At 44.4% G+C, this 144179-nt stretch overlaps 1 protein-coding gene across 1 annotated transcript; it reads left to right on the top strand.

Annotated features, from left to right (window-relative positions):
• The first annotated feature begins 52800 nt into the window (after window positions 1-52800).
• Window positions 52801-124294, top strand: LOC141268723 (C-C motif chemokine 21b-like). The gene is made up of 4 exons (XM_073680347.1): window positions 52801-52957; window positions 108543-108663; window positions 108765-108924; window positions 120413-124294. The coding sequence occupies exons 1-3, from the start codon at window positions 52894-52896 to the stop codon at window positions 108916-108918; spliced, it is 339 nt and encodes a 112-aa protein (XP_073536448.1). The 5' UTR covers window positions 52801-52893; the 3' UTR covers window positions 108919-108924; window positions 120413-124294.
• Window positions 124295-144179: the final 19885 nt, after the last annotated feature.

Raw genomic sequence — 144179 nt, 5'->3', positions numbered from 1 at the left:
AGGTCGCAGTGGAATAAAAAGACAATATTAACGACCCTTGGAAAAGACGTGGAGGTCACAGTAGCTTAACAAGACGATTTTAATGCCCCTTACAAGAGCCATGCAGTACAGCATATTAAAAACATTATTCCCATTATTGGGGAGTGGGTCTCCCATAGTCTTTGCCTATGCCTTCCAAGCAAAAGCTGCCAAAAATTAGGAAGGGGGAACTTGCAATGTCCCTTACAAGAGCCATGCAGTACAGCATATTAAAAACATTATTCCCATTATTGGGGAGTGGGTCTCCCATTGTCTTTGCCTATGACTTCCAAGCAAAAGCTGCCAAAAATTAGGACAGAGGAACTTGCAATGCTGGCAACATGTACCACGGTCACCCTGGTGGTATAGTGGTCGTGGAGGCTGAGGATAAGGAGAAGAGCAAAAAACAGCCGAAATGAGGAAGCGCATACCCATGTGTGGGTGTGAAGCGATGCATGGAAATACACCTCCCGAAATAACACAGTGGATTTGACTTTATGTTACTCTGCTGTCATTTGGTGGTGATGAGAAGTCTGGCCCAATCCAGCCCTTGTTCATTTTGATAAGGGTCAGCTTGTCAGCATTGTCAGTTGACAGGCGAGTGCGCTTATCAGTTATAATTCCCCCAGCGGCACTAAAAACACGCTCCGATAACACGCTAGCGGCAGGGCAGGCCAGGACCTCCAAGGCATACAGACTGAGTTCATTCCAAGTGTCCAGCTTGGATACCCAATAATTAAAAGGCACAGAGGAATCACGGAGGACGCTGGTACTCCCTCACCATCTTTTGAAACTTTCCACTCCTTGTGAGAGTACCCTGCGTCTCAGGGCCTGTAAGCTGGGCAGGTCTCAGAAAACTGTCCTAGAACATTGACAGTGTTCCCCTGCCTCTGCTGGATTGGAGTTGCGTCTCTCTCGCCTGTATGCCTTAGTTGGGCAGCGAACTGTGACCTCTGCCGCTACCGTGTTCAGATGGGAATTTTTTTAATAGTTCTGCAGCAAGGGCCTTCTGGTACTGCCCCATTTTTGTAGACCTCTCCACCTCAGGAATAAGAGAGTGAAAGTTCTCCTTGTAGAGGGGGTCTAAAAGTGTCATCAACAAGTAATGACTGTCACCCAACATTTTGACAATGCGAGGGTCACGGTTAAGGCAGCGTAACATAAAGTCAGCCATGGGTGCCAGACTGGTAACGGGCAAGACTTCCGTGTCCTCACCAAGATGACGACTGATAGTGTTGAGCGATCACTAAAATGCTTGGGTGCTCGAAGCTCGGGCCGAGCTTACCGTGATACTCGGGTGCTCGACCCGAGCAGCGAGCCCAATGTTAGTCTATGAGAGACCCGAGCATTTTTGCGGCAGCACCCCCGGCAGTCTGTAGAAAGCCTAAAAAGTGCCCAAAACGATAGTGACAGTGCTCAAAAGACATGGGGGCAGCATGGGGATCGCCCCTGGAAGCATTTCTGACCCCCAGGTCACTGCTGTCAACAACGTGGTCAGAGGTATTAAGCCACTTTTGCGGGCTCACAATAAAACGTTCAAAAACTAAACTGAAACGGTTTTCCTGTGAAATATGTTAAGGAATTTCCTTTCCAGGGTAAAAACTTGTGTATAAGGTAAAATAAATAACCAAAAACAAAAATACTCCTCCACACCTTGGGCTATGTTCACAAGTAGCATTTTTCATGCGTTTTTGCACTTTTGTATTGCTTTCAACCGTGACAAATGCGTTCACCGGGAAATGTCATTTTAACATTTTACAACCTTATCTGGCCATGTGCTGTGTGACACATGCATACAGTGCTGAAAAGACAAGGGATCAGCATGGGGAAGACCCCTGGAAGCATCTCTGACCCCCAGGTCACTGTCTAAAAGTGTGCCCATCAGAAGTGATCCTTGCCGCATCAGAAGATGCAGACTTGCAACTATCCCCGTGCAAGTCCTTGTCCCAGGGCAGTGTTCAATTGTACCTCCCCCATTCCTTGCAATGCAAGCGAAAATATGCAGCCAACCACCCACCCACCCGCAGGCTGCAATACCATACTGCTAGCTTTCACTTGAAATGGGGCCTTTTAGTTTGGAGGAGGCCGAAGCTGGCCACTACCTCATGGCTGCTTCGGCAGCGAGGTATCCATACTCTGTCCCCAGCCGTCCGGCGGCCGGGTGTCCACGCTCGGTCCCCAGCCGCCAGGTGGCGGCCAGGTGTCCATACTCGGTCCCCAGCCGCCCTGATTTCTCCTGTCACCTTCCCCCACACTTTTCTTAGCCTGGCCTGCTTTAGGGCAGCATTGGACGAGCCCACCAGAGAACCAGACTCCTCCGGTGGGCCCTGGCTTCTCCATGAGGGGAGTTGAGAGTGCCTAGGTGAGGAGCATGATGATGATGATAAAAGTTAGCATCTGCTTTGTTTTCTTAGAATGCAAGCGCATGTATGTAGTAGCGGCTAGGCCTGAGGTGGTCCGCGTTTTGGCGCATATCCTACCTCCTCCGAGGATTGCTGGATGTTTTCCTGCTACTATCCCAGTTCTATGACTCCCGTTAAAACAAAGCTTCAGGTGATAAATGATGGATGAGGTGGTGGCAAAGGAGAAAGAGCAGGAGGAACAGGGACCATTCACATCAATATCAGGCCAGTCAACCAGATATGTCTTGTAGGATATGTTTCTGTAACAAAAGGAGCGGTTCGGCTACACAGTTATAGGGCATACAGTGAGTGCAATGCCTACCAAAAATTTCGAGCCACTCCAATGCCCCTTGGAAATGACATGTAGGTCAGAGGGCGTTAACTAAACCTTTTTTTCGATTTATAGCAACTGGGTCCCCCGTGCACTGTTGGCCTAAGCAGTGAATGGAAGGCTTTCCAAAAATTATGAGGAACTGCAATGCCCCTTACAAGAGCCATGTGTGGCACCCCAGGGGTCTGGTCACCACAGTAATAGAGATATTACGTCGGAGAGCAAGTGGGAGGTTTCCTGGTCAGGATCCCTTAAACATGCAACATCCTCCTGCCCCAGTCCTGGGAGGGGAGAATTCTGCCCTTATAAACTGGATCTGGGGCGGGGTTGAGTGAGTCAGAGAATAGTCAGAGTCAGAGTGAGAGCAAGGGAAAGTAACAGCAAGGAGCTCTGTAGGAGCTAGGAGCTAAAGACCAGGGGCTGGAAGCTGAGCAGAGTTCGCCCTGGCAGAAGACAATAGGAACCGGACACAGGAGTCCGAAGCTGTGAGGACTTATATATCCAGCAGCAGAAACCAGCCGGCAGGGGATTTCAGGTTCTCTGGCCATAGAAGCCCGGAGGCTCAGTCACAAGCAAGGGACCAGCACCGCCGTCGTGGAGCGGAGGCTAACAGAAGGCCCCAAGTCACCAGCCATACGGGTGAGCACTACACGGTACACTCAGGGACGTGGGCTACTTCTACCCGCTTACAGCAAGGTAGCCAGGAAGAGTGCAGACAGACGGGGAGGCCTACAACTCCACCTGGCCAGGGGAACTCCTGTTTGCTCACAGACTGACCAGGCCTCTTATGCTAGCCAGTACTCCCGGGAGGGTCTACCTTATAATCATCAGTAAAGACCCTGAACTGCACTGCAAAGACTCTGAGTCGTTCCTGCTGCACTTGTGCACCATCACCCCCATCATCCACACTCACTGCCCTGAGGCTATACTCCTCCCGAGGGGAGTTATCCCATTCTATGCTGCGCACACAACACCAGCCTCAGCGGTCTGCCTCGCAGCGGTGGTACTCCCTGACCGCAATCCACGGGTGGCGCAGTCGGACAATTAATCTCAAAACCTAAGAAAGACTGCCACTGGTTTGACCAGCCTGAGCCACGGAGACTACAGACCCCAGAGACCCGGCACCGGGTATCCCACACACATGTACACACGGCCCAGGGGGCGCGTCACATGCAGTACAGCATATTACAAACATAAGTCCCATTATTGGGGAGTGGGTGTCCCATAGTATTTGCTTATGCCTTGCAAGCAAAAGCTGCCAAAAATAAGGACGGAGGAACTTGCAATGCTGGCACCCTGGTGGTATAGTGGTGGTGGAGGCTGAGGATAAGGAGAAGAAGATTAAACAGCCGAAACGAGGAAGCGTATACCCATGTGTGGGTGTGAAGCGGTGCATGTGAATACACCTCCCGAAATAACACAGTGGATTTGACTTTATGTTACTCTGCTGTCATTTGGTGGTGATGAGAAGTCTGGCCCAATCCAGCCCTTGTTCATTTTGATAAGGGTTAGCTTGTCAGCATTGTCAGTTGACAGGCGAGTGCGCTTATCAGTTATAATTCCCCCAGCGGCACTAAAAACACGCTCCGTTAACACGCTAGCGGCAGGGCAGGCCAGGACCTCCAAGGCGTACAGAGCGAGTTCATTCCAAGTGTCCAGCTTGGATACCCAATAATTAAAAGGCACAGAGGAATCACGGAGGACGCTGATACGATCGGCAAGGTACTCCCTCACCATCTTTTGAAACTTTCCACTCCTTGTGAGAGTACCCCGCGCCTCAGGGCCTGTAAGCTGGGCGGGTGTCAGAAAACTGTCCCAGAACATTGACAGTGTTCCCCTGCCTCTGCTGGATTGGAGTTGCATCTCTCTTGCCTGTACGCCTTGTTTGGGCAACGAACTGTGACCTCTGCCGCTAGCGTGTTCAGATGGGAATTTTTTTAAGAGTTCTGCAGCAAGGGCCTTCTGGTACTGCCCCATTTTTGTAGACCTCTCCACTTCAGGAATAAGAGAGTGAAAGTTCTCCTTGTAGCGGGGGTCTACAAGTGTCACCAACCAGTAATGACTGTCACCCAACATTTTGACAACGCGAGGGTCACGGTTAAGGCAGCGTAACATAAAGTCAGCCATGCGTGCCAGACTGGTAACGGGCAAGATTTCCGTGTCCTCACCAAGATGACGACTGACCATGCTCTCCTCCTCCTCCTCCTCTTCCTCCTCCCCCCTGTCCTCAGGCCACCCACGCTGAGCCGACGGTATGACACTTGTACAGGTACTACCGTCTACAACGCATGATAGCAGCTCCTGTTCTTCCTCCTCCTCCTCCACCTCCTCCTCTCCCTCATTGTCCCCCAATGCACGTTGGGATGAGATGAGGCTGGGCTATGTGTAATCGCCCGCTACGGCTTCTTGATCCATCTCATCATACTCTGGCTGCAATGCCTCCTCTTTAATTCTCTGCAGAGAGCGTTGCAAAAGACAGACAAGTGGGATGCTGACACTAAAGATGGCGTCATCGCCACTCACCATCTTGGTGGCCTCCTCAAAGTTTGTCAGGGTGGTACATATGTCAGACATCCAGGTCCACTCCTGAGGTCTTATGTGTGGAGTCTGACCTGAATATCGACGGCCTTGTTGCAGCTGGTACTCCACAACTGCTCTCTTCTGCTCACAAATCCTTTGCAACATGTGGAGGGTAGAGTTCCAACGTGTGGGGACATCACACACCAATCGGTGTGCTGGAAGCTGCAAACGCTGCTGCAATACAGCAAGGGCGGCGGAAGCTGTAGCCGACTTGCGAAAATGAGCTGACAGGCGGCGTACTTTCACGAGCAGATCTGGCAACTCGGGGTACGATTTAAGAAACCGCTGAACCACGAGGTTAAGCACATGAGCCAGGCATGGTACGTGTGTGATCTCACCTCGCCTCAGAGCCGCCACCAGGTTACGGCCATTGTCACACACGACCATGCCGGGATGTAGGTTCAGCGGTCTCAGCCACAGATCTGCCTGCTCTTTCACAGCTGTCCACAACTCACAAGCAGTGTGAGGTTTATCACCTAAGCTTATGAGTTTCAGCACAGCCTGTTGCCGCTTGGCGGAGGCAGTACTGCAATGCTTCCAGCTTGTAACTGATGTGGTGATATCTGAGATGGAGGCTGAACATCAGGAGGAGGAGGAGGATGCGCAGGAGCTGTACACTGTGGGGGCAACTCTGACTGACATAGGGCCCGCAATCCTCGGTGTAGGGAGGATGTGTTCCGTCCCAAGGTCCGACTGGGTCCCGGCTTCCACTATGTTTACCCAGTGTGCTGTCAGAGAGATGTACCGTCCCTGGCCACAAGCACTTGTCCACGTGTCCGTTGTCAGGTGGACTCTCCCAGTAACTGCGTTGTTGAGGGCACGGCAGATGCTTTGGGACACGTGCTTGTGTAGTGCGGGGATGGCACACCGGGCAAAATAGTGTCGGCTTGGGACCGAGTACCGAGGGACGGCCACCGCCATAAGATTGCGGAAGGATTCCGTCTCCACCAGCCTAAAAGGCAGCATTTCCAATGCAAGCAGTCGTGAAATGTGCGAATTTAGGACTGTGGCCTGTGGGGCGTTAGCTGCGAATTTCCGCTTTCGTTCAAAGGTCTGGGATATGGACAATTGAACGCTGCGGTGGGACGTGGACGTGGACGTTGATGCTGTTTCTTGAGAAACTGCCATAACAAGTGAAGACTGAGAGGAGGGGGCATCTTTACATGCAGTATGGACAGGGGATTGCCTTGCACACACAACAGGAGGTTCTATTGCACGCACAACAGTGGAAGAAGCAGTGGTGACACCCGCTGACACTGGTCGTGGACCCTGGGTTTCGCCCCACAAAGTCGGGTGCTTTGCTGCCATGTGCCTGATCATGCTGGTGGTGGTCAGGCTGGTAGTTTTGTCACCCCTGCTGATGCTGGCATGGCAGGTGGAACATATGGCCTTTTTGGGGTTATCAGCAGAGTCTTTAAAAAAATTCCAGACTCTGGAAGACCTACCGCTTGTACTGGCAACGTCCCTCGTGTTGGTGTTACGGGGAACGGTTGCCTGCCTTATGTCTGCGGCCACCACACTGCTTCTTCCTGCCTGTTGGGGTACTCTGCCTCCCTCCCCCTGTGTGCTGCTGGCCTCACTCTGCATGTCCTCCTTCCACGTTGGGTCAGTTACTAGATCATCCACCACCTCCTCCTCTTCCACTTGCGCACCACGATCCTCCTCCTCACTTCCTGGCAATTGTGTCTCGTCATCGTCCACCTCTTGTGACAGATTGCCAACGTCGACTTCCTGTGGCCGTGGCTGTTCAAATATTTGGGCATCGCAACATGGGATCTCCTCTTCCACCACTTCAAGCGTATCAGGCGAGTGGCCCAAATATGGAAATGGACCAGTGAACAGCTCTTCAGAGTGTCCAAGTGTGGGATCACTTGCTGTCTGACGACACTCGGCATGGTGGGATGAAGGAGCATCAGGGTGAGGAGGAGTATGCGGTCGAGACTCAAGGCTACTAAGAGTTGACCGTGTGGAAGACAGACCGGAGGTGGTGGTGCCCAGGTAGCTGGAAGTATTGTCTGCTATCCAATTAATAACCTGTTCACACTGATCAGTTCTCAATACTGGTGTTGTTCTGTGCTTCCCTAGTAATTCGGTCAAGAAGTGGGAGCGAGAAGATGTGGCTGTTGGTTGTGGCACATTTTCACCTTGGCCACGGCCCCGTCCTCTGCACGAACCATCACCAGAACGTCCACTTCCACGTCCCTTGCCACGCGCCTTGCCCATTGTAAGTGAAGTAAAATAGCTTACACTTGCACTATCAATGGAAAAAGGGTAATAAAGAGTAGATTAGAACCATGGAAGAGGAAAACCACAGTTATTGTTTACTGGGGTATACCACACTTTTTTAAATAGAGATATTTGCGGCTGAACAGTGAGCGACACACTCAAACTGCTTTTTTTTTAGATACCAAAGGCCCAAAACTGGATAGTACAGCGATTTGACCCGTGGAACTGCGAAACCACACTGGGATGTCGGGCCTACACAAGACTATTTTCAACAGATATATTTTTGTGTCACAACAGTCAGGAGACACTACTGTTTTTCTTTACGGAAAAAACTACCAAAACCTGAATAATAGAGATTTTTTACCGTGGAACAGCAAAACCACAGTTATAATTTACTGGTGTATACCAGGCTTTTTAAAATATATATATATTTGCGGCTGAACAGTGAGCGACACACTCAAACTGTTTTTTTTAGATACAAATGGCCCAAAAGTGGATAATACAGAGGTGTGTACCGTGGAACTGCAAAACCACAATTGTATTTCTCGGGCCTACACCAGACTATTTTCAACAGATATATTTGTGTCTGAAAAATCAGGGAGACACTATTTTTTTTTTTTTTTACAGCAAAAAATGCAAAAAGCAGGATAATAGAGATTTTTTACCGTGGAACAGCAAAAGCACACTTCTGTCTCTCTGGCCTACACCAGACTATTTTCAACAGATATATTTGTGTCTGAAAAATCAGGGAGACACTATTATTATTTTTATACAGCAAAAAATGCCAAAAACAGGATAATAGAGATGTTTTACCGTGGAACATCAAAACCACAGTAATAATTTACTGGTGTATACCAGGCTTTTTAAAATATATATATATTTGCGGCTGAACAGTGAGCGACACACTCAAACTGTTTTTTTTAGATACAAATGGTCCAAAAGTGGATAATACAGAGGTTTGTACCGTGGAACTGCAAAACCACACTTGTATTTCTCGGGCCTACACCAGACTATTTTCAACAGATATATTTGTGTCTGAAAAATCAGGGAGACACTATTTTTTTTTTTTTTACAGCAAAAAATGCAAAAAGCAGGATAATAGAGATTTTTTACCGTGGAACAGCAAAAGCACACTTCTGTCTCTCTGGCCTACACCAGACTATTTTCAACAGATATATTTGTGTCTGAAAAATCAGGGAGACACTATTATTATTTTTATACAGCAAAAAATGCCAAAAACAGGATAATAGAGATGTTTTACCGTGGAACATCAAAACCACAGTAATAATTTACTGGTGTATACCAGGCTTTTTAAAATATATATATATTTGCGGCTGAACAGTGAGCTACACACTCAAACTGTTTTTTTTAGATACAAATGGCCCAAAAGTGGATAATACAGAGGTTTGTACCGTGGAACTGCAAAACCACACTTGTATTTCTCGGGCCTACACCAGACTATTTTCAACAGATATATTTGTGTCTGAAAAATCAGAGGCACACTTTTTTTTTGGGGGGGGGGGGGACACCAAAAGGTTAATAAGATGGGTATTTGTACATTGTGAAGGAGGAAAAAAAAAAGAGGATTTAGATAAAAAAAAAGGATTTTTCCTGGCCCCCGGGACCTGGAGCTAAGTCCAGCAATTTCAGCAACAGGAGCAGCACACAGGACTGTAATGCAGCGTTTGCTGGTATAACCACTGCGTCTCCTATACAGCCTGCCTGCCTGCCTGATATACCTGGGATGGATATTAGTCCTGAGAAGGACTGTTTGTTTGATCTGGCAGCCTTTACAGACCCTACACTAACTATTTTGCAGGATATATCTCTCCCTAAATCAGCAGCGCTGTCCCTACACTGTCTGATCCGGAGCGACTGTGTCCAAGATGGCGGCGCCCGGTTTTAAATACTCGAGGTGACGCTGTGCCGCCAGCCAATCACTGTAATGCCCACAAACAACATGGCTGCGGCATTACAGTGACTGGCTGGCAATCCCTGCATGTTCATTGGCTCTGTAAAGAGCGCCAAACATGCAGGGCGGAGACCCGAGCTCCCGCCCGAGTAACCCGGAAATGCTCGGTGCTCGCCGAACATCCCGAGTAGCGTGATGCTCGGGCGAGTACCGAGCAGGGTCGAGCATGTTCGCTCAACACTAGTAATAATACCTGTGATGCACTTCTACCAACAGCCAGAAGACCCTCCACTGCAAGTAAGACCTGTAAGTGCCCCAGAAGAGCCTGCTCAGGAAGAATCCCTGGAAGAAGGATCACCGGTAGAAGCAGAGCCAGAAGGCCCAGTAAACAGTGTACTTGCCAGTCCCATCGAGAGGTTAAGACAGTTCTACAATTTGCCCACACGTAGATCTGACAGAGTAGCAGACAGTGCAAACACAGACATCAACAACACCCCAGTACTACGTAGGTCAACATGCAGTACAAAAGGCCAGATCCCTGCCAGGTACAAGAAATAAGTTAGAAATACCTGCAGTGTAAATAGTTACCAAGTTGGGTATTGCCTAGTGTTATTGTTTATTATGTAAACTGAAAATTAATATGTGTTTATTTAGTTACCCGTAAGGGTATAAAGACTTGTAGGCTGAGGACTGTGAGCAGCCCAAAAACTGTTCCTATACATAGTTGCACTCCCTGGAGTGCCCCTTCAGTGACCACAGAACAAAAACCCGTTTGGCGTGGCCGAAGACGTGGTCCAGCACCTAGATCACTTATGCCCTGTAGCCACGCCCAGGGCCTACGTTGAGGGTTTTCAAGCGGGTCCCTCGTGTTCCTTCTTCGGTGAAATGGACACCAGGTTACGGGACTTACTGTAACTTTATTAATGTTGTCATACTTGTTGTTATTATAATTGTGATTTGTTAACCTGTTACAAAAAATGCTTCAGTCCAGGAGTACTGAATTGTACTAGGGGGGAATGTGGCGCCCTGCAGCGCACAGCTGCCACAGAACCCAGTAGGGTGCATGGATGGACTTCTCCACAAGAGGCCCTCATGACATTCACACACCTCCACCCTTCCACCTCAGACCACCTGAGGGAGCCCATTAGGGATATATATAGGGAGGGTGGAGCCAGGCAGCTTAGTTTCAGTTTAGTGTTTAGTCTGAGAGCGTGCTGACACTGAGAGCAGCGAAGACACAGCTCATCTGCTGCTGCCATAGTGAGGGCCCTGAGTGCGGCCGACAGCAAAGAGGAAAGGAGAGAGGAGTTGAGGGGGCAGAGGAGCGTACCAGGCTCACCCCGAACTATACACCGGACACCAGGTCCGCGCCTACAGGGACCCTTTACACCCAGTAGGGACCACCGGATACCTGGAGGACTACAAGTCCCAGGCCGACCAACGCTGACTACTGTACCAGGGCCAGGAGTCACGGAGGCCCCCAGTGTCCAGGGAGAGTGATCTCCAAGAGAAGGCCCTACCATCAGGTCAGCAGGTGCAAGAGAGAGAGACAGTAATTAAGCCAGGCCTAGCTCCAGGCAGGTCAGAAGCTTAGCAAGTGGAAGCAACAGATCAGGAGGCCCTATACCCGCTCACTGGGGAGAGTCCAGAAATGCACCCTGCGTACCGAGTACCCTGGACCATACCTGCATCAAGACTAGTAAAGGTATCGTAGCGAACCCCCGTGTGAGTGTTTGTCATTTCCCCTAAACCGTCCTGGCCGTCTCTCACCCGCACCACCATCCATTATTCCACGCTGCCCTGAGGTCCGCTCCACCTGTGGGGAGCCGTTCCATCACAAGCTGCCCTACCACCTGCCTCAGAGGACTGCTCCGCAGCGGCGGCTCCCCTTTAGCCGCATTCCACAGGTGGCGTCACGAACTTTCCAAATCCCCTATAAATAATTCCCCCTATGTGTTGACCGCCCTGGGCCACGAACCGGGCCAGCCACCGTGATATCCCCCACCGGCATCCAGAGGCCCGGCTGCCGAGTAACCCACGGCCCTGGGGGCGCGTCATAAGCATGCAGCAGTGCAGGCCGCACGCACACTGCGTGACGTCATTTCAGCAGACACGGCCGTGCACAGTGCCATGTCTGCTATCTGCTGGGGGAGCGGCCAAGAGCTTTCCCGGCCCGGTCTGCTGCCCCTGAGCACTGGCAAGCTTTCCAGCATTGAGATTCGTGCAAATTTATTTCCACAAATCAAATTTATGGGGAAAATTCAGCAAGGTGGCGAATTTGAATTTCAAAATATCTGCTCATCTCTAGACAGTACCTATAATTGTACTTACCTGTTATTTATATTTCTCAGTATCTGATGATAAAGGAGAATGTTAAAAAAAATTAATTTGACATGAATCCGTCCCAGACATGACATACATGTAGGTCACATGCTGGATGCAGATGCTGCAACCTAAATAGGAGCTAAAATAATAAATCTACCCCAGGTTCAAGTAAAAGAGAAGTGAAAAAATAGTTTACAGTTAAAAATAAAAATAAATAAGAGTAAAAGGACCCCATTTTTCAATTCAGTTTATCTTTTGTTTCTTCATTTCATTCATTATATTAAATACAATCAAAGTAGATAAATCTCCACTTACATGAAAGATGAAACGTTAGAGCAGAAAGATCAAAAGAAAAGTTACATTTGAAATGTGTATTTTCTCAAACAGGTCGCAACAGTGTTGCATCCCACAGTGACATTATTCCTTCATATCTCCTTTTATATGACGTATTAACTTTTCTATAGGAATATTTATCTCTTCTCTAAGGTGAGAATCCTTACGTTGTTCCTTGTAGTAAATAAGATAGTTCTATATATTGATAATCGTTTTTTTGTTTCATCACAAATTTATGTTGGAGATCTTAGCACATATTCTATCTCTCTCAGAAATGTGACACATTTTCTTTCATTCGTAAATCCACTTCTTGAACACAGAAAGTTTATTCATATGAACATAGATAATATTATTCCTTAATGGTATACACTATACAACTTGAAAATCCTTCTATATTCCATATTGTCTCATTTGAGTCCAACACCTGTGCATCATACATACTATTCCTTTTTTATTGCCATCATTTTTAGAGTCTGGTTTCCAAAAGTGTATAGATTTCCATAGTTTTATCCTGTACCTTTACATTTTTTAACCGTATATGTTTTAACTCTAGTTCAATACTCCCCTTGTTTTGGGCCTTTGATGCCAAATTACACATCTCTAAATTCGGTATTGATAGTCACCCCCTTCTCTAAACCCAAGTGCGGTTTAGTGCGGTTTTAATGCTTCCAATTTTCAGCAGCATTTCTGCATCAATGAACTCATTTATGTTACTTGCATTATTAGTAGTGTTGAGCGAGTATGTTCTATTAACCCTTTCGCCGAGTATGCTCGGGCCGAGCTCCGAGTATTTATAGCTGCTCGGTGATATGGTTGAATCGCTCCCGTGTGCATGATTTGCGACTGTTTGACAGTTTTATTACATGGGAAGAATTTCTATTTCTTATGCATTCCTCACATTTATTAAAGCTGTCAAACAGTTGCAAATCATGCACACGGGAGTGATTCAACCATATCACCGAGCAGCTGTAAATACTCGGAGCTCGGCCCGAGCATACTCGGACAGAACATACTCACTCAACGCTAATTATTAGTGTTTTTTAGTGTTTTTTTATGCAATTTTCATCCAAGGGGTGGGGTTGCTTTTCATCCATGGAGGGAGCTCACTCGCAATTTTTTCCAAGAACACTGTCAAGAATAAAGAATAGAATCTAATCCTCCTTCAAGAGCAACTTCAACTTCTCCTAACAATTCAGGAGTAATTTGGTGATGAACAACACTTTGTCCAGCATGATAGAGACCATGTCACAAGGCCGAATTCCTCTCCAAGGAACAGGTTTGGGCATTCCTGGGAATGGTGGCATACTATCAGTGGTGTATCCCGAATTTTGACATGATAGCCGCACCCCTGAACGACCTTCTTAAGGGCATGAAGACGTCAATGGCCAAATAGCCTCCTGAAGCAGAGATGGCGTTCCACGAGTTGAACGCTACAGGGCTACAGGTCTTCATCTTTCATGTGGAACACAGGCCTGGGGAGCGGCACGGTAACGCAGATGCCCGGTTTAGATTTCCCTGTTTGGTGACTGAAGGTGCCGAAACCTACGACTTTGGGCAGAGGAAGGGTTATATGTGACAAAGTCACTGGCAAAGTACTGGAGGAGAGATATGTAGCACTGAGATTGTTAGCTCTAGTAATATAAACATAAAAAAAATGTTCCAGCACACAAAGTGATGACAGGGATTAATCAGCCATGTTTAGTGCTAGGGTAATTAAACACCTGTAGAGAGGGAGGAGTTCAGAGGGTAAATTCCCAGCCTTTTAGAGCATTAGGAGTGGGGTGAGTCTGGAGGCACAAGCTCTGGAGCTGTATTGTCATGTGAAGGAAGGTTAAACCTTGGGTTGTTTGTTTCTGAAGCGGGTGGTTACCCGTGGAAACAAGGACTATGCCATACGTTATGTTTTGTTTTTCCTGTTAGGCCAGGAAGGCCATGTTTGTTTTGTTAACATTGCCATGGTTTATGCAGTCATCTTAATAAACCATCAAAAGATTGAAAGAGACAGTGTTCCTGTGTCTACCTCTATGTGCAGCCGAATGAACCGATCTACCACACATCTCAAAGTGACCTGGGTTATAGGTGAGTTCTATTTAAAGGAGTTACTTGGGACTTTGGGGTATTTTGGGTTTGGTGATAAGAACTTACCAATAGGTAGCTGCTAACTACTTGTTTGTTCTGCCCTGCGCCAATGTGTTCTAATTCAGAGCTGTCACAGACGTCGCTTGCCGAAAATTCTCATGCTTCATTTGACCTCACGCCGACAGAGCATCTCTTCCTCTTCCTGGCTGTTCTGTCGATGGGGTGTCACTGCTGACGAAATGCTGATTGAGCCGGTTGTCAATCAGCATGACATCAGCAGTGACACCCCGTCGACAGAGTAGAGCAGAACAGAAGGAGTCGCTTTGTCCACGTGAGGTCCCTGGAAGCAGGAGAATCGCCGGCGGGAATGTTCTGTGTCCACTCTGAGCCAAAAGAGATTAGCGCAGGGCGAACCAGCAGGTGATTAGTAACTAGCTATGGGTAAGTTCTTAGCCCCAAAGTATCCCAAAGTCCCGGATAACCCCTTTAAAGAACTGTTGGGAATCTGTGGTAATAAACCTTTCTAATAACTGGAAACTGACCTTTGTACAAGAAACCAATGAGCCTCTGATAAAGTATACAGTACCAGCAGTCAGCGACATACAGATTTAAGCTGAAGTTTTATGATACACATTATTGTCAGTGACAAATGTGGGGCAGTTTCTACGCTCTGGTTTTCCCCTTTTTTTGCAGCTGGGAGGCAAGTATATAAGCTTTTCTTTATTAGCAGTTTACTCTGTTAGAGCGTTATTCCCCTTTTTAAAGGAATTCTTGTTGTTTAGACTTTACCAGATGAAATGTATCATTACACAGATCCCATGTCCTGGTCATAGTCAGCGCACAATGTGGGGTCAGTTTTGTTAGTGTTCCATCTTTTCAGCACCTGTGCTGAGGGCTGGAAAGGAACTAGAAGTAAACGACTACAAATTGCAGAGAATTTGTGAGTGCAAACCTCTAAAAATCAAGAATTAACTACTAGACTGTTCCAAGCATGTTGGTGAACACAGTGGAGATGGGAAAACGCAATGTGAGGTTTTATGGACTGTCTTGGTGGGATTGTTTAAGGGTTAAAGTAGGCAGTTTAGGGGTGCAGAATATGTCTTTAATTTAATTTAACTTAATCAAAATAGGCCAATAATTCTTTATAGGGATGGAGGTTCTGGTATCCAGATACAAAGCTCCAAATTTACTGCATTCTTCACTGAGCCACAGAGTGACATGATAGTTCTTGTAGACAGATTGTTCCAGAATTCCACTAGGGTACATAACTGCCGAGGAATGGTATTTATACAGTGCCAAATTAATTCATATACTGTACAATTACCTACCCCTAGTGGGTGCAGAACATTTTTTAACATTTATCTTTTTGCAGCTTAGAAGGATTTTACATAACTTCTCTTTGTCTGTGTTTGGAAAATATCTATAAATGTCTTTTTTTGTCCCTGTTACAATAAACAATGGGTTGAAAAAAAGAATGAATAGTTGTATATGAAGATGGACTGACAGCTGCCTATTGAAGTCATTCACACAAACCCTGTAGTTACTTTCTAATCCTTGTTTATTGCACCACAAAGCTGGATTCACAGTTACATTGCTCTGTGTATACATGCAAACCCTGTAGTTACTTTCTAATACGTATTTATGGCATGATGGAGCTTGATTCACAGCTACATTGCTCTCTACATAGACACAAACCCTGTAGTTACGCTCTAATACGTATGATTCACACCAGTGTCCCATCCCCTGATGACGCCGCTATAAGTGGTGAAACATGTTGGTGGGACGTGTGCTATTATAAACTTGCCCTGTTCTACCTAAATGGTGGCACCCTATGGTGTCATCAGAACAAATATATAAATGATTATAACAGAATGTACAGGTAATTTATGGACAATTTTAAATACCCTCTGTGCATTTTAAAAATTCAATGAATAAAAGGTACATTTTTATAACCATTAGTGAGGGATATTATAAGGGGTTTCCCCATTTGGATAATATGCTCTAATACGTGTTTATCGCACCACAAAATCTGAATTCATAGCTATTTTGCTCTGTACGTATACACAAATCCTGTAGTTATTTTCCAATACGTGTTTATCGCATGATGGAGCTGGATTCACAGCTACATTGCTCCATACTGTTGAATAATGACCTACATAGATACAGGAGAGTAGAAATACCTCATTTCTGTGTGTGCTATGCATAGGAGACTTCATAGCAGCTGGTTTCCAACTGCAAGCCCAGAGAAAAATTTATATTTGAGAGTCTGCAGAAAGGAAAACTGGTGACAAATATAGGATACAAGTCATATAATTGCCAAAAATAATGTTTTTCTTAATGTAAACACATGGCAACTTTCATAGTAAACACATAGCAGTTGGGCTTGTTCACACATGACAAATTTGATGTGTAATTTAATTTGCGGAATCTGCACTGAAATTCTGGAGCATAGTACATTATGAGTGAATGGGGTTTCAACAAACCCGGAGACCTCACAGCATAAGAAACCCTACTACGGATTCTTGCCGTGCTGCATATTTTGAAACCCACAGCGTCACCCTATCTGTTGTGGAAATGTTGCAGATTTTTACTGAGGATTTTACTCATAGCAAAGCAATAAATTAAATATATGCCTAAAATTCAGAACTACAGCCAAAAAAAAACAAAAAACGGATTTCATTGTCGATTTTGGTGAGGACTTTCAAGTTGGTTTCACAACATAAATTATAGGCGATGTGACAATGTAGTCAGAAGAAAAACGGAGAAAAAAAAGCCGGATTATAATTTGGTATACATGCAACATATAGGAGCATGTTCACACTAACTATTAAACAGACAAAACCTAAAATAGAAACAAAATAACCAAATACCTTGCTGTAAGTAAGTAAAACGTAATACTACATATAACTAACACAGAGTACTTAGTAAAAACTGTTTTTTTTTATGAAAAAATCCATCCACCACATCAAGGTGCACCCAAATCGGGATACTGTCTCTAATATTAAAACCTTACCTGCCCGACAGTGGACACCCAGCCATGGGAAGCTATATAAATGCAAAGCCCAGCTCAAAGAAAGAGAGGCCACATCCTTGTTTGTACAAAAACCTAAAGAAAAACTGAGAAAAATAAGTGGCAGTATAAGTTGGTATGCATTAAACATGTAGGAGCAAGTTCACACTGGCCATTGAACAGACAAAACCTGAGATGCAAACAAAATGAGGAAATACTCTGTTGTAAGCAAGTAAAACATAATAGTGCACACAAATAACATAAGGTACTTAGTAAACACTGGTTTTGATTGAAAAAAAAGCTTAACAACCATCCCACCAACGTCAAGGTGTACCCAAATCAGGACAGTCCTATACTGTCATACATACTTATCATCCAAGTAAATGGGTAACCAGTGGAGGAGTTCCTCCCTGTCATATCTCTCCTCTCAGGCTCTCAAGTGGGGACTTTACCCTATGATAACTCTAGACGGTTATTATCAGTAGACGGTTGGATATTGGCCGGAGATGAATCCCATACTGTAGGTTTTTGGCATCTACATTATCAGGACAAGCTTTTAGGTCTTCTTGTTTCTTCTTTTAGCAGAAATAAAGTTCTGAGATATCACATCTCCGATGTTCTCCAGATAATCCTCTGGTATATAATTTGTTTTCATTGTTTATAAATCAAAATGAAGTTAAAAGGAATCAGATTTGGTGACGTTTCTGCCAATGTAATGTTGTAACAGGAGATCTTAGAATCAGACGAGTTTCTTTTAGTTGTGAACTTTAGTCCTTTTAGTATTTTATATTTTTTGTGCATTTCCAAAATGCAGGAGATTTGGTGATTACATTTACTAATTCCTCCAGGAAAGTCACTGATGTCCATGTCTGAAATATTTTTTTTTAGGAACAATTCTTTTCAATTGCTTTATTAGTGACCTTGTGGATGGAATTGAGGGTAAAGACATAAAACTATTGTATGTAAGATAATAAAAACTGAACTTGACAGTAAAATATTATCTGGATAAGATGTCTGCATGGGGAAACAGATAGCAGATGAAGTTTAATGATAAATGTAAAGTAATGCACTGCGGCTTGAGTAATATACATAAAATGGGAGTATACTCAGGACTACAGAACAGGAGAAGGAGTTGGGCATTCTGGTTACGAGTAAGCTGAGCAGCAGCACTCAATGTCAAGCAGCAGCTGCAAAAGCAAACAAGATTTTAGGGTGTATAAAAAGAGAAAATCCTGTGATCCCAATGTATAGTTACCCCTCTATAAGTCACTTTTTAAGGCCACATTTATAATATGGGATACAGTTCTGGGCTCCACATTTTAAAAAGGATATGGGAAAGTTAGGGTCAGTGCAAAAGCAGGCAACAATATTATTACAAGGGATGGAAGGCTGTTTAGAGGAGATCTCATTTATATGTATAATTATATGTGTGGTCAGTACAAAGGACTGACACATTACTTATTCCTTCCAAAGACCATACTAAGGACCAAGGGGCACTCATTACGGGTGGAAGAAAGGCGATTCCAGCAGCTAAACAGGAAAGGGTTCTTTACAGTTAGAGCAGTGAGACTGTGGAATGCCCGACAACAAGAGGTAATGATGGCAGATATTGTATTGGCATTTATAATCAGCTGGATGAATTTCTCACAACAAACTTTATTGTGGGTTATAAATAAGCGATAGAGAATGGAGAAAGGTTGGACTGGTGGAGAAAGGTTGGACTTGATGGACTGAGAATTTTTTTTAACCTATATAACTATATATAAAGGGTGACATTCCCGATAAATCTGCATCAATATCCGCGCTTACTGTTACTTCTGGATTTTGCTCCTGTGAAAATACGTGTGACCGTCCCATCACTTGGCTATTCCAGAAACCTCCACTGCCCATTCTCTATTCTTTCTTTTTTGAAAGGTCGTAAAAAATGTACTTAAATCCTGAGACCTGATTGGTTTCCAAAGTTTTTGTAGCCGTCTGTATTAGTCCTGTTAATATCAGCAGTAGAGATGAGCGTTGTTCGACTCGAACTGTTCGCCAATCTCAAATTCGAGCTGTTTTGGGCGGTGTTCGAGCCATTCGGCGAACACGAACGATTTGAGAAAAATTCGGCTGTTCGAGGTTATGTTCGATAACTGTTCGTGCACCAAAATCATAACTGGATTTTTTCTCAGTAATGATGAAAATTACTGTTAATACGCAGTTTGAGTGTACAGCGGGGTGGGGGGAGGGGCAGGGGATGGATCTCTGCAGGAATAATGAAGATCTCCATTTTTTTTTCTCTTTCCCGCATTTACAGTGGGGAGGTGCAATCTGTCAGCCTATCAGCAGCGCACACACGGAGCGAAGTGCTTTTTTTCACACAAGCAAGGGCATGTGTCATTGGCAGTGTATGTCACATGTCCTTGCCCTATAAGACCAAGCCATTTTCCCCGTCGCCACCATTTTCTCACTGCTGCAGCTGCGTGTTAGACGGCACCGCTGTTGCTGTGTGCGCTATACCTTGTTAATTTCAAGCCAATTTTCGCACAAATCTACAGATAGCTTGGGAGTAGGGAATAGTTGTGATTGCAGTCCTTTTAAGGACTAGGTTACAGCATTTCCTACGACTTTTATCAGGCAGGTCTGTGCTCTTAAATAGATAGATTGTGGGAGTAAAGACTAATTGTAATTGCAGTCCTTTTCAGGACTAGGTTACATCAGTTCCTATCAGTTTTTGCCAGGCAGGTCTGTGCCAGTGCTGTGCAAGTTTTTTTCACAGCATTTGGCTGAATCTAGCAAAGCTAATCCTTTTTGGCCTATTGCAGAGTGTGTTAGTCAGTGGAGTAGCCTATCTGTGTTGCAAGATATACCACCTGTGTATAGAATACCAATTTTTTTACTGCACCTAGTGAAGTAAAATCTTTTGGGCATAGCATCATTCTATTAGTCCATCTATACTGACCTCCATCAGGTTGCAAATTGAATATAATTTTTTTCTGCATCTAGCTCTGAAAAAATATTTGGGCTTCTAGCAGTGTGTGGGACTTGTTCTATTAGTCCATCTATACTGACCTCCATCAGGTTGCAAACTGAATATAATTTTTTTCTGCATCTAGCTCTGAAAAAATATTTGGCCTTCTAGCAGTGTGTGGGATTTGTTCTATTAGTCCATCTATACTGACCTCCATCACGCCGCAAATTCAAAATAATTTTTTGTCTGCATCTAGCTCTGAAAAAATATTTGGCCTTCTAGCAGTGTGTGGGACTTTCTCTATTAGTCCATCTATACTGACCTCCATCAGGTTGCAAATTAAAAATAATTTTTATTTGCATCTAGCTCTGAAAAAATATTTGGCCTTCTAGCTGTGTGTGGGACTTGTTCTATTAGTCCATCTATACTGACCTCCATCAGGTTGCAAACTGAATATAATTTTTTTCTGCATCTAGCTCTGAAAAAATATTTGGCCTTCTAGCAGTGTGTGGGACTTTCTCTATTAGTCCATCTATACTGACCTCCATCAGGTTGCAAATTAAAAATAATTTTTATCTGCATCTAGCTCTGAAAAAATATTTGGCCTTCTAGCATTGTGTGGGACTTTCTCTATTAGTCTATCTATACTGACCTCCATCAGGTTGCAAATTAAAAATAATTTTTATCTGCATCTACCTCTGAAAAAATATTTGGGCTTCTAGCTGTGTGTGGGACTTGTTCTATTAGTCCATCTATACTGACCTCCATCAGGTTGCAAACTGAATATAATTTTTTTCTGCATCTAGCTCTGAAAAAATAGTTGGCCTTCTAGCAGTGTGTGGGACTTTCTCTATTAGTCCATCTATACAGACCTCCATCAGGTTGCAAATTAAAAATAATTTTTATCTGCATCTAGCTCTGAAAAAATATTTGGCCTTCTACCAGTGTGTGGGACTTTCTCTATTAGTCCATCTATACTGACCTCCATCAGGTTGCAAATTAAAAATAATTTTTTGTCTGCATCTAGCTCTGAAAAAATATTTGGCCTTCTAGCAGTGTGTGGGACTTTCTCTATTAGTCCATCTATACTGACTGTAACATACCTGGCGGCGTCCTTGCATAGTGGTCCATCTCCCACTGTGCAAGAGTGCGCACTTGATCTCCAGTCCAGGGTGTCTCTCTGGCTTCCCTCCATGCTGTCTGTTTGCTTCTGTGTCTGCTGCTTAAGGGCGGCGCCCGATCACTTCCTGCTTTTTGTACCTGCTGCAGGCACACCCCTTGTGCGTCCTCAGCCTATTGCTGTCTATCACCTGGTATTTAAACCAGCTGCCCTAATTAACTGATGCCTGAGCATCTTGCCCTGTCAGTTGGCTTTTGTCTCTGACATGCCAGGTCCTGTCTATGTTACCTGTCTTGCAGTATCTGTTTCCATGTCTGTACTGTGTCCTATCTGTGTACCTTAACCTGCAGTCTGTACTCGTTCCTTGCCTGTTCGTTCCGCCTTCCTGGAGGCTGTATTTCCAGGCCAGTCTGAACACGCTCCTTGCCTGTTCGTCCCGCCTCTCTGGGGGCCGTATTCCCAGACCCGCTCCTGTATCCCGCTGCAGTGTCGGTCTCTTCCGTACACTTAGTTCCAGTCTGAACTCTCTCCTATCTTTTACCTGTTTTTTCTCTACGTCCGTTCCTTTCCTTTTTCTGCAGAGTCTGTACTCGTACCTAACTCCTGCTCGTTGTCACTGTACTTCCGTTTGTGAGTTTGTGGTCCACTCGCTACTTCTCTGCAAGTACCCTGTGGGTATCTGGTTCTGCCTTTCCCTTCTAGTCTGTTCTGTGTGAACAGAGCTCTGTCCACCGCGTCTGCGGTTTTCGCTTTGCTCAGCTCTGTCCACCGCGTCTGCGGTTTTCGCTTTGCTCAGCTCTGTCCACCGCGTCTGCGGTTTTCGCTTTGCCCAGCTCTGTCCACCGCGTCTGCGGTTTTCGTTTTGCCCAGCTCTGTCCACCGCGTCTGCGGTTTTCGCTTTGCTCAGCTCTGTCCACCGCGTCTGCGGTTTTCGCTTTGCTCAGCTCTGTCCACCGCGTCTGCGGTTTTCGCTTTGCTCAGCTCTGTCCACCGCGTCTGCGGTTTTCGCTTTGCTCAGCTCTGTCCACCGCGTCTGCGGTTTTCGCTTTGCTCGGCTCTGTCCACCGCGTCTGCGGTTTTCGCTTTGCTCAGCTCTGTCCGCCGCGTCTGCGGTTTTCGCTTTGCTCGGCTCTGTCCGCCGCGTCTGCGGTTTTCGCTTTGCTCAGCTCTGTCCGCCGCGTCTGCGGTTTTCGCTTTGCTCAGCTCTGTCCGCCGCGTCTGCGGTTTTCGCTTTGCTCTGCTCTGTCCGCCGCGTCTGCGGTTTTCGCTTTGCTCTGCTCTGTCCGCCGCGTCTGCGGTTTCGCTTTGCTCGGCCCTGTCCACCGCGTCTGCGGTTTCGCTTTGCTCGGCCCTGTCCACCGCGTCTGCCGTTTCGAATTTGTCTCCCAGTCTGTACTGGACCCTACCCAGCCTGCGCTCTAGTCTGCCTGTCCCTATATTCCCCGGTGTGGGTCAACAGCCGTGTCCGGAGTCTGACCTGGAGTAGACCCTGGTTCCTCTGCTCGGTTCCTCCCTGGTGCACTGGCGTCGTATGCCGTCGTGAGACCTTGGTCGGATCGGGCAGATACTTAGTTACGCCCCTCCAGGCACTCTCCGGTTCATGGCACAGTGGAATCACTACATAAACAAGCACACGCCAGTCAGTCCGGGCGTGTGCATTACAGCATGCTCAGGCCATGGTTCCCATTGAGCCCCACGGCCTTCGCTCTCTGAGACGTTTTCCAGCGACTACGTGCATTAAAAATAAATAAAAAATTTTTTTATTTATTTATTTTTTTTTTTCTCTAGCTGAGTTCCAGGCGAATTACGCACCCGTCCAGATGGATCTATCAGCTCTCGTTCCTGCGGATCCGCCACGTTACTATGGGGATCCAAGACAGAGTCGTGCATTTGTGGAGCAATGCATGCTACACTTCAAGTTCTACCCTCTTTGTTTTCCCACCGATCGGGTTAAGGTGGGATTCATTATGTCTAACCTAGCGGGTGATGCCTTGGAATGGATCAACCCCCTATGGGAAACACAGGATCCTATTGTCCTGGACATAATGGCCTTCCTGGTGGCCTTTCTAATGGTCTTCGATGATCCTAACCCGGAGGCTCCTGCTGAAGCTTCACTTCCCAGTATCCCGGAGCAGCCCCGATGGGTAATGTGTGTGGGTAGCGCAATAGTCCTCCAGCCCAATGAGACTACTGCCCACCCAGAATCCTCACAGGGTGACTACACTCTCCGGAATACTTCTCCCAACCTCAAGAGGCAGTCCAGATGTGCTAGACGTAGAGGCAAGCCGTCATGCCAGGGTCTGTCCTCCCTGAGACCTACTGACCCCAACCTTGAAGTCCCTACTGAAGCTTCATCTCCCTGTATCCCGGAGAAGCCCCAACGGGTAATGTGCGTGGGTAGTGCACCAGTTCTCTTGCCCGAAGAGACTGCTGCCCACCCAGAATTCACACCGGAGGACCCCCTGTTGCCTCCTGAATCCCCCGGGATACCACTTGAGGACAATTGGAGAGAGACTTCCCTATACCCTGCACCTGATACCTCGCCCGCTTCGTCCAGTGAGTCCGACCTAGTGTTCTCCGAAGCAGAGGTTACCCCTGAGTCTCTACACCCCTCCGATCAGGCGGAGGATCTCCAGTTGTCTCCTGAACCCTTCGGGGTGCTACCTGGTAGCGAATGGACAGAGACTTTCCTATACTCGGTACCTGATATCTCGGCTGCTTCATCCAGTGAGTCCAACCTAGTGTACTCTGAAGCAGAGGTTACCCATGAGTCTCTTCACCCCTCCGACCTGGCGGAGGACCTCCAGTTGTCTCCTGAGCCCTTCGGGGTGCTACCTGGTAGCGAAAGGACAGAGACTCTCCTATACTCTGTACCTGATACCTTGCTCGCTTCGTCCAGTGAGTCCCACCTAGTGTACTACGAAGCAGAGGTTACTCCCGAGTCTCTACACCCCTCCGACCAGGCGGAGGACCTCCAGTTGTCTCTAGAACCCTTCGGGGTGCCACCTGGTGGTGAATGGACAGAGACTTTCCTATATCCTGGATCTGATACCTCGCTTGCTTCGTCCAGTGAGTCCGACCTAGTGTACTCTGAAGCAGAGGTTACCCATGAGTCTCTACACCCCTCTGACCAGGCGGAGGACCTCCAGTTGTCTCCAGAACCCTTCGGGGTGCCACCTGGTGGTGAATGGACAGAGACTTTCCAATACTCGGTACCCGATACCTCGCCTGCTTCGTCCAGTGAGTCCGACCTAGTGTACTCTGAAGCAGATGTTTTCCCCGAGCCTCTGCACTCTTCTGACCCGGCAGAGGACCTCCAGTTGTTTCCTGACTCCTCCGGGGTACCACCAGATAACAAAGAGACAGTGACTTTTTCTCACCCTGTACCTGATAACCCGTCTATTTCTTCCTGTGAATTTGACAAGATGTACCTCGAAGCAGACGTTATCCCCGAGTCTCTACACCCCTCCGACCAGGCGGAGGACCTCCAGTTGTCTCCTGAACCCTTCGGGGTGCTACCTGATAACGAATGGACAGGTACTCTTCTATATTCGGTACCTGATACCTCGCCCGCTTCATCCAGCGAGTCCGACCTAGTGTACTCCGAAGCAGAGGTTACCCCCGAGTCTCTGCACTATTCCGACCCGGCGGAGGACCCCCAGTTGTTTTCTGAATCCTCCTGGGTACCACCAGATAACAAGGTAACAGGGACTTTTCTACACCTTGTACCTGATACCTCGCCCATTTCATCCTGTGAGTTTGACAAGATGTACCCCGAAGCAGAGGTTACCCCCGAGTCTCTGCACTCCTCCAACCCGGCGGAGGACTTCCAGTTGTCTCCTGAACCCTCTGGGGTGCTACCTGATAATAAGTGGAGAGAGACTTCCCTGTGTGCTGTTCCTGGTACTCCACCCGTTTCGTCTGTTGCTGAGGATGGCTGGATAGGAGGTAGCATCCTAGCTACCCAGATGAGACCAGTTTCTCCAGTGGACAGTGGAAGTGATCTCCTTGAAGTAAAGGATTGGCCCTCGAATTCCCTGCGGAACATTCTGGCAGGCCTGAAGAAGAGGGGGCGTAAGGGGGGGGGTACTGTAACATACCTGGCGGCGTCCTTGCATAGTGGTCCATCTCCCACTGTGCAAGAGCGCGCACTTGATCTCCAGTCCAGGGTGTCTCTCTGGCTTCCCTCCATGCTGTCTGTTTGCTTCTGTGTCTGCTGCTTAAGGGCGGCACCCGATCACTTCCTGCTTTTTGTACCTGCTGCAGGCACACCCCTTGTGCGTCCTCAGCCTATTGCTGTCTATCACCTGGTATTTAAACCAGCTGCCCTAATTAACTGATGCCTGAGCATCTTGCCCTGTCAGTTGGCTTTTGTCTCTGACATGCCAGGTCCTGTCTATGTTACCTGTCTTGCAGTATCTGTTTCCATGTCTGTACTGTGTCCTATCTGTGTACCTTAACCTGCAGTCTGTACTCGTTCCTTGCCTGTTCGTTCCGCCTTCCTGGAGGCTGTATTTCCAGGCCAGTCTGAACACGCTCCTTGCCTGTTCGTCCCGCCTCTCTGGGGGCCGTATTCCCAGACCCGCTCCTGTATCCCGCTGCAGTGTCGGTCTCTTCCGTACACTCAGTTCCAGTCTGAACTCTCTCCTATCTTTTACCTGTTTTTTCTCTACGTCCGTTCCTTTCCTTTTTCTGCAGAGTCTGTACTCGTACCTAACTCCTGCTCGTTGTCACTGTACTTCCGTTTGTGAGTTTGTGGTCTACTCGCTACTTCTCTGCAAGTACCCTGTGGGTATCTGATTCTGCCTTTCCCTTCTAGTCTGTTCTGTGTGAACAGAGCTCTGTCCACCGCGTCTGCGGTTTTCGCTTTGCTCAGCTCTGTCCACCGCGTCTGCGGTTTTCGCTTTGCTCAGCTCTGTCCACCGCGTCTGCGGTTTTCGCTTTGCCCAGCTCTGTCCACCGCGTCTGCGGTTTTCGCTTTGCCCAGCTCTGTCCACCGCGTCTGCGGTTTTCGCTTTGCTCAGCTCTGTCCACCGCGTCTGCGGTTTTCGCTTTGCTCAGCTCTGTCCACCGCGTCTGCGGTTTTCGCTTTGCTCAGCTCTGTCCACCGCGTCTGCGGTTTTCGCTTTGCTCAGCTCTGTCCACCGCGTCTGCGGTTTTCGCTTTGCTCGGCTCTGTCCACCGCGTCTGCGGTTTTCGCTTTGCTCAGCTCTGTCCGCCGCGTCTGCGGTTTTCGCTTTGCTCAGCTCTGTCCGCCGCGTCTGCGGTTTTCGCTTTGCTCAGCTCTGTCCGCCGCGTCTGCGGTTTTCGCTTTGCTCAGCTCTGTCCGCCGCGTCTGCGGTTTTCGCTTTGCTCAGCTCTGTCCGCCGCGTCTGCGGTTTTCGCTTTGCTCAGCTCTGTCCGCCGCGTCTGCGGTTTTCGCTTTGCTCTGCTCTGTCCGCCGCGTCTGCGGTTTTCGCTTTGCTCTGCTCTGTCCGCCGTGTCTGTGGTTTTCGCTTTGCTCAGCTCTGTCCACCGCGTCTGCGGTTTCGCTTTGCTCGGCCCTGTCCACCGCGTCTGCGGTTTCGAATTTGTCTCCCAGTCTGTACTGGACCCTACCCAGCCTGCGCTCTAGTCTGCCTGTCCCTATATTCCCCGGTGTGGGTCAACAGCCGTGTCTGGAGTCTGACCTGGAGTAGACCCTGGTTCCTCTGCTCGGTTCCTCCCTGGTGCACTGGCGTCGTATGCCGTCGTGCAACCTTGGTCGGATCGGGCAGATACTTAGTTACGCCCCTCCAGGCACTCTCCGGTTCATGGCACAGTGGAATCACTACATAAACAAGCACACGCCAGTCAGTCCGGGCGTGTGCATTACACTGACCTCCATCAGGTTGCAAACTGAATATATTTTTTTTCTGCATCTACCTCTGAAAAAATATTGGGCTTCTAGCTGTGTGTGGGACTTGTTCTATTAATCCATCTATACAGACCTCCAACAGGTTGCAAACTGAATATAATTTTTTTCTGCATCTACCTCTGAAAAAATATTTGGGCTTCTAGCTGTGTGTGGGACTTGTTCTATTAGTCCATCTATACTGACCTCCATCAGGTTGCAAACTGAATATAATTTTTTTCTGCATCTAGCTCTGAAAAAATATTTGGCCTTCTAGCAGTGTGTGGGACTTTCTCTATTAGTCCATCTATACTGACCTCCATCAGGTTGCAAATTAAAAATAATTTATATCTGCATCTAGCTCTGAAAAAATATTTGGCCTTCTAGCAGTGTGTGGGACTTTCTCTATTAGTCCATCTATACTGACCTCCATCAGGTTGCAAATTAAAAATAATTTTTTGTCTGCATCTAGCTCTGAAAAAATATTTGGCCTTCTAGCAGTGTGTGGGACTTTCTCTATTAGTCCATCTATACTGACCTCCATCAGGTAGCAAACTGAATATATTTTTTTTCTGCATCTACCTCTGAAAAAATATTTGGGCTTCTAGCTGTGTGTAGGACTTGTTCTATTAGTCCATCTATACTGACCTCCATCAGGTTGCAAACTGAATACAATTTTTTTCTGCATCTACCTCTGAAAAAATATTTGGGCTTCTAGCTGTGTGTGGGACTTGTTCTATTAGTCCATCTATACTGACCTCCATCAGGTTGCAAATTGAATATAATTTTTTTCTGCATCTAACCCAGCCAATAGTTTTGGCCTAATACCACAGTTTGGCCACTCAGCTCTGCTCGGTTACCATCCATTGTTTTTTTGTGCAAACAACTCCAGAGTTGTGAATTAGTTAACCACCAAAATGAGTGGAAAAAGGCCTGCTGCTGGTGGAAAGGGGAATAGGCGTGTTGGGAAGGGGAAAAAAGGTTGTGTCCGTGGGGTAGGTGTTAAAGCAACAGTAACATCTGCAGAAGAAAGACCATCTTCCAGCCAAACTAAAATGTCTACTTCTTTTAGCGGACAATGTGATAAGATCCCTTTCTTACGGCCACGCCAATCGCTACAAATTCCAGATGAGGCACAAAAACAGCAGGTGCTTCAACGGATATCAAGTGCTCCTTTAAGTGGGCTCTCCTCCACATCAACTTCAACATCACAAATACTCCAGTCCTCAAAGGTGTCACCCCAATCGCACTTGCTTCCTCACAGCTCCCAAATCTCCAGCTGCCTGTCTGAGTATGAGGTGGAACAGATGGTTGAGTCTGCAGAGCTGTTTACTCATACTATAGCCTGGGAATCAGAGGTCGACTCCAGCGCTTCTGTGAATCCAGACGAGGAAATGATCTGCACTGATGCCCAGAATCTTTATGAGTCGGATCCAGGACCAGACGCAGAAGGTTCTGACCATAATGTAGACCCTCATTCCTAAACTGTAACTCCTGTTGGTGGATACAATGAGGAAGACGATGATGAGACTCAAATACCTGATTGGAGCGACAACTTTAGTTTTTTGTCAGGGCAGGAACAGGTTGGCTCTGAGGACGACGGGTGTGATAACTCACAGGGTGATGATGATGAGGTTGGAGATCCCACTTACTGTCAACCCACAGTCAGCCAAGAGATGAGGTCAGCAGAGGAGGTGGAGGAAGATGCTAGTGACGACGAGGTCAGGTTGCGCCTTCCTGGACAGAGACGTAGTACTGGAAGCACGTCAACAACTGCATCCTCAAACACAACTCTGCCTCTCACCACAAGTCGTGGTGGCTCTTCAGGTCGCATGGGTGCTAAGCCTTGCATAGCCTGGGCATTTTTTCAGATCGATAAAGATGACCCAACTCGTGTTATCTGTAACATTTGTCAGCAAAAGCTAAGTAGAGGCCAAAAAATACATAGTTTGAGTACTTCATGCATGAACCGGCACATGGACATGAAGCATAAGTTGCAGTGGGAAGCTCAGTGTGCTACAATGCTGCCTAGCCGGCCGGGCCAACCACCGTCTGCCATATCTTGTGCATCCGCGGCCTCTTCATCCTCTGTGACTGGGGGGACAGCAGTCACACCTGTTTTGGGGCGCAGACCTGCCACCTCTTTACCCGCAACAGCCAGCGTGATTGGCAGGTCATCATTTTCTTTGGAGGTGGTAACAGCAGCTGGTGTTGAGCGCTGTCCGACATCGATAGCAGCACCTTTGGATCAAGGCAACCTAACATGTCCGCCTGCATCTTCCTCACAGACCGGCAGTTTGCCGGGGACACCCTTATCAACCCCGTCTAAGCACAATAGCCAGCCCTCGGTCCCTCAGATGTAGACAAGTAAAAGACCATTTCCTCCTAGCCATGAGAAAGCTAAGAGGTTGAATTTCACCATCTGCAAGCTCTTGGCTACAGAAATGCTGCCTTTCCGCCTGGTGGACACAGAGGATTTTCGAGACCTTATGTCCGTCGCAGTGCCCCAGTACCAGATGCCCAGTCGGCACTACTTCTCAAAGAAAGGTGTGCCTGCGCTCCACCAGCATGTCGCACACAACATCACCGCTTCTTTGAGAAACTCTGTGTGTGACAGGGTGCATTTCACCACAGACACTTGGACGAGTAGGCATGGACAGGGGCGTTACATGTCGCTGACTGGGCACTGGGTAACTATGGTGACAGCAGGACAAGGGGCTGCTGTCCAAGTCTTGCCGTCCCCACGAGTTGTGCGTCAATCCTCTTTATGTCAAAGTTCCTCCACTGCTTCTGCCTCCTCAACCTCCTCTCGGTCTTCCACCTGCACCCAAAGCCTGTCTGGTCATGCCACAAGCTTTCTAACTGCGCAGAAGGGATCCTGCACACCTCCTTACTATGCTGGCAGTAGGGCTCAACGTGATCAGGCGGTTTTTACTTTGAAATGTCTGGGAAATGTGAGTCACACAGCTGAGGAGTTGTGGTCAGCTCTGGAGAACCAATTTCATGAATGGTTGTCTCCACTGGACCTGAAACCAGGGAAGGCCGTGTGCGACAATGCTGCAAACCTGGGTGCGGCCCTTCGCCGGGGCAATGTCACACACGTGCCTTGTATGGCTCACGTGTTGAACCTGGTTGTCCAGCAATTTTTAGCCCACTATCCCAGACTAGATGGCCTTCTGCAGAGGGCACGGTCGCTGTGTGCTCACTTCCGCCGTTCGCATCCCGCAGCTCAGCGACTTACATCTCTACAGAAGTCGTTGGGCCTGCCACTTCACCGGCTAAAATGCGATGTGCCTACCCGGTGGAATTCAACTCTGCACATGTTGCAGCGACTGTGGCAGCACCGACAAGCCCTGGTGCAATACGTTCTGAGGTATAGCCTGGGCCAACGAGATCCAGAGGTGGGGCAAATCACGCTGGAGGAGTGGTCTCAGATCAGGGACCTATGCACCCTTCTGCACAGTTTTGAAATGGCGACGAAGATGTTTAGTGCTGACGATGCCATTATCAGCATGACTATTCCGTTGATTTACATGCTGGAGCACATGTTAAACAGAATTCGGAGTCAGGTGGTGGCACAAGAGGAGGTGGAGGAAGTAGAGGAGGAGGAGTTGTATGCGGAAGGGCTAACATCTGCAAGGTCCAGACGGTCAGCAGCACCAAGGCGGCAGGCATGTGAGGGTGGGGGAGATGGTTTTACCAGGGCGCATGGTAGCAGCCAAACTAGTGAGGAAGGTGCAGGAGCCCAGGAAGAAGTGGAGGACGAACTGATGGAAGACTCATCAGATGAGGGAGACCTTGATCACATTTCTGTTGTGCGAGGTTGGGGGGAGCGGACAGAGGAAGGAAGCATGATTGTTACCTCGCCACCAACACAACAGGGACTTGGTGCTCCTGGATGCGCAACACACATGAGTGCCTTCTTGCTGCACTACCTGCAACATGACCCTCGAATTGTGAGAATTAGAAATAATCCTGACTACTGGGTTGCCACACTGTTAGATCCCCGGTACAAAAGTAAATTTGCAGAAATTATTCCTGCCATAGAAAGGGATGCACGCATGCAGGAGTATCAGCAGAGACTGTTGCAGAATCTTACATGTGCTTTTCCACAAAACACCAGTGGTGCACGTAGTGAATCTCACAGTTCCAACTTGCCAACCGTGGGACCGTCAAGTGTTCAGCACTCAAACCTTAACAGAACCACAGTATCTGCTGGTAACATCAATTTTGCGGAATCATTTCACCACTTTTTTAGCCCATCCTTTGCAAGGCCACAGGAGACAAGAAGTCTGACACATAGTCAACGCCTAAAGACGATGGTACAGGAGTATCTCCAAGTAAACATTGAAGCCATGACTGTGTCACTGGACCTTTGCTCTTTTTGGGCTTCCAATCTGGATAAATGGCCGGAGCTAGCCACTTACGTCTTGTCATGCCCCGCAGCCAGCGTTCTGTCTGAACGTGTGTTCAGCACTGCTGGTGGTGTGCTGACAGATAAGCGCACGCGGCTCTCCACTGATAATGTAGACAGACTCACGTTCATAAAGATGAACAAATCATGGATCCGAAACGACTTTTCTACCCCTGTGTCATCCTGGGGAGAGTAAAAGCTTGATGATTGGTTAAAATCACCCTACCAACCGTTTTAAGCTTTCAAATTACTAATCATGTTTATCTGTATCTTGGCTGGAAAATAATTTGGGCTTTGTAGCAGTGTGCAGCACTGATTCTATTAGGCCATCTATAATAAGCTCCACCAGATTTAAAATTACTAATCATGTTTATCTGTATCTTGACTGGAAAATAATTTGGGCTTTGTAGCAGTGTGCAGCACTGATCCTATTAGGCTATCTATACTAAGCTCCACCAGATTTAAAATTAATAATAATTTTTAGCTGCATCTAGCCCGGAAAATAATTTTGGGGCTCCGAGATGCGCAAGACACATAAGTGCCTTCTTGCTGCACTACCTGCAACATGACCCTCATATTGTCAGAATTCGAAGTAATCATGACTACTGGGTTGCCACACTCTTAGATCCCCCAAACTTTTCGATCAACCTTTTCATTTTAATAAAGACCAAAAAAATGGTCATTTTTGAAATTATAAGTATTAGCAGGTTATTAGAAACTGAAATCAAACAGTTTTCAACTCAAAACTTTATTCTAGGTGATGTTACATTTTCACATAGGACCCCTTGTTCGAAAGGAGCTTCTGAACTCTCTCGTCCATTGAATTTGTCAGGTTTTGGATGGTTTCTGCTTCAATTGTTTTGCATGAGGACAGAATACCCTCCCAGAGCTGTTGCTTAGATGTGAACTGCCTCCCGCCATCATAGACACTCCTTTTGATGATGCTCCAGAGGTTCTGAATGGGGTAGAGGTCAGGGGAGCATGGGGGTCACACCATAAGTTTGTCCCCTTTTATGCCCATATCAGCCAGAGATGCAGATGTTTTATGTGCAGCATGAGATGGTGCATTATCATGCAAAAAAATGATCTTGCTGTGAAATACACGGTTCTTCTTCTTGAACCATGGCAGGAAGTGCTGTTTGAGAAAATCCACATACATTATGGAGTTCATCTTTAGCGCCTTCAGGGATCCTAAAGGGGCGGACAATCTCTCTCCCCATGATTCCAGCCCAAAACATTACTCCACCTCCTCCTTGTTGGCGCTGTAGCCGTGTTTGCGTGGGATGTCCATCAACCAGCCATCCTCCACTCCATCCATCTGGACCATCGAGTGCTGCACGGCACTCATCCGTGAACAAAACAGTTTTGAAATCAGTCTTCATGTAATGTTTGGCCCACTGGAGCCGTTTCTGCTTGTGTGAAGTGGATAGAGGAGGTCGACAGGATGGCGTATGCACAGCTGCAAACCTCTGAAGGACCCTGCATCTTGTTGTTCGGGGGACGTTGGAGGCACCAGCAGCTTCAAAAACTTGTCTGCTGCTATGACAAGGCTTTTTTGCCGCTGCTCTTTTAACCTGACGTAATTGCCTGTAGGAAAGAGTCCTCAATTTGCCCTTATCAGCACGCACACGTGTGTACTGTGAATCAGCTACATACTTCTTGATTGCCAAGACACTTCATCCTGATCATCGCACAATGTTGATTGTAGTCATGCCTTGACCTAAACACTCCACAATTTGTTGCTTCTCAGCAGCCGACACATCCTTTTTCTTTCCCATTTTGGCAGAAAATGTAGGCTGCTTAATAATGTGAGACAGCCTTCTTAAGTAGTCTTGCCTTTCATTGGACACACCTGCCAAAGTAATTAGCACAGGTGTCTGCAATTGCTTACAGTGATATAAAGAGCCCTGACACACATCACCATCAATGAGTTTAACTGACAAACAAACAAATTCTTCCCTTATCACTCCTAAACACTTTTTGCATAATAATTTGGAACACAGTGTACATGTGCTTTTCCACAAAACACCAGTGGTTCACGTAGTGAATCTTACAGTTCTAACTTGCCAACCGTGGTCTGTATGGAGTTGTTCAATAAAGGGCCCAAAATTAAGATAACATAGATGGGAGAGGTCTCTATGAATAGGAATTCCTAAGTATTTGATACCCTGTGAGGGCCAGGCAAAGGGAAAGTTGGACTGGATGGAATCCTATATGGATTTGGGGAGGGAGACATCGAGGGCCTCAGACTTCGCTGCATTGATTTTAAAATTTGACCATGTAACAAAGTGATCTATTTCAGCCATAACAGCATGGATGGATATATGTGATTGAGTGATATATACTAGGACATCATCAGCAAATAGAGAGCACTTGTACTCGGTGCCTCCCACCTCAATCCACCTAATATTGGGGTTATGGCGAATTGATGAGAGCAGGTGCTCCGTCACTAGGATGTATAAGAGAGGGGACAGAGGACATCCCTGCCTTGTCCCATTGGTGATTGTGAAAGGTGATGAAAATGTTCTGATGCACCCCCTGGGCCTTGGGACACCCGGAGCCGGACCCTTTTTGGTGGATGCTGGTGGTTGTAGTCTTCGTGGCGGCGACCCGGTTCCGTGGCTCAGGGTGGTCAAACCAGTGGCGGAACTATTTATGTGGTTTTGATGTTTAAATGTCCGGCTACGCCACCCGTGGATTGCGGTCAGAGTGAACCGCCGCTGCAGGGCAGACCGCTGAGGCTGGTGTTGTGGGTGCAGCAGAGCGTAGCATAACTCCCCATGGGAGGAGTATAGCCTCAGGGCAGTGTATGCGGAGGATGGGGGTGATGGTGCAGGGCAGCAGCAGTAACGACACGGAGTCAGTGATGCAGTCCAGGGCCTTTACTCACAGTTCTTATTATCCAGACCACGTCTGCAGGTAACGGCTGCCCACGTCGTACTGTGCTCACCAGGTGAGGGGCTCAGACAACTCCCAGATAACTTTGGAGCGCTTCACAGGACCCCCTTTGTGTGTCCTTTGTCTGGCCTTTCTTACCAACCCTTCTGTCCGACTGCCTCGGGCCTCCTCTTGGTAAACTTGGCGCCAGTTTCCCTGACCCTATGTGGTGCCTTCCTAGCGGGTGTAGCGAGGGGCTGCGCCACATAAAATGTCACAGCCTCCGGTTTCTAGCTGAGAGTCGTTTCCTGCCTCCACTAGTTTCGGGGACCGGTCTCCCCCTTTGGCCTGACCCCTCCACGCAGGTGGATTCGGGCGTGCGGTGGCGACTCGCCCGTCCGCACCCCTGGGATCCCTTCATTCCTCGTTCCTGGAGCCTTCTCCGCTTCCTTCCTTCTCCCTCTTCCAGGCCTGGGCCTCTGTTACTAGGCCCGCCTCCGGAGCAGAGCTCATGCAGAGCCCCTGCTCCCTGCCACTTCTGCTCAGACTTCTCTGCACTGAACTAAGATGGTGCCCACCTTTTATACTCCCTTCTCAATGCACCCAGGAACTGCTTCCTCCCTGCTCCTGCACTACAGGGTTCCCCTTCCTCAGTGTTCCCTCCCCCCACTCCAGCCAGGGACAGGGACTGTCGTGCCCATCTCAGAGGCATATTGGTCGCCCTGCCCCATGGCAATGTGGTGTAATGCATGCAGGTGTCGGGTCCTGATCCACACTCCATCCTTACCTGAGAGTGAGATATCACACCTCTGGGTGAGTTGCAATACCTCTGTAGCAACCGAGCCCTCAGGGTGCTACAGTTCCATTTATCTTCAGCCTAGGTGACGTATTGTGATACAGGGCCGTGATTTTGGCTATAAAAGGGTCCCCTAGACCCCTACCCCAAGCTTTTTAAGAGAATCATATATGGCGTGCCAGGAGACTCTATGGAATGCTTTCTCAGCATCCAATGAGAGTATCTAATTACAAATTTTTAACTGCATCTAGCCCAGGAAATGCTTTGTGCCTAGTAGCAGTGTCTGCTAGTCAGCGGATTATCCCGGCTGTTAAGCAAGATACACCACCTGTAGTTTGGACACTTAATTTTTTCAAAGGAAATGCTTCGGGACCATGGGATACTCAGTGAAGAGCATCAGGAGGCACCCCAAGGCATAGGGGCTGGGACTGGCAGTAGGATGCCTTGCGGTCGATCCTTATAAAAGCTTTTTAACTGCAGCAGCTTTAGTGGACGCTACTGGAGCTGGAATTACGCGGCTGCTGGCATGAGACTTGCCCTCCAATAGATCCTTGTAAATGGATTTAAAGTGTATTCATTCAAATTAGAGAGACAATTTAAATGAAAAAGCTTAGAGCTGCCTCCACCACAGGGGGCTCGCTCGACCCACCAGCGGACAGGCACCAGTATTGGGAGAGGGGGGCTGGCCGTCAGGGTTCACCGCGGCTCTGGCACAAACCCGGCGACACGGACGTGGCACGGGCAGTAGCGGACTGAACGTGTCGGCTTGTCACTTTTTGGATTTTAGAAGGGCATGACATGCCTATATCTGTGTCTCCCCCTCCTTTTACTCCTCCACCTCTTTTCTTTTCGCATGACTATATGTACTTGTCACTTTTCCATGTGTTAGTTGTGTCTTCTGAGCAGTTTGTCAGCTTTTGGACACCTTTGAAGGTGTTTCTATGTGTTTTTGTTTGCCTGCCATTGGTTTTAACGGTGTTCGAAGGTGTTCGACGAACAGTTCGACGAACAGTTCGGCGAACACACGGGTGTTCGACGAACCGAACCGAACTCGAACACTATGGGGGTGGCTCAACACTAATCAGCAGTGACTGGAGCTGCCCTTTAGGGCAAAGCAGAATTTTAGGCTTCTTGTCACGGAGACTCATTAACCTTCTAGTAAGTAGAATAATACGCATAATAGTATTTATTTTTCTTGCCTTCATTTATCATTATGTGAACAGTTCCTAATTAACTTTTAATTGCCTTAAAATACGAAGAAAAGTCACTTGAGAGCAATAGTTACATCTGGAAAGAAAACAAAAATAATCTTTTGGAGCTGATTACTAATTTATGTTTTGGGAGTTACATTTTGATGACAACAATAGTATTTTCTTTTCATGTCATGGCATAGAGTAATGCAGAAGGGCTGAAAACCAAGCTGTGGTAAAGACATATGCGAAAGAAATATTGGGCTATGTTCACATGCAGCATTTTTGCAGCTTTTTTTTTCTGCAGCCTAAACCTGCTCTCTTGGTAGTAAAAATGTTCAAAATGAAGTTTTTTTTGTGTTTTTGCTGAATTTTTTTTTGGTGCAAAACCTGTTTGCTGCATTTTTTGCAGCGTTTTTTCACTTCCTCGTTGCTTTCTGTGGGTGAAAAAATGCTGCAAAAGTGCTGAAAGAATTGACATGCTGCAAGACTTTCAAAAAAAGATGCAATTCTCAAATTCAGTCAAGAAAGAAAAAAAAAAACAATCATGAGATTTCTGAAATCTAATAATGTTTGCTCGTCCTGTAAATGCAGCTTTTTATTTGTACAAAAATACCAGCAAAAAAAAGAAAAGCTCTGCAAAACGCTGCGCCTTAGGGTATGTGCACATGTTGCATTTTTATCGTGTTATTTTTGCTCAGTTATGTCGCAAAAACCTGAATGATTTCCTAATACCAGCAATGTTCATGACATTCCTGAAGTCTTGTACATACTTTGATTATTATTTACTTGCAGGTTTTCAACAAATTTTAAATCTGCAGCATCTCAATTTTTCAATGTTTTTGCTGCAGATTTCATCTATAAAAATGAGTCTTTAAAAATCTGCAACAAAAGCACATGTAAAAAAAAACGCAACAAAAAATGCAAAAATGTGCATATTTCCTGTCAACACAAACAGGATGTGCAGCAGAATTTTCTGCCGCAAATCCTAACCATGTGCAGATAGCCTTACACCATGTTTGCATGCTGCGTTTTTGCTACATTTTTTTCTGCAGCCAAAATCAGCTCTCTTGGCAAGAAAAACACTGATCAAAATGCCCATTTTTCAGCGTTTATATGGTGTTTTTCCCAGCTTTTTTTGGGTGCTGAGTACGTGTGCTTTGTCTATAATACATGTTTAATAAAGTTAGTTTTATTCACCAAAAACACTTCAAAAACCAAACAAAAACGCTGCAAAAACCACTGCTGTATTTTTGCAGCATTTTTGCACTCATTACTTTCTATAGATGAAAAAACGTTGCAAAAATGCAAAAACAATAGATATGCTACATATGTAAAAAACGCAGCAGTTTTCCATTTCGTCCAGAAAAAAATACAAGTATGTGCATGAGATTTCTGAAATCTCATAGCTTGTGCTGATTCAGCGTTATGAACAGCTTTAATTTACATTAAAAAAAAATGCAGGAAAAACACGCAACGTGTGAACATAGCCTTAAGCTATGTTCCCAGGATGAGTTTTTGGTGAGTTTTTTATGCTGTGTATTTTCAATAAAATGCAAGTAATCCTATATTACTTAATTGGAAGCTGTTACCAGAAATAAGGCTATTAACCTACCGAATACTGACCAAAGGCCACGGCCCCACTATCAGTATTTCATCAGTATTCGGTCAGTATTTTTTCTCAGGAGTGGGAGCCAAAACCAGGTGAGGAACTATCAGAGAAAAGGTATAATAGAAACAATTGCACCAATTCTGCATTTATCACCCACTCCTGGTTTTGGCTCCCACTCCTGAGAAAAAATACTGACTGAATACTGATAGTGGGGCTGTGGCCTTAATCTCTCACACAGTAGAGGCTCGTGGGGAAATCTCATATATGGGAAACTGAGATGCATAATATATAATTGACATTTACCATTTTCATATTTTTTTTTATACAAAAAAAGCCATTTTTCGGTTTTGCCCATTCATTTGTTTTCTTTTGTTCTCTTCTTTTTCCAGGAGCCATAACTATTTTTTTATTTTTTCATCAACCTAGCCATATTTTTTTTTTGCAGGACAAGTTGTAGATTTAGAATAACATTTTTTTTTACCTAACCATATAATGTAGTGAAAAACAAGAAAAAAAAAATCAATGCGAAATGGTGCAAATAAAAAAACACAATTTTTCAATAATATATTTTATTTTTTAAATTTTCTTTGTGTTTTGTTTTTACAGAAATCCTGACCTGGCAGTGTGATTTTCCAGGTCAGTACAGTTACATCCATACTAAATTCACACAGTTCATGATGAAAATGTTTTCAAAAATTTGAAAAAAAAAAATAGATTGCGGAAAAAAACAAATTTTTAGGGACTCAAAGCATTTTTATTTTTCAGATGATGGAGCTCTGTGACGGCTTTTTATTTTGTGCATAAAGCCCCCGGCTGTTGTGGCAAGCAATCTGCACCCCACGACGGCATCGTACAGAGCGCTGCTAGCTATCAGAAGTGACGGCCTCCGTCTTGAAGACTATTAATTGTCACTCAAATATATAAAAAGCAAAATTTGTTTGCAGGACATGGAGTGACACAGTCCAAACACGCCAGAGAAATCCCCTCGATGCTAATCCAAAAGTATCTATTAAAGACAGCGCTCTCCAGGAAGGAATGAAAATAAAAAGTCCTTTATTGCTCCATATATGATAAAAACAGCAACATTTCAACGTTGGTCTTTTAAAGAAAAGACTTGGTATATATTTTTTTCATGGCTTTCTCCATGTGGGATAAAAGCCATACTACTGAAATAGCTTGGACTTGTACAGACTACCAATTATGTTTCTTATGGATTAGATATATAAAATCCGATCTCACTGGGTACCTAGCAGTATCTCCTCTATGAATTTGTTATTAAAGTATCTCAGCCAATAGTCTCTTGAAATGCAAAGATGTGCTAATATATTCATAGGAAGATAATTGCCTCTAGGTAGCCTGAACGTCTCCTAGCCACACCAGGGATCTCACATGGCAAAAAGGAAATATTTCCATGCCATATCTATATTAATCTGATGTCAACACAATCTAAGGACATATCTAAGATTGGTGGACATAATTGCTTTTTGCAATTATCTGTGTTTTTTCCAAAGCCAAAAATCCTGGCGCTTGAACACAGAAAAGAAATCTAATATGAACCCATAATGTGGATACAGTATAGTCATGTTTGGTGTGTATATATGGTAAAACTATGCCCAGAAACATGGCGTTCATATTACTCCACTAGGAGGGTCCACATAAATTATAGTTATGTAAGGAAACTGTCTTTCTTTGCATATAATTAGTCATCCTGTCACAAGACCAAAATAACGGGTGCACACATGGTTGTGATCCTCTATAATTCCTCATCCAGGCAAAAAAAAAATCAGTCAGATCCCTGGAAAACAACTAGCATTGCAGATCTGTACAATTTTTTGCAGTGACACGTTCGCAAGGATCGCTCACTGTTCTGATCTGTTATGAATCCCTTTTTTTTTATACTGTTTTGCCTTTTGTGTGCGTCTTTTTGTCATTTCATCTCATTGTAACGTTATAAGCACTGTACCCTTTCTTGTATATCAAATCTATGTAATAATTTTGGACTTTGCTGCTCTAAACGTACCCACAACCTTGAAGAGGGAAAATATACACAATTGTGTTACCCTCCCTGTGTATGGCAGCAAGAAGTGTGGTGTGGATGTGTGAACAGGCTGTATCGAGCGCTTAGCTCATTGTCAGCATATCGCGATATGGGAGTGGATGAGTGAGCATGCAAAGCCGAGTTCCTTTTTACAGTCACATCCGAGTCACGTGTGTAGCGAGTGGCCGGCTTTCGTGACAGTGTTTATTTTTTTTTTAACAAATGGAAAAAGAATGTGATTGAAACGTCTATGTTTGGTTTTATATTATTTTTAAAACAAAACATGGAAACTATTTTAACCTCTTTTTTTATAGTCCTGTAAGGGGACCTAAGATTACATGAGCAATAGGATAATACACAACAATATTTCCGTAGCATTAGGGTATGTCCCCATGTTCAGTATTTGCAGCAGAAATATCCTCTGGAAATACTGGAGTGTTGGCAGGAAAATCATTGAATAAAACAGGGAGATTTTTACCTTTTCTTTTGATGCGTTTTTCCCCATTAATTTCAATGGGTGAAAAATGTTGCAAAAGTGTTGAAAGAATTGACGCTGAAGATTTGAAACTGCTTCAAATCTGCAAGGAAAAAATAACCAGCATGTGAATGAGATTTTTCACAGTAAAAATGCACTGGGAAGATGAGTTTTTGATGCTGCATATTTTTGAAAAAATGCAAGTAATGTATTTTATTTAATGGGTGAAGAAATGGTGCAGAAAATCTGCAAACATCAAAACCTCACCAAAAAGCTCATTGTGGGACGTAGCCTAAGAGTACAGACACAGGGACCTTCTTTAGGGGCTTTCTGGGATTTTACAAATTTTGCTGACAAGATGAAATAAGCTTCAACTACTAACCAGTGTAATGCTTTCAATAAATTCCCTATAATATGGCAGAAAAAAGAAATACATGGTAACTGATGGCAGTCACAATAATATTCACAAAGTAATTCTATTGAAGATCTACATATCCAGTATTGACAAGTCATACATGAGCCACAATGAAAAAAACTCATTATTACTAAAAAAGCATACAATGACTGAAATATAATTAATGAAAAGCCAATATATATCATGAAAAGCATAAAACATTCAAAAATATATTAACAGTAAAACAGTCCAGATTTTTTCACGATTTTAAGCTTTTATTTGCTTTCTCCCTATTTGTAATTTTGTTTAGTTGTATTCTTTGTATATATATGGATTTGCTTATTGTATTTAATGTATGAATTGTTTAATGTGGGTTTGATTTTAATACATTTTGTTCACTTTATAAACAGCTATTTAATGCAGTTATTTAGTCCTATTTTTTCATTATTAATTTTTCGTTATATTCAGATTTTTTATTTGATATATTATAGCTAATAAATAAAAATGAATAAATAAACAAATAGCTTTTTTTTGCTACTCAGTATTATATTGATGATAGGGATTTACCTTTTTTTTACGTTACTTTTCTATATACAACTAATATCTTGGCTGAATGTCTAAATGTTTTGGTGGCCGTTTCCCTCCGGGCTGTCGGACATGGAGGGGTGACAGTTAGTGATGAGCGAGCATGCTGACCACTGCTCAGTACTCGCCCGAGCATTTCACTGCTTGAGATGCTCGGCGAGTATTTCCAGAGTTGCTCGGTGGGAGCTCGGGTCCCCTCCCTGCATGTTTGGCGCTCTTTACAGCGCCAATGAACATGCAGGGATTGACTGCCACTCATTGTAATGCCGTAGCCATGTTAGTTGTGGCATTACAGTGACTGGCTGGCCGCATAGCGTCATCGGGTCTATATAAGACCTGGTGACGATATGCTCTTCACAGTCTAACCTTCAGACAGGCAGAGTAGGGAGAGGTGCTGCTGAGTGAGGGAGAGAATTGGCGTTTATTCTAGTGAGGTATTCCACACTATTATAAATCTAAACTAACAGTCCTTCTAAGGACTTATTCTAATGCATATTAATCCTGGTGATAGCAGTAGTTAGGCAGGCAGAGTTTGTGGAGAGCGTATACAATAGAATAGGGTTCATTGCACATTCTTTCTGCTGCTGTTACTCATATCCAGAGTCCTAGATATCAGGACTAGTGATGATCGAGCATGCTCATTGCTCGAGATTTACGAGCATGCTCGGGCGAGCACCTATTATCTTCAGCGTGCTCGGGGGTTAAGTTTTCGTTGCTCCGTGAACATGATTTGCGACTGTTTGACAGCTTTAATACATGTGAGGAGTGCCTGTTTTTCCAGCATTCCTCACATGTATTAAAGCTGTCAAATAGTCACAAATCATGTTCACAGAGGAGCGACGAAAACTTAACCCCAGAGCACGGCTGAAGATAATAGGTGCTCACCCGAGAATGCGCTTAAATCTCGAGCAACGAGCATGCTCGATCATCACTAATCAGGACTAATAATCTTTTTGCTCTTAATCCTGATTATTTTGTTGAAAAGCAATATAATACACCATTTTTACGGCTCCATTTGCTTGTTAGCCGCATACAGCCAGATTTGGTTGATTTTGTGTGAGGGACAGTATTGGTGGTGTAATAGTTAGGTATAGGTATTCCACACCAGGATACATATCTATCTGAACTAACAGGCCTTCTGAGGACTAATCCCGCTGCATATATTCAGTGGTGATAGCAGGAGTTAGGCAGGCAGGCAGGGTATGTGGCAGTGTATATGTGGCACCCCAGAGGGTCTGGTTGCCACAGTGGTAGTAATACCATGTCTGGGAGCAAAACAGGAGTTTCCTGGTCAGGAACACATTACATGCAGCACCTCCTGCCCCAGACCAGAAAGGGGAGGATCCTGCCCTTTATAACTGGATCTGGAGGCGGGGTTAGGGAGTCTGAGTCTAGAGTTCAGTATATGGAGTCAAGTAGTACACAACTAGGAGTAAAGAGCCAGGGACTGGAGCTGGAGTTAGCTCGTCCTGGATAGTATCCACAGAGGACCGGACGCCGGAGTTCGAGGCTGTGGGGATTGCATACCCAGCAGCAGATACCGCAGGGCAGGAGATTGCAGGTCTCCTGGCCCAACAGAAGCCCGGAGGCTCAGCCACACGAAAGGACCCGTACCGCCACAGAGGAGCGAGGAATACACAAGGCCCAAGTCGCCAGTTATACGGGTGAGCACAGCACGTTACACTCAGGGACGTGGGCTACAACACGACTATAAGCGGGATAGCCAAAGAGTATAGTCAGAATGGCAGGCCTACAACTTCACCTGGCCAGGAGGACTCTAGGATTGTTCCCAGACTGATCAGGCTCTCATCACTAGCCGGTACTCCCGTTGGGGCCCATATAATTGCCAACAGTAAAGACCCTGGGACTGCACTGCAAAGACTCCGTGTTGTCATTACTGATACCTTGCACTACCACCACCATCATCCATACACGCTGCCCTGAAGCTCCACTCTTCCTGTGGGGAGTTACATCACCTCGCTGCACATACCACCAGCTTCAGCGGACTGCCCCGCAGCGGCGGTTCCCAATAACCGCATTCCACAGGTGGCATAGTCGGACTATACATAACAGATATACATAAACTACCCTTAGATTGACCACCTGGGTTACGGACCGGGTCACCGCCACGGTGACTACAACCCCCAGCATCTACAGACCCGGCTCCGGGTAACCCACGGCCCAGGGGGCGCGTCATATACAGCACATGAGGGTCCATTGTATGTTGTGTCTGCTCCTGCTGTTACAAATATCTGTAGACATAGCCCCAGATATCAGGGGCTAGGGCTCATTTTTTTTTCCTAATCATGATTATTTTTTAAATAATCCAACATTTTACTGCTCCATTTGTTTTTAGCACAGCAGAATATAGCCAGATATTTTCCATCATCAGATGTGATCCCATATTACAGTGATAAATATCCAGAAATTTGAAGTGAACATGGAAAATATTGTCCTCCATTTACAGTTTGGCATTAGTGTGTCAGTGAAGCTATTCACACGTGGTCGCTGGCAATAATAGGAAACTATAAGCCCGCTATTTAAAACCGTGGGCGTCCATCAGACGTATCACATATGACCGTGCTAAATATTGTCCTCCATTTAAAATGGGCAAGGTGCGTGGCAAGGAATGGGGAACTGGACGTGATGGTGATGATGCATGCAGAGGCCGAGGCCGTGGGCAAGCTGAAATTGTGCCACAACAAACACCCACATCTTGTCACCTGACCCTCCTGTCCCAATTAATAGGGGACCACAGCACACCACTATTAAACCCGGAGCAGAGTCAAAAGGTTGTTGATTGGATAGCAGATAATGCTTCCAGTCACTTTGCCACCACCACCCCCCTGTCTTCCACATGGTCAAGTCTCAGTAACCATGAGTCTGGGCCGCATATTCCTCACCCTGATCCTCCTTCCTTCCACCATGCTGAGTGCATGGAGACAACTGATCCCACACTTGGACACTCCAAAAAGCTGTTCATTTTTCCATTTATAGATTTGGGCCTCTCACCCGGCTATCTTCTAGCAGGGCAAGAGGAGAACCCGTGAAGCGATGCCCAAATATTTCAGCAGCCACGGTCACACGAAGGCAACAGTGGGAAAGTGCAATTACTGTTGCAAGAGGTGGATGATGATGACACACAATGGACAGAAAGTTAGGAGGAGGACCAGGATGGGAAAGTGTAAGACGAGGTGGTGGACGATGAAGTCACTGACCTAATCTGGCAAGGTGACATTCAGAGTGAGGACAGCAGCACACAGGAAGAGAGCATCACAACATGCAGGAACAAGCAGTGTGATGGCCACAGACTAAAGGCAGGCAACCGTTTCCCGGAAAACCAAAACGGCGGAAGTTGCCAGTACAATTGTTAGGTCTTCCCGAGTCTGGTTCTTTTTTAATGACTCTGCAGATAACCCCAAAAAGGCCATTTGCACCATTTGCCAGGCGAGCATCAGCAGGGGTAGCAAAACTAGAAGCCTGATCACCAAAAGCATGCTCAGTCACATGACAGGAAAGCACCTGACTAAGTAGGCCGAATGCCAGGGTCCAAAAAGAGTGTCTGCGGGTAACACCTCTGCTGGTTCTGCTGTTGTGTGTGCACGCCAATCCCCTGTCCATGGCGCATGCGAAGATGCCTCCCGCCCTGCACCTGTCATTGCACACTCGCAACTACCACCATCAGCAACCACGTCCACGTCCTTGTCCCAGCGCAGCGTTCAGTTGTCCCTACCCCAGCCCTTGGAATGCAAGTGAAAATACGCAGCCAACGCCCCACAGGTCACACTACTAAACTCACACATTTTGCAAATGCTTGTGCTCGAAATGTTGCCTTTTAGGCTTGTGGAGATGGAAGTGTGGCGCCCATGCGGGTTCAGTCACCACAGAGGTACTGCATCTCACCCAGAGGTGTGGTATCTCACTCTCAGGTAAGGATGGAGTACTACCCGGGACCCACACACTTGCATCCATTACATTTCAGGAGAGAAGGGCGAGATTGCTCCTAAGGGAGAGCACAGTCCCTGGTTCCTAGCTGGAGGGTGGAACCATGTAGTGGGTGTGGGTGGAGGAAGAAGTCAGGGGAACACTTCAGCAGTAGTATAAAAGGGGAGCCATCTTGAGAAAGTGTGTTCAGTCAGAGGAGGACAGTGAGAGGAGCAGGAGCAGGCCTGAGTTGAGAGGCCCAGGCGAAAAGGCTGAAGAGGAAGGGAGCGGAGGAAGGCTCCAGGAGTGAGGGGATCCCAGGGGCACGGGAAGTGTGGATGCCACCCGTGCACCCGAATCTACCAGGATGTGGAGGGATCAGGCCCCAGGGGGGACTGGACCCTAAACTAGTGGAGAACTACAAGGCTCAGCTAGAATCCGGAGGCTTCTGCACTTTCAGGGTGTAGTTGCTCACAGCCGCAACTAATTGCCAAAAAGGTAGCCACACAGGATTCAGGGGACTACAGGTTGCCCGCCAAGATCCGAGGTCACCGGCTTGGGACACTGGTTGCGAGGCGCAGGGTAGGAGGGTGAGAGCCAGCGCAGGAAGACGACCGAGGAAGGCACGCAGACTGGGGTCCCATTATGTACTCTTGAGATACCTGGGAGTTTGCTTAACCCCTCCCTTGGTGAACACAGGACGGCGTGGGCAGTTACCCTGGCGCTGGTAACTTGGAGTCTGAAAACCGTGAGTAAAGCTTGAAGACTGCACCCCACTGTGTCTGTGAATAATTGCTGCGCCATCACTTGCCCTGCACTACACAGCACTAGTCATATCTACCTCATACAACATCAACACTGCCCTGGAGCTTAGCTCTACCTGTGGAGAGCTGATCCAACTCTGCTGCGTCACCATCAGCTTCAGAGGATCTGCACCGCATCTGCGGCTCCACATAGCCGCATACCACAGGTGGCGTCACGAACATTAAACTATAAAACCTATAAAATCCCCATTTATTGACCGCCCTGGGTCACAGACCGGGTCACTGCCACTGTGACATCCCCCTGCACCGACCGGCCCGGCACCGAATACCCCACGGCCCAGGGGGCGCATCAGAAGCTTTCCACAATCTGATGGCGGCGGCCTTCCCTCAGTACTCAGTTCCCAGCCACCACATTTCTCCCGGTGTGCCATCCCCGCATTACACAAGCACGTGTCCCAGAACATGAGCCGTACCCTCAACAACTCAGTTACTAGGAAGGCCCACCTAACCACGGACACATGGACAAGTGCTTGTGGGCAGGGACAATACATTTCGTTGATGGCACACTGGGTTAACATAGTGGAATCCGGGACCCAGTCGGACTTTGGGATGGAACATGTCCTCCCGACGCTGAGAATTGCGGGCCCTGGGTCAATCAGTGTTGTCCCCACATTATAGAGCTACTGCACCGCCACCTCCTCTTCAGCCTCCATCTCTGAAATGACCACATCAGTCGGAAGCTGGAAGCACTGCAGCACTGCCTTGGCCAAGCGGCAACAGGCTGTGCCAAAGCTAATATGCTTAGGTGACAAACCGAACACCGCTGAAGAGTTGTGGACAGTTCTGAAAGAGCAGGTAGATCTGTTACTGTAACAGCTGAACTTACAGCCAGGCATGGTCGTTTGTGACATTGGCCGGAATCTGGTGGGGGCTCTGAAGCGAGTAGAGCTCACACATGTACCATGCCTGGCCCATGTGCTCAACCTCGTGGTTCAGCGGTTTCTCAAAGCCTACCCGGATCTGCCAGATCTGCTTGTCAAAGTACGCCCCGTGTGTGCCCATTTTAGAAAATCAGCTTCAGCTTCCGCCACAATTGCCGTGCTTCAGCAGCGTTTGCAGCTTCCAGCTCACCGAATGGTGTGTGACAATGAGGAAGAGGAGGAGGAGGAAGAACAGGAGCTAGTTTTCTGCGCTATAGACGATACTACCTGCACAACTGTCATACCTTCTATTCAGCGTGGATGGCCTGAGGATAGGGAGGAGGAGGAGAAGGAGAGCATGGTCAGTTGTCCTCTTGGTGAGGACATGGAAGTCTTGTCTGTTATCAGTTTGGCACACATTGCTGAGTTTGTTATGCTGCCTTTTCCGTGACCCTCGCGTTCTCCAAATTTTGGGTGACAATCATTACTGGTTGGTGACACTTCTAGACCCACACTACAAGGAGAACTTTCTATCTCTCATTTCCATGGCAGACAGGTCTGCTAAAATGGTGCAGTTTCAGAAGGCCCTTGTAGTGGAATTATTAAAAAAAATCTCATCTGAAAACGCTGGCGGCAGAGGTCACAGTTCATTGGACAACCAAGGAGTACAGGCGAGTGAGACACAAATACTATCCAGCAGAGGCAGGGGAACAACGTCAGATGTCTGGGAGAGTTTTCTCAGACCCTCCCATAGCATAGGCCCTGATGCGTGGGGTACTCTCACAAGGAGCGATAATTTTACGAAGATGCTGAAGGAGTACCTTACCGACCTACCAACGTCCTTCGTGATTCCTGTGTGCCTTATAATTATTGGAAATACAAGCTGGACACTTGGCATGAACTGGCTCTCTACGCCTTGGAGGTTCTGCCCTGCCACTATCGTTTTGTCACAGAGGGTTTTTAGTGACGCCGGGGGAATTATAACTGATAGGCGCATCCGCCTGTCAACTGAAAATGTTGACTGTTTGACTTTTATAAAAATGAACAAGGGCTGGATTGGGCCAGGCTTCTCAACACCACCGAATGATAGCAGCGGAACATAAAGTCAAGTCCAGTGTCTTTTTTTTGGGAGGTCTATTCCCATGCACCTCTTCACACCCAGACATGGGTATATGCTTCCTAATTTTGTCTATTTGTTGTTGTCCTCCTCCTTCTCCTCATCCTCCACCACCATATCACCAGGGTGACCATCATGCAACACCCACATAAATTTTTTTAAGGGTGTTTATGATGCCCGTAGGAAATGTTTGTTATACAGTATGTTCATGTATACCCCCCAGGGGTCTCTTCCAAGGGGCATTGGAGTGCATCCAAATTTTTGGCAGCTCTTGCAGTCACTGCATACGCATGAACAGTATAGGAGACCCGCTCCTTTATAATGGGAACATATTTTTAATGAGGCTCTCCTCTACGTCTCTTTCAAGGGGCATTGGAGTGCGTCCAAATTTTTGGCAGCCCTTGCAGTCACTGCATACACAATAACTGTATAGCAGAACTGTTCCTTTATAATGGGAACATTTTGTTATGGATGCCCTCCTCTATGTGTCTTTACATTGGTATTGGGGTTTTTCTACAATTTAGGCAGCCGTTACAGTCACTGCATACGCAATAACCGTATATCAGAACCACTCCTTTATAATGGGAACATTTTGTTACAGAGGCCCTCCTGTATGTCTTTAAATTGGTATTGGGCTTATTCCTAAATATAGGCAGCCGTTGCAGTCACTGCATACGCAATAACTGTATAGCGAAATCGTTCCTTTATAATGAGAACGACAAAGCATAGCCGGCTGATAGCCCTTTAATAATAGTGAGGGCCTCTTGATGGCCCTATAAAAATAGGATTTGTGTCTTTCAGAGTTCCTCCTTCATAAATGAAACAGTATGTGTCTGATGATGTCTCACACACCACACGGCCAGATAAGGTTGTAAAATGTTAAAATTACATATACTGGTAAATGTATTTTTCACCATTGAAAGCAATGCAAAAGTGCAAAAATGCTATGTGTGAACATAGCCCAAGGTATGGAGGAGAATTTTGATTTTTGGTTATTTATTTTGCCTTATATACAAGTCATTACCCTGGAAAGGATGTTCCTTAACATTTTTCCCAGGAAAATCCATTTTGGTTATGTTTTTGTATGTTTTATTGTGAGTCTGTAAAAGTGGTGTAATACCTCTGACAACGTTGTTGACAGCATTGACCTGGGAGTCAAAAATGCTTCCAGGGGTCTTCCCCATGCTGTTCCCATGTAATTTGAGCACTGTTCCCATCGATTTGGGCAATTTTTAGGCCCCCTGCAGACCGCCGGGGGGAGCTGCCTGAAAAATTATTGAGTTTCCCATAGACTTACATTGGGCTCGTTACTCGGACCGAGCACTCGAGCATTCCAATTTGCTTGACCCGAGCATTTTAGTGCTCGCTCATCACTAGTGACAGTGTACTCGTGGTTTGCAATGACTGTGTGTTTTTCACACCGGTCTCATGTATGAGTGTATGTTCCTCATTATGGTAGTACCTGATTTGTTCACAACACCGGTGAGTTCAACTCTAGTTTTTAATACGTGTATTAGAGATATATATACAGAAGCGCCACAATCCCAATCAGGTAAATCACAAATTACCTTGCCAGATAAGCTGTAAGGAAAATCTGAAAAAAATGCATGATTAACAAGAAATACAAGCCAAGAATAAAGTTTATGGCTACTGCATTGATGCAGTTGCTAAAAAAGAGAGTAAAGTAAACTAGCAGCAGGAATAAGAAAGCCATGGGAAATGCATCAGGTCACAATAAAACACTGAAGATGACATACTACAAAATGCACATCCCCTATAAACACTCCCCTACCGCAAACAAATAAAACAGCAGAGGAGATAATGAATCATTTCACTAAGGAGGAAGCTGCTGATAGGAGCTAGTAGATCAGTCTCTGCAGTCTTGTGGTTATCCATGAGTGTGCTGGTTAATATGCAAGGAAATCTAAAGTAATGCAAAGATTTAGTTCTAGTAAAGTCTTAGAGCTTGTTCACATGTTGCATTTTTTATGCATGTTTTTTAAGGGCAAGGCTATGTTCACATGTCCAGTTGTGATCAGTTAGAACAGATCCAGCAGCAATCCGTTGGCAAAAATGTTGTGCAGACACAACTTTTTATTCCTTTTTTAAATAACTGATCTCTGGATCCGTTTTTTTCTAACATTGAAGTCTATGGAAAACGGATCCGTTAATCAGCCATCCATTTTCTGTCATTTGTAAAGGATCCGTTTTTTGCACACTGGATCCAATACGCAAAAAAAATGGATCCATTACTGAATCCAGTAATCAAAAACGGTTCCGTTACAAATGAAAGAAAAATGGATGGCCGATTAACGTATGAGTTTTCCATAGACTTTAATGTTACAAAAAAACGGATCCAGCTGAGATCAGTTATTTAAAAGCAGACTAAAAACTTGTGTCCGCTCAACTTTTTTGCCAACGCATTGCTGCTGGATCTGTTCTAACGGATCACTACTGGACATGTGAACATGGCCAAAAAAATGTTGCACTTCACAGTACAACCAAAGTGAATGAGACTTCTGAAATCTCACACAGATGCTGCTTATTTTTTCTAGCGGATTTGAACGGTCCAAATCTGCAGAGTGTCAGCTCTTTCAGCAGTTTTGCAGCATTGTTCACCAATTCAAATGAATGGATAAAAAAGTGAGAAAAACGCATCAAAAACACATAAAAATGTCAAAAATGCGTCTTTTACACAACTTCTTTCCTACAGAAAAATTAGCTTCAAATACTTTTTCAGGGGGTCTCACCCTGTAACCCGCCTGAATAAGCACTAAATAAATGCTGAAAGGTATAAACATATACAAAGCAATGTAAAAATACCTTGCTGTACATATGTTCAGTCTTTTGATCTTCTTTTCACCAGTTCGTGTTTGTAAAGATGCAAAGTTTTTTTTAAAAAAATGACCGGCTGATCTTCAGGGGTCTTTGGCCCTTATGTCGCTCACTATTTAATTGATACAAATAAATTTATACAAGTAAAAAAAAAAAAGTAGCTGCATAGATGCAGGAATAGGCGCCTAATGAAAAAGGCTGCTTTGCTCCTTTACGGATCTGGCACTGAGTCTATGCTGCTGCTCCTTATGCCTTACTGTCTGCAGTGCTGACGTCTCATCAACAGCGCTGCAGCCAATTAGTGAGTTGTGAATGGCTCAACCTTAGCAGAGCCACTGAGCTCAATGATTGGATGCAGCGATAGCACTGCAGCCATTGAACTCAGTGGCTCTGCCAAGGTTGAGCCATTCACAGCTCACTAATTGGCTGCAGCGCTGTCGATGTGACATCAGCACTGCAGACAATAAGACATCAGAAGCAGCGGCGGCGACTCGGTACTGAAACCCCCTTTAAATCGATGCCATATTTACTTTAAAAATTTATGTAATAATGGCTGTAAAATCCTTGATGAACGATTAACTCAATCTACGCCCACATAGCCTGATTGGCGGCTCATTAATGTCCCTCCTACCTACTGCTGCTGAGATCTCACACTGCTCAGTACAAGCTGCAGCTGTCAGGCTGGGCAGGTGGAGAATGAAGACACTGGGACTCATGATCTCTCTACTCTTTAGCTGAACTAATAGAATGATCATTTTGATATCAGGCTTATACAGCCATTCTGGCATGAATTTTTGATGTAAATACACCAGTCTCTTCAGGCCCAAAAGATCTATCTACTAAGGCAGGGTTCCCCAACTCCAGTCCTCAAGGCCCACCAACAGGTCATGTTTTCAGGATTTCCTTAGTATTGCACAGGTGATGTAACTATTGGCCTGTGCTGATGATGGAATTATCACCTGTGCAATACTAAGGAAATCCTGAAAACATGACCTGATGGTGGGCCTTGAGGACTGGAGTTGGGGAACCCTGTACTAAGGTATCTGCAGCTGATCTGCAGTACCTGGCTACAGCTGCTACACATTGCACAGAGCTGCGCAGTTCGGCTCCATTCACTGTCTATGTCTGGCTGAATAAATAATTGGTTGGGGGTGCCAAGTGTCGAACCTAAACTTTTCTGCTATTGGAAACATATCCTAAGGACAGGTCATCGATTTCAGGAGACTGGAGAACTTCTTTAATATTTTTCCATATAATGTCGGACAGTTGATCCTTCCTTTTGTTTTTGTTTTTTAATTTGGTACAAGCCCTCAGCCTCATATTCTTTATAACCTGCAAACAGTAAAAGAGTCCGAGGGCAGAGACCGACACGTAGCTCAGACTAGGAGCCTTGTACAGAAAATAATAGGAGATTTTATAATTAAAACCATTTGCAAAGTTTCTTATTTTTTTTTTTTTTTGGAGCAAAATTACAATATCACAATGGTTTAAATTCGCCTTTAAAGTAATAGCAAGAAATGCATCCTTGAAAAGAACAAAAGTTCTATTCTTTCTCCCATGCTGCAATACATTTTTACTTCTTTTAAGAAAATGCAATATGCGATATGAACCTGGCGCTGACTCCACCCCAGATAAAGGTGTGAACAGTCAGAGAAGGAAATCATCGAGAAAAATCAGCCCCTGGGCTTCGGGCCAAAATAAATAGTTTCCAGCAGTCTATAAATATAGAGGGCTGGAGGGGAGCGCTCGTATAACGTGTCCAAGTCTCCACTCCACAACTGACACTCGCTCAGGATGAAGACATCGTGGACTCTGCTCATCCCCGGCCTCCTTCTGTGTCACCTTGTCTACCTGCGAGGTAAGCGCTGTATACACTGTATATACTGCTCATATATAACCTCAGGGCAACCTGCTCCTGCACCGTACAGCCTAGAAGCTGAATGTACTCCAGAAATAAGTAGAGAATTAATAATATGTTTATTTTTTTAGATCATTATATATTTGTTCAATATGTTACTAATTAAGCTGAGATTTTACCGTTTATTGATTTAACTGCGTATTGATTTTTATATCATATTTGCTCAAAAACATAAAAAAAAAAATAGACGTGAGATATTAATCAAAAGTTAATGGCTGTGATGCACAGGTTACACGCTACATTGTATACGTCAGATCTAGTATAGATAGTGTGATGGAGATTAATTCATTTAGATAGTGATGTAAATGTCTGCACCTTTGTAAGGTGTCGCAGCCTGTGGAGGTGTAAATGGGTGACAGAGAATAATATGTACTAGCATTTCTGACAGTTTCTGTAATTTGGTGCAATGGGACTAATTTCCAGCATCCATGCATCCCATCCATATATTTGTGTGCACATAAAACCTGTGAATATACTGGAAAGGTTTGCAGAATTTTTAATAGGGAACATCTTACGACCAATTATACATTTTTCACTTTTATTAAAAAATCCATCAAGTTTATGTAAAGTCTCAATATTTACAGTGCTATCCCTTATTTCTCCAGACTTCTGCCCTTCTCCTCGGCAGCAGGATATCAGCTTTTGTGCCAAATCCTAACTGATCACTTCTCATTCTTGTCTAATCAGAGCTTGGAGTTTATCATAATTTCTGTGTCCTTGTTTCACCTCCGGCTTTTTGAGGATTGATCACAGGTTCTTAATGAGATTGAGATCTGGGGAGTTTCCTGGCCATGGACCCAAAATGTCACGGTTTTGTTCACCGAGCCACTTAGTTATCACTTTTGCCTTGTGACATGGTCTCCATCATGCTGCAGGGAGCATTGTTCATCACCACATTGCTCCTGGATGGTTGGGAGAAGTTCCTTTTGGAAGATGTTTAGATCCCATTCTTTATTCATGGCAGTTTCTTAGGCAAAATTGTGAATGAGCCCCCTACCTGGATGAAAAGCCCACATACATGAATGGTCTCAGGATGCTCTACTGTTGCCATGACACAGGATTTATGGTAGGTCTCACTTTTTCCATCTCCAGGCAATCATTCTTCCAGATGTCTCAAACAGTGTAAAGGGGGCTTCATCAGAAAAAATAACTTTACCCTTGTTTGCTGTCTAATCCCTGCACTTCCAGCAAAGTTATTTTCTCTGATGAAGCCCCTACAGACTGTATGGGACATCTGGAAGAATGATTGTCGAGAGACAAAAAAGTGAGACCTACCATGAATCCTGTGTCATGTCAACATTAAAGCATCATAAGACCATTCATATGTGAGGGCTTTTCATCCATGGAGGGGACACATTCACAATTTTGCCTAAGACACTGCCATGGAGCTAAACATCTTCCAAGAGGAACTTCTCCCAACCATCCAGGGGCAATGTGGTGATGAACAATGCTGCCTCCAGCATGATGGAGACCATATCACAAGGCAAAAGTGATAACTAAGTGGCTCGGTGAACAAAACCGTGACATTTTGGGTCCATGGCCAGGAAACTGCCCAGATCCCAATCCCATTGAGAACCTGTGGTCAAATCCCCAAACTTTTGGCCACAGCTGCATACATATATTTCTGTTAGATATGCATAAACTTGTATATGTATTTCTACCTCTTTCTCACTTTATGTATATATAGAGTACATAATATCTATTCTATATATCCTCTGTTTGTGTCATATATACATATATACAGTATATATATAGAGTATATATATAGTCTGAAAACTATGAAAACGAAAGAAATGAGCCGAAGCTGAAGGCTATGTTCACACTCCACGTTTTTTCAGTGTTTTTTTTCTGCAAATTCTCAGCTGAGTTTTGCAGTACCAGCAAAGTCTATGAGATTTCAGAAATCTCATGCACACAGCTTGTTTTTTTGTTAAGGATTTTGTGCTTTGCATGTTTTTTTGCATAGTAGAGCATGTCACTTCTTTCAGCATTTTTCACCCATTGAAAGTAATGGGTGGTGAAAAAAATGCTGAAAAAAACGCAGCTATCAGGTTTTGTAGTGTTTTTTGTGCCAAAACCTGATGAAATAGAATCACTATTTTTTCTTTTGCACTAAACTTCATCAGCATGCACAAGAGACAAATGTAGCACGCCCAAATCGCAGCAAAAAACACATAAAAATCACAGCAAAAATCAGTTTTTTTTCCTGCAGCTTCTTTACTGCCAAGAGAGCAGGTTTTTGCTGCAAAAAAAGAAAAAGTTAACAAAACGCCTAGTGTGAACATGGCCTTAGTTGGTATACATGTAATGTGTAGAGCACCCTCACACTCTTACCATTTCACAGAAAAAGCCAAAGAAAAAAAACAAAATGAGCAAATACCCTGCAGAAAGTAAATGAGTAAATAATAATAGTACATGTAAATAACATAGGTTGCTTAGTTATTACTATTTTGATTAAAATGCATCTCTTACATAACGACATTAATTTTCACTGCGCTTTTGCAGACATCATCATATATACTTACAGTAATATAAATGTTGATATCCATATAAATATGTAATTGGGCGTAAGATGTTTCATATTAAATATTCTGCAAATTTTTCCATATTCTGATGTGGTAGGATTGTTTTGTTTTTTTTCCATTTTCTCTCTTAAATTCCATGAAAACTTCATCCATAATATGTAATGACAATAAAGAATGTTTAGTCCAAAAAAGCTCAGATTGTCTTCTCTGTGAGTACAGAGGCTAATGAATAGCACATGGCTCCTGTATATGCTGCAGCCGCACAACAACTATGGAAGTCGCAGACATGAGAAGTGACCGGTCGTATCAACTTTAAATATATATATAGAGATATATAGATAGATAGATATATGTATATATATAGATATATATATATATATGTATCTATATATATATATAGATATGTGTAGATATATATATATGTAGATATACAGTATATATATATAGATAGATATGTAGATATATATAGATATGTAGATATATATGTAAATATATAGATATGTAGATAATATATATAGATATGTAGATATACAGTATATATATATATATATATAGATAGATAGATATGTACAGTAGATATATATACTGTATATAGATATGTAGATATATATAGATATGTAGATATATATATGTAGATATATAGATATGTAGATAATATATATAGATATGTAGATATACAGTATATATATAGATAGATAGATATGTAGATATATATACTGTATATAGATATGTAGATATATATATGTAGATATATAGATATGTAGATAATATATATAGATATGTAGATATATAGATATGTAGATAATATATATAGATATGTAGATATATATACTGTATATAGATATGTAGATAAATAGATATGTAGATATACAGTATATATATATAGATATGTAGATAGATATATATGTAGCTATATAGATATGTAGATAATATATATAGATATGTAGATATACAGTATATATATAAATATAGATAGATATATAGATATGTAGATAATATATATAGATATGTAGATCTATATATATATATATATAGATAAAGATATATTATATTTACCTTAAAATCTGCTTTGTAGATCTTGCTGTGTCATTTATTGTATTTTGCTTACTGTTTTGCAATAATATTTCACAGTCTTGCTCTGTTTCATGTTAATGAAGAAATATAATATATATAATAGTTATTTGGATGACAGACCCTTTAAAGTTACGATCGCATTAATAACCTCCACAACTATCTTATGACGTAAAACTGAGACTTAAGTGATTCGGTTGACGCCGCCCGTCGTGTTTTATTTATTTTTTGTAATTGAAGCAAATGGGTGTAAATAAACTGATGCAGAGAATTGTCATCTGTTGCCAGCCTTTTACATTCACTTTTACGGTATAGAAGCTGCAGAGCAAAAAATAATGCAAGTGTGAACCTGGTGTTACAGGACGGAGTGTTAGATAAAGATTCAAGGGTCTTTCATCTTGGTTGGCATGGTGGTTCAGTGGTTAGCAGAGTTCGCTAGAACTTGCCTCCATCTCACGCAAACATTGTGTCACTATTGAAATTTGATGCAAAATCCTGCAGCTGTAATATTTAAGTATAACACTGCATTAATAGAATGGATTCGTATTGCTAAAAGCCATATTGTCTGCCGTAGGTTGTAAGGCGAATGACAGTATATGTAAACACACACATGAGGCCACGTCACGCAGGGCAGCTTGTTAAATCACGGAAAAGAGGCGATCGATCATTATTGTAAATGTAATTGTCACTATTGGCCCCTTTACCTTTCCTGATTCTGCCATTAACATCCAATTTGTAAACAATGAGGATCAATGATAAATGACAGTTGTATACTTGATTTTTTCCTGCAATTAAACTGAATACATAAAATCACAAATATTATAATAAATGACTGGTGTATAACATATTTACTGAGGTGCACAATTACACAAAGGCCACAGCCCCACTATCAGTATTCGGTCAGTATTTTTTTTTTTCAGGAGTGGGAGACAAAACCAGGAGTGGGTGATAAATGCAGAATTGGTGACTTGTTTCTATTATACCTTTTCTCTGATTGTTCCTCACCTGGTTTTGGCTCCCACTCCTGAGAGAAAATACTGACCGTATACTGACCAAATACTGATAGTGGGGCTGTAGCCTTAAGGTAAAAAAAATGGAAGTGCTAAAAAATCAATAATAAAAACTCAATTTTATTCATATCATAATAAAAACATTTAAAATCAGAAAAGGTGCAAGAGATGAAAAGAGGGAAAACAACCCATGTAAATCACTGGCGTGCCAGGAACAGTTATCTTGAATAATTAATTTTTTATGTAAACAGCTTAATTCAAAAAATAAAGTGCAAATGTATCTATGTGTTTAGTGCATCAAGTGCATCAAGTGTCAACTGCATCTTTGTGTTAACACATAACTTATTATTAGTGTTGAGCGAGTATGTCTCATTAACCCCTTAGGCGAGCACGCTCGGGTTCTTGCCGAGTTTTTTGGCGTGCTCGGCATTTCTTTTAATGTTGCAGCGCCTGCAAGTGTCAAGGCTGTTTGACAGCGGTGAGACATGCAGAGATACCCTGTCAGATGCGGAGTCTGCGCTGGTCCTGTCCGCTCCGCATCTTGGATACGGAGGTAAGGGAGAAAAAATCTCACAGCAGCTTCTTTATCAGCTACACCTCCAATCGCCTTATGTGGAGACAGAACTGGCAACAAAACATGAAGATCATGGTGCTTCCTCTCAGAGGCTGGGCAAGTAGGGTGAGGAGGCAGCTGCATAGTGGTCTGTTTGAAAGAGGGGCACAATGTATAACTTACAGAGGAAAAGTAAATTCCTTTTCTTATTTTATTTATCAGGTAATTACTAATCAGCTCCTACCTGTAGTGATCAGTTGACTCTTTCAGAAATGTGGTTGGGTGGACAGGGAACCAAACAGCTTCCTCTGCTTGTTAGGGTGCCCTTCACTGTTGTACCTGACAGGGGCGGACACAGACAGAAGAGGCCCCTGTGCCAGAACACTCTAAGGGCCCATAGTTCATTAGCTCATCATACCGCACAATTCCACCTGCCTTGGCGGTATAAGTGGGCCCCCTTAATTCGTTGGCCCCTGGCACTAATGATGTGTTCGCACCTGTTACCTGACACAGGGGTATGTTCATACTTTAGCTTGTGCCTGATGTGAATGGTTTTGAGCTTGGGATGACTTGTAGCACCAGGTACTGCTGATGGTACTTGCTGCGGCAGGTACTACAGTGATGGAGCCAGGGTACTTCATTTCGCCCAAGTAAACTAAAGTAAAGCATATTGAATATTTTAGATTGCTTGGTCAGCACAGCAGCATCAGACGTTATAGGGTTTTGTTTATACTCAGTTACCATGGAAGCACAAAAGATTGCATTGGAGCTGTATACACAAAACGGTAAAATTGGTTTATCAATTTCAATTTTTTTTTTTTCAGATTTGCTCCATTTTTTTAATTTTAGATGCATAAGAAACAATAACAATATTGGTTGAAAAGGTTTCTGTACTCTTTCAAATCACCTCATTGAACTACATAAGCAAATAAATCTTTAGAGGAATCTAAGCAGTGGAGCTGAAATTGGCAGAAAAAAAATAACCGAAGTTCTTAAAATGATTTCTCAGAGTTTAGAAGAATGTTTAGATAAAAACTTCACAATGATGACGAACATTCGTTGCAGTCTCCAGTGTATCGCAGTGATTACAAGTGTCAACAATAATTCAGATTTATTCAGACCCGGCCAAGACTGCGGAAACCAGACCTTAAAGTTACGATAAACTTATCTTGTGCAGGTAAAGTCATGACTTGTGGAAACATAACAAAAAGACTCTCAGATACTTAAGGTAATGGCGGTAAAATATGTACAGTATTTGCAATTTTACTAAATTAATGCTGTGATTTTTCCCCAAAACTGCATGTACAAGACAAATCTGGAACACGTTTACTGCTGAGTGACATTAACCCCTTAGTCACTGTATGTCACAGTCAGGTGCATAGCTGCTGAGTAAAATAACAAATCATTCCGCTTTTCTGGATGAAACTCAGACCGATGTTTTATCTGCTTGTGTGAACCGACCCTAAGGCTGTGTGCCCACTATGCGCTTATTAAGCGTTTCCGCAGCGGCAATTCCGCCGTGGAAACACTTAAAAAACGCATGGTAGAAGGCCTGCCATGTTCCCCAATGATAATCCGTATGTACTGTGCACATGCTGCAGAAATTTCCGCTGCGGATTATCATTGTGGAAAAATTTGCAGCACTACCATTTATTTTGCGGAATTGCGGTGTTTTAGCCGCCAATGACTTGCATTGGAACGCATGACATCCGCATGACTACACGTGCACATGTGGATATCATGCAGTTCAATGTGCGGATGGTACCCGGGTCTGGAGAAGTGGAGACTCTCCTCCAGACCCGGGTACCATAGAACCTGTAGTTAAAAAAGAATTCAAATAAAAAAAAACCTTATACTCACCTTTCCGGCGCCCCCCGGTCTCCTCTGAGCGGCGCTGCTGTCTCCTTGGCTTCCGGCTGTGGTCTTCAAAGACCTTCAGTGACGTCATTTAGTCATGTGACGGTCACACGAGCGCTGACGTCAGCGGTCAGGTGATGGTTGTGTAACCATCACATGACTAAATTACGTCATGGAATGTCCTTTTTAGAGCACCGGGAGCCGAAGATACCGGACGCATCGCTGAGGAGACCGGGGGCCATCGGAAGGTGAGTATAATGTTTTTTTTTATTTTTTTTTACTATTGATGCTGCATTTGCTGCATTGTAACTTGGTCACAGTATATAAATCCATGCCGGTTGCATGGATTTATATAGTGTGACCAAGTTGTCAAGCACTTTTCCAATTGATGCTAAAATCGCTTGGAAAGCACTTGACATCCCGCATGTGAAATCGCATGTTAAAAACGCTTCACATCCGCTTCTACCTGGCAGGAAAAAACGCATGTAAAATCCGCATGTAAAATCCGCATGCGTTTTTTCTGCCAGAGAGATGCAGAAACGCTCAGGAAAAATCCGGAGCATTTTTGCATCGTGGGCACACAGCCTAACAGTGTAATTGTTGAAATATTTCAAAATTGTGGGGCCCTACTTTGAATTTCGTCCAGGGCCCCAATTTGTCTAAAACTGGCCCTGGATCAGAGCACTGACAGCAAAATGCAGAGGCTTGATGAAGGCACCTGTCTCTGCCTTTGTTGGTCTTGGGTTGGGCTTCAAAGGAGTCAGGGGTGTACTGCCCATGGCCGCTAAGAGGCCCGTGAGTTAGGGGGGACCGGCCTCCTCTTCTTCCCCTATCATCACAATTTCAGCGGTATCCGTGCCCCCAGGATGTAAATATCGTTGAATAGAGCTAAAGGCTAGTGTTGAGCCACCCCCGTAGTGTTCGAGTTCGGTTCGGTTCGTCGAACACCCGTGTGTTCGCCGAACTGTTCGTCGAACTGTTCGTCGAACACCTTCGAACACCGTTAAAACCAATGGCAGGCAAACAAAAACACATAGAAACACATAGAAAACACCTTCAAAGGTGTCCAAAAGCTGACAAACTGCTCAGAAGACATAACTAACACATGGAAAAGTGACAAGTACATATAGTCATGCGAAAATAAAAGAGGTGGAGGATTAAAAGGAGGGGGAGACACAGATATAGGCATGTCATGCCCTTCTAAAATCCAAAAAGTGAGAAGCCGACACGGCCAGTCCGCTCCTGCCCGTGCCACCTCCGTGTCGCCGGGTTTGTGCCAGAGCCGCGGTGAACCCTGACGGCCAGCCCCCCTCTCCCAATACTGGTGCCTGTCCGCTGGTGGGTCGAGCGAGCCCCCCTGTGGTGTAGGCAGCTCTAAGCTTTTTAATTTAAATTGTCTCTCTAATTTGAATGAATACACTTTAAATCCATTTACAAGGATCTATTGGAGGGCAAGTCTCATGCCAGCAGCCGCGGTAATTCCAGCTCCAGTAGCGTCCACTAAAGCTGCTGCAGTTAAAAAGCTTTTATAAGGATCGAGCTCGGCTGTCCACCGCAAGGCATCCTACTGCCAGTCCCAGCCCCTATGCCTTGGGGTGCCTCCTGATGCTCTTCACTAAGTATCCCATGGTCCCGAAGCATTTCCTTTGAAAAAATTAAGTGTCTAAACTACAGGTGGTGCAGCTTGCTTAACAGCCGGGATAATCCGCTCACTAGCAGACACTGCTACTAGGCACAAAGTATTTCCTGGGCTAGATGCAGTTAAAAATTTGTAATTAGATACTCTCGTTGGATGCTGAGAAAGCATTCCATAGAGTCTCCTGGCACGCCATATATGATTCTCTTAAAAAGCTTGGGATAGGGGTCTAGGGGACCCTTTTATAGCCAAAATCACGGCCCTGTATCGCAATACGTCACCTAGGCTGAAGATAAATGGAACTGTAGCACCCTGAGGGCTCGGTTGCTACAGACGTATTGCACCTCACCCAGAGGTGTGATATCTCACTCTCAGGTAAGGATGGAGTGTGGATCAGGACCCGACACCTGCATGCATTACACCACATTGCCGTGGGGCAGGGCGACCAATATGCCCCTGAGATGGGCACGACAGTCCCTGTCCCTGGCTGGAGTGGGGGGAGGGAACACTGAGGAAGGGGAACCCTGTAGTGCAGGAGCAGGGAGGAAGCAGTTCCTGGGTGCATTGAGAAGGGAGTATAAAAGGTGGGCACCATCTTAGTTCAGTGCAGAGAAGTCTGAGCAGAAGTGGCAGGGAGCAGGGGCTCTGCATGAGCTCTGCTCCGGAGGCGGGCCTAGTAACAGAGGCCCAGGCCTGGAAGAGGGAGAAGGAAGGAAGAGGAGCGGAGAAGGCTCCAGAAACGAGGAATGAAGGGATCCCAGGGGTGCGGACGGGCGAGTCGCCACCGCACGCCCGAATCCACCTGCGTGGAGGGGTCAGGCCAAAGGGGGAGACCGGTCCCCGAACTAGTGGAGGCAGGAAACGACCCTCAGCTAGAAACCGGAGGCTCTGACATTTTATGTGGCGCAGCCCCTCGCTACACCCGCTAGGAAGGCACCACATAGGGTCAGGGAAACTGGCGCCAAGTTTACCAAGAGGAGGCCCGAGGCAGCCGGACAGAAGTGTTGGTAAGAAAGGCCAGACAAAGGACACACAAAGGGGGTCCTGTGAAGTGCTCCAAAGTTATCTGGGAGTTGTCTGAGCCCCTCACCTGGTGAGCACAGTACGACGTGGGCAGCCGTTACCTGCAGACGTGGTCTGGATAATAAGAACTGTGAGTAAAGGCCCTGAACTGCATCACTGACTCCGTGTCGTTACTGCTGCTGCCCTGCACCATCACCCCCATCCTCCGCATACACTGCCCTGAGGCTATACTCCTCCCGTGGGGAGTTATGCTACGCTCTGCTGCACCCACAACACCAGCCTCAGTGGTCTGCCCTGTAGCGGCGGTTCACTCTGACCGCAATCCACGGGTGGCGTAGTCGGACATTTAAACATGAAAACCACATAAATAGTTCCGCCACTGGTTTGACCGCCCTGAGCCACGGAACCGGGTCGCCGCCACGAAGACTACAACCACCAGCATCCACCAAAAAGGGTCCGGCTCCGGGTGTCCCAAGGCCCAGGGGGTGCGTCAGAACATTTTCATCACCTTTCACAATCACCAATGGGACAAGGCAGTGATGTCCTCTGTCCCCTCTCTTATACATCCTAGTGACGGAGCACCTGCTCTCATCAATTCGCCATAACCCCAATATTAGGTGGATTGAGGTGGGAGGCACCGAGTACAAGTGCTCTCTATTTGCTGATGATGTCCTAGTATATATCACTCAATCACATATATCCATCCATGCTGTTATGGCTGAAATAGATCACTTTGTTACATGGTAAAATTTTAAAATCAATGCAGCGAAGTCTGAGGCCCTCGATGTCTCCCTCCCCAAATCCATATAGGATTCCATCCAGTCCAACTTTCCCTTTGCCTGGCCCTCACAGGGTATCAAATACTTAGGAATTCCTATTCATAGAGACCTCTCCCATCTATGTTATCTTAATTTTGGGCCCTTTATTGAACAACTCCATACAGACCACGGTTGGCAAGTTAGAACTGTAAGATTCACTACGTGAACCACTGGTGTTTTGTGGAAAAGCACATGTACACTGCGTTCCAAATTATTATACAAAAAGTGTTTAGGAGTGATAAGGGAAGAATTTGTTTGTTTGTCAGTTAAACTCATTGATGGTGATGTGTGTCAGGGCTCTTTATATCACTGTAAGCAATTGCAGACACCTGTGCTAATTAGTTTGGCAGGTGTGTCCAATGAAAGGCAAGACTACTTAAGAAGGCTCTCTCACATTATTAAGCAGCCTACATTTTCTGCCAAAATGGGAAAGAAAAAGGATGTGTCGGCTGCTGAGAAGCAACAAATTGTGGAGTGTTTAGGTCAAGGCATGACTACAATCAACATTGTGCGATGATCAGGATGAAGTGTCTTGGCAATCAAGAAGTATGTAGCTGATTCACAGTACACACGTGTGCGTGCTGATAAGGGCAAATTGAGGACTCTTTCCTACAGGCAATTACGTCAGGTTGAAAGAGCAGCGGCAAAAAAGCCTTGTCATAGCAGCAGACAAGTTTTTGAAGCTGCTTGTGCCTCCAACGTCCCCCGAACAACAAGATGCAGGGTCCTTCAGAGGTTTGCAGCTGTGCATGCGCCATCCTGTCGACCTCCTCTATCCACTTCACACAAGCAGAAACGGCTCCAGTGGGCCAAACATTACATGAAGACTGATTTCAAAACTGTTTTGTTCACGGATGAGTGCCGTGCAGCGCTCGATGGTCCAGATGGATGGAGTGGAGGATGGCTGGTTGATGGACACCCCACGCAAACACGGCTACAGCGCCAACAAGGAGGAGGTGGAGTAATGTTTTGGGCTGGAATCATGGGGAGAGAGATTGTCGGCCCCTTTAGGATCCCTGAAGGCGCTAAAGATGAACTCCATAATGTATGTGGATTTTCTCAAACAGCACTTCCTGCCATGGTTCAAGAAGAAGAACCGTGTATTTCACAGCAAGATCATTTTTCTGCATGATAATGCACCATCTCATGCTGCACATAAAACATCTGCATCTCTGGCTGATATGGGCATAAAAGGGGACAAACTTATGGTGTGACCCCCATGCTCCCCTGACCTCTACCCCATTCAGAACCTTTGGAGCATCATTAAAAGGAGTGTCTATGATGGCGGGAGGCAGTTCACATCTAAGCAACAGCTCTGGGAGGGTATTCTGTCCTCATGCAAAACAATTGAAGCAGAAACCATCCAAAACCTGACAAATTCAATGGACGAGAGAGTTCAGAAGCTCCTTTCGAACAAGGGGTCCTATGTGAAAATGTAACATCACCTAGAATAAAGTTTTGAGTTGAAAACTGTTTGATTTCAGTTTCTAACAACCTGCTAATGCTTATAATTTCAAAAATGACCATTTTTTTGGTCTTCATTAAAATGAAAAGGTTGATCGAAAAGTTTGGGGGATCTAAGAGTGTGGCAACCCAGTAGTCATGATTACTTCGAATTCTGACAATATGAGGGTCATGCTGCAGGTAGTGCAGCAAGAATGCACTTATGTGCCTTGCGCATCTCGGAGCCCCAAAATTATTTTCCGGGCTAGATGCAGCTAAAAATTATTTTTAATTTTAAATCTGGTGAAGCTTTAGTATAGATGGCCTAATAGGATCAGTGCTGCACACTGCTACAAAGCCCAAATTATTTTCCAGTCAAGATACAGATAAACATGATTAGTAATTTGAAAGCTTAAAACGGTTGGTAGGGTGATTTTAACCAATCATCAAGCTTTTACTCTCCCCAGGATGACACAGGGGTAGAAAAGTCGTTTCGGATCCATGATTTGTTCATCTTTATGAACGTGAGTCTGTCTACATTATCAGTGGAGAGCTGCGTGCGCTTATCTGTCAGCACACCACCAGCAGCGCTGAACACACGTTCAGACAGAACGCTGGCTGCGGGGCATGACAAGATCTCCAAGGCGTAAGTGGCTAGCTCCGGCCATTTATCCAGATTGGAAGCCCAAAAAGAGCAAGGGTCCAGTGACACAGTCGTGGCTTCAATGTTTACTTGTAGATACTCCTGTACCATCGTCTCTAGGCGTTGACTATGTGTCAGACTTCTTGTCTCCTGTGGCCTTGCAAAGGATGGGCTAAAAAAGTGGTGAAATGATTCCGCAAAATTGATGTTACCAGCAGATACTGTGGTTCTGTTACGGTTTGAGTGCTGAACACTTGACGGTCCCACGGTTGGCAAGTTGGAACTGTGAGATTCACTACGTGCACCACTGGTATTTTGTGGAAAAGCACATGTAAGATTCTGCAACAGTCTCTGCTGATACTCCTGCATGCGTGCATCCCTTTCTATGGCAGGAATAATTTCTGCAAATTTACTTTTGTACCGGGGATCTAACAGTGTGGCAACCCAGTAGTCAGGATTATTTCTAATTCTCACAATTCGAGGGTCATGTTGCAGGTAGTGCAGCAAGAAGGCACTCATGTGTGTTGCGCATCCAGGAGCACCAAGTCCCTGTTGTGTTGGTGGCGAGGTAACAATCATGCTTCCTTCCTCTGTCCTCTCCCCCCAACCTCGCACAACAGAAATGTGATCAAGGTCTCCCTCATCTGATGAGTCTTCCATCAGTTCGTCCTCCACTTCTTCCTGGGCTCCTGCACCTTCCTCACTAGTTTGGCTGCTACCATGCGCCCTGGTAAAACCATCTCCCCCACCCTCACATGCCTGCCGCCTTGGTGCTGCCGACCGTCTGGACCTTGCAGATGTTAGCCCTTCCGCATACAACTCCTCCTCCTCTACTTCCTCCACCTCCTCTTGTGCCACCACCTGACTCCGAATTCTGTTTAACATGTGCTCCAGCATGTAAATCACCGGAATAGTCATGCTGATAATGGCATCGTCAGCACTAAACATCTTCGTCGCCATTTCAAAACTGTGCAGAAGGGTGCATAGGTCCCTGATCTGAGACCACTCCTCCAGCGTGATTTGCCCCACCTCTGAATCTCGTTGGCCCAGGCTATACGTCAGAACGTATTGCACCAGGGCTTGTCGGTGCTGCCACAGTCGCTGCAACATGTGCAGAGTTGAATTCCACCGGGTAGGCACATCGCATTTTAGCCGGTGAAGTGGCAGGCCCAACGACTTCTGTAGAGATGTAAGTCGCTGAGCTGCGGGATGTGAACGGCGGAAGTGAGCACACAGCGACCGTGCCCTCTGCAGAAGGCCATCTAGTCTGGGATAGTGGGCTAAAAATTGCTGGACAACCAGGTTCAACACGTGAGCCATACAAGGCACGTGTGTGACATTGCCCCGGCGAAGGGCCGCACCCAGGTTTGCAGCATTGTCGCACACGGCCTTCCCTGGTTTCAGGTCCAGTGGAGACAACCATTCATGAAATTGGTTCTCCAGAGCTGACCACAACTCCTCAGCTGTGTGACTCACATTTCCCAGACATTTCAATGTAAAAACCGCCTGATGACGTTGAGCCCTACTGCCAGCATAGTAAGGAGGTGTGCAGGATCCCTTCTGCGCAGTTAGAAAGCTTGTGGCATGACCAGACAGGCTTTGGGTGCAGGTGGAAGACCGAGAGGAGGTTGAGGAGGCAGAAGCAGTGGAGGAACTTTGACATAAAGAGGATTGACGCACAACTCGTGGGGACGGCAAGACTTGGACAGCAGCCCCTTGTCCTGCTGTCACCATAGTTACCCAGTGCCCAGTCAGCGACATGTAACGCCCCTGTCCATGCCTACTCGTCCAAGTGTCTGTGGTGAAATGCACCCTGTCACACACAGAGTTTCTCAAAGAAGCGGTGATGTTGTGTGCGACATGCTGGTGGAGCGCAGGCACACCTTTCTTTGAGAAGTAGTGCCGACTGGGCATCTGGTACTGGGGCACTGCGACGGACATAAGGTCTCGAAAATCCTCTGTGTCCACCAGGCGGAAAGGCAGCATTTCTGTAGCCAAGAGCTTGCAGATGGTGAAATTCAACCTCTTAGCTTTCTCATGGCTAGGAGGAAATGGTCTTTTACTTGTCCACATCTGAGGGACCGAGGGCTGGCTATTGTGCTTAGACGGGGTTGATAAGGGTGTCCCCGGCAAACTGCCGGTCTGTGAGGAAGATGCAGGCGGACATGTTAGGTTGCCTTGATCCAAAGGTGGTGCTATCGATGTCGGACAGAGCTCAACACCAGCTGGTGTTACCACCTCCAAAGAAAATGATGACCTGCCAATCACGCTGGCTGTTGCGGGTAAAGAGGTGGCAGGTCTGCGCCCCAAAACAGGTGTGACTGCTGTCCCCCCAGTCACAGAGGATGAAGAGGCCGCGGATGCACAAGATATGGCAGACGGTGATTGGCCCGGCCGGCTAGGCCGCATTGTAGCACACTGAGCTTCCCACTGCAACTTATGCTTCATGTCCATGTGCCGGTTCATGCATGAAGTACTCAAACTATGTATTTTTTGGCCTCTACTTAGCTTTTGCTGACAAATGTTACAGATAACACGAGTTGGGTCATCTTTATCGATCTGAAAAAATGCCCAGGCTATGCAAGGCTTAGCACCCATGCGACCTGAAGAGCCACCACGACTTGTGGTGAGAGGCAGAGTTGTGTTTGAGGATGCAGTTGTTGACGTGCTTCCAGTACTACGTCTCTGTCCAGGAAGGCGCAACCTGACCTCGTCGTCACTAGCATCTTCCTCCACCTCCTCTGCTGACCTCATCTCTTGGCTGACTGTGGGTTGACAGTAAGTGGGATCTCCGACCTCATCATCATCACCCTGTGCGTTATCACACCCGTCGTCCTCAGAGCCAACCTGTTCCTGCCCTGACAAAAAACTAAAGTTGTCACTCCAATCAGGTATTTGAGTCTTATCATCGTCTTCCTCATTGTCTCCACCAACAGGAGTTACAGTTTGGGAATGAGGGTCTACATTATGGTCAGAACCTTCTGCGTCTGGTCCTGGATCCGACTCATAAAGATTCTGGGCATCAGTGCAGATCATTTCCTCGTCTGGATTCACAGAAGCGCTGGAGTCGACCTCTGATTCCCAGGCTATAGTATGAGTAAACAGCTCTGCAGACTCAACCATCTGTTCTACCTCATACTCAGACGGGCAGCTGGAGATTTGGGAGCTGTGAGGAAGCAAGTGCGATTTGGGTGACACCTTTGAGGACTGGAGTATTTGTGATGTTGAAGTTGATGTGGAGGAGAGCCCACTTAAAGGAGCACTTGATATCCGTTGAAGCACCTGCTGTTTTTGTGCCTCATCTGGAATTTGTAGCGATTGGCGTGGCCGTAAGAAAGGGATCTTATCACATTGTCCGCTAAAAGAAGTAGACATTTTAGTTTGGCTGGAAGATGGTCTTTCTTCTGCAGATGTTACTGTTGCTTTAACACCTACCCCACGGACACAACCTTTTTTCCCCTTCCCAACACGCCTATTCCCCTTTCCACCAGCAGCAGGCCTTTTTCCACTCATTTTGGTGGTTAACTAATTCACAACTCTGGAGTTGTTTGCACAAAAAAACAATGGATGGGAACCGAGCAGAGCTGAGTGGCCAAACTGTGGTATTAGGCCAAAACTATTGGCTGGGTTAGATGCAGAAAAAAATTATTTTGAATTTGCAACCTGATGGAGGTCAGTATAGATGGACTAATACAAATAGTCCCACACACAGCTAGAAGCCCAAATATTTTTTCAGAGGTACTGTAGATGCAGATAAAAATTAGTTTTAATTTGCAACCTGATGGAGGTCAGTATAGATGGACTAATAGAGAAAGTCCGACACACTACTAGAAGGCCAAATATTTTTTCAGAGGTAGATGCAGAAAAAAATATATTCAGTTTGCAACCTGATGGAGGTCAGTATAGATGGACTAATACAAATAGTCCCACACACAGCTAGAAGCCCAAATATTTTTTCAGAGGTACTGTAGATGCAGATAAAAATTATTTTTAATTTGCAACCTGATGGAGGTCAGTATAGATGGACTAATAGACCAAGTCCCACACACCGCTAGAAGCCCAAATATTTTTTCAGAGCTAGATGCAGAAAAAAATTATTTTTAATTTGCAACCTGATGGAGGTCAGTATAGATGGACTAATAGACCAAGTCCCACACACCGCTAGAAGCCCAACTATTTTTTCAGAGCTAGATGCAGAAAAAAATTATATTCAATTTGCAACCTGCTGGAGGTCAGTATAGAAGGACTAATAGAACAAGTCCCACACACTGCTAGAAGCCCAAATATTTTTTCAGAGCTAAATGAAGAAAAAAAATATTTTTAATTTGCAACCTGATGGAGGTCAGTATAGATGGACTAATAGACCAAGTCCCACACACTGCTAGAAGCCCAAATATTTTTTCAGAGCTAGATGCAGAAAAAAATTATATTCAGTTTGCAACCTGATGGAGGTCAGTATAGATGGACTAATAGAATGATGCTATGCCCAAAAGATTTTACTTCACTAGGTGCAGTAAAAAAATTGGTATTCTATACACAGGTGTTATATCTTGCAACACAGATAGGTTACTCCACTGACTAACACACTCTGCAATAGGCCAAAAAGGATTAGCTTTGCTAGATTCAGCCAAATGCTGTGAAAAAAACTTGCACAGCACTGGCACAGACCTGCCTGGCAAAAACTGATAGGAACTGATGTAACCTAGTCCTGAAAAGGACTCCAATTACAATTAGTCTTTACTCCCACAACCTATCTATTTAAGAGCACAGACCTCCCTGATAAAAGTCGTAGGAAATGCTGTAACCTAGTCCTTAAAAGGACTGCAATCACAACTATTCCCTACTCCCAAGCTATCTGTAGATTTGTGCGAAAATTGGCTTGAAATTAACAAGGTATAGCACACACAGCAACAGCGGTGCCGTCTAACACGCAGCTGCAGCAGTGAGAAAATGGTGGCGACGGGGAAAATGGCTTGATCTTATAGGGCAAGGACATGTGACATACACTGCCAATGACACATGCCCTTGCTTGTGTGAAAAAAAGCACTTCGCTCCGTGTGTGCGCTGCTGATAGGCTGACAGATTGCACCTCCCCACTGCAAATGCGGGAAAGAGAAAAAAAAATGGAGATCTTCATTGTTCCTGCAGAGATCCATCCCCTGCCCCTCCCCCCACCCCGCTGTACACTCAAGCTGCGTATTAACATTAATTTTCATCATTACTGAGAAAAAATCCAGTTATGATTTTGGTGCACGAACAGTTATCGAACATAACCTCAAACAGCCGAATTTTTCTCAAATTGCTCGTGTTCGCCGAACGGCTCGAACACCGCCCAAAACAGCTCGAATTTGAGATTGGCGAACAGTTCGAGTAGAACAACGCTCATCTCTACTAAAGGCTCTCTGACCCACCATTCAGTCTGCAGGATCTAGATGTAAATGAAGAAGGACAAGGAAATTAAGATCTAAATGTAAATGACAGAGATAGAAGGAGGTGAAGATCGAAATGTAAATTAAGGAAAAAGAGAAGGAGGTGAAGATCAAGATATCAATTAAGAAGAAAGACAAAGAGAAGAAGAAGATCTAGCTGTGGACTTGGAGAAATAGATTGTACATGTTTAAACCTTCCAGGGACATTCTCCACGAAGACGGATGACTACTGTGCTTCATGGTTGACTTGGAAGCTGAAGTATTTTGGAAAGACTAATTGAGTTGTCACAATGTTGTGCAACATAAGTAACAATTTATCTTATTGTAAAATAAACACCAATGCCAAGTTTATTCCTTTTAAAAGACACAAAGCTTTACACAGGGAAAAGGATAATTGGTTCCAGCTTTACGATTTCTGTTATCAGGACAGAACGTGTCTGCAGTATAGTGTTTAATTTCATATTTCTGCAAAATATTTGAAAATAAACATAAACATTTCTGGGTCAAATAATCAAGTTTAAGTTTTTTTTTTCATTTACTTTTACATGACACTTTCTCTACTCCATATGTGGTTTCACCATTCCAGATGTATTTCTCTGGGTTATTGCGCCTTATTATTGTGTGGTGGTTGAGATTTTAGAGAGACAATGTATGGATTAGTGTTTCCCATTTGTATGGCACTTTGTGAGGCCCTATAACACCATCTGGTCGCACCCTAACTAATCCCAATATGCAGCTTATTAATTAGGGCTTGTGCACACGACCGAATAAATCATCAAAACCATGGGTAGCACTCGTACCCTTGTTACTCTATGGGGCTGCGCATGTCTGATTTTTTCCTCGGCCCAAGTGGTTAGAAGAAAAAAGAAAAATCGCAGAATTCACGATTTACCTCCGAAAATCAGTTGGCACTCGCTCATTCATGTCTATGGGTCCATGAAAAAAAAAAAAGAATTGGATATGACATCCGAGTGCAGTTTGATTTTCACTGACTGACAGAATAGAGAAGGCGGAGAAACTTTTCTTTTCTTTTTCTCTCCATTTCAGAGAAAATTGGATCCCATTCTGATCAAACTCTGATTAAACTCTGAGACTGTGATTAGCATGAACAGACCAATTTTCTGGGATGGAGAGAAAACGTTCGTGTGAACCTAGCCTTTCAGCGAACAAGTAACAACTAAGAACCTGTCACGTGAAAAAACTTTATTAACCTGCAGATATGGGGTTAATCTGTAGGTTATTAGCATCCAGAACCTGCCCGGTGCCGGCACTTAGAACCTCGCCCGCTGCCGACAGGAAATTAACTTTATTTCTCAGAGTAATGTTCAGGTTTCAGTCACGGGGGCGGCACCTGTGCGGATTCAGTCATTGCTCTGTATATAAATAGTGGCGACTGTAGCTGCACCCCCTGCAGTGATTGACAGCCAGCCCTAATGCTGATCCTGCTGTCAGTTAGTGCCGGGGCGCAGTTACAGCCGCTGCTCACTAAACACAGAGCGGTGACTGAACTGGTGCCACCCCCCGTGATTGAAACCCGAATGCTGCTGGGGGCAATAAAATTAATTTCCTCCCGGCAGTAGGGGTCTAAGTGCCGACACCGGGCAGGTTCAAAATGCTATTAACCTACAGATTAATCTCATATCTGCAGGTTAACAGCATTTTCTCATGTGACAGGTTCCCTTTAAAACTTCACTCATTGGTGATTTTTAATTTTTGTGCCTTTTGTTTTTCTGTTCCCCATTTTCGAAGACCCATAAATTTGTTATTTTTCTGTCAACATAGCCATAAGAGAGTTCTTTCTTTTCTAATTTTACCATGCAATATACACAAAAATGGAAAAAAAATCTACGTGGAATGAAATGGTGAAAAAAATACAATTATACTATTGCTTTTTTAGATTTTGTTTTTTTTGTCACATCATCATATAGTGATAATGACCCGTGAACATGATTCTCCAGGACTGCTCGACTGCGACAGTCTTGCACAAATTTGCATTGTGTCGCCAATTACAAAGACAAGTAACATTTTTATTTTTTTGGCAACGTAGCTTTTTGAGAGCTTATTTTCTGCATGCCAAGATTACAGTTTTATTAACCCATTAACGATGAATAATGGGTGTAGTATGCCAAAAGCGGGTGTCAGTCCCAGAATTATGATGGATTGTATCCATCATGTAGTTGAACTGCCACTGTGTTCAAGCACAAAGTGACAGGTCCGTGCCGGCACCTTTCAACGACAGCTGACCGTCACAGCTAGTGGTGCAGGGATTATTATTGTTTATTATTATAGCGCCATTAATTCCATGGCGCTTTACATGTTTAAAAGGGATATACATAGCAATTAACAAGTACAATAATTTGAACAAAAACGAGTCAGCGACTGGTACAGCAGGAGAGAGGAACCTGCCAACGAGGGCTCACAATCTACAAGGGATGGGTGCGGATACAGTAGGTGAGGGCACAGCTGGTCGTGCAGTGGTATGGTGGAGTGAGGGTTACTGCAGATTGTAGACTTGTCGGAAGAGGTGGGTCTTCAGGTTTCTTTTGAAGGTTTCCACGGTAGGCTAGAGTCTGATATGTTGGGGTAGAGAGTTCCAGAGTAAGGGGGATGCACAGGAGAAATCTTGTATGCGATTGTAGGAAGAGGAGATAAGAGGGGAGTAGAGAAGGAGGTCTTGTGAGGATTGGAGGTTGCACGCAGATATGTACCGGGAGACTAGATCACAGATGTATGGAGGAGATAGGTTGTGGATGGCTTTGCATGCCATGGTTAGGGTTTTGAACTGGAGTCTCTGGGCAATGGGGAGCCAGTGAAGGGATTGACAGAGGGGAGAGGCCGGGGAATAGCGGGGGGACAGGTGGATTAGTCAGGCAGCAGAGTTTAGGATAGATTGGAGAGGTGCGAATGTGTTAGAAGGGAGGCCACAGAGCAGGAGGTTGCAGTAGTTGAGGCGAGAGATGATGAGGGTGTGCACTAGGGTTTTTGCAGATTCATGGTTGATGAATGTGCGGATCCGGGAAATATTTTTGAGTTGGAGTCGGCAGGAAGTGTAAAGGGCTTGGATATGTGGTTTGAAGGAGAGATCAGAGTCCAGGGTTACCCAAGGCAGCGAGCTTGCAGTACTGGGGAGAGTGAACAGCCATTGACGATGATAGAAAAGTCAGATGGGGGGTTGAGCGAGATGGTGGAAAGATGATGAATTCAGTTTTATCCATACTAAGTTTTAGAAATCTAGCAGAGAAGAAAGATGAAATAGCGGACAGGCAGTGTGGGATTCTGGTTAGTAAGGAGGTAATATCAGTTCCAAAGAGGTAGATCTGTGTGTCATCAGCATAGAGGTGATACTGAAAGCCGTGAGACTCTATGAACTGTCCCAGGCCGAAGGTGTAGATGCAGAAGAGCAGGGGTCCTAGAACTGAGCCTTGGGGAACACTGACACATAGGGGGCGAGATGAGGAGGTGGTTTGTGAGTGGGAGATGCTGAATGTCCGGTCTGTTAGGTATAAGGAGATCCAAGATAGGGCCAAGTCTGTGATGCCGATAGATGAGAGAGTCTGTAGTAAGAGGGAATGGTCCACTGTGTCAAAGGCAGATGACAGGTCTAGAAGGAGGACGACAGAGTAGTGTCGCTTGGATTTGGATTTGGCGGTCAGTAGGTCGTTGGTGATTCATTGGGGATCAATTACAGCAGTCCCCACACTCTGATCTCTGTGATTGATCAGTCAGTCTAACTAACCAAACACAGCATGTGATCAGCAGGAGGTGCTGAAACAGCAGCACTTTCCCGCTCTGCCAAACTCCTGCGGTAACAGCCAGGGACAGTGCCGACACTGATCCAGGCTCATTAACCCAGCAGATGCAATCGATAGCAATTGATAGCAATCATGGCATTTAGAAGGTTGAGAGAGAGAAGGGGCTCCCTCTCTCACCCAGATCGCACCCCCGCAAACCAATCATAGGGAGCAGATGATGGTCACGGCACCCGGAGGTCAATTAATGACCTCCTGGTCTGCTAGGTATGATGGCCTGTTAGAACCAGCAATTGCCAGGGTCTAGCAGAGGCTCTGCCACCGTAATCTGACAGGTCTCATGCAAGGAAAAAAAAAAGCCACGAAATATAGAGCAAAAAATATTACACCAATAAATACACATATTTATAAAATTTCTGTGGATATGACTATCAGGATTGAAGGCATAAACAATAAACATTCAAAGTTTGAAAATTGCTTATTTTTTGTAATTTTTTGTCAAATGTCTGAAATTTTTATAAATAAACGCAAAACATTTCGACCTATATTTACCACCAACATAAAGAATAATGGGTCACGAAAGAACAGTATCCAAATCACTGGGATATGTTGAAACATTCCAGAGTTATTACCACCTAAAATAACATATGTCAAATTTGATAAAAATTGGCGTGGTCATTAAGGGGTTAAACTGATGTGAAAACATTAAAAGTTGGAAAAATTTTGCAAAACTCTCCGTGGCTCAAAAAAAATGAGACTTTTTAAAGCTCTTACAACAGTTTTTTGGCTTGCAAACTTTGATTAATTGACCCCAATGTGAACATATCCCTATGTGCTGTAAATCTCCTATGTAGAACTGCTATCTACTGCCATATGATCACTTTATGGCGTTAATATTAGTTTTGTATAGTGTTTCTTATTGGGTATCAGTATGGTGGTATTATTCAAACATTATGTGGTGATATTACTATACCGAGGTAATTTACAGTTGTAATAAATGATACGTTTGTAATTATTGGAGGTGCATATATTAGTTTGAAAGATAGGGAAAATTAACACATTTTTATTAGGAAGTAATATCCGGGGGCAGTTTACTGCTGAGACTATGCGGCTAAGTTCACAATGTATTCATATGTTGTCATTTTATTTATGTATATAATGATATGTAGAACATATTATCAGGCTCGGACCGGCCCACAAGAGAACAGGAAAATCCTCCGGTAGGCCGCCCCTGTGAATGAGCAGTGCTATTACACTTGATTCATAATTTGCAGAAATAGGTATAATCTAATCATTCATTAACCAAGCTAGCCAAATTAATATTACATAGAAGCAAAACTAAATTTGTGTACTAGTGTCAAGTTATTTTTGCATGTAGCTGAACAGTGAGCCCCAAGAATCAATTAATGTTACTGGTGGACCTTTGCCATCCCAGTCCAGCACTGCATTTTATATACTACTACTACTAATAATAATAATAATAATAATATGGAATTTTTTAATTTATTTTTTGGCAGGGACATATTTCTGCTTGTGACCTTGGTTTAAAAAACAAACAAAAAAAACACAGTCCCTATAACAAACTTTATAACTGCTTATCATTATCATTTTCTATATCTTACTGATCAGAGTTATCTGGAATATACAGTTAAATAAGCCCTCCTATGAAGTTTATTTTTTCCCTAAATCTGTGTATATATGCATGTAGTGTAGTGTCAGTGTGTTAGTATACTCCCCTGCCGCTGTCTTCTCTGGTGTCCAGCTCCATTCTGCTCCTCTTCTGAGTGATGTCACCTCTCTTCATCTACAAGAAAAACGGACGAGTGCAATCTGATAAAAAATCAGATTGCACTCTGACCAATGTTAATCTATGAATTACATCTCATCTGCGATTTTTTTCTCAGCTGAAATCGGACTGAGAAAAAAAAATCACAACATGCTGCGATTTGCCGCGTATATCGGACGAGACTCGCCAATGCAAATCAATGGGTGCGAGAAAAAAAACGGACGCATACGGACTATCCATATGCCATCCGATTTTTATGGATACATTACCATTCTGTAGCATATAACACTGTAAATGGTCCTGTAAATGATTGCAGAATAATAGTTGCAGAGAAAAAACGGATGTCATACGGATGCTAGGTGTGAAAAATCTCATTGTCCTCTCATGAAAATCGCATGACACTTACATGACACTCAGATATCGGAACGTTTTTTTTCACACATATGGGTTTGAGCCCTAACTCTGTGCTCTGTGTGTGAGCTGGACGTCCCTTTTACAATGTAAGTCTATGAAGCCTCGTTCTGAGCCTCGTTGTGACGCTCCATAGACTTACTTGGTTGATCCTGCTAGTAGCATATCCTTGTCTCAAAGATTAAGCCATGCATGTGTAAGTACACACGGACAGTACTTTGAAACTGCGAATGGCTATTTGGTTATCAGTAAAGGTTATTCCATGGCCTGAAATTGGTGCTACCACAGTCTGTGGTGATTGCAGTTTTATGGTGGTGGTTGTTAGTTTTTTAGAGTCTATTAGGGCAAGCTTTCGGTGAGTGGAGGAGCCAGATGTGAATTTAGGGTGCCAACCTCCGTGGCAAGGTAGGGTCTCATCACAGATATGACGGGGCATTTTAGTGATAGTTAAAGGGGCATGCCCATGTCCAAGATCCTATCCTAATATGTAGTAGGTGCAATAATAATAATATTAGCAAATACCTCCAATTAGAGATGTCGTACAGTGTGACAAAACAGCTTCTAATCTTAATAAGCCATATATCTAGATTTGTTAAGCCGAGAGACATACACTATTGTGTTTGTGTTGACATTTGAATGTATGTGTTTTTCTGTGGCTGGTCAACAAGGACATACTATTATGTGTATAAACCTAAATGTTTACTTCTCTTGGTCTGGAAACAATGATGTTTGTTATTATGCTAATTACATATTATACTAAAGCCAGCTAGATGTTGATTTACAAGAGCCCCCTGCTATACCAACTATGTAAATTGATTACATGCTCTAGCAATGAGACCTGATCCCTGTGGAATAATACCCTCCCTAATCCATGACCTGTTGATGTGTACTTGAAAAGGACAATTGTAACTATTTAAGGGACATATGCCTCTGTAGCAGGCAGAATTGAAAGAGAGAATCAAAGATCAGTCAGACTCTTCAGGACATCAGCTTGGTAGCATGGCTTCATCCAGAGAGACACAGATTTGGATTCTGCATGATTCCGGCCTAAGGGTACACAGCCCTGACTGGAACGATACGGATCTGCTCCATTGCCATCAGAAAATTCATGGATACATTTGGGGGAATCAGGTTGTGACAATGAGGTCACCTGGCCCCATGGATATGTTTTTTGGGGTTGCCAGATAGGACTCTCCAGTCGCCTGGAACCCATGGAGACGTTTGGAGAACCCAAATTGGGACCAGCCGGTCATCTGGCCCCATGAAAACTCTCGGAGAGGTCAGGGTGGGACCCTCGGGTCTCCTGGCCTTGTACCTCGATGAACTGTCAGCTTCCTAATCTTGCCGCTACCTCCTCTCTGTGGGGGCCTGCCAAAAGAGGGGGGTCACTGGATGAGGTAGTTTGCCATGGAGGTCCCAAAGTCGCAGTTGCTTTATTTCAATAGGGCCAGCAGAAGGGTGAGACTGTAATTTTTCACCATCTTGGGTAATTTGCTGGGACTGTTCTATGTGTTTATTGTCTGTTTGTTGGTTCAATAAAGTATTGTCACACTGTTTAACCCTCACCCTTTGTTGTCTGGGTAGTTTTATGCCCATGGAAGACCCTGTGTCTTCACATTTAGTTTTTTTGAGTCACTATGTCTCTTTCCTCATGTGCAGACATTGCAGGACCTTAGGTATCCATGGTTACGACCACTAGCAACTAACTGTCACTATATCAGTGGTCGTAACCATGGATACTTAAGGTCCTGCAATGACCTGCACATGAGGAACGAGACATAGAGAATCAGAAAAACTATACTACATTTATAATTGGAGGTATTTGCTAATATTATTATTATTACACCTACTACATATTGGGATAGGATCTTGGAGATTGGAATACCCCTTTAATTATCTCCCTATTTAGTGGTCTGTTGGTTCATGGCATTATCCCATGACAATATCTCTGACATATTGATAACTCGTATCGAAACCTTATGGGTAGCCTATTATATTTGGAGTATATATGTCTTTGCTATAGGTGTTAATTTTAATGGATATAATAAAAACCTATCGTTTAATAAGTACATTATTTGGGTAGCTTTTTAAAGATCATATGTACTAGTTCTTTTCTTACCTTGGTGGCTCCATAGATTTACATTGTAAAAGTCACTTCTGGGTCATGCAGAGCAAAAAGTGACCTGGAGAGTCTGCAGCATGGGGACATCACTGAGAAGAGGAGCAGAACGGCGCAGGAACTGGAGAGAGCGGCGGTAGGTGAGTATGTAGATACACTCACACTACACTATATGTACATATACACACATTTAGGCTACGTTCCCTTGATGAGCTTTTGGTGAGTTTTTCATGTTGCAGAATTTCAGCATCTATTATTTAAATTAGGTTACTTGCGGTTTTTCATTGCATTTTTGTGTGCGTTTTTTAACATGCGTTTTTGACACTGCAATTTTTTGTCTATTGTTGGTATGTCATGCTTTAAATAAAACTGCTTTGCTTTTGATACTTCCTGGTATTTGGCTTTGACAAAACTTTATTGAAATATTTAGGTGCGGATTACATGCGTTTTTGATATTTTTCTGCAGCGGAAACACAGTAAAAACACATGTGCATTTTTAACCTGCAAATTTTAATGCTCTCATTTCAGATTCAGGTTTGCGGGATGAATCTGGCCCGCAGGGTGGTTATATTTGGCCCACGATGCTGGCACTGCTTCCCTCCAATTATACTGTATGGAGGACTATGTGGGGCCCATTATTCTGTATGGAGGACTATGTGAGGCACATTATACTGTATGGAGGACTATGTGAGGCCATTAAATTGTATGGAGAACTATGTGGGGCCCATAATACAGTATGGAGGACTATGTGATGTCTATTATTCTGTATGGAGGACTATGTGGGGTCTATTATTCTGTATAGAGGACTATGTGGGGCCATTATTCTGTATGGAGGACTATGTGGGGCCATTATACTGTATGGAGGACTATTTGTGGCACATTATACTGTATGGAGGGCTGTGTGGGGCCATTATTGTTATGATCTCCAACAAGTACTAAGGAAAGAAAGGGGAAAGCTATCCCTACTGTAAGACTAAGCTGAATCCCTGCGATGTAGCGGGCTGCCTGTTCCTTGCGAACAGACCCGCCTTAGTCCTCGGCTAGTCTGAATGAAGACCTATAGCATAAAGGGGAGAAAGTTGTTGCAGAACACAAAAAGATAAACTGACAAAAAGGTACTAGAGGTCCCAGAAGGACCAAGCGAACTGACAGAGATAGGCACAGAATCACTTGGCTAGCAAAACAGTCAAACAACACTGAAGTCTAGCACAGTCAAAAGGGCGGAGCTGGAATATAAAGGCAGATGGTCACGTGATCGCAAAACACAAGATGGAAAAAACAAACAGGAGGGTGCTAACAGTACCCCCTCTTTTATGAGGATCCTCCGGATCCTCCAGGCGCGGGCCTATCCGGAAACCTCTTGTGGAAGGCTTTAACAAGCCTAGGAACAGAGACATCATCCGCCCTTACCCAGGAGTTATCTTCGAGACTGAAACCCTTCAAGGAGACGAGATACTGTAATCTCCCTCTATGCCATCTAGAATTCAAGATACGAGAAATTTCATATTCGCTTTCTTCCACCACAGGAGGAACTGTGACAGTGGAATCCCTATCAGATACATCCGCCTTTTTCAACAAGGAAACATGAAACACAGGATTAATCTTCCAGGAAGTAGGGACATCCAACCTAACAGCAGGCGGGTTAACAACCTGAAGCACTTTAAATGGACCCACAAACTTAGGACCCAGTTTTTTAGAGGGAATCCTCAACTGCAAGTTCCTTGAGGACAAACAAACCATGTCACCTACAGTAAACAAAACCTCCTTCCGTTTCCTGTCAAAATACTTCTTGGACTTCCTGTTAGCCTCTTGAAGGTTGCAACGTATATTAGTCCAAACTTTCTCCAAATCACTGGAAAAATTCTCCTCCTCCGGCACCGCCGACCCCAATTTGGAGAAAGGACCAAAAGACGGATGTCTCCCAGTGTAACAAAAAAAAATGAGAACACCCAGCAGAGGAGGATGTATGATTGTTAAGAGCAAATTCTGCGAGAGGCAGAAACTCAGACCACACCTCTTGATTGTCCGCCACAAAACAACGCAAAAACTGTTCAACATCCTGGTTCTTTCTTTCTGTCTGTCCATTAGACCAGGGTTCCCCAACTCCAGTCCTCAAGGCCCACCAACAGGTCATGTTTTCAGGATTTCCTTAGTATTGCACAGGTGATAATCCCATCACCTGCACAGGCAACAATCCCATCACCTGTGCAATACTAAGGAAATCCTGAAAACATGACCTGTTGGTGGGCCTTGAGGACTGGAGTTGGGGAACCCTGCATTAGACTCAGGATGATAACCAGACGAAAATGACAAATGGACTCCCAACCTGTCACAAAAAGCACGCCAAAAGCGAGCCACAAACTGAGGTCCTCTATCAGAAACAATATCTGTGGGAACGCCATGAAGCTTGACAATCTCCTTAACAAATGTCTTAGCGAGTGTCTTGGCGCAGGGCAACTTAATGAATGGACACATCTTACTAAAACGGTCCACGACCACCCAGATGACAGTAAAACCCTCAGACACAGGCAGATCAGTAATAAAATCCATTGTGAGATGTGTCCAAGGCACACTAGGAACCTCCAAAGGGCAAAGCAACCCCGCAGCAGGAGTATGTGAAGCCTTTGACCTAGCACACACAGTACATTGACGCACTCACTTGATGACTTCCTTCTGCCATCCAAGTCACCAAAAACTGCGACTGATAAGTCTCTTAGTCTCAGAAATTCCTGGATGACCTGCCAACCGAGACTCATGACACTCCACAAACAAATCTCTCCTAAAGGTTCTAGGCACGAACAACCACCCACGGGGAGTGTTAGATGGAGCATCATCTTGCGCATTCAGAATCCTATTCTGCAAAACGGAGTCCAATGGCGCCACCACAACTCCTTTCTGTTAAATGTTCTCCTCCTCCTCGGCACCGACCGTAGGAGAGAAGCTGCAAGATAAAGCATCGGCTTTAACATTCTTAGTACCAGGGATATAGGTAACAGAAAAATGAAACCGAGAAAAAAAAAGTGCCCACCTAGCATGACGGGCATTCAAGCGCTTGGCAGCATCCAGATAGATCAAATTCTTATGATCTGTGAAAACCTGAATAGGAAATTTAGCGCCTTCCAAAAAATGATGCCAATGTTTAAACGCGAGTTTAATAGCCAGCAACTCCCGATTTCCAACATTATAATTCAGTTCGGTTTCCAAAATTTTTTTCGAAAAGAAGGCACAAGGAAGTACTCCATCCCTGTTCTCCTGAGACAAAACTACTCCGACCCCCACCGAAGAAGCATCGACCTCGACCAAAAAAGGCTTGGTCTCATCAGGCTGCATAAGGATAGGGGCAGAACTGAACCTCTCTTTGAGATACTTAAAGGGAAGGTGCCGCAGTTTTTTTTTTTGTATTAATAATTATTGATTATATAATCAGTTATTTTTAATACAAAATTAAATTCACTGTTTGAACCGTTTTTTTATTATTATTTTAGTCAACAGCTGGGGGCTGCCATTTGCATTTGCTTGTGTGTAACAGCAGTTACACACCTCAAATAAGGCAGCCCCTGTACATAGGACTCTGCAGTCGGCCTCCGACTGCATATGCTGCATTGAAACAGCTTTAGCTGTGACCTGGGCACGCCCACTGGGCTGTCCAGGTCACGCCTATGGGAGGAGATCGGCGCCATCTTTCTGAAGCCCACAGCTATGCTGTGAGCTCCAGTTTCCCCCTGGATGATGTCACAGCAGTGGGCGGGGCCTTCTCCTTCACCAGGAAGCTGCCTTGTGCTCATGCTGCCGACTCCAAGCAGGAGATAGGTTGTGTGAGAGTTGAGCGGCTGTATGATTGAGCTGGGGGAGAGAGGGGCACAAGAGACAGACAGACAGATGCTGGGGTACAAAGACAGACACCTCCAGAGCTGCGGTCACTATTCTGTGTCATCATGTAACAGAATAGTGAATGCTGCTCTGGAGGTGACTGGAGAATAAGACGTGCTGTAACAGCAGAATAGTGAGTGCAGCTCTGGAGGTGACTGGAGGATAAGACGTGATGCCTTATTCTGCAGTCACCTCCAGAGCAGCATTCACTATTCTGTCACATGATGACACAGAATAGTGACCACAGCTCTGGAGGATAAGACACAATGTCCAGTCACCTCCAGAGCTGCGCTCACTATTCTGCTGTTACATCTGGTCTTATCCTCCAGTCACCTCCAGATCTGCGGTCACTATTCTGCTGTTACATCTGGTTTTATCCTCCAGAGCTGCGGTCACTATTCTGCTGTTACATCTGATTTTATCTGCCAGAGCTGCGGTCACTATTCTGCTGTTACATCTGGTCTTATCCTCCAGTCACCTCCAGAGCTGTGGTCACAATTCTGTTACATGATGACACAGAATAGTGACCGCAGATCTGGAGGTGACTAGAGGATAAGACACAATCTAACAGCAGAATAGTGAGTGCAGCTCTAGAGGATAAGACGTGATGTCCAATCACCTCCAGAGCTGCGCTCCCTATTCTGCTGTTACATCTGGTCTTATCCTTCAGTCACCTCCAGAGCTGCGCTCACTATTTTGTGTCATCATGTAACAAAATAGTGAATTCTGCTCTGGAGGTGACTGAAGAATAAGCATGTCTTATTCTCCAGTCACCTCCAGAGCTGCAGTCACTATTCTACTGTTACTTGTCACTGGTACCTAATCCATAACATGAGATGTCACATGACTGGCGACTCTTTATATTTGCATTTATAATGAAAATACAAATTACTAAATAAAACTGAAACATTTAAATACATTATATACAAAATAAATAGTAAGAACACAAGGACAATATTCAGTCCAGGCCTGGGCCGCAGAGCTGACGCTCTAATATCAGACCTCAGGGACCGCTCTGTACTACATACCCCTGTATATCCAGACCTGGGCCGCAGAGCTGACGCTCTAATATCAGACCTTGCTGCATAAGGATCTGCATGTAGTTGTGTGTTGGTATCACTTTGTGTCTACAACAAAATGGCTCCTCACTGTGAGAGATCCTAATTCCTAAACTTCATTGTCTCTTATCCATTTGTAAACACCCAGAAAGGGAGAGGGGAGGAGGAGACATCAGACATGGAGCAAATCCAGCCCAGATTTTCAGCAGTCGTAATGCATGCCAGCTCTACACAAGGTTTTCATGACAAATTTCAGTAGCTGCTCCCCCTAGTGTTTCAAAGTGGAACATATCAAACTTTTTAAATTATTTTTCATATTTTACTCCATTAAAAAAATATGATAATATTGGAAAAACGAATCAAAACAATAATACTTTACGTTTTTGCAATTGTTGAAAAAAAATCTTTTTTGATGGCACCTTCCCTTTAATTGCTTCAATGGTCTCAGTAGTCCACTGGACCGTATTCGCACCTTTCCTGGTGAGATCGGTCAGAGGCTTAACAATTACAGAAAAATTCTTAATGAATTTCCTGTAATAATTGGCAAAACCCAAAAATCTCTGTATAGATTTCAAACCAATAGGCCTAGGCCATTCCTGCACAGCCTGAACCTTCACCGGGTCCATCTCAAAGCCCTCGCTGGAGACAATGTAGCCCAAAAAACTAATTCTCTGTACAGCAAACTCACATTTCTCCAGCTTAGCAAAGAGTGAATTATCACTCAATAACTGCAAAACTTCACGTACACTCTGCCAATGGGACTCCAGATCTGGCGAATAAATCAAAATGTCATCCAAATACACAACCACATTCTTACCAATCAAAGGTCTCAGGATGTCATTAATAAGGTTCTGAAAAAATGCAGCTGCATTGGCAAGACCAAAAGGCATCACCAGATTCTCAAAATGACCTACCGGAGTGTTAACAGTAGTTTTCGATTCATCACCCTCCTTCACTCGTAACAAATTATATGCCCCCCGGAGATTAATCTTAGAGAACCACTTGGCCTCCACTAACTGGTTAAACAAGTCAGGAATTAATGGCAATGGGTAGGAATTGCGTACGGTAATCTTATTAATTTCACGAAAATCCAGACATGGACGTAAACCCCTGTCCTTTTTTTAACAAAGAAAAATCCAACTGCCACAGGTGACTTAGAAGGTCTAATGTGACCAGCAGCCAGGCTAGTCTGTATGTGCTCCTCCAAGGCCTTTCTTTCAGGGATAGTCAGATTAAACAAGCGACTCTTGGGAAGAGTAGCTCCCGGAACAAATTCAATGGTGCAATCATAATCCCTATGAGGAGGTAAAACTTGCGACTCCTCCTCTGAAAAAACCCTCCAAAAATCCTGAATAGGTACAGGTAACTCCCCTTTTTCCACAGCCACAATGCGACCATTACAACATTTATCATAGCACTTCGGACTCCAAGACTTTATCATATTAGTAGACCAGTCCAGCAAAGGAGTGTGCAGTTTTAACCAAGGCAATCCTAGAACGACCGGAGAGGGTAAATTATTTAATACAACAAAGTCCAAAATTTCTTGGTAAACTCCATTGATAGTGAGAGGAAATGCAGCAACCTTGTGAGTAATACATTTCAAGGGAGTGTTATCAATTGCAATCACAGAAATTTAAGTTTTTCCAAAAACCCTTTATCAATCACATTAAGTGTTGAACCACAATCCACAAATACCTGAAATTCAATCAAATTTTCCTGCAAAGTAGTACTCCCAGAAAGAAATACTCCTGCAGAGCGTAAACAAGCTATACGGGCGTAACTGACCTTTTTTTTTTCTTTACTTCAACAAAGCTCACAATACTTAATCAAATGGTCAGCTTTACCACAATAAAGACACAATCCCTCGGCGAACCTCCGGTCTCTTTCCTGAGAGCGGAGCGACATCGCCCCAACCTCGATCGGTTCTCCGCCGTCTGAGCAGATTTTCTGGGAACTAGGACCTGGCATTACAGGAGTCTTTACCTCATTCTGCCTAGATCTCAGCCTCCTATCCACACGAACAGCTAATTGCATGGCATCCTGCAGCGTCTCAGGTGCGGGGAATGCAATTAGCAAATCCTTAACCCTTTCACTCAGACCAGCAAGAAATAGACATTTCAGAGCAGGATCATTCCATTTGATTTCTGAAGCCCACCTTCTAAAGTGTGTACAATAATTTTCAACATCACCTGACCCTTATTCAAACGCCTGAGTTCTGCCTCAGTAAATAAGATTCGATCAGGATCATCATATAATAGACCCATAGCAGAAAAAAAATTCTTCTACCGGCCTTAAGCATGGATCATTAGTTTGGAGAGAAAAGGCCCCCCCTTGTGGTTCATTGCGCAAAAGTGACATAATAAAACCAATGCGCTATGACTCATTCCCAGATGACCTTGGTCTCAAACGAAAATATAACAAACAAGCATTTTTAAAGGAAAAAAATCTTGCTGTTTACCATGAAAAACATCAAGCAGCCCTACCTTGGGTTCCGCAAAATGCGCTCCAGAACAGCTACTCACGTGTTGCTGCAGCTCGGCCACCTCCATAGACAATCCCTGCAAGCGTTGAGCCAAATCCTGGACAGAAGCCATACTGATCCCCGAATTTCTTTCCTGTTAGTTTTTTTGGGCTGGACTTACTGTTATGATCTGCAACAAGTACTAAGGAAAGAAAGGGGAAAGCTATCCCTACAGAAAGACTAGGCTGAATCCCTATGATGTAGCGGGCTGCCTGTTCCTTGCGAACAGACCCGCCTTAGTCCTCGGCTAGTCTGAACAAAGACCTATAGCATAAAGGGGAGGGGTCCCTAAAAGAACTAAGGGCTGGAACAAAAATGGGACACCTCCCTAACAGAGAAAATTGTTGCAGAACACAAAAAGATAAACTGACAAAAAGGTACTAGAGGTCCCAGAAGGACCAAGCGAACTGACAGAGATAGGCACAGAAGCACCTGGCTAGCAAAACAGTCAAACAAAACTGAAGTCCAGCACAGCCAAAAGGGCGGAGCTGGAATATAAAGGCAGATGGTCACATGACCGCAAAACACAAGATGGAAAAAACAAACAGGAGAGTTCTAACAATTATTCTGTATGGAGGACTATGTGAGGCCATTATTCTGTATGGAGGACTATGTGGGTTCTATTATTCTGTATAGAGGACTATGTGGGGCCATTATTCTGTATGGAGGACTATGTGGGGCCATTATCCTGTATGGAGGACTATATGGGGCCATTATACTGTATGGAGGACTATGTGGGGCCATTATACTATAGGGAGGACTATATGGGCCCATTATACTGTATGGAGGGCTGTGTGGGGCCATTATACTGTATGAATGACTATGTGGGGCCCATTATTATGTATGGAGGACTATATGGGCCCATTATACTGCATGGAGGGCTGGGTGGACCTATTATACTGTATGGAGGACTATGTGGGGCCCATTATACTATATGGAGGACTATGTGGAACCCATTATACTATATGGAGGACTATGTGGCGCCATTATTCTGTATGAAGGACTATGTTGGGCCATTATACTGTATGGAGGACTATGTGGGCCCAATATTCTGTATAGAGGACTATGTGGGGCCATTATTTTGTATGAAGGACTATGTGGGGTCATTATACTGTATGGAGGACTATGTGGGGCCATTATTCTGTATGGAGGATTATGTGGGGCTATCATTCTGTATAGAGGACTATGTGGGCCCATTATTCTGTATGGAGGACTATGTGTTCCCATTATTCTGTATGGAGGACTATGTGAGGCCATTATTCTGTATGGAGGACTATGTGGGGCTATCATTCTGTATAGAGCACTATGTGAGGCCACTATACTGTATGGAGGACTATGTGGGCCCATTATTCTGTATGGAGGACTTAGGGGAGCCCCTTATTCTGTATGGAGGACCATGTGAGGCCATTATTCTGTATGGAGGACTATGTGGGGCCCATTAATCTGTATGGAGGACTATGTGGGTTCTATTATTCGGTATGGGGGACTATGTGGTGCCATTATTCTGTATGGAGGACTATGTGGGGCCATTATACTGTATGGAGGACTACGTGGGGCCCATTATACTGTATGGAGGGCTGTTTGGGGCCATTATACTGTATGAATGACTATGTGGGGCCCATTATACTGTATGGAGGACTATGTGGGGCCCATTTTTCTGTATGGAGGACTATATGGGCCCATTATACTGCATGGAGGGCTGGGTGGGCCCATTATACTGTATGGAAGACTATGTGGGGCCCATTATACTGTATGAATGACTATGTGGGGGGGCCCATGATACTGTATGGAGGACTATGTGGGGCCCATTATTCTGTATGGAGGACTATGTGAGGCCATTATTCTGTATGGAGGACTATGTGGGCCCCTTATTCTGTATGGAGGACCATGTGCGGCCATTATTCTGTATGGAGGACTATGTGTGGCCCATTATTCTGTATGGAGGACTATGTGGGTTCTATTATTCTGTATAGAGGACTATGTGGGGCCATTATTCTGTATGGAGGACTATGTGGGGCCATTATACTGTATGGAGGACTACGTGGGGCCCATTATACTGTATGGAGGGCTGTTTAAGGCCATTATACTGTATGAATGACTATGTGGGGCCATTATACTGTATGGAGGACTATGTGGGGCCCATTTTTCTGTATGGAGGACTATATGGGCCCATTATACTGCATGGAGGGCTGGGTGGGCCCATTATACTGTATGAATGACTATGTGGGGGGCCCATTATACTGTATGGAGGACTATGTGGGGCCCATTATTCTGTATGGAGGACTATGTGAGGCCATTATTCTGTATGGAGGACTATGTGGGGCTATCATTCTGTATAGAGGACTATGTGGGTCCATTATACTGTATGGAGGACTATGTGGGCCCATTATTCTGTATGGAGGATTATGTGGGCCCCTTATTCTGTATGGAGAACCATGTGAGGCCATTATTCTGTATGGAGGACTATGTGGGGCCCATTATTCTATATGGAGGACTATGTGGGGCCCATTATTCTGTATGGAGGACTATGTGAGGCCATTATTCCGTATGGAGGACTATGTGGGGCCCATTATTCTGTATGGAGGACTATGTGGGTTCTATTATTCTGTATAGAGGACTATGTGGGGCCATTATTCTGTATGGAGGACTATGTGGGGCCATTATACCGTATGGAGGAGTACGTGGGACCCATTATACTGTATGGAGGGCTGTTTGGGGCCATTATACTGTATGAATGACTATGTGGGGCCCATTATACTATATGGAGGACTATGGACTATGTGGGGCCCATTTTTCTGTATGGAGGACTATATGGGCAATAAACAGCAAATACATACAAATCTCAAAAAAAGGCCATCTGGCCACAAAAAATCCGCCAACAAGAATCGGACATATACAGCAAAAAATGGCAGAATTAAAATATAACTTTTAATGGAATAATTAAAATCTAAAATAGTATCTAGATACACACAAACAAACATAAATAGGGATGTTATTCACCCAGTGGGGTGGACTAGTTCAGAAAATACAACAGGAGATATATGTTCCTTAATTTACTACAATAATATTTACTCCTTAATAGTAGAGAGAGACTATCATATGCAAACAGTGGAAATTCATAAGTAGAAAGAAAAGGAACAATCTCACCGGTCCTGCAGCACGGATTTCTCCACAGAATAGCACAGGGTTAATCCAGCGGTCATCCACCTCTGACCCTATAATGCCCTGTTCTCATATGCTGTCCCTAGGACCCCAAAGCTCCCGCCCTAACAAGGGCAGTCCACAGCTGACCCTAAAGATCTGATCAGCCCTACATAGACCCTACAGAAGTTTCCCAACGCGTTTCCTCACCATCAAGTGATTCATCAGGGGAGTAACAGAAAAATTATTATCAATGGTCTAGGGTATGGTAACCCTCCATGCAGGTATATAGAAAAGGCAGTGGCTAAGGCTTGGGAAAGGAGGAGATGAGCACTAGTCGATCTCTATTAAACGCTATAGACAACAGGGGTGGACAAACAGGGGGAAATTGCTTAGCTTTAGACGAACTCCAGACAAATGCGCACACGCCCTCAAGCTCCAGAGAGGATGACCATGTACCTCCCCCTCAGGTGACTGGTCACATGACTGCGACATAGCACAGGTCCTGTGCACACAGAATGTCTGGTCACATGACTGTGACATAGCACAGGTCCTGTGCACACAGAATGTCTGATCACATGACTGTGACATCAGCACAGGTCCTGTGGGTGTGTACTACAGGATATATAAACCCTGGTAGTCTTGAGACAGGGTGTGTAAGGCATGAGGCCTGTTCCCGTGTGGGACACCGTTAGTGTGAAGCCTGGTGAAGCCTGAAAGGTCGAGGCTGGATCCTTAGGTGTAAGTGATGCCAGTGGCCTTGGAGGACAGAGGCTTGAAAGACAAGGGTCCTGAAAGGCAGAGGCTGGATGTTAAGTGTGAAGACATACCAGTAGCCTTCAAAGGTACGAGGGCTGGAGACCCCCACCTGGGAAGCCTAAAAGCCACAGCGGTGGCAGAATGAAACTGTTAAGACCCGGCAAAAGGTAAAAGCGGTACGTTATATGGACATTGTTATAGTTACTTTGCTGAAAGCTGTAACTGGCGCCAAGTGGGCATAGCTGCCACTGGAAAGGCGCGTGGACATTATGATAAATAATAAACTGCTGCATTGTGAAAAACCGGAAAGACATTGCATGTGTGCTTTCATTGACCCGGTGCAGCGAGTATCCCCCAGTATGATGACTAGCGCTGCCTTACATGTGGTTGGAGAATGCGAGCAACTGCAGCCCGGTTGCTAGGGGCAACTGCAGCCCGGTTGCTAGGGTCAACTGCAGCCCGGTTGTTATGGGCAACAGCACAGGACAACGAGTGTGGATACAAGCATCTTGCTGTAACTCGGCTTGGTTACGAAAATTGTCCTCGCACTCAAACCTGGTTTGCTGTGGCTCGGCGGGGCCACGAAAATTTTTCCAGGGAAAGCGGTGAAGTGTCTAGTGTGAATAGTACCACGATGGCCATGAATGGTGCAGTATCTCCAGACGGAATGGAGAAGGGATTAGATGACTGGCTGCAAATGGTCTGCAGCGAAATAGAGTGTCCTGAAGAAATGCAGGAACAGATAAAGATGGCTGTGAAGGGAGCAGCAAATGAGACTGAAGTTATTGAGCGATTAAAGTGCCTGTTAAAATCGCAGCAGCAGGCATTTGAGAAACGACAACAGGTCGTGGTGCAGGAAGGGCAGGAGCTGTTGGCCCTTTACAGAAAGGCGACAGTGGACCATTCTGTGAACTCTCCGGGGGCGCCAGTATTGCCCCAGAGTGCCCGGGGAGGTGGTAAGAGATGTTGTGAACTGAGTCCTAAGACTATTGCTGATTTTTTTTGTAAAAATCCCCCTACAGGTGTGTGTGTCCAAAAGGGGGCGGAGTCTCAAAAGGGGGCGGATTTTCACAAGAGCGTGGAGTATAGAAAACCAAAATTTGTTTCTGGTTGTGGGTTGGTACCGCCTAAAAATGACGATTTGACCGTTGATAACGGGGTAGCTCCAGTAGAAGGGGTTGACGTCAAAGTGGGAGGTGACCTGTTAGTCCACAAAACCATGGAGAGTGACACAGACCCCGTAGCTGACGGTGACACTATGAAAGTAGAAAGAGAGGTCAGTCAGGAGGGGCTAGACGAGGGGAGAGAGTCCCCCTCTCGTCGTCGACGGCGCAAGGGCCACAAAATGGTTGCTCCTGTAGTCTTTGCTGAAAGTGAAAATAAAGAAAATGTAGTACTGTGTGCCTTTGTTTCAAGTATGGATCCTCCTTTAGAGGCAGAAGAGGAGATGACATTGCCAGTAGCAACCTCCGGTACAATACTGAGACAGAAGGATCAGGGTCTGACAGCCCTGAAAGAGGAGGTGGCCAGTCATGGCCAAAAGCTGGAGCCTATCAGGCAGCAGTGTCAGAGTCACGTGCAGCAATTATGGGAAAACCTGGAGAACGTGTCCTCAGACCAGCGGAGCCTGGAGTCTGAACGGCAGAAAATATACTAGGTTGTGAAGAACTTACAGCAAGAACTGGAAGAAAGCAGCAAGGAAGTCAACAATTGGAAGGAAATGTTCCAGGAAATTAAGGAGGACCGCCGCAAAAATAAAGAGGAGGTTTTTCAGTTGGAGCTTGACAAAGCGGAGTTTGGAGAAGAGCTGTGCGAGTTGAAAGATCGGTTCTCCCTGGTACACTTAGAGCTGATGCAGGTGAAGCAAAAGCTGGATGAGGGACTACACCAGAGGGATAGAGAGCTGCCTGCCTTAAAAGAGACGCTGCAGGATGAAGTTTCCGGATGTGACCAAAACCTAAAACGACTGCGCGAACAGTTTAACCGGGAGCTGTGTGACTCCAAGAAGGAATATGGTGAACTCATGAGGGAGCTGCAGCAATTCCAGGACCAAGTAAAGCCTCTAATGCAGGAGAAGGAGCGGCTGGTGGACTCTCTGTACCAGCGAGAACGGGAGCTATCCGCCCTGAAAGAGGCAATAAAAGATGAAATATCTGGTCACGATCCTGAGGCAGAAAAGAGGCATGAAAAGTTCAATAGGGAACTGCAACAAATCAAGAGAGACTATGAGGATCTCCTCAAGGTTAAGGAAAAACTAGAGGATGATAAAACTGATGCAGAGCACATGCGCCAAGTGGTTGAGACCACTCTGCAGGACACCCGTGATGAAAATGGTGATCTCTGCAGAAAAACCCTAGGTCTGGAAGCTCAGGTGAAGGAGCTGCAGACGTTCTATGTTAATTTCCAGAGGGCAGAGACATGCCTTAAGGAAAGAATCAGCAAGATGGAAGCTGAGTGGAAAAAGTTGGAGTCTATCAGAGAAGCCACAGACCAGGGCCAGGAGTTGGCCACTGGAGAGGGGAGGTATGAAACAGATGCCTCCTTGGATAATACGAGCTCGGGTGATTCGGTGGATGTAGGAGCTGAGATCAAGGAGCTCAAGGAGTCGCTACAAGCCCATTTGAAGCAAGAGAAGCTTGAGAGACTGGCTGTTGAGAGCCGAGTGGGCGCATTGGAGACAGAGAGGTCTGAGAGAACTCTACTGTTAAAGGAGCAGTTGAAGCAGGAAGAGCTTCAGAGATGGGCTGCTGAGAGGCGAGTAGCGGAGCTAGAGGAAGAAGTTTTCGGGCTCAAAAGTCGCCTGGCAAAGTATCACCCAGTGAACGAGGCCACCTTGGAGAAGGAGAAGGGCCAACAAGTTGCACTCACTCCCTTATACCATGAGAAGGTGGACCTTAGGAGAGCTAAGAGAGTGTTAACAGAAGATAAATATGAAATGGAAGTGGTCAAGACGAAAATTTGTGAATTTGTAGCTGTGAGTCAGCTCAGGGGAAGCATACAGGGTAAAGAAGCTGAAAGTCAGTATCCCCTGAAACCTGAACTAGATGATCGTTTGGAGACCACTGGTGAGACAGAAACATCTCGGTACAAATGCCTCATAGATGTACCCGAGGATCTGAGAGAAGAATGCACCAGTGAGTCCGTGCATGAAGAGTTTAAGAAGGCCGTGGGAGCCTGCGAGGTGTACTCGACCTCAGAAGCTAAACAGCTGGTGGTCCTGTCCACGACCGAAGTCACAGTGAAGAGGGTGGCGATCCTAAGTGACATGCACTGGCGATGTATTCGCACGAAGCGGTTTCTCAGGTTGAAGACGGAACAAGCCGTTAGACAACTGGAGCTTATGAGAAAAGCTCACAGTCTGCGGGAAGAGGTCATCCGGGTGCCTCATGTTCTGGTGAGAAAGCTCATTGGGAGGAATGGCGAAGCCATGGAGATGATGGTAAAGAAGTCTGGTGTGGTGAAAGTAAGCAGCCCACGTGATCGTCAGGACTGGATACCAGATGAAGACGGCATGGTGTCATTCTCCGCTGTAGGAACGGAAGAAAGTCTTGCATATGTGCGCATGCTGATGGAGTACCGAGTGACCTACCTGCGGGAGGTAGAACAGTTGAATCTCGCTAGATTGCAAGTGGATAGACAGCCTCATCTGAGCAGCAGAATATGGCAGCCGTCAAGAAATTGTGAGACCAGACAGAGAAAGGGCCCCCTAAGTAACAGAACAGCTACAGCTGAAGTTAGGGAACTTTCAAGATGTCCTGAGAGTAGTGGGCATGGGTTTAGAGGTAGTGAGACCTCCAGTAACTCAGGTTTGAGTGGCCCATACAAACGACCCAATAGAGGACGGGACAGTACGGAGTCGAACCGGACCTTAGATACCAGGGCATGTGAGTCACACTGCTGTATTGACCACTGGGAGCGGGGGAGGTCTGACAAGGTTGCGACTGACCGCTGGGAGCGGGGGAGGTCTGACAAGGTTATGACCCGGAAATGTGACGCGACGAAGTCAGTGACAATGACAGATGGTAGGTCCCTAAGGAATGGGCTAATGTCGTTGACTAATGTTTCAGGGGCTGAGCAGCGCAATTGTCAAGTACATGGTCCCGATGTGAACTGTGGGTTATGAGGTAATTGTGTATACTATGTGTTCAACCCCACAAGTTTGAACAGAGGGGGGGATATGTAATGCAGAGACTTGCGGCATTACGGTAATGGTCCAGGATGTGTTTTGGCTGACCATGTACCTCCCCCTCAGGTGACTGGTCACATGACTGTGACATAGCACAGGTCCTGTGCACACAGAATGTCTGATCACATGACTGTGACATCAGCACAGGTCCTGTGGGTGTGTGTGTACTACAGGATATATAAACCCTGGTAGTCTTGAGACAGGGTGTGTAAGGCGTGAGGCCTGTTCCCGTGTGGGACACCGTTAGTGTGAAGCCTGGTGAAGCCTGAAAGGTCAAGGCTGGATCCTTAGGTGTGAGCGATGCCAGTGGCCTTGGAGGGCAGAGGCTGGATGTTAAGTGTGAAGACATACCAGTAGCCTTCGAAGGTACGAGGGCTGGAGACCCCCACCTGGGAAGCCTAAAAGCCACAGTGGTGGCATAACGAAACCGTTAAGACCCGGCAAAAGGTAAAAGCGGTACGTTATATGGACATTGTTATAGTTACTTTGCTGAAGGCTGTAACTGGAGCCAAGTGGGCATAGCTGCCACTGGAAAGGCTCGTGGACATTATATGTGTGATAAGCGGTTTATGATAAATAATAAACTGCTGCACTGTGAAAAACCGGAAAGACATTGCATGTGTGCTTTAATTGACCCGGTGCAGCGAGTATCCCCCAGTATGATGACTAGCGCTGCCTTACAAAAGTCATAAATGGGAATTTATCTGGGCATGTGCACAGGTTTTTAGGGGCATAAAGTTTGCAGCAAGTAGATGTTTGTCAGAATTATGATCTGCAACTTTTTTTTAAAAGTCGCAAAAATGAGTGTAATCGGTAGTCCAGTAAAGGAGGGCATAAAAATTGTTGTACTTAATCCGGTACTTGTCCGGTGAAAACAACTTATCATCTATTAACAGGGTAAATGATAACTCATTGATTGGTGGAGTCCGGAGGCTGTGACCAGCAACGATCAGCAGAATGGGGAATCTTTATCCCCGTTGGAATGGCTGGCAGTGCGCATGCTCAACCACTTCTCCATTTACGCGCTGTGCTCTGCTTTTTCAGCGGCCCCCACCATAGAGAAGGAGCGGAGTGGTGGTTAGGCATCTGACCTGCTGCTCCATTTGGTAATGGAGATAAAAACGCCCTCTTAATTGTGCAGATAGATGATAACTTGTGGTCACTGGACAATCCCTTTATGGATGTGCCACAGTGATCAAACAACCTGCAACACTTTGATAACTTTGGCGTAAAGGACAACAACACAAAAACTGGCATTAAAAGTTTTTGCTAGTACTAAATCTCCCCCTTACAATCTACTAATTCACTTCTAAGACTCCAGAATTCTGCCCAAAATGTTCAGGCAACTAATAGCAGCTCAAAAATGTTGCGCCTATTGATGTTTTCACCCCAGCAACTCCAAATATTTGGAGAACATTTCTTGCGATGACACACAGGAGATGAAATATGAAAGCTCATGTTTTAAGCTCATGTTTTAGGCTCCAGTTGGGACTGCTAGCAGTGTCCCATTGTCTCCACATTACCTGGCACTGAAGCTTCTGTCCTCATGGCTGAATGAAGTAATATACGTAATAATAATGTATAAATTATGACCAGATCTGTAAAGATGTTATTTTACAGCCAATGTCAGAAAGATATGAAAACACCAGCAGTGAAGTAATGGAACAATGTGACCAGTGTGATCTGCTCCCAGATGTACAATGTCTCCTCGTCACTCTTCACCTTCCTCATTAGATGAAGCCGATAATATTATCATAAATCCCTTGACCAGCGTCCCCACCTTAATCTCCGAACACTGGATACATTGTTCCCTCTCTTCACTACAGTTTTATATCAATCATTAAATCAAAGACAAGCGGAAGTGATTAGTAAGTAACTTCTCAAGAATAGGGGAAATATTACTTTATGGAAACATTGTAAGCTGAGAACTTAACAACTAATGACACTATAATGGGGGATCTGTGGATAATACACTGTTATGTAGGGTCTGTGGATGACACACTGTTATGGGGGGATCTGTGGATGACACACTGTTATGGGGGGATCTGTGGATGACACACCATTATGGGGGATCTGTGGATAACACACTGTTATGGGGAATCTGTGGATGACACACTGTTATGGGGGGATCTGTGGATGACACACTGTTATGGGGGGATCTGTGGATGACACACCATTATGGGGGATCTGTGGATAACACACTGTTATGGGGAATCTGTGGATGACACATCATTATGGGGATCTGTAGTTGACACTTATGGGGATCTGTGGGAGACACACTGTTATGGGGGATCTGAGGGTGACACACTGTTATGGGGGATCTGTGGCTGACACACTGTTATGGGGGGATTTGTGGATGACACTGTAATTGGGGGATCTGTGGATGACACACCGTTATGGAGAGGATCTGTGGATGACTCACTGTAATGGGGGATCTGTGGATGATACACTGTTATGGGGGATCTGTGGATAATACAGTGATGGGGTATCTGTGTATGACACATTGTTATGTGGAATCTGTGGATGACACATAATTATGGGGATCTGTGGTTGACAAAATTATGGGGGATCTGTGGATGACACACTGTTATGGGGCATCTGTAGTTGACACACTGTTATGGGGGGATCTGTGGATGACATACTGTTATGGGGGGGTCTGTGAATGACACATAGGTATGAGGGATCTGTGGATGACACAGTTATAGGGAATCTGTGGATGATGAACTGTTATCAGGGGATATGTGGATTACATTGTAGTGGGGGATCAGTTAATGGCACTATTATGGGGGAGATCTGTGGATGGCTTACTGTTATGAAGGGATTAGTGGATGATGCATTGCTATGGGTATCTGTGAATGACACACTGTTATGGGGGATCTATGGCTGACACTCTAGTATGGGGGATCTGTGGATGACACACTGTTATGGGGGATCTATGGATGACACTCTGGTTGGGGGATCTGTGAATGACACACTGTTATGGGGGATCTATGGCTGACACTCCAGTATGGGGGATCTGTGAATGACACACTGTTATGGGGGATCTATGGCTGACACTCTAGTATGGGGGATCTGTGGATGACACACTGTTATGGGGGATCTGTGGATGACACACTGTTATGGGGGATCTATGGATGACACTCTGGTATGGGGGATCTGTGGATAACACACTTATGGGGATCTGTGGATAACACACTTATGGGGGGACACTGTCATGGGGGATCTGTGGATTTAAAATCCAATTGTCAAAGGCCATTTTAACCAATCCAAAATAAATCATAACTTGAAATTATGAGTAATTAGTGCAAATCATATGTTAAGATGCACATTAAAAATACGCTCTGCTCCTTATTGGTCCTACCTATGGTATTCCCAGCAGTCACATTGCTGCACTAGTTGAGTCATTCAATTGTAATATACATATGGATTGATCTACCTGTAGCACCCCAGGAGTTTGGACGCCACATTGGCATTGCCTCCCTCACAGGGGGTGATGCCATGCCTAGAAGCAAGGAGGGGTCCCCTTATCAGGTGACACAAGGATCCAACACATTTCCTGGCCCGAGACCAGAAGGGGGAGCTCTAACTTGGTTTCAGGGGAGCTTCCCCTTCAAACTGGAGCCTGGAGGCGGGGCTTAGAAAAGTGAGTTGGAGTGAGAAAAGGCAGCTGGAGACAGGAGAGCGAGGAGGAGAACCTGGGGAGGGGAGCTGTGACCAAGCTCGCCCCAGAGAAAAGTGCAAGAAACAGGACACCGGAGTCCATGGTTGTTCGGGTACTGAAGTCCTGACAGCTAAATCCGGAGGGCAGGAGACTGCACGTCTCCTGGCCCCACCAAACACCTGGCGGCTCAGTAGCATACTAGGGCCCGGCGCCGCCACGAAGGAGCGACACCTTAAAAGGGCTCGATCTGCCTGCCATACGGGCGAGGATTTAATGATTGTTGAGGAACGAGGGCCGCAGCATAGCTTCAAGCAGCAGGGCCAAAGAGGATACCGCAGAGGGAAGGCCTGCAACCCCACCTGGCGAGGTGGTCCCAAATTGCTTCTAGGCCACCCGGATCTCCATCACCAGCTATTACCAGTGCCCCGGTCTGCACCGTCAAACCTCAAGTAAAGGTAGAGAAAACCACCATTCTTGTGTTGTCTGGTCATTATCTGCGCCTTCAGCCCTGCACCACACTGTCCCTGCCGACAGCATCTACCTTTTCAAATCACCATATCCTGCCCTGGAGCTTAGCTCTGCCCGTGGAGAGCTGCACTATCTCAGCTGCATCACCATCAGCCCCAGTGGATCTGCACCGCAGTGGCGGCCCCATATAGCTACATACCACAGGTGGCGTCACGAACATTATCCCTAAATATTTATTTCCCCAATTGACTGTTCTTTATTTGACCGCCCTGGGCCACGGACCGGGTCACTGCCACAGTGACTACCCCAATACAGGACCGGCCCGGCTATCGAGTACCCCACAGCCCAGGGGGCGCGTCATACCTATCTGTAGCTACATAGGTGACAGCTCCAATAGCCTCAGATTGTATGGCCGTCCATTATCTAACCATCAGGGACTGTATCCTATTTTATAATGTCTAATGAGCAGAGGAAAAAGGTGCTAGTAAAATATAGAAAGCACGTTTCACCCTTACAGGCTTCATCAGGTGATGAGGCAAATGCAAACAAAAATGGCCCAACTAACTATTTATAACCTCCCCATCTGACATCAGACCGACCTCATCATTATGATTCCCAACCTGCAGCCAATCTGACCTTCCATAGGCCAATGTGTATCTAGAGTAGGGTCAGAGATATACATCCTTGTCACATGTATGTTTAACTACTAACCTATCAGCATGGTCTCTTGTATGCAGCCAATACATATAATGGCCTGAAGAATCATTTAAAGAGATAGCGTCCACAAAGTATAACCATCATTTAAAGGAATAGCACCCTTTCAATAATTATTTGAAGAAACCGCACCCACTTAATATAACAATTATTTAAAAGGATAGCACCCACTAAGTAAAACCATTATTTAAAGGGATAGTGCCCACCTAGTAAAACCATCATTTAAAAGGATAATGCCCACTTAGTAAACATTTAAAGAGATAATGCCCAATTAGTACAACCATCATTTAACCCCTTCATGACATGGCCAATTTACTTTTTTGCGTTGTTTTTTTTGACTACCCTTCTTCCAATAGCAATGACTTTTTTATTTTTCTGTCCGCATGTGAGGGCTTGTTTTTTACAGGGCGAGTTGTACTATTAAATGACTCCATTCATTTTACCACATAATGTACTAGAAAATGGGAGAAAAAATCCAGGTGGGGAAAAATTGTGAAAAAATGCAATTCTAACATTATTTTTGTGGGAATTGTTTTTACGGTGTGTATTTTGTGGTAAAAATGACCTAGAAATATCATTCTGCTCATCAGTACTATTACAGTGATACCAAACATGTCCTGTTTTTTTTATTATTATAGTGGTGAAAAAATATCAGAAGTTTGCAAAAAATAATTTTTGGGGTTGTGTCTCCATTTTCCAAGACCTGTAACGTTTTCATCTTTCAGTCGATAGAGCTGTGTAATGGCTTAATTTTTGCGGAGCGAGACAATGTTTTTATTGATAACATTTTGGGATAGATTTTATTGCAGCATTATTTGTGGGATTGCAGCGACTAATAAAACATAATTTTGGCGTTGTCGAATTTTTTCCATTGATGGTGTTTACGTATAGGTTTCATTATTTTTAGATTTTGATAGATCTGACTTTTGTGAATGTGGCAATATCACGTGTATTTTTTTTATTTTTAAATGTCTTTCTATTTAATGGGGAAAAAGAGGGGTTATTTGAACTTTTTTTTTCCAATTTTCTAAAACATTTTATTTTTACTATTCTTAATAGTCCCCTTAGGGGACTTGAAGCTGTCAACGACTGATCGCTTGTGCTGTATACAGTGACATCACAGCATCGCTGCATATAGCAGAAATCACAGTCTCCTTTGACGCACTGTGAGCCCGCTCCATGCACCCACCTCTGACTAGCCCCGTACATGAACGGCGCATGTCGTGAAGGGGTTAAAGGGATAGCGCCCACTTAATATAACCAATAGGGGCACAAGTACTTGTACATCATCAACTAATAAAAAGGAGTAGTCATTCGTAAAAAAAAGGCGCACTATTATATGTAATGTATATGATGTAACATAAATTAATGATGCTATATAACATGTTACAATAGTAGATATGATTCTTGACATGAGGAGGAAAGGGAATAAAAAAATTAGCATAAATAAACTAAATATATAATGAAAAACAAATTCTTCAGCCATAGCAAACATAGGAGGCACTCCATAAACAGTAAGGGTGCTTTCACAATGCGCTTTTCTGTGCTTTGAATAAAATCCAAATAAAATACATTTAAAGCATAACCGTTGTTTTAATTTTTTTTTTTTCATAAATCAAGAGAAAACATGAAAATAAGCAAATTTGTAATATATATTATCAGAGAGATCTGCTTCTTTCTCTGCCAAAATTGATCTGTCACTATGAAAATTCTCAAATCTGAGATAAAATCTGTATTCTGGATTTTATCGGATATACAAAAACAAAGTAGCAAGTATTTCTGAAGTGTAAAGGAGATGGTACACTCCAATCCCACAGTGCCATCTTGTGACCAGAAGTCAGAATTTACATCACAAGCGCTCGATGTAAGTATATGCGAGCCAAAACAAGGCTCTCATAGACTTGTAATGATTTGTGACCTCACAGGTCACAAACTGCCAGAGACCAACGGGAGCGGCGTAGATAGAAGGTGAAGACGGCAGCAGGTAAGTATGATAGTAGGGGCAAGGAACTTACACCACTCCAGCGCTGCAATAAAAGAAAATGCTGTAGTGGTGCTTAAAAAATATAAATCTGAAAATTGTGACGTGTATTTGTATTCAGCCCCCATGTAGTCTGAGACCCCTAAATAATATCCTGAGTGACTAATTTCCTCCAGAAGTCACAGAATTAGCAAATTGAGTACACCTCTGTGTAATTTATTCTCAGTAGAACTGCATCTGTTCTGTGAAGACTTCAGAGGTTTGTGTGAGAACATTAGAGACCAAATAGAATCATGAAAACCAAGGAACACACCAGAAAGGTCAGGGGTAAGTTGTAGAGAAGAGCAAAGCAGGATAAGGTTATAAAAAATAGCCCAAGCTCTGAAGATCTCATGGAGCACTTGTAATAGTGAAGAAGGGTGTAACCTTCCTTTGGGACTAAAGTAGTTAGAAAAACATGTTCCCATAATTAGGTCTCTCTGAACTGCTGTTAGGTCAAGTTAAGGGGTTAGCTTCAGTGGTACAGTCAGTAGAGTAGAGGGAGGAAAGCAGTGTCTAGGTCAGGCGTGGAGTATATCTGGGGTTTAGTTTGACATATTTCCTTGTGGGGCTGTAGTACTTTTAATCGGCCACAAGATGCCACTGTCGGCCGCAACTGTTAGTGAGAGCCTGCTACCAGAATGACAGTGAGGAATTAACTGCTGCAGGGGGCGGGGCATCCTACGTAACGTCTGGAGAATTTTCCAGAAAGTGTCAGTTGGAGTCCTGACAGTTGTGACAGGAAGCGTTATGGACAGACAGCCAGGGAAATTTGCTGCTAGGGTAGACGGGGGGCTGACTACCCTCAGACAGTGGATAAGCAGTGTAAATATCTCCTCACGTAGGAGTCCCATTAGCCGGCTGGAGAAATTCATCACAGGTATTGAGGACCCCGGGGCACTTCTAGTCTGTAGGTAGCAGAGGAAGATAGGACTCTAGGTTAAGCCGTGAGGAAGATATAGGATCCGGATTGACTGTCGATGGTGAGGAAACTTCTCTTCAGCTAGAGAATAGAGTTAGAAAGATGCTTCACCTAAAGAGGGCACCAGGGCTGAAGATGTTTCTAGCACCTGTATGGGAGATGAAAACCTGTTGGGCCTTATCCAATGTACCTGACTGTAAATTCGTGTCCTCTGAATTTATTGCTGCCCTGTTCCCAGAAGAGAAATGCCTGGAGACAGCCGCGATCAGATGGTTTGAAGTAAGTGAAGAATGTCACATACCCAGCCACACATCAGAGGGAGGACACAAATTGTCTGTAGGGTGTCAAAGCGAGCAGGGGCTACAACTCGCCCATGACTACCTCACTGGGGCGCCTTACACAATGTTCAATCCATCATCCAAAAATGGAAGGAGTATGGCAAAACTACAAACCTACCAAGACATGGCCATCAACCTAAACTGACATCCCAAGCATGGAGAACACTAATTAGAGAAGCAGCCAAGAGGCCAATGGTCACTCTGGAGGTGCTGCAGAGATCCACTGCTCAGGTGGGAGAATCTGTCTACAGGGCAACTATTAATCGTATACTCCCCAAATCTGGGCCCTTATGGAAGAGTGGCAAGAAGAAAGCCATTTTTGAAAGCAAGCTATAAGAGGTTCAATTTGTAGTTTGCAAAAAGCCATGTAGGGGACACAGCTAGCATGAGGAAGAATAAGCTCAGATCAGATGAGACCAAAGTAGAAATTTTTGGGCTAAATGCAAAACGCTGTGTGTGGTGGAAAACTAACACTGCCCATCACCCTGAAAACACCATTTCAACCAGTGGTGGCAGCATCATGCTGTGGGGAGGCTTCTCTTCAGCAGGGACAGGGAAGCTGGTCAGAGCTGATGGGAAGACAGATGGAGCTAAATACAGGGCAATCCTGGAGTAAAACCTGTTAGAGGCTTCAAAAGACTTGAGACTGGGGCAGTATCACCTTCCAGCAGGACAATGACTCTACACATACTGCCAGAGCTAGAATGGATAGTTTAGATCACAGCATATTCATGTGTGTGAATGGCCCAGTCACAGTCCAGACCTAAATCCCATTGAGAATCTGTGACAAGACTTGAAAATTGCTGATCACAGTCGTCTCAATCCAATCTCACTGAGCTAAAATGAGTGTGCAAAGAAGAATGGGCAAAAGGGTCACCTATAGGTGTTCAAAGCTGGTAGAGGCATACCCCAAAAGACTTGTAGGAGTAATTGCAGCAAAAGGTGATCCTACAAAGTACTGACTCAGGGGGGCTGAATACAAATGCACGTCAACTATTTCTGATTTATATATTTAAAATAATTAGAAAACCATGTATTGTTTACTTCACACGTCACAAATACTTGCTTCCTTGCATTGGTATATCACATAAAATCCCAACAAAATACATTTAAGTGTGTGGGTACAATGTGAAAAAATGTGGAAGCGTTCACGGGGTATGAATACTTTTTCAAGGCACTGTATGTACTCTCAGCTCTATATGTCTGCAGAAATACTCAGGGCTGAGAAAGTAAAGCCTTCATTAAGACCCTGTGGGGACTTAGATTTGAGCTTATAGATCCATTTATATAGATCCATTTATATTTCTCCTGATGAAGTAGTCTATCCAAATTGCCCTCCATGGGCCTAGAGTTAACTTCCATATGCCTTAAAAGGATAGGGAAGTAGGGGTTTCCTTATGAAAGACGCTCAAATGCCTAGAGATAGTTGTGGAAACACGAGGGTCAGTGGGTGCTCTCGTCCGCTGGCCTGACTGTGTTTAGAATGACCATACGGGTCTGGGCTCATCCCACTGAATGCCCGTACTCCTTCACCGTGGAGTAGAATACTACTCAAACAACACAAAGTGAGGCTACCACACTCCGGTAACACTTTATTGGGTCATCAACAGTTAACAGCATATAGTACATTACCAGCAAGGACACAAGATGATGCAAGTGACAGAGCTCACCCTTCCGCTGGCTCACCGTGGTTTAGAACCCTCGGGGCATTCAGGCCCTACTACCCCAACCGTCAGCACCCAGCTTTAGGCGGGCACCCTCTGAGAGGAAATAGCAGCGAGCTCAGGAAGCTGACGGAGCAGCACAGCCAGGTATGTGACCAGGTGACCGGATTGTCCCAACCCGTGTTATCCAAATTAATTTGTGGGCTCATTGTTGGGCAGTGGAGCAGTTCTGTAATCCACCAGCTGGGACCATGGTCCCTAGGCTGAAGTCCGGTAGAATCACACCAGGATTGGGGGGGGAAGAGATAATCATGGCTGTTCCTTCATTGTTTGCTAGTTCAATTAGACTGCATAACTGTCCTCCAAGTGATGCAGACTAGTACATCGTTGGGGGCTGATACAATCTGTAATCAGCAGGCATTCCACAAATTAGCTTACAAGAAGGGGCACTGAATAGTCCCATGTGAAACAATGACTCATGTCCCTTGACTGACTGAACAAAGGAATAGTACGTCTGGCATAATTGAGAATAGTTCATCCCATCACAAGGGGACAGATTTTCGTCATTGACGCTGCAGTATCCATTTCAGTATTTATTGAATTAAGATGTTCTGAAATCCGTCAGCAGAATTCTTGACTTGTTTTACCCACGTACAATTTAGGACAGGGGCACTTAGCAGCATTAACAATTTATAAACTCAGAGAGAGTGTAAGACTGTCCATCTATGGCATTAACAAACTGAAAGTAGATATTGACAGAAAGAGCAAAATGAGCCCCTTCGTGATGCAGTCCAGTTATTGGAGCCATGGACCCTACAAGATGTCACCAGATGACTGTGTGTAAATATATCTCGTACATTTTTACCCCTATAGTAGGTAATAAATGGATATTCACTAATCTGTTCCCTGATATCAGGATTAGCCCTTAGAATGGGCCAATATTTCAGCGGGATCTTAGAAATATCTGTGGCATGACACTCAAAGGTCCCTATAAACCTGATTCTTTCTTTCTTGGGGGGACATTAATCCTTTATTTAATAGAGTATTCCTATCACTATATCTAGTCCTATGTAAGGCCTTATGCAGGAGCTTCCTAGGGTGGCCTCAATCTTGGGAACGTTGGTATAAAGTGCCTCCTTCTGCTAAGAACGGTGCCTCTTGTGAACAATTACGTCTGGCTCTCAGATATTGTCCTGTCGAAATGCCAGTTTTGAGGGAGGGTGGATGCCAACTCTCCCAAAGCAAAATATTATTATTAGTGAATTTTTTGTGAAATTCAAGGCAAATTTGATTTACTCATATTTAATTACAATGTATCAACCTGGCTACAACCCAGAATTGCAGAGGCTTGTGCTGATGCAGCATTATGAGCACGTATTTAGCAGTGATACACAGTAACAAACATGCAGAAATAACAGAAACAAATCTATCATATTAGGAAATGAGTAAATGACTGTACTTTGGAAATGGAATTATGTTGCGTTTCAGTTATTGGCCACTAGATGGTGGAGTAACTCCATAAATGATACCAGTTATGTCAGCAATATCTACTTGTGTACCTACAGTACAGACCAAAAGTTTGGACACACCTTCTCATTTAAAGATTTTTCTGTATTTTCATGACTGTGAAAATTGTACATTCACACTGAAGGCATCAAAACTATGAATTAACACATGTGGAATTATATACTTAACAAAAAAGTGTGAAACAACTGAAAATATGTCTTATATTCTAGGTTCTTCAAAGTAGCCACCTTATGCTTTGATGACTGCTTTGCACACTCTTGGCATTCTCTTGATGAGCTTCAAGAGGTAGTCACCGGAAATGGTCTTCCAACAATCTTGAAGGAGTTCCCAGAGATGCTTCGCACTTGTTGGCCCTTTTGCCTTCACTCTGCGGTCCAGCTCACCCCAAACCATCTCGATTGGGTTCAGGTCTGGTGACTGTGGAGGCCAGGTCATCTGGCGTAGCACCCCATCACTCTCCTTCTTGGTCAAATAGCCCTTACACAGCCTGGAGGTGTGTTTGGGGTCATTGTCCTGTTGAAAAATAAATGATGGTCCAACTAAACGCAAACCGGATGGAATAGCATGCCGCTGCAAGATGCTGTGGTAGCCATGCTGGTTCAGTATGCCTTCAATTTTGAATAAATCCCCAACAGTGTCACCAGCAAAGCACCCCCACACCATCACACCTCCTCCTCCATGCTTCACGGTGGGAACCAGGCATGTAGAGTCCATCCGTTCACCTTTTCTGCATCGCACAAAGACACGGTGGTTGGAACCAAAGATCTCAAATTTGGACTCATCAGACCAAAGCACAGATTTCCACTGGTCTAATGTCCATTCCTTGTGTTCTTTAGCCCAAACAAGTCTCTTCTGCTTGTTGCCTGTCCTTAGCAGTGGTTTCCTAGCAGCTATTTTACCATGAAGGCCTGCTGCACAAAGTCTCCTCTTAACAGTTGTTGTAGAGATGTGTCTGCTGCTAGAACTCTGTGTGGCATTGACCTGGTCTCTAATCTGAGCTGCTGTTAACCTGCGATTTCTGAGGCTGGTGACTCGGATAAACTTATCCTCAGAAGCAGAGGTGACTCTTGGTCTTCCTTTCCTGGGGCGGTCCTCATGTGAGACAGTTTCTTTGTAGCGCTTGATGGTTTTTGCAACTGCACTTGGGGACACTTTCAAAGTTTGCCCAATTTTTCAGACTGACTGACCTTCATCTCTTAAAGTAATGATGGCCACTCGTTTTTCTTTACTTAGCTGCTTTTTTCTTGCCATAATACAAATTCTAACAGTCTATTCAGTAGGACTATCAGCTGTGTATCCACCAAACTTCTGCACAACACAACTGATGGTCCCAACCCCATTTATAAGGCAAGAAATCCCACTTATTAAACCTGACAGGGCACACCTGTGAAGTGAAAACCATTTCCGGTGACTACCTCTTGAAGCTCATCAAGAGAATGCCAAGAGGGTGCAAAGCAGTCATCAAAGCAAAAGGTGGCTACTTTGAAGAACCTAGAATATAAGACATATTTTCAGTTGTTTCACACTTTTTTGTTAAGTATATAATTCCACATGTGTTAATTCATAGTTTTGATGCCTTCAGTGTGAATGTACAATTTTCAAAGTCATGAAAATACAGAAAAATCTTTAAATGAGAAGGTGTGTCCAAACTTTTGGTCTGTACTGTATGTGCTGTGGAAAACCAGGCTGGAAAAGATTCCTTTATACCATTTGCCTCGTGACTGTGGAAAGAATGCATTCTTTTATTCTTTTATATTATTAGAAAGTTTGAATTTAGTAAAGATGTCATCGCTTTTTTTTTTTTTTTTTTCATTTTTCCAAATATTCTAAAATATTCATTTATTAATTAATGTATTTAGTTAAGGAGATGTGACATTCAAAAAGCAATATTGGTCGCTTTTCTGTTTCGCCATAATACATCCGTCTTAACTTCTGTTTCTTTCATTCCACTTACAAACTTTCAGGATTTCTGATTTTGCACCAACTTTTTTTTTTACACTTTAAGTAAAGTCAGTTGGACTAGTGAAAAAAAAAAGCTCATTCCAAAAAGTATCATAAAAAATGTTATTCTAAGTAGCATTTAAAGCAAATCTATAATTCTGCCAACCCTTATTTTTATACTGGGTTTCCTGCGGTAAAAAGTCAAAAACAATATATTTTGGACAGCACGGTGGCTCAGTGGTTAGCACAGTAACCTTCCAGCGCTTGGGTCTTTTGGTTCAAGTGCCACCAAGGAAACGTCTGCAAGGAGTTTGTATGTTCTCCCTGTGTTTGCGTGGGTTTCCTCCGGGTTCTCCGATTTCCTCCCACACTCCAAAGACATACTAATGTAGATTATGAGCCCCAATGGGGACAATGATGATGTCTGTGAAGCGCTGCGGAATATGATGGCGCTATATAAGAACATAAAACAAAAATATACATTTATCTTAAATTAAAAAAAAAGAAAAATTCCAAAAATTGTATTGGTCTGAACTACAATTTGTTCTGCAAAAAGAACAGTTATTTGGCATTCAGAGGTCCTATCATTGGGGGCAGATGATAAGTTCTCCACAATGGCCGCCAACCAAGTCTTGGTTATTTTTCTATTTATTGCCTTCCAGGTGCTGGAGTACCAGTGAAGGACTGCTGTCTACAGACAAGTGTCAAGAAGATCCCATTTGGTGCTATTATCGGATATGAGATACAGGCAAAGGATACAGGCTGCCCCATAGAAGCCGTGGTGTAAGTCACTCCCTGTGTAGAACTTAGACCCTATACATATTTTATATGGAAGAGTGAGACAATAAATAAAATATCATGATGTTGGATTTGTTTTCTTGTAGGTTTCTGACAAATACCATTCCAGTCAAGAACCTATGCGCCACCCCTGGCATCTCATGGGTTAAAAAATGGGTCAAAAAACTGGACAAGCGTAAAAAAGAGGCAGAGAAAAAAGAAAATAAACCAAAGAAATCTGTAAAACATCAGACGGAATGAGTCAAGGTACAAACCTCAGAGGGAGGAAAACTTACTGTTTCTCGCTTCTATACAGGAGATTCCTGTAGGAGAAACAACAAAGCTTCAACCACTTTAAAAGTATATTAAGAAATTAATCCGCACTGAATTTTAGATATAGTTAGGTGCTGAAAAGCTTGTGAAAGGTTAGAAAATCACTTTAAGAGATGGCCTGAAAACTGACACTAGAGGGCGCCTTCTACATATTGTCATTTAGTTTAAAGGGTTTGTCCGCGGCTTTTATATTGATGGTCTATCCTTAGGATAGGTCATCAATATCTGATCGGTGGGGGTGAGACATTTGTCCCCCCTGACTCCCAAGCATAGAGTTGAATCAGAGAGTAAGTAAACAGGACCCCTAACACAACCCATCCCGCCAGATGACAATTACTTCCGCAAGAATTATTATTATTATTTATTTATTTAGAATTGTTTTCTTTCACCTAAAAATACCAGCAAAAGTGAAAACCTGGTGAAATGTAGGGATGATGCTTAATTGGGGTGCAATTTACAGTTAGATATAGGAATCATTAATTGTTTGCAGACCATTTACACGATACCAGTGACGCATAGCGATATTCATCCCTAACATCTTATACTTTATATGTCAAACCCAAGAATAGTCATGGAAACTAATACAGTGCAACTATAACAGGGAGTGTTTGGTTTCAATTAAGATGTCCAGCATTTGACGAATACCCTATTGGAAACTAAACAGACCCAATTGCGTCCATGATTGAGTCCATCATGGGACAAATACAGCTTGCAAAAAAACTGATGGTGGTTCTTGTGATGTTTTCATGTACTCATGGTGGTTCTGGTGATGTAATTATATCTTGATGGTGGTTCTGGTGACACATTCATGTAGTGATAGTGGTTTTGGTGATGTATTCATGTGGTGAGGGTGGTTTTGGTGCTTTATTCATGAACTATTTAGGGCTCTAATGATGTATTCATGTAGTTATAGAGGTTCTGGTGATGTATTTATGTATTGATGGTAGTTCTGGTGAGGTATTCATGTAGTGATAATGGTTCCGGTGCTGTATTCATGTACTACTTATGGCTTGGAGATGTATTCATCACCACAAACATCTTCAGTACATGAATACGACACCAAAAGCATCATCAGTACACAAATACGACTTAAAGGGAATCTGTCACCCCCTGGGATGTATATGATCTACTTATTTGGGCATACAGGTGATAGAAATGTTAAACCAGTCCAATCTGTATGCCTCATATTAGTGGTTTTGTTGTTATGAAATCATCTTTTATATTCTTATGCTAATGATTTCTTCCAGGCCCTGGAAGAAATCCCCGCCAACTCCCCTGCATGTCACAGTTTCCTGTGATGTGCAGTTGTGGCACCGTAATCCCGCGCCTGCACCCTGCACTCCCTCCAGGATCCTTACCTCTTTTGGAATATACAATTCAGTGATCTTCTTCGCAAGCACCGACGAGTCACTGCTCTTCCCATAGGAGACAGTAAGAGGTGCAGATCGTGGAGGGAGTCCAGGGCGCAGGCATGGGATTACAGAGCTGCAACTGCACGTCACAGGGCGCTGTGACGTGCAGGGGAGGGGGCTGTCATTATAATGAAGATAGGAGGCACGGATTTCTTCCAGGTCCCCTACGCCCCGAGGCCTGGAAGAAATCATTAGCATAATGAAATAAAAGACGATTTCACAACCACAAGACCACTAATATGAGTCATACAGGTAGGACTGGTTTAACATTTCTATAACATGTATGCCCATATTAGTAGGTCATATGCATCCCAGGGGGTGACAGATTCCCTTTAAGAAACATCAATAGTAGATGAATATGGCACCAGTACCATCATCAGTACAAGAATACAAGACCAGTACCATCCTCAGTGCATGATTACGGCATTAGAACCATCATCAGTACATGAATACAGCACCAATACCATCATCAGTATAAGAATATGGCACCAGAACCACCATCAGTAAATGAATACATGTCAAGCTCCATTAACAAGCCAGATGACTCACGGATGGGGAGGGAAGCACTGCGACAAAGGAGAGATGAAAGGGGCACCCCTTAATCTTGCCCTGCACAACTCTGAGCTCCCTGACATCCCTAGATGGGTTCTTTCACCCCCTGTGGCGATCATGTTCCTAATCCCTGTCTTGACTGGCTAGTGCATGAGGCAGCAGAAATGCTAGTCCTGCTCTATCATACTGACACAAATGGAGACAGACAAGGGTAAAGAAAACAGCAATCACTCTCAGCGCACACAGACTAAGAAATGGTATATAATTGGAGAGGAAGCGTGAGACAAACCAAAAAGGGACATAAGAAGAAGGATAACACCAAACAAACTTCCAAACAGCAATCTCCACATATGACTCCACAACGGCTTCTCATTTCACAGATCACAGCTCCCAAACCAACTCCAGGGTATAGCAAGCTATCACTGGCAGCTACTCGAGTTAAGAGGTGAGTACTGTGAGGCAGTGACTGGGATCGTATATGAGGGACGTTATATATTCCCCAGAATGTGTACAGAGACCTATTAAACCTGTTGGAGTGCATTGCAGTAACAGACTCTGCTGCGGCTGGAATGAAGGTGAGCATTGACCTGGTCAGGCTATCTGGCTAAGGCAGATTAAGTAAAACCCGGCTGGGCTTTCATTTCTTGGGGGAGGCTACAGGAAGGCAGTGGGGCGGCCTCCTCCCTCCAACCCGGGTTTTCCAGTGGCTCTTGCACAGGTCCTTTAAAAACCCTGCATTAATGGTTAGTGGTGTTCAGTGTTGGGACCTGCTAGGAGCATAGCAGGAAAGCTCGGCGGCCTGTGTGTAGCTAAACCCACGCCTGGGAAGGCTCTGCGCCCGTCAGACTCTGAGCGGTCCGGCACGGCCATTGCCCACGGCAACCGTTGTTTATGGACTTGTGCGAATCCGGCTGCGAACCGGAGGACTTTCTATTTACCTGTGAGTTTGCTGAATAAAAGCTGCTTATGTTGGACTTACTTGGGTCACTGCCTCATTTACTGCAAGGTGTGAACACCGCCACCTTACAGTACTTATACCAGAGGGGAGTGGCAAACTCAGAACAGTTGAGATAACTCAGGGCAGAAAGCTCTAGGAAACAAGCAGAACTGTTTAACCCTTGCAACAACAGAGCAAGGGAAATCTGCACAGCTAATGGGAAGGCACAGCAGATCCATCCAATTCAGGTACACGTGTAGCCAGATGCCGCAATCTTCTGACCCTTCTCTGTCACGGTATCCCCATGACAATACATCGCCAGAATTGTCATAAGTACATGAATACAGCACCAGAACAACCATCAGTACATGAGCACATCACCAAAACTGTCATCAGTACATAAATAAATACAGCACCAGAACAAACATAAGTACTTGACTACAAGAACAAAGCCTAGTACAGTGATGAATTGCACAGTCCCTTATACATTTGTATCACAAGAACGTACAACTCCCAGTATGCTCTTAACAATGGTAAAGAAATACTGGGAGTTGTTATTAACTGACCGCTGTTAATAAAGACACAAATTGAATGTCGGCATGGGAACGACTGCTAAGGCATCAGTTTGTTGAATGCAGACAGCCGGGGGAAGGTGTTGGAGGCAGCCGTCGACACAGCAGTGTTACGGTGCTTTTTTTCCTTTACAAATTGCCTCCCCCTCAAAGTGACAGAGATTGCGCCCTCGGCGATTGCCTACCCATGCCTAGCCATCATCCTGGCCCTGCTCCTATCAAGTCCAGCAGCAAGAGTCTTCATAAAAAAATGATATTTTCTATATACTGCAATACTATTGTACTTAAAGAGGACCTTTTACCAAATTTCTCATCTTGAACTGTGCAAAAGATGTAATAGTGGCTTCAGAGAAGAATAAAACATTTGTTATGTTTTTTTTTTTTTTAAATTTCACCTCTCCGTTATAGAGATTAACAATCAAAGTATTAGACTAAAGAGTTAACTTTTTTGAGTCATGTGGGTGTTTTCATTGGGGGTGTATACTTTTTCTCTGTATGAGTTTCTATCTGATAATACCCGCTTGAAATTAACTGAAGTTAACTCATTAGGTGCCAAATACTTAGATTGCTAATTGTGATTTAAACTTTTATACTTTTTTATTTTATTTCTTAGTCCCCTAATGAACCTGCCATCATTTTATCATTTATATACAGTGGGTACAGAAAGTATTCAGACCCCTTTACATTTTTCACTCTTTGTTTCATTGCAGCCATTTGGTAAATTCTTAAGTTATTTTTTTTTCTCTTTAAAGTACACTCTGCACCCCATCTTGACTGAAAAAAAAAACAAAAATGTAGAAATTTTTGCAAATTTATTAAAAAAGAAAAAATGAAATATCACATGGTCATAAGTATTCAGACCCTTTGCTCAGACACTAATATTTAAGTCACATGCTGTCCATTTCCTTGTGATCCTCCTTGAGATGGTTCTACTCCTTCATTGGAGTCTAACTGTGTTTAATTAAACTGATAGGACTTGATTTGGAAAGGCACACACCTGTCTATATAAGACCTCACAGCTGACAGTGCATGTCAGACCAAATGAGAATCATGAGCTCAAAGGAACTGCCCAAGGAGCTCAGAGACAGAATTGTGGCAAGGCACAGATCTGGCCAAGGTTACAAAAGAATTTCTGCATTACTCAAGGTTCCTAAGAGCACAATGGCCTCCATAATCCTTAAATGGAACAAGTTTGGGACCACCAGAAGTCTTCCTAGACCTGGGCGTCCACCCCAACTGAGCAATCGTGGGAGAAGAGCCTTGGTGAGAGAGGTAAAGAAGAACTCCAAGATCACTGTGGCTGAGCTCCAGAGATGCAGTAGTGAGATGGGAGAAGATTCCACAAAATCAACTATCACTGCAGCACTCCACCAGTCGGGCCTTTATGGCAGAGTGGCCCGATGGAAGCCTCTCCTCAGTGCAAGACATATGAAAGCCCGCATAGAGTTTGCCCAAAATCACATGAAGGACTCCCAGACTATGAGAAATTAGATTCTCTGGTCTGATGAGACGAAGATAGAACTTTTTGATGATAATTCTAAGCGGTATGTGTGGAGAAAACCAGGCACTGCTCATCACCTGCCCAATACAATTCCAACAGTGAAACATGGTGGTGGCAGCATCATGCTATGGGGGTGATTTTCAGCTGCAGGGACAGTATGACTGGTTGCAATTGAAGGAAACATGAATGCGGCCAAGTACAGAGATATCCTGGATGAAAACCTCTTCCAGAGTGCTCTGGACCTCAGACTTGGCCGAAGGTTCACCTTCCAATAAGACAATGACCCTAAGCACACAGCTAAAATAACAAAGGAGTGGCTTCAGAACAACTCTGTGACCATTCTTGACTAGCTCAGCCAGAGCCCTGACCTAAACCCAATTGAGCATCTCTGGAGAGAACTGAAAATGGCTGTCCACCAACGTTCACCATCCAACCTGACGGAACTGGAGAGGATCTGCAAGGAAGAATGGCAGAGGATCCCCAAATCCAGGTGTGAAAAACTTGTTGCATCATTCCCAAGAAGACTCATGGCTGTACTAGCTCGAAAGGGTGCTTCTACTGAATACTGAGCAAAGGGTCTCAATACTTATGACCATGTGATATTTCAGCTTTTCTTTTTTAATAAATTTGCAAAAATTTCTACATTTCTGTTTGTTTTTTTCAGTCAAGATGGGGTGCAGAGTGTACTTTAATGAGAAAAAAAATGAACTTTTTAGAATTTACCAAATGGCTGAAATGAAACAAAGAGTGAAAAATTTAAAGGGGTCTGAATACTTTCCGTACCCACTGTATATAGTACATTCTGCAATACTATGGTATTGCAGTATATAGTTAAACTGGGTTTCTCCTATGAAGCCAACCATAAACAGGGCATCATAGGAGGACCAACATGGCTGCTATGGCTAGGTACAGAAGACCGTATATTTTCTCATCCAAGAGAATCGGTCCGATTTATGCTAATCACACTCTGATAAGAGTGTGATCATAGCGTGATTCGATTGTCTCGGAAGAGGAGAATATGGAGAAAAAATGTCTCCATCTTCTCCATTGTGTCCGTACATGGAAATCGCACTGCACTCAGATGTCATCCGAGTGCAACTCAGTGGTTTCTACAGGCTCATTGACTTGCATGGCCGAGTGTGATCCGCATATCAGATCAAAGTCGGACATGTTGTGATTTTTTTCCTGGACCAGCTATGTCCGAGGAAGAAATCAGACATATGCACGGCCTCCTGGAATACCATGGGGACTAGGGCTGTCTGTCAGGATTATGACGGATAGCACTCGTCCCATTGTTAAAGACATCTGCATGAGCCCTATAGGTCACTTCAGTAGACCTACAGCTGCAATAGTAACCCATTGGCACTCAGCAGTCATGTTGTGAGGGGGCCGATGGGCTACCGGCAAATTAGCACTGGCAACATAACCATTTAAATTCCACTGTCACTGATTGTTAAAGGCAGATGCTGGCTGGATAACACAGCCAGCATCAGCTGTGTATAGTGAAGGCTCAGTTTTTGAGCCCACTCCGTACATCCACCATTTGACCTAATTTTAAGTTCCTGGTAAGAAAGTGATTTATAATATCAGTAGTCCCTGGTGGTCAGGTGGTAAATAATGTCTATGAATATAATGTCAGCAGATGATAGTGATCCTGTGGCAGGCAATGTAAGCAAGCTTACCACTACCCACTCGTATAATATATTTTATCTATTGTACCTATGTGTGCCCTCCAACTGCTCAGTAGGTAACTTTGTGTCCTAATCACACTTTTGTCACTTAGAGGCTTATTCATCATCACTTTTCTTTTCTGGATTGTTTTATTCATTGATGTTCTTTTTGCATCAAATTCTTCAAAATGGCGCAAGAGATTTAATGAATTTTGTGCAATTAGACCCTGATTCTAGCGATGTGACACTTAGTGGGCTTTATGTTGCTTATTCAATTAAATCAGTGTTTTATCAGCAGGAGATTATCATTACAGGACTAGGTGTCTCGTGTCTCCTAGTCAACTGCTCTGTGTAACCTCGCCCCCACCACTGATAGCAGCTGTCTGTCAATATACAGCATACAAAAAAGCTGTCAATCAGTGGTGTGGGCGGGGTAATACAGGGCTCAGCATCGCCCAATGATTGGCTCCGTGATTGTCTCAAAATGACAGCATGCAGACCAGCAAGTGACACATCGCTAGAATCAGGTTCTCAGCCCCTACATCACGCTGTTCTCAGATTACATAGCAAAACCTGGTGACCGATTCCCTTTAAAAAAGTAATTCATGTTGTGTATTATTCCCAAGTCACATCCAGCATTCACAATTCTTCTTGCTTCTTTTGTGGGAGCTCAAATGACTGATGGAGCTCAGATGAGTACAAGCAAGCAGCAGACATATTTCATATAACTACCAGCAACATAATGGTTGAGCTTTAGATAAGACTAGAGAAAGATATAACAAAAATGGATAAAATCAAACCAAAATGAAAAATTATATAAATGCTAGAAGTGAGTGACTTTATTCGAGTACAACTGAATTTTTCTCTAACTTTCACAAAAATTTGTATTCACCCAAATTCGGATTTTTTGAAAGTTGTTCTGCACAAATGCAGCAAAATGGCGATCAGCTGGCCATTATTTAGATGAATCATTGAAGGCTGGCAAAAGGTTAAAAAAAAAAATAATATTCACTTTCCAACTCTAAAGTAGATTTTAAAAGAATTGCAAAAGTATTCATACCCTAAACAACATTCCTGAACAAGAAATCTTAAATATTCACAGTTATAGTTTTATAGTATAGATGAGCAACCAATATTTTCAATTTAATAAAACCCCGGGGATCTCCGGGAACCACAATTTCTGATAATCAAACCCTTTTATCTTTACCTGCTTCGCAAAACAGTACTGATTGATCTATGGGCAAGACTTCTGATTTCACTTTCCATAAAGGGGGAAATCCATTTAGGACATCTAATAATAAGCCTGATGTTGGTTTCAATTTGGCTAAATACCACAACAATAATCATAGTGGGTACATGTCTGACAACTAAACACCCACATACAGCGCGAACAAAAAACAGTGTTCTAATATGTGGTATATATAAATAACACATTTTAGTGAAAATCATTTATGTGGGGAGCATTTCTACTTAGAGAAAAATATAAATATAATAACACTGATTTCAGTGAAGAATGAAACTAATATAATACTTTCCTCTGTGCACGAAATATAACTACCATACTACTGCCTCTATGTTTAAAAATATAATGACTGTAATACTGCCCCCCATGTACAAGAATATAACTACTATAATACTGCCCCCTATGTACAAGAATATAACTACTATAATACTGCCCCCCATGTACAAGAATATAACTACTATAATACTGCTCCCTATGTACAAGAATATAACTACTATAATACTGCTTCTATGTACAAGAATATAACTACTATAATACTGCCCCCTATGTACAAGAATATAACTACTATAATACTGCCCCCCATGTACAAGAATATAACTACTATAATACTGCTCCCTATGTACAAGAATGTAACTACTATAATACTGCTCCCTATGTACAAGAATATAACTACTATAATACTGCCCCCTATGTACAAGAATATAACTACTATAATATGACTACTATAATACTGCTCTATGTGCAAAAAATTACTATAATACTGTCCCATATGTACAAGAATATAACTACTATAATACTGCTCCTATGAACAAAAATATAACTACTATAATACTGCCCCTATGTACAAGAATATAACTACTATAATACTGGCCCCTATGTACAAGAATATAACTACTATAATACTGGCTTTTATGTGCAAGAATATGACTACTATAATACTGTTCTATATACAAGAATATAACTACTATAATACTGCCCCATACGTACAATAATATAACTACTGTAACACTGCTTCCTATGTACAAGAATATAACTACTATAATACTGATCCCTATGTACGAGAATATAACTACTACTATAATACTGTCCTGGGTAAAAAAAAATATAACTACTATAATACTGCCCCTTATGTACAAGAATATAGGTACTATAATACTGCCCCTATGTACAAGGACATAACTACTATAATGCTGCCTTGTATGTGCAAGAATATGACTGCTATAATACTGCTCTATGTACAGGAAAATAACTACTATAATACTGCCTCATATGTACAGGAATATAACTATTCTAATACTGCATTCTTTGTACAAGAATATAACTACTATAATACTGCCCCAATTTACAAGAATATAACTACTATAATACTGCCCCCTATGTTTCAAAATAGAACTACTATAATATTGCCCCCTATGTACAAGAATAGAACTACTATAATACTGCTCCTATATACAAGAATATAACTACTATAATACTGCTCCTATGTACAAGAATATAACTACTATAACATTGCCCCTCATGAACAAGAATATAACTACTATAATACTGCTCCTATGTACAGGAATATAACTACTATAATACTGCTCCTATGTACAAGAATATAACTACTATAATACTGCCCCCTATGTACAAAAATGTAACTGTTAAGGGGACGGTTGCAAACAACTTTATTAATAATGGAAAGCAACTGAACCCGGGGTCCGCGATGCAGCCTGGAAGACTGCGGCCGAACACCTTCCGGGTAAGAAGGTAAAACAACCAACTAATATATAAATCCCTCCAGTGTTACTGCACACCGGAATGGGGAAAAGGGATTTGCACTATCTCCGTTAACTGCACGAGAGATGTGCGAAAAATAACGTAGCCATAGCCCTGTTAACTGCACAGAGGCTACGTAGCAGGCGCTAGGAAGTGTGTGTGACTCACGCCGGTGTGCGACCGGACTGCAGAGGAACTCTCCACGTGGCTAATGTACATGAATGTACAAGAATATAACTACTATAATACTGCATTCTATGTACAAGAATATAACTGCTATAATACTGCCTCTTATGTACAAGAATATAACTACTATAACATTGCCCCTCATGTACAAGAATATAACTGCTATAATACTGCCTCCTATGTACAAGAATATAACTACTATAATACTGCCCCCTATGTACAAGAATATAACTACTATAACACTGTCCCTATGTACAAGAATATAACTGCTATAATACTGCACCTTATGTACAAGAATATAACTACTATAACATTGCCCCTCATGTACAAGAATATAACTGCTATAATACTGCCTCCTATGTACAAGAATATAACTACTATAATACTGTCCCCTATGTACAAGAATATAGCTACTATAACACTGTCCCTATGTACAAGAATATAACTGCTATAATACTGCACCTTATGTACAAGAATATAACTACTATAACATTGCCCCTCATGTACAGGAATATAACTGCTATAATACTGCCTCCTATGTGCAAGAATATAACTACTATAATACTGCCCCCTATGTACAAGAATATAACTACTATAACACTGTCCCTATGTACAAGAATATAACTGCTATAATACTGCCCCTTATGTACAAGAATATAACTACTATAACATTGCCCCTCATGTACAAGAATATAACTGCTATAATACTGCCTCCTATGTACAAGAATATAACTACTATAATACTGCCCCCTATGTACAAGAATATAACTACTATAACACTGTCCCTATGTACAAGAATATAACTGCTATAATACTGCACCTTATGTACAAGAATATAACTACTATAATACTGCCCCTATGTACAAGAATATAACTACTATAATACTACCCCTATGTACAAGAATATAACTACTATAATACTGCTGCTATGTACAAGAATATAACTACTATAATACTGCTCCTATGTACAAGAATATAACTACTATCATACTGCCCTCTATGTACAAGAATATAACTACTATAATACTGCCCCATGTACAAGAATATAACTACTATAATACTGCCACCTATGTACAAGAATATAACTAATATAATACTGCTCCTATGTACAAGAATATAACTACTATAATACTGCCCCTATGTACAAGAATATAACTACTATAATACTGCTCCTATGTACAAGAATATAACTACTATAATACTGCTCCTATGTACAAGAATATAACTACTATAATACTGCTCCTATGTACAAGAATATAACTACTATAATACTGCTCCTATGTACAAGAATATAACTACTATAATACTGCCCCTATGTACAAGAATATAACTACTATAATACTGCTCCCATGTCCAAGAATATAACTACTATAATACTGCCCCTATGTACAAGAATATAACTACTATAATACTGCCCCTATGTACAAGAATATAACTACTATAATACTGCTCCCATGTCCAAGAATGTACTAGCACAGCTTAAATTCTGCTTGTCATTTTTATACATTAATTTTTTTTATCATAATAGAGTCTAGTATGTGCTCAGAAAATAACTGTAATTGACGAGTGCCTTTTTGTCTTTTTCTCCTAGATAACGGCGCCTTCATGTGTTTTTCTTATGAATGGTTAAGACAGGAAGCAAAAGAGGGAAATGATTTTCACATTCCTCACAGTATATTATGCTCTGATATGAAAGTTTCTGAAATGATGGCTCATAAAGAGACAGATATATTATATGGAATATCTCCCTCATCATCATTATCATTTCTATTTTCGTATTCATAGTTATGCGCAGAATTTATTCTATATAGAACTTAACTATCTTCTGCAGTTACCTATTCAGCCTTGACCTGTGATGAAAAAGGAGCGATATACTCAGTGTGATGACTATATGTATAAAGAGTTATATTTTTATATATCAAACCTGTTAAATCTATATACTAACCCTGTATTAAAACTGCAGTAATGGAGAATTTTATACTAAAATGTTTATTCTATATGGCCAATTAGGAGATGTGGGCATGACAAATAGAAACTCAAAGGTGCTAAGTAGAAGTTCATCCAGTTTTATTCTACTATTTGCTTAAATCCTGGTATACGGTAAGAAATAGTTAAAATGAAATGACTAGAGATGATCAAATCGAATTTGAGTCAAATTTTAGTAAGTTCGCAGGTCAGGATGAATTCGAACAATTTGCAATTCAATTTGTGCGAATCGGCAAAAAAATAATCGTAGTTATTTTATACATTGTAGAAGATTTTATCAGTCACAAACGGTTCACATGACATCAGGCGTGACCTTTAGGGCTTCTTGTTAATGATTTGAAGCTATCATATGAAATGATCTAGCACAGCCTATCATAGCCTGTATAAAAGCAAAGGCAGGGAGTGCAGTAGATATTTCATGGTGCTTTTAGTGTCAAATTAACAAGAGATAGGAAGAAAAAGCCCTAAAAAAATTTGGACAAATACTAGAAAGTAATTGAATAATTGCAGCAGTGAAGAAGATAATAGAAGTAGTCTGGGAATAATACAGTGATTCAATTCATAGGGGAAGAGGAAAAAATAGGAGAGGTGTTAGCAGCAGTGCCAAACTCAGTGTGATTAATCAGAGATATGGTGTAGCTGGCTTATGTCTTATTGCATTTGACTTCCCAGTACATATTTATTTTCATCATTCTTAATGCACTAAAAAGCAGAAGCAAGACAGCACAATAGAAAAAAAATAAAATCTGATATCAATGTCAGACGATATGTTTGCTTGTTACAAATGACTGTACTAAATTTTTGCATTTCTTATGCTATCGTTTTTTGTCATGGGGGGAGTTGGAAGGACCACTTTTTTCTGTTAAATATACAAAAGAAACTTCTCCAAAATACAGACATTAAAGTATGACTGTGTATGTCACAGTCACACTCACTGTGTGAGTTGATGCCAATTGTTTTTTGTACATCTATCTTACTAGTTAAATTGTACATCTGTACACACAACACCAATACAGTAGACTTTTTTGGTCGTATATGTACTCAGCGTTTCTTATTATGTCATTTTTAGTTAAAGAGTTGAATCTTGTTGAAAAACAATAAAAAAATGAATAAAATGTAGACTTTTCACTATACCTCTCTGTTTTACACACTAGTTTTACCAGTTGAATTTGATAACCATACAATCCACACCTATACTGCGTTCTACAGCCTCATTTTGCTTTCTATACTTGTACCTACCTAACTATCATTTCTCATTGTGTCTTTGCAAAATGTATGATAAAGGAAAAAGAGGTAATGGATGGGCTAGTGTAAAAGAAAAAAAACCTCATACTATAACTAAGAATATGGAAGTCGCTAACAGCAGCAGAATTACCAACACAACAATTGGCCTCCAGCAAGCATTTTAGTGTGAAGGAAGTGGAGGAGGTTATGGAATATAGCACATGCATTGTCTCAGTCACAGTACATTGATGTTACCTCTAACAGCGACACCATCAGTTTGAGTTAGTATTCTGAACAGAACAGTCTGCCTGATCACAAATGACTAGGAGTGATAATTGTTGGTCTGTCAGTGTACTGTGTTATTAAATAGGCTGTTGGTTACTACTGGGTTATCATCCGTTTCTATTTCAAGGTCATTTTGACATTACTAAGGCTGTTTGCGTTAGAGATTGAGAGTGATTGGCCACAGTCCTGGGAGATCTCAGATTGTTCAGGACAATTGGAGTACCTGATATTTGCAAAGATCATATTGTTTTAAAAAGAAAATTAGCCGAGCCAGGCAAAATTGAATTTTAAAAGATTCGATCATCTCTAGAAATGACCAATAACATGATTGAGACATTATCTTTTTGTGTCTTAAAAGGTGCTATATCAGCTTTCATCACTAGGGGGGGCTTGTGTTTATCACTTAGGTCCGTTCTTAAGTCATATTGCACGACTCGTTAAAGGGTTGATTGTGACTTGTAGGATCGCTGTTTCCAATAGGTGGCGCTATAGAGTTCAAGTCCTCTTTTTCTCTGAAGAGGCAATTTGCATATTAAGTTTCCCAGAGGAGCATTGCATGGCGAATAAGCCTCCTTACCTTGACGTGCCAGAGCTGGTGTGTCACTCTGCATAAGGAGAAACGCTACCCCTTAGACCTCACTCAGGTCCAAACTTTACAGTGAATTGTACTAAAATGTCACATATCACTAATTTTGCAATTAAGCTAAAGGACGTATAATTTATCGGGGGCATTTGCGTATGTTCTGCCAGAGGGTTGGTCTGTTGTATATGTGCCTCCTGCCATAACTTTCACTCAATTAAAAAAATGTAATGCAGCTTGGAAGATCCCTGACAGATGTGAAAAATTATAAGAAATGTGAATTTTACTTAATAAGGCAGATAAAAATGTGAACTGTGGGTTTGATACTTTTATTTTTTCAATTTTATCATTTACAATTTAATTCATTGGGGTAAGTTCTGAGTTAATGTTAAAGGACCCTCAGGTAGAGTGAGGGGTGAGGCTAAAAAGTGTTATTCTGATGGATTCCTCACATCCATACGTTATGTGGACAATCCAGTTATTTCACATACTACATGCTGTACATACAGGGAAACAGCTTATTGACAGCTGTCATTTTATTTTTAATTATCCAGGAGTAACAGAGGAATGGTACAATGTTGATTACTAATAAAGTATAATTCAGAATTGTAATTTTATAAAGAATACAAATACTTGGCAAAATATACATGTCAGACAAGCTGATGGGTCGTCTCTAAAGGGGTTGTCTGAATACATATACAGTATTACTGATCCACAAGATAGTAGATAAATGTTTGATCGCTGGGGATCTATCCACTCAGACCCATAGTAATCCCGGGAACTGAGGTCCAAAAGTCCCATTTGTCCATGAGTAGTAGTAGACATGCTTGACAAATGCTCTATTCACTTCTATGGGAATCACTTCTTAGGATTGTTGGGTTCCGTGGTTGCCAGACAACTAGTGATCATACATTTATTACCTTTCCTGTGGATGGGTACCCCTTTTGCATCAATTTTATTGCTCCAGTGTATCTACAATGTGCAAAAATAATCAACTTTGGAAGAAATCGTCATTAAAATAAAAATCTCCCAATTTGTGTATACAGCTCCCATGCAGACCTATGTGTCTCCATGGTTACAGAATGAAAACAAACCCTGCATAGTCTACACTGCAGTCATGTGTTACTCCGCTCCCTGATCCTCTTCTTCTTCAACAACATTAGGAGATGAGGCCGATGGCGGAGAATCTAACTTATGACTGTGAGTGTTATGTCTAGCCATCCTCTTACTGATAGAAAAGATTCGGTAAATGGTGACATTGATTTCAAGATTTATAGATTGCGAACTCATATGATTCTTGTAAGATCAATCTGACATTTTACATCATTTTATAGTTTCATCTAGTTTTGTTCCTGTTAAACTAACACGAATTCTGAAATAAAATGGATACTTCCTGGATGTTGTAGTCTCTTTGTATATATGGTTGAAACAATCACGAATACTGCCATCATTAAGGGCCTCATTCATCAAAACTGTCTAGAATTATCATTGTTGACTATAGCAACCAATCAGAGTTCAGCTTTTATTTTTTAAACCGCTGTGGCAAAAGGAAAGCTGTGCTGTGATTGGTTGATTTGGGCAATAAAGAGTTTTTATTATAGACAGTTTTGATTTTGCCCCATTGTGTTTGTGTCTGATTCATGGGGATGCCCACGAAAAAGTACACATACTCAGCATTCACATGGGATTACACACACATACCCAAGCAGAATCTCACGCTCATACAGAACTAAAAACAGACACGTGAGACAAGTATCATGGAGGAAATAAAGGTTATGTCTTTATGAAAGCATCAGAATGAAAAGGAGACTTAAAACCAATTAACCAATTAATTCATCTAGAATATATATATATATATATATATATATATATACACATATATATATATATATATATATATATATATATATATATATATATTGGTTAGCCATAGGCTCAGCCAAAACCAATAGCTCAATAATAATAATGTATTTATTTAGGAATTGTTCAGACGAGCATATTATACAGACACGGTCTGTCTGAGTAAAGACTGGACAGCACGCTGACCGACGTTATTCAATAGGGCTGTTCAGATGACAACATGGACTATTCTCTTCTGTATATCAGATGACACCTATTCTAGTCTATGAGTGCACAAAAAAATTGGATCCTATAAGGAACATCCATGCATCGTATGTTTCTGCTATTACCCTAAGAAACTGTATTTGATAATGTTCGTTTTAAACATATTAAAACATGTACAGATGTCATGTGGATGTAAAAACAGACACAGAGATAAAAACGGAAGAAAGTCGTTTGAGTTTTCATTATGAAAATCAGACCATTATTTATACGTTCGTCTGAACCCAGGCCTTAAACTTAAAGTCATCATCGGTATTTAGTCTTTACCATTTATTTGTACACTCACCAATAAGTGAGCGACATTACCCTTCTTTTTAACTACTTCTGGACTGCCCATAGACTATAAATGAACAGGCAGCCCACTCTTATCTCTGCACTGACATTCTAAAATGTCAGTACAGTCTAAACAGATTTTACAAGATCGCGAAGCTGTGGGTGAAGGAAGCTGGCTGTCAGCCAGAAGTCCCAGAGAGAAGATAACCATGGTTTATTACCATGATTATTTTCTCCATCCTTGTTTACACAAAGCTGAACTAGTGATGTGTATAGAAATTAGGAACCACTTACCCTGCTTCCTCCTCGGACCCAGTGAACATATGATTACTGGGCGCAGAAAGGGAACAGGAGCTGCCTGGTCCTAGGAAACCCAGTCATCTCTGCTATGTAGTCAGGGGGCTGAAATTTCTCTGTAGCTGGGGCTTATATAGCAGCCCCAGATATAAGTGAAATAAAAAAAGGAATGTATTGATATGTTAAAATGACCCCCATCCCAATGTGGGGGAGCACAGTGTATAAAATAAAATATATAATGAAAATAAATCTAAATAGCAAAAATAAAATCGAAAAAAATGTAAAAAGAAAAGACACTGCCAATCTAAATAGCTGTTTCGAGTCTTGTCCCCATAAAAAAATGTCCAATTTATAAAAATTATTTATATGTAAAGGGGAACGCAAATTAAAATGTTTTTGGCGGTCCTTTGTGGTCGTAAAAAAAAAATGTAAAATGTGAAAAGTAGACACATATTTCCTTCTTTTCTTTACATTTTTCTTCCATGTCAGCAAAAGAAGGAATATAAGAACAACATAAAACTAAGCCCGATGTGTCTTAAAAAAAAGAGGCAAACATTGTTTGAATATCTGAATGAAAAAAAATGCTAGAGCCATTAAAGGCACATGTACGATAAAACCCCAAAATGTCACTGGTCAGGAAAAGGGATAATTGGTCCTGTCATGAACTGGTTAATAAAGATGGTGTGACAACAATACTGATAAAAACACAAATAAAAAATAGTGTGGGAAGGAAAGTGACAGCACCTACACAGTGGTATAGGAGATTTTTAAGGGCATTTTGAGTCCCTAAGCCCCAGGAGAACTTCTTAAATATTATACAAGTGGGCCACATGGATACCAAAATCCAAAGACCCACCTGTCCATGGGTAGATGTTTTAACATACCCCTTGCAACAACATATACTGTAATAGGCTGCAGTGGCTGACCCTAGATAACTCTGCCCAGCAGCAGAATAAACTGTTTTAGGTGGAAAAAAATTCCCTCCACAACCAACTAAATACATAAAATAGTATCTAACATGGTGATTGAGTTGCCATGTGGATCTTTCCATATAGTCCAGGATTCTTCCATTCTGTGACCAGGTGTGGATTAAGAGTAGCAAGGGCCCCGGGCAGTTTAGAAGGCGCGGGCACCCCCCCCACACACACACCTGATTTATCACATGATATGTCACATAATCCTCTGTGATAGATCATGTGATAGTTCACGTGAAATTAATTTGGCACAATATTAATTATAATAATTTTTTTTAGGCTGTGTGCCCACTATGCATTTTTTAAGCGTTTCCGCAGCGGGAATTCCGCTGCAGAAACGCTTAAAAAACACTTGGTAGAAGGTCTGCCATGTTCCCCAATGATAATCCGCATGTGCTGTGCACATGCTGTGGAAATTTCCGCTGCGGATTATCATTGGTGAAAAATCCGCAGCATTACCAATTATTTTGCGGAAGAGCGGCGTTTTCGCCGCCATTGACTTGCATTAGAACGCATGGAATTCGCATCCCTGCATCTGTAGATGCGGAATCCATGCGTTTCAATGTGCGGATGGTACCCGGGTGTGGAGGACAGGAGACTCTCCTCCGGACCCGGGTACCATAGAACCTGTAAAAAAAGAATAAAATAAAAAATAAATATTATACTTACCTTCTGATGGCCCCCGTTGTCTTTATCTGATGCGTCCTGGCTTGCCGGCAGCTCGCGATGGTCTGAAAAGGACCTGCCGTGACGTCATTTAGTCATGTGACGGGTCACGCGACCGCTGACGTTGGCAGGCCATCAGAAGGTAAGTATATATTTTTTATTCTTTACCATTCTTTTACGGTCACACTATATAAATCCATGCCGGTTGCATGGATTTATATAGTGTAACCAAGTTGTCAAGCACTTTCCAAGTGATGCTGAAACCGCTTGGAAAGCGCTTGTCAACCCGCATGCGGAAATGCAAGTGAAGAACGCTTCACATCCGCATCTCCCTGGCAGGAAAACGCATGTACAATCCGCATGTAAAATCCGCATGTACAATTCGCATGTAAAATCCGCATGCGTTTTTTCTGCCAGGGAGATGCAGAAACGCTCAAAAAAAATCCGGAACATTTCTATATCGTGGGCACATAGCCTTAAATTAATTGTATGACTCAATATTGAGCACACGTAGCCATCTATACACAGCGGGAGGCTGCACGGTGCCATCTATACACAGCGGGAGGCCGCACGGCGCCATCTATACACAGCGGGAGGCCGCACGGCGCTCCCCCAGAGACAGCAGGAGGCCGCACGGCGCTCCCCCAGAGACAGCAGGAGGCCACACGGCGCCATCTATACTCAGCAGGAGGCCGCACGTAGCCATCTATACACAGCAGGAGGCCGCACGGTGCCATCTATACACAGCGGGAGGCAGCACGGAGCCCCCCCCCCAGAGACAGCAGGAGGCCGCACGGCGCCATCTATACTCAGCAGAAGGCAGCACGTAGCCATCTATACACAGCATGAGGCCGCACGACGCCATCTATACACAACAGGAGGCCGCACGGCGCCATCTATACACAGCAGGGGGCCGCACGGTGCCATCTATACACAGCGGGGGGCCGCACGGCGCCATCTATACACAGCGGGGGGCCGCACAGCGCCATCTATACATAGTGGGAGGCCGCACGGCGCCCCCCCCAGAGACAGCAGGAGGCTGCACGGTGCCAACTATACTCAGCAGGAGGCCGCACGCAGTCACGCACACACACAAACATATACAGACATATACATACACGCATAAACACATTTGAAACACAAAAATCCATATAAACAGACATCACACAATGATATCTGCCTGCACACACACACACACATACACACACACACATACACACACATACATACATAACACACACACACACACATACACACACAGACTCACCATCCCCCGGCTCCATTCTTCCTGCCTGCTCTGACTTCTCCGTTGCAGCAGTGCAGGCCGGGCGCGCACTGCGTGATGTCACAGCTAGGAGACACGGCTGCGCACAGGGCCGTGTCTCCTAGCAGTGACGCGGCCGGGCCAGCACAGGGAAGTTAACTGCTGCAGTGCTGGCCCGGCCGATGAAGAAGTAGTGGCGGCCGCTGCTGGGGGAGCGGTCTGGGGCCCCCCCTCCCGCCACTGCTACCGGTATGTGCCGCGGCGGCCCGCACATTTAATGAGGGCAATCCGGCATTAGACACCCCGCCCGGAGCCGCGGGCCCCCTGCAGGCTTGGGGCCCCGGGCGGTAGCCCGGATTGCCCTCATTATAATCCGCCTATGTCTGTGACACATCCCTAACCTCCATGTTATTATTACACATGATGCCATTTATTTCAGATCATAACCTTTACCACTGCATAAATGGAGGTATTTGTCAAGACTTTTTTTATTACTTTTCAGAGGTTTATATGAAGGAGTCATGTTTGGAAGCAGCAATAATGGATCTTTACTTCATAGCACAGAAAAAAAAAATTATGTGGTAAAATGATGATTGAAAACTAAAATGATTTCATATAATGGTAGAATAGAGAGTTGATTTCTATAAAACCCATGTTATAATGACCCTGGCTGGAGATTCATGCTGCCTGAACAACAGGCAATATGATCAGACACTGTTTTTGTTATTTCAGGCAGGTTTGTTTTACTCTAAAAACTGTGACAAAAACATAGAGAAAACATATAATTAATAGCCGGCTGGGGACCATACCATCTAGGTGACTAGTCCAAGAGACATATCTGTCTCTATGTACACATAAAGCGAAAGACCTATCACTTAAGACCTGTGGGGTTGGGATAAGCCATCCGGGGACCAGCACAATCAGGTGACTTGTCCAAGAGGAAGGTCACCAGATGACTTTTCACCACCATGTTCCCCTTGAATGACAGATCTCTCCCTACACACACTTGTATCTAAGTGAAAAATCTAAGTATTAAATAATAAAAATCCAAATGTTCACGAGAGATGAACAAAAATGCTCCCAGATCGCTTTTTGTTCATTTCTGGTGACTAGTGATGAGCGAACATGATCGCTACTGCTCGTTGCTCGCCCGAGCATCTCAGTACTCGACAAGCTCGGCGAGTATTTCCGGGGTTGCTCGGTGGGAGCTCGGGTCCCCTCCCTGCATGTTGGCGCCAGTCAACATGCAGGGATTGTCTGCCACTCACTGTAATGCCGAAGCCATGTTGGTTGTGGCATTACAGTGATTGGCTGGCCGCACAGCGTCATCACATCTATATCAAACCTGGCGCCACCATGCTCGTCACAGTCACTCCGGAATCAGGCAGAGTAGGGAGAGCTGCTGGTGTGTCAGGGAGAGATTTGCTTGTGTATTAGCTAGTGTAGGGAGAAAAACCATACATTACACATATCCATCTTAACAAACAGTCCTTTTGAGGACTAACTAATCCATCTGCAGAGATATCAGGCAGGCAGTGTATATAGGCAGGCAGGCAGGGTATATAGCAGACTGCAATGCATATAGCACAAGAGACTCCATTCCAATTCTGCCTTCTCCTGCTGTTAGATATTTCTATACAAAGGCCCAGGTCTCAGGGACCAGGAATACTTTTCTTTGGATCTTAATCCTCATTATTTGCTTAAAAAGCAATCCAGAGAGCATGTTTTTCTGCGCCATTTGCTTGTTGGCACTGCAGAATACAGCCAGGTCCTTTCCATATTACAGCGATAGAAATCCAGCTATTTAAAACTGTGTTTTCTCCGTCACAAGGATCACATATACATTGTCAGAAAATACTGCCATTTCTGGCTTCCATTAAAAATTTCCTTTAGTGTGTCAGTGAAGCAATTCACAACAGTTTGCTGTTCAAACTACTTACCTACAGGCCAGGTATTTAAAACTCTGTTTGCTCTGTCACACGGATCACATATAAGTTCGCTCCAAACTCAGTCATTTGTAGTGAGTGTGGAAGATACTGTTCTCCATTTAAAATGGGCAAGGCACGTGGCAAGGGACGGGGAACTGGACGTGATGGTGATGCTGAAATTGTGCCACAACAAACACCCACATCTTCTCGCCTGACCTTCCTGTCCCAATTTCTAGGGGACCGCAGCACACCACTATTGAACCCAGAGCTGTGTCAAAAAGTTGTTGATTGGATAGCGGATAATGCTTCCAGTCACTTAGCCACCACCACCACCACCCTATCTTCCACATGGTCAAGTCTCAGTAGCCGTGAGTCTGGACCGCATATTCCTCACCCTGATCCTCCTTCCTCCCACCATGCCGAGTGCCCGGAGACAACTGATCCCACACTTGGACACACTGAAGAGCTGTTCACTTTTCCATTTATAGATTCAGGCCTCTCGCCTGGTCCACTTGAAGCAGGGCAAGAGGAGATCGCGTGTAGCGATGCCCAAAAATTTGAGCAGCCACGGTCACACGAAGGCGACGGTTGGAAAGTGTCACAAGAGGTAGACGATGATGAGACACAATTGCCAGAAAGTCAGGAGGAGGACCAGGGTGCAAAAGTGGAAGATGAGGTGGTGGATGATATAGTAACTGACCAAACCTGGCAGGAGGACATGCAGAGTGAGGACAGCAGCACACAGGGGGAGGGAGGCAGAGCACCCCAGCAGGCAGGAAGAAGCAGTGTGGTGGCCGCAGACAGAAGGCAGGCAACCGTTCCCCGTAACAAAAAACACGAAGGAAGTTGCCAGTACAACTGTTAGGTCTTCCCGAGTCTGGTTGTTTTTTAAACACTCTGCCGATAACCCCAAAAAGGCCATTTGCACCACCTGCCAGGCCAGCATCAGCAGGAGTGGCAAAACGACCAGCCTGACCACCACCAGCATGATCAAGCACATGGCAGCAAAGCACCGAACTTTGTGGGCCGAACCCAGGGTCCAGGAACAGTGTCTGCAGGTGGCACCATTGCTTCTTCCGCTGCATGCAAACCAATCCCCTGTCCATGGTGCATGCGAAGATGCCTCCTGCCCTGCACCTGTCGTTGCGCACTCTCAAGTAGCAGCATCAGGAAGCACGTCCATGTCCTTGTCCCAGCGCAGCGTTCAGATGTCCATACCCCAGTCCTTGGAACGCAAGCGCAAATATCCAGCCAACGCCCCACAGGCCACACTACTAAATTCTCACATTTAACGACTTCTTGCGCGGAGACAGAAGCATTCCGCAACCTGATGGCGGCGGACGTCCCTCGGTACTCGGTCCCCAGCCGCCACTATTTCTCCTGGTGTGCCGTCCCCGCATTACACAAGCACGTGTCCCAAAACATTAGCCGTGTCCTCAACAACGCAGTTACCGGGAAAGTCCTCTTGACCACGGACACGTGGACAAGTGCTTGTGGGCAGGGACGGTACATCTCGCTGACGGCACACTGGGTTAACATAGTGGAAGCTGGGACGCAGTCGGACCTTGGGACGGAACACGTCCTCCCGACGCCAAGAATTACGGGCCCTAGGTCAATCAGGGTTGCCCCCACGTCTACAGCTCCTGCACCTCATCCTCCTCAGCCTCCTCCTCCTCTTCAGCCTCCATCTCCGAAATGACCACATCAGTCACAAGCTGGAAGCACTGCAGCACTGCCTCGGCCAAGCGGCAACAGGCTGTGCTGAAGCTAATATGCTTAGGTGACAAACCGCACAATGCTGAAGAGTTGTGGACAGCTCTGAAAGAGCAGGCAGATCTGTGGCTCACACCGCTAAACCTATAGCCAGGCACGGTCGTGTGTGACAATGGCTGGAACCTGGTGGCGGCTCTGAGGCAAAGCGAGCTCACACGTACCATGCCTGGCCCATGTGCTTAACCTCGTGGTTCAGCGGTTTCTCAAATCCTACCCGGAGCTGCCGGATCTGCTTGTTAAAATACGCCGACTGTGTGCCCATTTTAGAAAGTCAGCTACAGTTTCTGCCGCCCTTGCCGTGTTTCAGCAGTGTTTGCAGCTTCCGGCTCATAGACTGATGTTGGGAAGGATTTGTGAGCAGAAGAGGGCAGTTGTTGAGTACCAGCATCAACAAGGCGGTCGGTATTCAGTTCAGACTCCACACATAAGACCCCAGGAGTGGACATGGATGTCAGACATATGTACAATCCTCCAAAACTTTGAGGACTCCACCAAGATGGTAAGCTGCGATGACGCCATAATTAGCATCACCATCCCGCTTCTCTGTCTTCTGAAACGCTCTCTGATCACAATCAAAGAGGATGCATTGCAGGCGGAGCACGATGAGATGGAGCAAGGAACCATACAGGGTGATTACACACAGCCAAGCCTCATCTCATCCCAACATGGATTGGGTGACAATGAGGAAAAGGAGGAGAAGGAGGAAGGAGAGGAGCTAGTTTCATGCACTATAGATGGTACTACCTGCACAGCTGTCATACCGTCTGTTCAGCGTGGATGGGCAGAGGACAGAGAAGATGAGGAGGAGGAGAAGGAGAGCATGGTCAGTCATCCACTTGGTGAGGACACGGAAGTCTTGCCTGTTAGTAGTCTGGCACGCATGGCTGAGTTTATGTTACTCTGCCTTTCCCATGACCCTCGTGTTCTCAAAATTTTGGGTGACAGTCATTACTGGTTGGTGACAATTCTAGACCCACACTACAAGGAGAACTTTATATCTCTTATTCCTAAGGCGGACAGGTCTACAAAAATGGGGCTGTACAAGAAGGCCCTTGTTGCGGAACTATTAAAAAAATTCCCATCTGAAAACGCTGGCGGCAGAGGGCACACTTTGTTGCACAACCAAGGAGTACAGGCGAGAGAGACACAAATGCAATCCAGCAGAGGCAGGGGAACACTGTCAAAGTTCTGGGAGAGTTTTCTCAGACCCTCCCATCGCACAGGCCCTGAGGCACTGGGTACTCTCACAAGGAGTGCAAAGTTTTGGAAGATGCTGAGGGAGTACCTTGCCGACCGTACCAACGTCCTCCGTGATTCCTCTGTGCCTTATAATTATTGGGTATCCAAGCTGGATATGTGGAATGAACTGGCTCTCTATGCCTTGGAGGCCCTGGCCTGCCCTGCCGCCAGCGTTTTATCAGAGCGGGTTTTTAGTGCCGCTGGTGGAATTATAACTGATAAGCGCATCCGCCTGTCAACTGAAAATGCTGACAGGCTGACTATTATAAAAATGAACAAGGGCTGGATTGGGCCAGACTTCTCAACACCACCGAATGGTAGCAGCATAACATAAACTCCAATCCAGTGTCTTTTCTTGGGAGGTGTATTCCCTTGCACCTTTTCACACCCAGACATGGGTATACGCTTCCTGATTTGGGCTATTTGCTCTTGTCCTCCTCCATCTCCTCATCCTCCACCACCATATCACCAGGGTGACCGTGGTCCGTGATGCAACACCCACATAATTTTTTTAAAGGGTGTTTATGATGCCCGTAAAAAAATTTTTTATATAGTATGTTCATGTATACCCCCCCAGGGGTAAATGTTTGTCAGCCCATACAGTTAGTGCATGGGCATTACAAGTATAGGAGGCCCGCTCCTTTCTAATGGGAACATTTTTTTATGAGGCCCTCCTCCACGTCTCTTCCAAGGGGCATTGAAGTGCCTCCAAATTTTTGGCAGCCCTTGCATTTACTGCATAGGCCAACACTATGGGAGACTCTCTCCTTTCTTATGGGAATTTGTCGTTACTGTGGCCCTGCTCTATGTGTCTTTAAATTCTTAGTGGGGTTTTTCCTAAAATTGGTCAGCCGTTGGACTCACTGCATACCCTATAACTGTATAGCAGACTCTCTCCTTTCTAATGGGAACATGTCGTACTTGTTACTGTGGCCCTACTCTGTGTGTCTTTAAATTCTTTTTGGAGTTTTTCCTAAAATTGGTAAGCCTTTGGACTCACTGCATTCCCTATAACTGTATAGCAGACTCTCTCCTTTCTAATGGGAATTTGTCGTTACTGTGGCCCTGCTCTATGTGTATTTAAATTCTTAGTGGGGTTTTTCCCAAATTTTGGCAGCCCTTGCAGTCACAGCATGGGCATTACCACTATAGGAGACCCGCTCCTTTATAATGGGAACATTTTTTTTACTGACACCCTCCTCTATGTCTCTTCAAAGGGGTATTGGTTGCGTCCAAATTTTTGGCAGCCCTTGCAGTCACTGGATACGCAATAACAGTGTAGGAGACCCACTTGTTAATAATGGGAACAACAAAGCATAGCCAGCTGATGGCTCTCTAACAATAGCGAGTGCCGACTGATGGCCTTTTAAGAATAGTAAGGGCCATCTGATGGCCCTATAAAAATAGGCTTTATGACTTTCAGAGTCCCTCCATCATAAATAAAACAGGATGTGTCTGATGATGTGTCACACACCACGTTGCCAGAAAAGGTTGTAAAATGTTACAATGACATTTCCCGGTGAATGCATTTGTCTTAAAAAATAACGTAAAAAAACAAAACAATAGGATCTTTCTTTAGTATAAAAAACAGCGTCACCAATTTAACCTCAATGTAATCACATTGTTTAGCTCCTGCACCACCTCCTCCATCTCCGAAATGACCACATCAGTCACAAGCTGAAAGCACTGCAGCACTGCCTTGGCCAACAGGCTGTGCTGAAGATAACATGCTTAATGCTTAGGTGACAAACCGCCCAGCGCTGCAGAGTTGTTGAAAGCTGTAACACAGCAGCCTGATCTGTGGCTCTCACCGCTGAACATGCAGCCAGGCATGGTCGTGTGTGACAATGGGTGGAACCTGGTGACGGAGAAATGACAGCCAGAGTAGATACGGTTTCCCTCTATGCCAGTCCTTTCACCGAGCTAAATACAACTCTCAGCAAAAAAAGCTGTGGACTGGCTCCGTACCGTCCCTCGCCACATTCACCTGTCCACGTGTTTGTGGGTAGGCGGTCCTTCCCAGTAAGTGCACTGGGGAGGGCACGGGTAATGTTGTGGGACCCGTGCTTGTGGAAGGCGGAGACGATACCGGGAAAAATAATGGCGGCTGGGGACCGAGTAGGGATACCTGGACGCCACCGGCATGAGGCTGTGATAAGCTTCCACCTCCACGAGCCTAAAAGGCCACATTTCAAGAGAAAGCAACTTTAGAGGACTTCCTGGGAGAAATGACAGCTGGGTAGATGTGGTTTCCCAAATCCTTTCACCAAGCTAAAGAATATGGCTGTGGTGAAATACAACTCAACAAAAAAAAGCTGTGGACTGGCTCCGTACCGTCCCTGGCCAGTCCTTTCACCGAGCTAAATACAACTCTCAGCAAAAAAAGCTGTGGACTGGCTCTGTACCGTCCCTGGCCACATTCACCTGTCCACGTGTTTGTGGTTAGGCGATCCTTCCGAGTAAGTGCACTGGGGAGGGCATGGGTAATCTTGTAGGACCCGTGCTTGTGGAAGGTGGAGACGACACCGGGAGAAACAGTGGAGGCTGGGGACCGAGTATGGACACCCGGCCGCTGCCGGCATGAGGTTGTGAAAAGCTGCTGCCTCCAAGAGCCTAAAAGGCCATATTTCAAGTGCAAGCAGCTGCCCAGAAATCTGGCAGTTTAGTGTTGCGACCTGTGGGTGGGTGGGTGGCTGGCTGCATACTTGCACTTGCATTCCAAGTAATAGAAAACTAAGCAGATGGTGGCCTCTATCATCATCATGGCCTCACCTCGGCACTATGAACTCTCCTGAAGGAGAAGCCAGGGCCCACCGGAGGAGTTTCCGGTTCTCTGGTGGGCCCGTCCAACCCTGCCGAGAAGCAGCCCTGGCTAAGAAAAGTGTGGGGGAAGGTTCCAGGACACTTTATGGCTGCTTTTTTTTTGTGGATCGGAAATGCTTATGCATGTTATTTCTTAAACCGCATTGCAGATCAGGCCATTGGCCAACTTTGTATTCATGAAATTAAATGCGCAAAGAAAGATGTTTGTATGTCAAAGCACCACCGACAAGTGCGAGTTGATGTTGGACGGGCTGCCATTGCTTCTGCAACAAGCTGCATTAGAGGACTTCCTGGAAGAAATGACACCCAGTGTAGCCGGTATTAGATTATGAAAAGCTTCCACCTCCACGAGCCTAAAAGGCCACATTTCAAGTGCAAGTAGCTGTCAAAAATTTGGCAGTATAGTATTGCAGCCTGTGGGTGGGTGGGTGGCTGGCTGCATACTTGCACTTGCATTCCAAGGAATGGGGTAGGGTCAACTGAACGCTGCACTGGGACAAGGACATGGACGGTGATTGTTGCAAGTCTGCAACGACTGGTGCATGACCGGAGGCATCTTCGCATGCGCCAAGGATCACTTGTGATGGGCACACTTTTAGGCTGTGACCTGGGAGTCAGAAATGCTTCCAGAGGTCTTCCCCATGCTGTTCCCCATGCTGTTCCACTGTATGCATGTGTCTGATGATGTGTCACACACCACATGGCCAGATAAGGTTGTAAAATGTTAAAATGACATTTCCGAGTGAATGCATTTGTCTTTGTTAAAAGCAGTGCAAAAACGCATAAAAAACATTACGTGTGAACATAGCCAAAGGTGTGGAGGAGTATTTTTGGTTTTGGTTATTTATTTTGCCTTATATACAAAGTCATTACCCTGGAAAGGATGTTCCTTAATATATTTCCCAGGAAAATCCATTTTGGTTTTGTTTTTGTATGTTTTATTGTGAGTCCGTAAAAGTGGCATAATACTCTGACAACGTTGTTGACAGCAGTGACCTGGGAGTCATAAATGCTTCCAGTGGTCTTCTGCATGCTGTTTCCATGTCATTTGAGCACTGTTCCCATCGATTTGGGCAATTTTTAGGCCCTCTGTAGACCGCCAGGGGGAGCCGCCTGAAAAATGCTCGAGTTTCCCATAGACTTACATTGGGCTCGTTGCTCAGGTCGAGCAACCGAGTATTCCAATTTGCTCGACCCAAGCAACGAGTACTCGAGCATTTTAGTGCTCGCTCATCACTACTGGTGACTATTTGCATTTTTATTGTTTGGGAGCGCCAAGTACGTATATTTTTTACCTAGATTCGCACTCTGTTGGAATCCCTTCTAGAGGATATCCCAACAGCACACCAGGTCGGTTGCACCCTCTGTTACTCCTAATATACATTGCCACATTAATCTCTAATTTACTGCACTCAGAAAGTGCCACCTTTTCTCCCTTTCCCGCAGGAATAATCCATATATACACATGTAGAGAAAGACCTGTCACTCAAAGAGAGTGAGGTGGGGAAAATCCACCGGGGACAGGCCTCTTGGACCAGGCTTGCCAACTTTACTCTTTATTTTTTCTGGACAGCTTATCAAAAAATCACGGACAGACAATATTTTTTTCGGACACATTGAAAAACTATAATTAATCATTATGAATATAAGTGATACGTCTACAGCCCACAATTCTGATATGAAGACATCAGCGTGATGGCTCAGTGGTTAGCATGTTGACGCAGTGGTTAGCATGGTGGCTCAGTGGTTAGCATGGTGGCTCAGTGGTTAGCACTGTTGCTTTTCAGTACTGGGGTCCTGGCTTCAAGTCCCACCAAGGACAACATCTGCAAGGAGTTTGTATGTTTTCCCTGTGTTTGTGTGAGTTCCCTCCGGGTTCTCCGGTTTCCTACCACGCTCCAAAGAAATACTGATAGGGAATTTTGATTGTGAGCTCCAATGGAGACAGTGCCAATAATTTCTGTAAAAAGCTGTGGAATTAGGGTATGTGCACACGATGCAGAAATGAAGCAGAAAATTTCTGCATCATTTCTGCATCTGCCTGGCAGAAAAAACGCATGCAGATTGTGCATGCGTTTTTCCTGCGGAATACATGCGGATTCACATGCGTTTCCACATGCGTTTCCGCATGTGGATTGACAAGCGCTTTCCAGGCGATTTTAGCATCACCTGGAAAGTGCTTGACAACTAGGTCACACTATATAAATCCATGCAAACAGCATGGATTTATATAGTGTGACCCGAGAGAGTGTATATACTTACCTCCGATGGCCCCCGCTGTCCTGCTCACTCCGTTCTCCCTCGCCGGCAACTTTGAATTGAAAGACCTGCCGACGTCGGCGTCACGTGACCCGTCACATGACTCTGACGTCAGCGCAGGTCCTACAACTCACTGCAAGTGCCGGGAACCAAGCAGGAGCGGTGCGCGGGCCGACAGATGGTAAGTATATATATATTTTTTATTTTATTCTTGTTTTACAGCTTTTTTAATGGTACCTGGGTCCAGAGGAGAGTCTCATCTTCTCCACACTCGGGTACCATCCGCACATTAGAACGCGCCAATAACGCAAGTACAGATGCAGTCTTGTGGCGCGTTCTAATGCAAGTCAATGGCGGTGAAAACGCCGCGTTTACGGAAAATTAATTGACATGCTGCGGATTTTTGAGCGCAGCGTTTACGCTGCGGAAAAATCCGCATCATGGGCACAGCACATGCGGATTTCTATTGGGGAACATTGCTGCCCTTCTACCATGCGTTTTTAATGCGTTTCCGCGGCGTTTACGCAACTGCAAAAATGCTGCGGAAACGCATTAAATACGCATCGTGTGAACTCAGCCTTAATGGCGTTATATAAGAAATGCATAATAAATAATAATCAGCTGCAGTCACTGTAAACTGTAAAATGATTAGAGTCAAAATAATCTGTATGAGTTTCTTCAGCTTAAAAAAAATCATAAACACTTTATAGTTTTTGATTGACAGGGCAAAAAAGCGCCCTATTTTTATGGACTGTTGGAATTTCTGGATAGTTGGCAACCCTGTCTTTTTTGACTAGTCACCAGAGAGGCTTCTTCCTCGGCCGGCTTTTAAATGTATGTTTTCTCTAAAACACCACTGCATTTCAGAGTAAAATATACCTGGCTTAAGTAATGTAGTTTGGACAGCATAAATTAGCTGATAGATTCTATGTAAGTAGTGATGAGCGAGCATTAAAATGCTCGGATACTCGTTGTTCGAGTCGAACAAATTGGAATACTCGGGTGCTCGACCCGCGCAACGAGCCCAATGTAAGTCTATGGGAAACTCGAGCATTTTTCAGGCGGCTCCCCCTGGCGGTCTGCAGAGGACCTAAAAATTGCAAAAATCAATCGGAAAAGTGCTCAAATAACATGGGAACAGCATGGGGAAGACCCCTGGAAGCATTTCTGACTCCCAGGTCACTGCTGTGAACAATGTTGTCAGAGTATTACGCCACTTTTACGGACTCACAATAAAACAAGCTAAAACAAAACCAAAATGGATTTTCCTGGGAAATATGTTAAAGAACATGCTTTCAAGGGTAATGACTTGTATATAAGGGAAAATAAATAACCAAAAACAAAAATGCTCCTCCGCACCTTTGGCTATGTTCACACGCAGCGTTTTTTATGCGCTTTTGCACTTTTGCATTGCTTTCAACCAAGACAAATGCATTCATTCGGAAATGTCATTTTAACATTTTACAACCTTATCTGGCCATGTGGTGTGTGACACATCATCAGACACATGTGACGCGCCCCCTGGGCCGTGTGTGCACGTGTGTGGGTTACCCGGAGCCAGGTCTCTGGGGGGTTGTAGTCTCCGTGGCGGCGACCCGGTCCCGTGGCTCAGGGTGGTCAAACCAGTGGCAGTCTGTTATATGTTTTAGGTTAATGTCCGACTACGCCACCCGTGGATTGCGGTCAGGGTGTACCGCCGCTGCGAGGCAGACCGCTGAGGCTGGTGTTGTGTGCGCAGCAGAGGATGGGACAACTCCCCACGGGAGGAGTATAGCCTCAGGGCAGTGAGTCTGGATGATGGGAGTGATGGTGCGTGGGTTAAGCAGGAACGACTCAGAGTTTTTGCAGTGCAGTTCAGGGTCTTTACTGATGATGATAAGGCAGACCCTCCCAGGAGTACTGGCAAGCATAAGGGGCCTGGTCAGTCTGTGAACAAACAGGAGTTCCCCTGGCCAGGTGGAGTTGTAGGCCTCCCCGTCTATCTGCACTCTTCCTGGCTACCTTGCTGTAAGCGAGTGGAAGTAGCCTACGTCCCTGAGTATACCGTGTGGTGCTCACCCGTATGGCTGGTGACTTGGACCCTCTGGTAGCTTCCGCTCCTCGATGGCGGTACCGGTCCCTTGTGTGTGACTGAGCCTCCGGGTTTCTATGGCCAGAGGACCAGGAATCCCCTGCCGGCTGGTTTCTGCTGCTGGACTTAGAGATCCCCACAGCCTCGGACTCCGTTGTCCGGTCGTAGTGTCTTCAGCCAGGATGAGCAATATCTGCTTCCAGTCCCTGGCACTCAGCTTCTGCTCCTACAGAGCTCCTAGCTGTTCCTTTCCCTGTGTCTGGAACTTCACTCCAGGCTCTAACTAAACTAACCCCGCCCCAGATCCAGTTTATATAGGGCAGGTTCCTCCCCTATCTGGTCTGGGACAGGAGGTGTTGCATGTTCAAGGGCTCCTGACCAGGGAACCTCCCACTTGCTCCCAGATGTGATATTTCTATCACTGTGGAAAACAGACCCCTGGGGTGCCACGCATGCATACAGTGCTGAAAAGACATGGAAACAGCATGTGGAAGACCTCTGGAAGCATCTCTGAATCCAGGTCACTGCCTAAAAGTGTGCCCATCATAAGTGATCCTTGGCGCATGCGAAGATGCCTCCCACCATGCACCTGTCATTGCAGACTTGCAACAATCACCATCCACATCCTTGTCCCAGCGCAGTGTTCAATTGTCCCTTCCCCATTCCTTGGAATGCAAGCGCAAGTATGCAGCCAGCCACCTACCCACCCACAGGCTGAAATACTATATTGACAAATTTTTGACAGATGCTGGCCCTTGAAATGTGGCCTTTTAGGCTCGTGGAGGTGGAAGCTGTCCACAACCTCATGGCTGCGGCGGCCGGGTGTCCATACTTGGTCCCCAGCCGCCACTATTTCTCCTGATGTCATCTCCGCCTTCCACAAGCACAGGTCTCACAACATTACCTGTGCCCTCCCCAGTGCACTTAGGTGGGAAGTACCGCCTAACCACAAACACGTGGACAGGTAAATGTAGCCAGGGACGGTACAGAGCCAGTCCACATTAAAAATGCTGCCATAGAGTGTCCGGGAACCTTCCCAAACACATTTCTTAGCCAGGGCTGTTTCTCGGCAGGGTTGAACGGGCCCATCAGAGAATCCTCGGGTGGGCCCTGACTTCTCCATCAGGAGAGTTCATGATAGGCGCAAACTTTGCAGCTGTTATGGGGCTCTTGAGCGGGGGGAGAAAGGTGGACCCTCAGAATCAAATCCTCTGGTGGGCCCAATGTTTTTCAGTCTGACACTGCAATGCGGTTTGAGAAAAAACATGTCCAGGAACCTTCCCACACACTTTTCTTAGCCAGGGCTGCTTCTCGGCAAGGTTGGACTGGCCCACCAGAGAACCGGAGACAACCGGTGGGCCCTGGCTTCTCCATTGGGAGAGTTTATAGTGCCGAGGTGAGACCATGATGATGATAGTGGCCACCATCTGCTTAGTTTTCTGTTACTTGGAATGCAAGCGCAAGTATGCAGCCAGCCACCCACCCACAGGCCGCAATAGTAAACTGACAGATTTCTGGGTAGCTGCTTGCACTTGAAATGTGGCCTCTTAGGCTCGTGGAGGTGAAAGCTGTCCACAACCCCATGGCGACGGCGGCCGGGGGTCCATACTCGGTCCCCAGGTATTATTAATAACTATTTCTCCGGGTGTCGTCTCCGCCTTCCACAAGTACGGGTCCCACAACATTACCCGTGCCATTTTCAGTGCACTTAGGTGGGAAGTACCACCAATCCACAAACACGTGGACAGGTGAATGTGGCCAAGGACGGTATTCAGAGCCAGTCTACATTAAAAATGCAGCCATAGAGTGTCCGGGAACCTTCCCAAACACATTTCTTAGCCAGGGATGCTTCTTGGCAGGGATGGATGGGCCCACCAGAGAATCCTCGGGTGGGCCCTGGCTTCTCCATCAGGAGAGTTCATGATAGGCACAAACTTTGTAGCTGCTATGGGGCTCTTGAGCAGGGGAGAAAGGTAGGCACTCAGAATCAAATCCTCTGGTGGGCCCAATGTTTTTCAGTCTAACATAGCTTCTCAGTAACAGTTGTATTTCACTACAGCCATATTCTTTAGCTCGGTGAAAGGACTGGCATAGAGGAAAACCGTATCTACTCCGGCTGTCATTTCTCTGTCACCACCAGGTTCCGCCCATTGTCACACATGACCATGCCTGGCTGTATGTTCAGCGGTGAGAGCCACAGATCAGGCTGCTGTGTTACAGCTTTCAACAACTCTGCAGCGGTGGGCGGTTTGTCACCTAAGCATTAAGCATGTTATCTTCAGCACAGCCTGTTGCCGCTTGGCCAAGGCAGTGCAGCAGTGCTTTTAGCTTGTGACTGATGTGGTGATTTTGGAGATGGAGGCCGAACTGGAGGAGGAGGTGCTGGAGCTGAACAATGTGATTACATTGAGGTTACATTGGCAAGTCTGGTTTTTATTCTAAACAAATATCCTACTGTGTTTTTATTTATTTATTTATTTTACGTTATTTTGAATTCACAGAGAAGTGTCATTTTAATATTTTACAACCTTATATGGCCATGTGGTGTGTGACACATCATCAGACACATCCTGTTTAATTTATGATGGAGGGACTCTGAAAGTCACAAAGCTTATTTTTATATCAGGCGGCCCTTACTATTCTTAAAGGGCCAGCAGTCGGCCCTTTCTATTGTTAGAGAGCCATCAGCCGGCTATGCTTTGCTGTGCCCATTATTAACGAGTGGGTCTCTCATACAGCAATGGCTGCCAAAAATTTGGAGGAACTCCAATGCCCCTTGCAAGAGACGTAGAGGTCGGAGGGCCTCCTGCAAAAAATGCTCCCATTATAAGGAAGTGTGTCTCCCATACTGTTTTCCTATGCAGTGAAGCAACGGCTGCCAAAAATTTGGAGGAACTCAAATGCCCCTTGCAAGAGTGGTAGAGGTCGGAGGACCTCCTGCAAAAAATGTTCCTATTATTAGGAAGTGTGTCTCCCATTCTGTTTTCCTATGCAGTGAAGCAACGACTGCTAAAAATTTGGAGGAACTCCGATGCCCCTTGCAAGAGACGTAGAGATCGGAGGGCCTCCTGCAAAAAATGTTCCCATTATTAGGAAGTGTGTCTCCCATAATGTTTGCCTATGCAGTGAAGCAACGGCTGCCAAAAATTTGGAGGAACTCCAATGCCCCTTGCAAGAGACGTAGAGATCGGAGGACCTCCTGCAAAAAATGCTCCCATTATTAGGAAGTGTGTCTCCCATAATGTTTGCCTATGCAGTGAAGCAACGGCTGCCAAAAATTTGAAGGAACTCCAATGCCCCTTGCAAGAGACGTAGAAGTCGGAGGGCCTCCGGAAAACAATGTTCCCATTATTAGGAAGTGTGTCTCCCATACTGTTTGCCTATGCAGTGAAGTAACGGCTGCTAAAAATTTGGAGGAACTCCAATGCCCCTTGCAAGAGAGGTAGAGGTCGGAGGGCCTCTTGCAAAAAATGTTCCCATTATTAGGAAGTGTGTCTCCCATACTGTTTGCCTATGCAGTGAAGCAACAGCTGCCAAAAATTTGGAGGAACTCCAATGCCCCTTGCAAGAGAAGTAGATATGTTGATATGGTACA

This window comes from Phyllobates terribilis, unplaced genomic scaffold (assembly GCF_046119375.1).
Source record: "Phyllobates terribilis strain yellow unplaced genomic scaffold, ASM4611937v1 Scaffold_1__5_contigs__length_1240528914, whole genome shotgun sequence".
Lineage (NCBI taxonomy): Eukaryota > Metazoa > Chordata > Amphibia > Anura > Dendrobatidae > Phyllobates > Phyllobates terribilis.
This window is presented reverse-complemented; position numbering and strand designations above follow the sequence as displayed.

Excerpts from the sequence above, each read along its gene's own strand:
- LOC141268723 (XM_073680347.1), top strand. The coding sequence starts at position 52,894 with ATGAAGACATCGTGGACTCTGCTCATCCCCGGCCTCCTTCTGTGTCAC. Across the intron at positions 52,958-108,542 it reads TCACCTTGTCTACCTGCGAG|GTGCTGGAGTACCAGTGAAG; the intron begins GTAAGCGCTGTA and ends ATTGCCTTCCAG. Across the intron at positions 108,664-108,764 it reads TGCCCCATAGAAGCCGTGGT|GTTTCTGACAAATACCATTC; the intron begins GTAAGTCACTCC and ends GTTTTCTTGTAG.